The 144,179-nt window shown below is 49.0% G+C and overlaps 1 protein-coding gene across 2 annotated transcripts; it reads right to left on the reverse strand.

The window, feature by feature from the left end:
- Positions 1-12,121: 12,121 nt before the first annotated feature.
- On the reverse strand, positions 12,122-107,625 carry ADAMTS14 (ADAM metallopeptidase with thrombospondin type 1 motif 14). Of its 2 annotated transcripts, none has more exons than XM_070364598.1 (22): positions 107,240-107,625; positions 105,039-105,481; positions 80,934-81,090; positions 75,438-75,628; positions 43,774-43,857; positions 42,986-43,133; positions 40,906-41,011; positions 38,857-39,000; positions 38,109-38,241; positions 36,474-36,587; positions 34,800-34,948; positions 32,708-32,883; positions 30,172-30,305; positions 29,669-29,792; positions 28,651-28,731; positions 24,228-24,391; positions 22,618-22,786; positions 22,027-22,159; positions 19,830-20,037; positions 16,120-16,249; positions 15,890-16,000; positions 12,122-14,153 (listed from the first exon to the last, which is right to left on the reverse strand). In XM_070364598.1, the coding sequence occupies exons 1-22, from the start codon at positions 107,319-107,321 to the stop codon at positions 13,684-13,686; spliced, it is 3,651 nt and encodes a 1,216-aa protein (XP_070220699.1). In that variant the 5' UTR covers positions 107,322-107,625; the 3' UTR covers positions 12,122-13,683. The 2 variants fall into 2 exon arrangements, with proteins under 2 accessions (XP_070220699.1, XP_070220698.1); XM_070364597.1 differs by having other exon boundaries at positions 42,977-43,133.
- Positions 107,626-144,179: the final 36,554 nt, after the last annotated feature.

The raw sequence follows: 144,179 nt of genomic DNA on the forward strand, positions 1-144,179 counted from the left end.
TGGAGCTCAGCAGGGTTTGCTGACTCCCTGGCCCTCTTTAAAGTCCTCCAACAGGCTTGCCTACTTTCTCCATGTTTTAGGGAGTCGCTGCTGACTGCCCAAGGGGCAGCCAGCTGGGGGAATTGGAAGGCTCCATCTAGACATGTCACAAAGCACAGTCGCCACTGGCCTTCCCGCAAATGCAAGCGGCATCAGGCCTGCCTGCACTGGCCCTTGCACAGAGCGCCCTCTTGACCTAAGGCCCTGGGTAGGCTGGGGGCCGGGCTGGTTACTGGGCTGTGGTGTGTAAGCGCGACTCGGCTTTGCAGAGCTTCTGTGCTCTGCTTAGCAGTGCTCTCTGTCTGAGCCCCTGTTTGGCCATCAAGGGGACTTCTGCTGGGTGTCAGTACCCCATGGCCACTTCTGAGTCACTTCTGAATTTTCCTTGGCTCACGCTGCCCTGGAATTTCTCCTCTCCCTACTCTCTGCTGCTCTGACTGAAGCAAGAACACAGATTTTCCCTTCCAGTCTTCTCTGCTATTAGGTCCTCCTGGGATCCAGTCTCCTTGCCCACTATGGAAGCCCCTGTTGGGGTGCCCAGATGTCCCCTGCCCTCCTTCCAAGTGCGCCTGAAACTTAGCTCCATCCAACTGGAGTATCGCATCCCTGGGCACAAGGACTGGTTCAAGGATTGGATAAGCATATGACCCGAACTGGAATAAACACCGTCTGCTCTTGGATTTTTTTGTTGAGTGGGAAGGAATGTTGGCTTTTGAGATGACACCATCGTTGGTCATCATTGTTCCAAGAGACAAAGCCATGGATTCAGTCACACTTGATGATTCTGACCCTCCCCCATTCTTCCCCATCATTTGAGAATAAAATTACTTCTTAATAGAATTGATTGTTAAGTACTTTTAATATAAACTTACCATTTTAACCATTTATAAGATACAGTTCAGTAAGATCACTCATACTCAGTGACTCAGTGTCCGACTCCTTGCAATCCTGTGGACTGCAGCCCACCAGGCTTCTCTGTCCATGGGATTTTCCAGGCAAGAGTACTGAAGCGAGCTCCCATTTCCTTCTCCAGGGATCAAACTTGCAACTCCTGCGTCTCCTGCATTGGCAGGTGTCTTTACCACTGAGCCATCTGGGAAGTGATATTAAAGACATGCATATTGTTGGGTCACCATCAGCACCAACCATCCACAGAACCCTTTTCATCTTGCAAGACTGAAACTCTATACCCTTTAAACCATAAGTCCCCATTCCCTCCTCCCCGATCCCCTGGCAACCTCCCTTCTACTTTTGGTCTCTATGTATCTGACTGTTCTTGGTACCTCATATAAGTAGAATCATGCAGTATTTGTCATCTTGTGACTAGCTTACTTCACTTACCACAGTGTCCTCAAGATTCATCCATGTTGTAGCAAGTCCCAGAACTTCCTTCCTTTTTTAGGTTGAATAGTATTTCATTATATGTGATACTCCACTGTGTTTATCGATCCACCCAATGATGAACATTTGGGTCCTTTTGCCTTTTGGCTGTTGTGGACAATGCTGCTAAGAACATGAGTGTGCAGTGGGTACAGTGTCCCTGGGAAGTGTGTCAGCTTCAGCGGCACAGCCAGGACTCAGGTCCCAGGTATGACCTACTGCCGGCTCTTATTCACTAAGACCATCACACTCACTGATTCATTCATACATACATGTATTCAAAACACACTGTCTTAGTTTCTCCCCTACACCAGGTACTTCCTGTGACCATCTGTTCTCAAGGGCTTCTCTGCTCTTCCCCCCTGACCAGGTGGATACACTCTATGCAGACAAAGCTGGCAGCCCCCAGACTCTGGATCCGGCCAGTCTCCCTCAGATGCAGCTCTAGTCTGAGACAGCACTGGACAAGGGTCAGGAGTGGTCAGCGACACCACATGGCCCCTTGCCTGCCTGCCGCCCAGGAGATGCTCTGCCGCCCTTGGCAGAGCTGGGAGCCACAGAAGAAGGTAACCTCACACAAGACTCTGCCCTCTCACGAGAGTCCTCAGACATAAATGGAGGAGATGGGCCAGGTGATTTTGAAGTCCTCTGAGAGCTCCTGTTCTCAAAAGTTCTAGGCTCCCCTGAGCTAAAAGTTCTAGGCTGCTTCACCTCTCTGGGAAGGTTGGTTTCTTTTTCCTAAGATTCTACAAGTGCCAGACTTTTATATTTTGGCAACTGATTTAAAAATCTTATGCTTCCATATTTCTGCATATCGGGGAAAAAGGGCTGCCCCTAACAAGAGGACATCATTAGCCTCCACTCAAGTTACAAGAGTGTACTGCCTCTGGTGATAAGAGGCAGACTGCTATCTTTACATGTTGTTTATTTTTCATTTTCAAAATAACCCACGCTCATTGCAAATATTTGGAAAACAGAGAAAACTGGGAAAAGTAAATATAGAGTCAAAACACTAAAGAAAACTACTAGTATATTTTTAATGTCTTTTTTCATTCTCCAAGTCATAATGATAAATAAAAGAGAACCATGCATTAAAACATGTTTTAAAATTTTACACTCCAGTTATTTCCAGAATTCCAATACCAAGTATTTCTGGGATTCTATGATTCAAACACTCTAAGATTCCACAATCTTAAGATTCCACAATCTTAAGATTCCCTGGCTTCGGGGAGACACCAGAGTCCTCTTTTCATGCCCTTGTGAGCTTCCACTTGGGCAGAAGGGGTAGAGAAAGGGTCATCCCATCCTCACAGCTCCCAAGGACTTGGCCAGGGTGTCTAAGCATCTCATCCATGCCCACACCATCCCTCTGAGGGCCCCCGCCTCCTCTGCACCCTTCCCCACAACTCACTGAGGGTGGGGCTCTGGCGTTTGCCTCTCATAAAGTGCTGGGGGTGCTGGCTGCTCTGGCGCCTGAGCCACCATGGCCTTGGCAGAGCCTGACCCGTGAAGTGCTGGCTCAGGAGGACCACACTGCTTCCTTCACTCACCCGTGGGAGCTAGACACCTCCAGGTGGGTGCTGCCCACCAGAACCAAAGGTCTAGATTAGGCTGCGGGGTAGGGGCTCTGGGCAGACCAAGAGGACTCACCCAGGAGCTCAGCAATTGGGCTTTCCCGAGGTGGGGGTCAGAGGACTGGTGGTGGAGGAGGGGCCTCTGCGGGCTGCGACCCACCTCCCCATGAAAGAATGTGATCCTCTGCTAACAGTTAGTGGTAGAGCTGGGGCTGGGGACTGTGGGTGCCTTCTCTCTGCTGTTCTCCGTCCAGGCAACACCCGGAGCTTGTCTCCTTATCTGTGGCCAGCTCAGTAAGGCACCTCCAGGCAGAGCATGCAGGAAGCCCTGGCAGCAACTGGGCAGCTCTCCCCTACCGCCACCACCAGCCAGGCACGAGAGGCCCAGCCGCCTTCCCACCCCTGGTGCATCTCTCCTGTCCCTGCCACTCCAGCCTCTTCCTCACTCTGGGTTAGGAGCCACCCAGCTCTGCCACTGGACGACACCTGAGAATGTACATACTTCCTCCCTGAGCCCGTCACCCCATCTGCAAAGTTGACGGTCCAGACAATTTTCAGGCTCCCTCCAAGTACACAAATGCTTACCCTGGCTCCATGGGACAGGAGTGGGGTCTGCTTGCAGGAGGCCCTACTCCAACTATCCCAGCACAAATACTTGCCTCGTCAACAAAGCTGCTAAAGCAGAGGTGACTTCTCTACTGCAACTCAGATGTCAGTGTGTGGTTCCTGCTCCTTGAGCTCCTCACCTCCTAGAATCTCTGCGCAGTTTGGTGCACTCCTCAGAATTTCTGTAAGTTCCTGGAGTATGTGTGGGGTGGGGGACAGCCTCCTCAGCACCTCATTCTCTGCCCTGCCCCACTCCTGCTTTCCAGGGCTATGCTCACTATTTTATCTTCAACTGTGCATCGTTTCATTTTTTTCAATTTCTACCAAAATAAACACAAATCCTGACTCCTGCAAAGTCCTTAATGTGTGGGGTGGACACCCCAAGGATTGAGGGGACAATGCCAAAAAATAAACTATTAGACCCGTTAAGCAAACTGTATCCCCCAAAGTCCCCACCCAGCCCATTCCTCCCTGTCCCCACTGCCATCTCAGTCTTGTGGTTCCCCCACCCCTTCTCTACAACTGTTTTTTCTCTCCATTAAGGGTGCCCCCCATGGTTACAAAGGGCGCCTTCTCCAGCCTCACTTTCCCCAGTGCCCCCAGCAGCACAGACCTGCTTACTCTGTGATATAAATTCTGCTGCTCCCTTAGAAGGCAAAAGTGGTTGCAGTCATTTGCTTTCAGTGACATTGTTCTCTTCTTTTGGTCAGTGGTGATCGCTTTATCAAAGCCTCTCAAGATTTGCTTAGTGAGCTCCCCTAGTTACATTTAGAACAGCATGAGGTTTTCATACATTTGAATTCCGAAGAGTGTTTTCTTTCCTGCAGCACCACACTGAGATAAAGTGCAATCCTGCAATTCGGGCCTCAGGGAAGAGTGAGATTTATTAACCTGCAACCTGATGGAAGCCTCGTGCCAGCCTGGCAGTGCCCAGCACGGGTGGGAAGGTCGAGGGGCCACAGGAGGAATAATCTACCCCAGGACAGTGAGTTGAGACCGATGCACCCTGAAGCCCCAGCCCTCCCAACCTTGGATGCGAGGCTGCCTCCAACACCCCTCTTCTCCCTGCCCCAGTTCCAGCACGCCCCCTCCCCACCCCAGCAGAAGCTGCCAGGTGGCTCCTCTGTTCAGGAGCCTGCGGAACTGGGGGCCCCTCTCCTCACTGCTTACCCAGCAAATGCCCCTCACCTGTCTCGGCCTGACCCAGGAGACTTGGCCACGTCCCTTCACTCACGGGCCTCCTGGGGTAGGGTCCAGATGCTCCAGGGCAGAATCCCCACCTGGGCTCACATTCCAGCTCTGGATGCCTTCCTTGGGCAGGTCTCTTGACTCAGTGCATCTGTGTCCACGTCTGTAAAGCAGAAGCAGACAAAGAAAGAGGTTACTTAGAGAAAGCACCTTATAAACTGGCCCTCTGCCAGCGTCCAGACCCAAGCACAGTATCAGCAAAGGATATCATCCCAGCTCCTGGTTCAGGTCTCCTGCTCAGTATTTAGTCCCCTGGGACTCTGGGACCCTCTCTTCCCCTGCCCATGACTTCTAGGTGAGAAATCCTTGAACTGTCCCTGTTCCCATTGTCTAAAGATTTCTGGGGCTCCTGAAGACATAGAGACTTGGGGGCCTTGCTGCCTCTGACCTCAGCTCTGCCGCTCATATCAACCCAGAGGCAGAATTTGGCTCCTGCACAAATCACCAGGAGGAATCCAGTCATAATGAGCATTGGGGATTTCTGGAGATTTTGCAGTTTTGTGGGTCCTAGGGAAGAGCTCTGCTGTTAGCCCCTGGCATTCTACCACTAGGCGCCCCCTCATCTCTCTTCTCCCATTGCCAGAAGCCCCCAGATAATACCCTTGCTTGCAAACCATCATTCCTAGCCTTCGGCAGTCTTCATGCTAGCCGACCCTTGCCTTAAATCAGCATCCTCCCGATGGATGTTACCAAGGGCTCTCCCTGAAAGGCACCTCCCTCCACCTAACTGCCCAGAAATAGACGAACCACTCCCCCAGTTCCCTATGCCCAGGAGGGGACCCCAACCAGCATCCCTGTGTGGCTGAAAGCCTCTTTCACCTCTGCCCTCCTTCCACCTTCTCAGCCCTCACAGTGTGGCCTGGCTCGTGCACACCCCCACCCCATCTTAAGCTACCTCTGCTCAGAGTCACCCTGGCCACACAGGAAGTTCCTGGATGTCAGCAGCCCGCAGCAGGACAGCCTACTGGAGACGGAGGTTCTTGTGCCCCCGGCCATCCCCAGCCCCCCTGAATCTGCTGCATGGGACCCTCACCACCACTCTCCCCTCAGGAGGCTGGGGCAGGGGGAAGTGAGGCTGGAAATGGCAGCTAACACTCACGCAGCACTTACCGTGTGCAAACGCTGTCCTAAGGGCTTTGCATGGACCGCAACTATGTATGCAACGCCCGCAAAAATAAGCCATTCAATCCTCGCTCTAACCCTGTGAAACACGTATTATTATCCCCACTTTATAGATAAGAAACTGAGGCTCAGAAAGCTTAAATAACTCGCCAAAGGTCACACAATGAGTGGCGGAGTCAGAACTAGAACCCAGGGACTTTTCCGGTGGTCCAGTGGTTAAGACTCATGCTTCCAATGCAGGAGGTGTGGGTTTCATCCTTGGTCCAGAAACTAAGATCCCACATGACTCACAGCCAAAAAAACAAAACATAAACAACAGGACAATATTGTAACAAATTCAATAAAGACTTTAAAAATGGCCCACATTAAAAAAAATTTTTTTAAGAGATAATCACAGTGATGTCTCTGTTTAAAAAAAAAAAAAGAACTAGAACCTAGTAATCTGGTCTCTGCTCTTTTTCACAGGAGACTCCTGAGGCCACACTCCTATCACCTCCCCAGGCCTACGCTCCACCTCAGATAGCACTTAGACCTTTGATGGGACAAAGGGTGGGAAACCACCAGCCCAAGAGACTTGAGATCTGTCAGGAACATACTGCTTGACCATAGGCAAAACTTGACTCTTGGCCTGGTCCCTGCCACCACTGGCGTGATTTGGGAATAGCCATTTGCTCTCTCTGGGCCTCAGTTTACCCATTTGCACAGGTGGATCAGACATCTGTACACTGTCTCCTGCTGCTAATTCTATATGCACGGAAGGCCTAAGCTTCCTCTCACTGATCCAGCCAGTGACAATCTCCTCCAAGGAGACATAATCTCCAGCTGCAAGACCCAGTGGGCTCCCCACCCTCACCCCTGGCTTCCAGCTGCCTCTTGGTTTCCAGGGCCTGGCTCCTAAGGAGAAGCTCGGGAGCCCTGTGGGGCCCTGCAGGGAAGCAGAGAACCCACCACCTCTGTGCATCCCTGTTTACTCATCCTGAAAATGCTGCATTTATTAAAAGCAAGTCCCAGGGGGAGGACAGGCCTTATTCAGTCACCACGGAGATCAACCCCTAAGTGCACCATGTTTTCTAAAGCAGAGGTGGAGAAACATCCCCTGAGGAAGACCACCAGGGCCTCAGCAGCCAGAGGAAGGACTTTGGTCTCCTCCCTAAGGGCGACGAGAGCCACCAAATGGCTTTAGGGAGGGCCTCTGTGAGGCAGAACTGAACCAGGCCCCAGCCCAACTCCTGGCTCCCTGCAGATCTCTTTTATGTTGCTATCCATCACCAGAATTTTAGGAGCAACCATAATCCCTCACTTGCTAAACACTTTCATAGACACTGTCTCCTTTGCTCTAAACTAACCTGTGAGTCATTTCATATTCCCTTTTTGCAAATAAGGGAGCTGAGGCTGGAAGGTGGGTGGTGACTGGGCAGCCTGCACATGAAGCCAAGTGCTGGTGTGGAGCCTGAGCTTGTCCTGGGCCTCTGAGCTTAGGCGGGTGCCCTCTTGCTCCCACTTCTCTGGGATGAGGCGCTGCCAGCCCTGGGTGGTCACCTGCTCCCAGAGAGTCCTAGAAGCAGGAACAGGTCCTTTGCCTAGGAGCCGAGGGCTTGGCCTGGGTGCCTCTGGCTGTCCTTACAAATTTCTTGCAGCATCATGCAGCCAGGAGTCCCAGAGGCCTCTATTGAGGCCTGTTGGGAGGCAGGGGGTGAAGAGAGAAGAACACAAATAAGAAAAGAATCAATCGTTCCTCTCCTCCAGCAGCCTACCTCCTACGTAAGCAGAGATCCAGCACTCAGCACCTCAAAGAGTGATGAGCAATTCTGATAGAAAGAAGTATGCCCATTTTACAGATGAGAGTCTAAGGCTCAGAAAGATAAAACAACTCTCCCAATTCCACCCAGGTGGTAAATGGTGATGCTGGGAATCAAATGGGAGAAGGGAGCAGATGTTTTCTCCAGGAAAACAGTATAGTGTATTTGCAGAGATCTTGGGTGAGACGTCTCCCATTACCTTCATTATGTGATTTAATATTTTCTACTGATACATAATTTGCATATAGGAGAGTTCACTTTAAAATGAGTGGGACCACCGCAATCCAGGCACCTCTGCATGTCTAGTCCTCCACAAAGTCCTCCCATGCCCACTCACAATCCTCCCTCCCACTCCCAGTGCTGGCAACCAGTGGTCTGTTTTATCTTTTCCAAAATCTCCTATGAAGGGACTCACCTGGTGTGTAGTCTCTGGGGCCTGTCTTCTTCTCTCAGCAGAACACTCTGCAGATCTGTGCACATCGATGTGTGCACGTCCATATGAGCGGTTCACGCCTTTTTGTTCTTGAGTAGTATTCCCTTGTATGGATACGTCACAGTTTATCTATCCATCCACTATTTGGTGAATATTTGGGTTGTTTCCAGTCGAGGTCTATTTTGAATTAAGTTGCTAAGGGACATTTGCATACAAATTGTTTTGTGGACAAATGTTTTCATTTCCCTCATGTGAATACATAAGGCAGTCATCACTGAGTCGGAGGTAATTGTATGTTCAACTTTATAAGAAGCATCTGAATGTTCTCCTAAGTGGATGCACCCTTTGCATTCCTACCTAAAAGAATGAGAGTTCCAGATGCCCAACATCCTCCCAACACTTGATGTGGCCAATCTTGTTAATTTTAGCTGTTCTGTGCTATGCTTAGTTGCTCAGTTGTGTCCGACTCTTTACGACCCCATGGACCATAGCCTGCCAGGTTCCTTTGTCCATGGGGATTCTCCAGGCAAGAATACTGGAATGGGTAGCCATGCCCTCCTCCAGGGATGTTCCCAACCCAAGGATCGAACCCAGGTCTCCCACACTGCAGGCAGATTCTTTACCATCTGAGCTACCAGGGAAGCGCTTAGCTATTCTAATGGTTATGAAATAGACACTCTTTGCCATTTAAATTCCCCTTTCCCTAACAATCAGTGATGTTGCGTATCTTTTCCTGTACCTATTTGTCATTGTACATTTTCAGTAAAGTGTCCAAATCTTTTGCCCATTTTGAGGGGGGGCATTGTTTAAGAACTCTTTATACGTTCTGGATACAAGTCCAGTATCAGATATATTATGTGAAATACCTTCTCCCAGCTTGTGCTGTTGGTTGGTTTTCTCCCATTGTTGTTTTTCGGTTTTTTGTTTGTTTGCTTGCTTTTTGTTTCTTGCTTATTTTTTTGCCTCTTCATTTTCTTACCACTGTCTTTCGAAAAGAAGTTTTAGTTTCAATCAAGTTCAATTTGTCAACCTTTTCTTTTATGGTCTGTGCATTTAGTGCCATCTTGGTCTAACCCAAGGTCACAAAGATTGTTTACAAATGTTTTTCCTCTGTAAGTTTTTGGTTTTAGCTCCTACCTTTAAGTGGATCACCCATTTTGACCGAGTCAATTTTCACATATGATACGAGGTGAAAGTTGAGGTTTCTTTCTTTCTATGCAGAGCTTCCATTTTTCTAACATCATTTACTGGAAAGACTCTCATGCCCTGACTTTGGCATCTTGTTAAGAACTTAGGGTTGTGTGGGTCTATTTCCGGATTTTCTGTTCCATTGTTTTGCGTATCTATTACACCAGCGCCAAACCATCTTAGTTAACGTAGCTTCACAGTCAGTCTAGAAATCAGGTAGTAAAAATTCTCCCACTTTGTTCTTTTTCAGAACTGTTTTGGATATCCTAGGTCCTCTTTATTTCCATAAAAATGTTACGATCAGTTTGCAATTTCCAAAGAACACCCAGCCTGCTGGAATTCTGAGTGGAATAGCGTTACAAGTCTTTTTGAGAACTTGACCATACTGAGACTTCCTTTAGCTATTCTTACACTTCTCTGAGTGAGGCTTTCTAATTTTCCGTGTACAGGTAGCCTGCACCTGATGCACTGTGAATCGGAATCGCTTTCTTAATCTGCACTCTCGGACTTGGTCAGAGCCCCAGAGGGTGCTCTCGAGGCTCACCTGTCCTGCCCCAGATCTTCCTCGTGTGCATCCAGCTGAGGACCATGGACAAGACTGGATGAGTAGGCGCAGGCTCCCCTTGTGAATGGAGCTCCCAACGATTCCAAACTGTCACCCTAACCTTTAAAAGTGTGTTAACATTTCAGTTGCATTTTCTTACCTGCTTCTCTGTTGACCACTTCCTTCCATGCTCTGCCAGAGGTAGATGAGCACATGGAGCCTCTCTCTCCCCTGAGGGACTTGTCACCCTCTGAAATGTAACCCACCTGCTTACCTTGAAAACTCAGCCCCGTAACAGGCTAAAAGGGCATGACACTGCAGCTTATTGGCTTCTTATTGTAAGGGTAGAACTGATGTCCTCCTGTAGCTTTCTACATCCTAAGCAGGGTGCGGGTAACTTTTGGTCAGGGCCGTGGCCTGGGTTTCCAACAGCAACAGTCCCCACAGGGATGAAAGGGCTTCAGGGAGACTGGGAAAGCGGCAAGATTCCACAGGTGGAGGCTGGGGACTTCAAGGAGCCCAAGCCCTGACTCTGGTCTACTCTTGTGGCACAGCGACAGCTCATCCATCCTCCATGCTGACTGGATCCCTCAAGCCCTATTCCAGGAATAACCCAGGGACCAACGTCACCCCCAGGATACCCCTCATCCACCCTCTCTTGCATTTTCTGGTCACATTGTTTTCACCGGTGGGCAAGGCAAATGCTTTCACTGACATTTTTTCAGATGAGCAGAAGGGCTGAGGGTCCCACAGAACCTTAGAGCCCACAGGCTCCCTAGAGCTGTCTCATCCACACACAGGACTCTGTGGGGTCCTCGAGGTCAGAGGAGGGTCCTCGGGGCTGGTTTCTTGGTCCCTCTTCCTCCACTTGGGCCACTGCAGTCCTGCTTTGGGATGCTGAGCCCGAACAAAGGTTCCCAATGGTGTAAAAGTTTAAACTCACTGACCCAGTCTAACATCGCTGTTTCTTGTCCTGGCCGTGGAAACTGATCAGAGGTCAGTATCTGCAGTGCTTTGTGAAGGCCTCCGGGGGAGTCTGGGCTCAGTGGGGAAGACTGCAGTGATGGATTGGCAATATCTGCCATGGGCACAAGACAGGTAGCATTGGCATGTTTCCATGTGCTATCCCTGCCCCATGAAATGTGCCAGTACTGCTGTTAGAGCTGGGGTGTTGGAGATCTTAGAGGGCCCCCCTCCACCCATACTACCCACCATGGCGAGGTGGCCTGCACCAAGGTCAGGTACCCTCCCCCAAGGTCCATGAGTCCCCTCCTGCAGGCTACACTCGGAGCACACTGGCCTCCAGTATTCCTTACCCCAGCAGTCCTGAGTGCAGTTCTAGGGCCTGTGGTAGCATCTCCCAAGGTAGCCCCCTACGTGTGTCTGGGTCACCACGTATATGCACCCCTAGGTCCAAGTGACAGACGTGTTTAGAAGGGCTAGTTTCCAAGGGGAAGCTGTTTGCACAGGGATATAAATGGAGCTTGGACTTGAAAGCTAGACACACATGGTCATGTGAGGTCCCTGGAGGGGGCCTCTGTGCCCTTGCCCTGGGCCCCACAGCTGTCAGGGAGGGGCCTGTGGAACACTCATTGAAAGGGTGTGGTAATGGATTAGTGATGTCTGTCATGGGCAAGGAGTAAGGCGTGGAACCATAGTTTTAAATTATACAGCAATTTCCACATCAGCCCTCCCCGCCCAATAAGACCCATCATGTTCCTTCCACCTCCTGTCCGACATCCCCATCCTGCATGGACTTTTCCAGGGAAAGAGTGCTCACCACCTTGCAAAGAAGCCACCCCTGTGTGTTTGAACAGCTCTGCTCACGAGCACATCCTCCATATGCAGACCCCCAAATTCCTCCCAGGTGCTCCCACCCTTTGGACCAAATTCTGAACAGTGACTTGCATGAGACCACACAGCTACTTGGTGGAACAGCCTAAGTGGGACCCCCAGGCCCCCAGCCCTGCTCTTGCCTCTCCACCAAGGTGATGTTCAGAGGAACCCCAGAACAAGTGTGACCAAGGTGAGGAGGCTGGGGGCCAAGTCTTCCTGTGGCTCTGACCCCTCCCTGTCCACCCGCAACCCCAATCATCTTACCAGCCAAGGACAGTAGAGCTCTGGCTTTGCTGTCCCTTTTTTGCTAAAATGGAGAGAAAAAGAAAAACACACCACAACTTTCTCGGGTCCAAAACAAACACCAAGGACAGTGTTAATAAATACATAAAAATTTAAAGATCTCGATCGCAAAGGCACTTGATACAGGTGGGCTGGGTCGCACAGGAATGGTTCTGTGTGTGTCCCAGCTGCCCTGGGAGGGGGTAGGCAGCAGGTGGAGAGGGCCCCTGGGGAGCCCCTCTAGGGCTTCCATTCTCCAGGGGGTTTCAGGCCGGGGCCCACTGTCCCTATTCCTTTAGCCTGGCTCAGAATGGCCCCTTTGCCCTGGGAACAGAAGAACTGGCCAGCACCTTACGGCCTGCTGAGGGGTCTGGGAGACCCTCTGCATGCCTCAGAGTGAGAACCCCTGGAGAGGTCCTGGGAATTGGGTGGCTTCCAGAGAGCCAGAGGGTCCAGGGAAGTTACCTGCCGTTGGAGGTAACGTGGCGGGGGACAGCTGAGGCCCTACAGCACGGTGGGCCAGTGTCTCCATGGGGCAGAGGCTCACGTCCTGCCCTGGGGCACTTGGCCCTTGTCAACCCCAGAGTCTGGCTATGGGTGGACTCTGGTCCTCAGCCTTGGAGTCTGGTCACCCTCCTACCCCTACCCAGCACCACAAATACACCTCTGGCCCAGCTTAAGCCAGGTGAGAGAAGACCCCGACTCTAGCAGGAGTGGTCTTTGATAGAGGGCAACAGCGGATGGGGCTTAGTCTGAGAACTCACGACTCCTCATGCTCCACCAAGTCACCTTCCAGCTGTGCTCCCTTCATGCACCAAAGCGATGACCACAGTTGCCATTCCTGGTCCAGCCAGGGGTCTAGCACCAGTTAGGAATCCCCTGGATGGTGAGGACACATACTCCAGGCTGTCCAGAGCTCCCTTCTCAGGGGTTGGGGCTGGGGTGAGGTTAGGAGGCCCATCTGTAACCTGGAGGCACTGGAAGTCACAGGACGTGCCATCTGCAGGTGCAGAGGTGGCCACCGACACTGCCGTCCTGCCAGCACACTCCATCTGGACTCTGCTTCTTGGCCTTGGCTGGAGGAGCTGTCTGCAGCTCTTGCTACAAAGAGCTGAGTCCGAGATGAACTTGCCTCCCACCCACCCTAGGCATGTAGCTGAATTCCCCCAGCCCACTTCCTCTTAGACCACCTGCGAGTATTCCCTCCACCTTCCCTGTCCTGCTTTGCCTCTCTGGGCAGAGGGGCCCAGTAGACAGGGCCTCCACCGGGGTGCTCACGAGTCCTGGCAAATGGATCCAGTGTGGGGCCCGGTGGCAGGTGGTGAGGGAGGGGTGGTAGCAGGCCCTCAGTCCCTGCAGGAGAGACAGACAGGAGCCCCTGAGAGGTTCGGTTCGGTCACCTGGGCTGCTTGCTGAGGTATCTCCGGTTAGGACTTTCCCTGATCTTTTTCTTCCTCATACACCCATTTCACAGGGTGAAAAGTGTCACAGCCCCAAACTAGAACGACATGAAGGCAAATAATTTAAAAGGCAGTCCGTGCAGGCCCCCGCCCTGCTGTGTGTCCTCTGAGCCGGGGGTCTCGGGGCAGCACAGAGATTGTAAACTTGACTGGCAGGAAGGGCGAGGCGGGTTCATGTCACCGGGGCCGTGGAGGGAAGGCTGGTGCCTGGATGCTTCGGGTCTTCCCTGAGCAGCCCTTTGTTTTCAGAGGCTGGGGTAGGGGCCCCGGTCCAGCCCCAGGGGGCACTCGGGGAAGTGCCCCGGAATGCTGTAGGGGTTGGTTTCTGGGGAGCAAAGTAGCTTTGGGTCACGGGGGCGCTCGTGCCCAGAGGTCCTGGGAGCGGTGTGGGTTGGTCTCGCTGACGCTGCTCTGATCCCGTTGGCCCCACAGAGGGCTCCACAGCATCTGGAGGGGCCACGGGTGCTGAGAAGGGGCTCCCAGGAGTGGAGAAGGGGGGTGGTGAGGCCAGGCCAGGGTCTAGGCTCAAGGTCTTCTTGGTGCAGGACTCGCAGCACAGCCGGTGGAAGCCGGGGATGGAGCAGTAGCGATCGAGCTCTTCCGTCTGGCAGAAGATGGACCTGTCCCGCACGCAGAGCTCCACTGCACACACAGCACAAAGACTGATGCTGGAGGTGCCCATCCACCAGGTCCCACCGCCTACTCAGTCCTTCATCTCCCACCCTCACCACCTCCCAGTCAACCCTGAGGAATCTGGTCCACTCCGGCCAGGAGCAGGCAGCTGGTAACGCAGTGTGACAAGCAGCCTAAATGTCCTGCCACCAGTCAGCACGCATGTGAAACACTAAGCCCCCTTACCACTAACTGTGGAATCAAGCAAATCTAGGTTCCATTCAAGGCTCTACCACTTAAAAGCTGAGAGGCCTTAAACTCTTCAACCCTCAGTTTCTTCTGTAAAAACGGAGATAATGCTGACATTTACCAAATAATAATAATATTATTGAAAATAGCATTTAAAAAGTTTCTGGCATAGAGGGGTGCTCACCATATTAGTTTTGTTTGCTTTGGCTTAAATGTCATCAAAAAACGGTTTTTGCATTTTTGTGATAACTTCAGGTAGGTCTTTCCAGACAATGTGAGGTCAGGAGCTTAGCTTTCTACTAATTTTTGCCAGGGAAAGAGAAAAGGAGGAGAAGGAAGGGGAGAGGGAGGGGACAAGGAAGAAGAGGGAGGGGGAAGGGAAAAAAGCGAGGAGAGAAAAGGTAGGGTGCAGGCTAAGGGGAACGAGAAATGTTAGGGAAAATGGAAAACAAGTGGCCTCTAGATGGCGCCAGAATTCTAGGACCAGAGTGAGAGCTCCCCTTCGCTCCCCAGAGTGAAAGGAAAGGAAACCAGACGCTTGCACCGCTTGCTTGCACCGTTTGAGCCTCAGCATAGGAGCAGAGCAGCAGCAAGACTCGAGCCAGGAGATAACCTGAAGACATTTAATCAGACCCCTTTGTTTTACAGATCAGGTTGCCGCGCTCAGAGAGGTTCACAGATGTGCACGAGGTCACACAGCCAACCAACTGGTCCTCTCATTAGGAGTCAGGGTCTGGGATCTTTCTGCTACTCATCTGTACAGACCCTGGTCCTTGGGACAGTGAGAAAGGGAAATAGAGAAGAAGCCTAGGAAGGAGCACAGAACATAAAGCCTGGTAGGTTCTTGGTTAATATTTATTAATAGATGGATAGGCAGATGGATGGATGGACGGGCAGATAGATGGAAAGATGAGAGGGTGAACTGACGGGCTTAGGATCATGAAGCAGAGAGAAATGTCTGCTACTGTTTTTGTTGATGTTAGCTGGCAGCTAGGCAGGAGTGCATACGTTATCATTTAATTCTCTCAAAAGCCGTATAAAGACAGCTCAGAACTACCACTGCCATCCCCAAACCTTGGAACCAGATATGATTCACAATTCAGAACTTTGGAAGTTAGAAAAGTAATCTTCATCGTATTCATATTATATAACACCCCCGGTGGGCCTGAGGGGTCACCTTGTAACCAAATATGTCAATGTTTCTGTAACAAAAGAATAACTAATTTCTTGTCCGTTCAGTTCCGATTTTGCTGCCCAATGAGTCTGCACCAGATTCAGGGAGACATTTGCAGCTTTCAATTACTCTGGAACAGCAGATAAGGAACCATGGACCATTACAAGCATCACCCCCCTCTCACAGCTGAGGAATCCAAGGCTGTGAGGTGGTGATAGTCACCTCAGGAAGCCAAGGTCACGCGAACAGACTGGAAGCTGGGTCTGCTCCACTGCACGGCCCGTGCTCGTGATGCCAGACACTGGGAGGCTGGGAAAGGGATACGGTCCAGAGGTATACTTACTGGATGATATCTTGTTGATGGGATCCAGAGGCCCAGACTGTGGAACCCACTGCCCCTCTGGGGTCACAAGTTCCCGGACGTCAGCTTTCACTGTGGAGTTCTGGAGATTTCCTGGGAGGGGCGGGGAAGAAGCTCTAGTACTGGGGGTACCAGTGGGCTGGGAAGCCAGTCAGGCTGGGCCTCAGATCTAGGCCAGAGAAGCTGGCCAACCCCCATCCTACCCGGCTCACCTCCGCAGGCGGGCAGGCTGCAGGCCTGGACCGTGTCCGGCTTGGCCCCCTCACACTGCCCCAGACTGTTGGCGTTGGTCCGGCACACCACCTGCCGCTGCTGGATGCCCTCTCCGCAGGTGACAGAGCACTGTCATGGAGGGTGGGGGGGAGGGGGGACAGGGTGGGGGGGAGGAGGGGCAGGGTGGGGGCGGGCCAGGCCGGGGTGGGCAGAGAGACAGAGGAAGGAGGCGGTGAGCTCCGAAGCCCAGCCAATGTGCAGGACAGAAAGGGTACAGAGGAGGGTGCCAAGCCTCTGCTTGACTTGATCCTTGACCAGGATGCACAAGGACTGCACTCAACAGCCTCTCCAGGTCAGTGCAGCAACTTCAAATACTCCGCTGCTGCTGCTTAGCCACTCAGTCATGTCTGACTCTTTGTGACCCTGTGGACTGTAGCCCGCCAGGCTCCTCTGTCCATGGAATTCTCCAGGCAAGAATACTGGAGTGGGTTGCCATGCCCTCCTCCAGGGGATCTTCCTGACCCAGGGATTGAATCCGGGTGTCCCACATTGCAGGCAGACTCTTTACCATCTGAGCCACCAGGGAAGCCCAAATATTCCTCAACTAGGTGGGAAAGAGCCACTGTCTTGATCTTAGAACCCCTGAACCTCCCCACCTCCTGGAGGGGGCCTGTGGGGCCCCCTTCCAGCACTGCCGCTTATGTCCACTGTGTCTAGTTTGTACCTGGGTCCTCAAATAATTTGTGTATCACCCTGCACACTCCCTGTAGCCATCCACCAGTCCTAGGGACCTGGGGCAGGTCTATGCACTTGATGATACCTTGTCAAGGGGATGCAGGAACCCAGACTGTAACACCAGCTAAGCCAAGAGAGCTAGGTGTCGGGGTCCCCACAGACCCCTCTAGCTCTGACATTCAATGACTTTGCTTTCCAAAACTCAGCATGCAGAGACATGCTCAAAAGTGTCCTGGCATGGGTGCCAGGAGCAAAAGGCCATTGGTGAGGACCGCCACACACACCATCTCCTGGACCCCCCATGCTCTAATAGATGGGTAGGGTCACTTCAAGAAAAGCAAGGGAGGGTGCCCCATGTGACCAAGTCACTGGGCTTGTTTGTTTGGGGCTTTCTTTTGGCCACTCCACACGGCATGCAGAACTCCCCCAACCAGGGATCAAACCCATGCCTCCTGAGGTCACTGGGTTTTGCGAGCACTGAGCACAGCCTCTCCTAGTGGGATGGGAAAGACTTGCAAAGGTCCACTTCGCATACGGGGGCAGGTGACGACCCAGGGAGACCCAGGGGTCACACACCACACAGAACCACGGGACCAAGACAGCTCATCTTCCCAGGATGAAGAGTTAGAACACAATAGCTCTGGAATGTTTCTGCCAGTCTTACAGGGCCAGTGATCTTCCACCAGCTGTCACCTGTTCTCTGTAAGGGGTCCCTGATGGACCAGCAATCTGTCTGTTTTACATTCAAACAAATAAAGCTATATGTTACGGAGAAGAATATAAAATCTGCATGGGTTGTGTGGGGATTTTTAGTTATTTAAGATACTCTGTTTTGGACTTCTCTGGTGGGCAGTGGATAAGAATCCACCTGCTGATGCAAGGGACATGGGTTTGATCCCTAGTCCGGGAAGATCTCACACGCCTCAGAGCAACTAAGCCCGTGGGCCACAACTATTGAGACTGAGCTCTAGAGCCTGAGAGCTGCAACCACTGAGCCCTCGTGCCCTGGAGCCTGTGCTCTGCAACAAGAGAAGCCGTCGCAATGAGAAGCTCGTGCACGACAACTAGAGCGCAGCCCCGGCTCTCCGCAACTGGAGAAAGCCTGCATGCAGCAACGAAGACCCAGCGCACCCCCCCAAATTAATAACAATAAAAATCAAATACTCTGTACCGTGCACTACTTCAAGCCTACAGAAAAGTATGAGGAAGCTGGTCATGAACGCCTGTTCAAACAGCCCACTAGCAAAGTCAATAAATCAGCATTCTGGCATATTTTCAAATATGGTGCTGTGTCTTTTTAAACTACATAAATGGTAGCCCCATTGGAAGTATTTTTGTCCTTCATATGTCAGTGCTTTTTCTCACCTATTTTTCTGAGGTTTATCTATGTTGATAAGTACAGTTCAAGTTTATTTATTTTTCTTGCTGTATAGTATTTTATTACATGAACAGACCATGGGGGTTTTTTCGGTATAATTTCCTATGGATGGATAGATATATATATAATATTTCCTGATATTTTTCTATTATAATAGGCGTTATTGTGCTTATCTCTGTGATCAGCTGAAGTTTCAAAAATTATAGTCAAATATACAGACCATACAATTTACACTGTGACCACTTTTAAGTGCATGGTTCAGGGGCATTGAGTGTATTTACACTATTGTGAAACCCTCACCACCCAGCTCCAGAACTGATTCTTCTTCCCAAGCTGAAACTCTGCACCCATTAAACATTAACTTCCCACCCCCTCTCCCCCAGCCCCCTGGCAATCACCCTTCTACTTTCTGTCTCTATGGATTTCACTGTTATGGGTACCTCACGTTAAGTAATCACACAGTATTCGTCATTTTGTGTCTGGCTCATTTCACTCTACGTCATGTCTTCAAAGCTCAAACCCAGTGAATTTTCAAGAAAACACAAGACCCTGTGGTCCCTGGACCATTCCACAGCCTTCTTATCGTCTCCCTTTTCTTTCGCTGACCTCGCAACAATGAACTTGCTACAGAGCTGCCAGAATGATCTTTAAACCTGAAACCAGAGCTTGTGATACATGTTAAAACTTTCAAGGTTTTAACTGCTCTCAGAATAACTAACTCCTCATAAAGCCCTGCAGCATCTGACCCCTGCCCACCTCTCCAAAGCCATCCTACAACCCCTGCCCCTCCTATTGAGCTCCAGTCCCTTTCTGTTTCTGGAATGTAACAAGGTCGTTCCTGCCTCGGGGTCTTCCTGTGGCTCATGCCTCAGGTCACAGCTCTAATGTCACCACCTCAAAGAGGCCCTCCCTGATATGTTATCCTGTTTACTTCTGCTCAGGTCCAGCTGCAGCTGGTGCATGCTTCTGTCTCTGGTACTTGTCTCACGTCTCCCTCACTGGACTGTAAGCACCCCAAGGACAAGAATCGGGTCTGTTGGAAATGGGTTCTAGGCATTCTTAGCACAGTGCGCCTGCAATGTAGCTGGCACTCAGTAAATACTTCCTGAATGCGAGAATGTGCTTCAGGGACTTCCCTACTGGTCCAGTGGCTACGATTCTGTTCTCCCAATGCAGGGGGCCCAGCTTCTATCCCTGGTCGGGGAACTAGATCCCACAGGCCACAGTGAAGATGGAGGATCCTGGTGAGACTCAGCACAGCCAAATAAAAATAAATACTAAAAAGAATGTGCTTCAATTCGCATATCTAAAACACAGGGATATTAGCCCAGGCCTCCTAGCTCTCAGTGAAGGTCAAAGCAGATACTGAATAATATAAAGGCCGAGAACAAACCCATGTTCCAGCATACATGGGAGCTGATGGACTCAGTTTTGAGAAAAATCAAATCAGATGCAGGGAGAGAAATTCAACCAGAAACTCTGCCTGCATGGACAACCAGAACTCTCGGCAGCTCCCCTCCCAGACCCACCTCTTTCTGGACTTCCAGGGTAAGTGCCTATTAGCCCAGCCCCTTGTACTGTCTGAGAACAGCTCACCTGGGACCAGGCTCCTGTCCGCCACTGGAGTGGACAGGGCACGCGCAGGCAGGGCCGACGGGCCTCAGGCCGCTCCCCGGGGCAGGCCTTGGCCGGCATGGCCTTGTGAGTACCGTTGGTGAGGGGCAGCAGGCACTGCACCCCCCGAGTCTGCACCCCAAGCTTCCCACAGCTCCGGCTGCAGGCGCCCCACTCCTCCGTCACCCACCTGGAGACAGACAGGGAGAAAGGTAGAGGGAAGGCAGGACTGCGGCATACTTTCTCCCAGAGCTGCTCCCACCCTCCGAACCACAGGAGGCAGGAGCCAGAGAGAAGGGCTGGGCTTCAGAATGCTTGGGGGCCAAGCCATCCACCTGACTCTGCAGCCACCGGGTGTGCGGCCTTAGGAAGGTCACTTATTCCCTCCTCAGTTTCCTCGTCTAAAAAACGGGTATAACACCTATTTAAATTCTGCCACCCTGCAGGTCCTTGGACCTTGCAAGCTCTTGACCGCTCTAAGCCACAGTCAGCCCACCTTTACATCAGGATTCTTTCAACACTCTGGATTTTCCTGGAAGCCCAGTGGTTAAGACTTTGCCTTCCAATGCAGGGGACATGGGTTCAATCTTTAGTTGGGGGACTAAAATCCCACATGCTGCAGGGTGACTAAGCCCGTGTGCTGCAAACCACAGAGCTCATGAGCTCTGGAGCCCACACTGCAACTAGAGAGTCCGTGTGCCACAAAAGAAGCAGAAGTACCCCAGCCTCCAGGGGGGTCTCGGGACAGTTAAAGGACATGTATACATAAAGCATGTGGTGGAGTGCTTGGCACACAGCAGGTGTGTCATAAACGTAGGCTCTGTCACCATCACCGCCAGTGCCTGCAGAGCTTTGGCTCATCAGCCAAGCTGGTGGTCTCCAAGCATCTTTTAGCTTTAGCCACAGAGCAACTTCCCAGTGGCATCTTAAGCAGATGCCCTCTGGAAGAGTTAGACCAAAGCAAAACCGCTCTTGTCTAGAAAGAGAAAATGCAAGATCCCTGTGGCAGGATGGAGGGAGGGCAGCCCCCAAATGCCACTCCTCTATTTCCTGAGACACCGTTTAGTAAACCAGGGGTTTCAGCCAATCCCTTCCTTTAGAAAACAAAACAAAAAGCCCTCAAACTTCACCTGGCATTTAACACATGAAGAAACAAGCCATGTTTCTGGTGGGTGACCTGCTGAGGGTCATGAAGGCATTAGCCCCACATACTCTGTGACCACCAGTATCTGTGTGGAAAGTGGCCGGAATAAAAAGTAACGCATCAAAGAAAAGCATGGAGGGCTAGGGGGCTGGGGACCGTGGCCTGGGGCTGGACACAGGGAGGCCATGGCAGGCTTGAGCACCGGCCGCCAGCTCCCACCCTGGCCCTAGGCCCCTCCGCCCTACAGGAGCAGAGCTGCTATGGGTCAGCAAGGATGAATCGGAATCCCCTCCCTAACCCTGAGAGGACTCCAGGGAGGCAGGTGGGCGGACTTGGTTCTCTGTGGTTTCCTGCCAGCCCACTACCCTCGGCCCTGCCTGAGGGCCACTAGAGAAGCCTGCTAGGGGCTGAGGGGGTGCTGGGCAACAGGCTCAGAGGCCAGATCTCGATCCTACACCAATCACGGCTCTTTTCTCCCCTAAGCCCCAAGAGAAGAGAAAAAAAGCCTCTCTTTTCTCCAAATACCCCCAAGAACATGACCCTGTGCTCAAAAGAGCCAGGGAATCCCAATCAGGGGCTAGACCGTGGCTGGGAGCTGGCAGGCCAGGCCGTGTGCCTGGGCCCCAGATGACTAGCCAGAGGAACTGGTGGACATGCCCCAACCTAGGCCCTGGAAGCACTGAGCTCTTCTTCACCTCCATGGACCCCCTGGATCATGGAGAGAAAGCTGGGTCCACAGATCGGGCCTCAGCCTCCCCACCTGTAAAAGGATGCTGGGAGGGACAGAACAAAGGCAGCATCTTCCTCTTTCTGGGAGTGAAAGCTAATCTAGAAACCTCAGAGGGGATGGATAGGCAAGGAGGGCAGTGCTGGCCATGGGCAGAGTCTGGTGTGTGGGTACTCTCTGCTCAGAGTCCCTGCTGCAGGGTCTGTGTGCCCCCACGCTCCAGTGCTGGAGGAGCACCCCTCATCCTGAGGTCAGGGCTGCGGGACGTTTGTGTTCAGCCACCTCGTCCCTCCCCCGGAAGCACTCACCCTGGCTGGGCGCATGGGTGCTGGTTGCAGCGCCGGCGGATCGGCTTGGGCCTCTTCCTGTGGTCGCACAGGTGCCGCTGGACCATGTGGTGATCTCGTCGGCGCCGGCAGCCGTATTTGGTGAACTGGATCCCTGGAAGGAGGGCAGCCTGCTGTGGGGGCTCAGTTCTGCCAGGCCCCCCACTATCCTGGCCCAGAGCCTCAGGGACTGTGAGCTCTGAGTCCCACCTCCCTCTGGGCCTGTGCAACATCTCCTCCCAAAGTCACTTTCTAAGGAAGCCACCAGCCCATCTCAGGTGTCCCTGCCATAGTGCAGGTGGGGATGTGGCTCTGCACCACAGCCTCTCCGCACAGAGGGGGAGCCCTTGCAGGGCAGAGACCCTGCCCCAGGCTTGTCTCTAGCACCCCCAGCCCAGCCCCAAGGCCCTGCCCAGGCAGGCTGTCACACCCCAGCGACCTTGATGGAGAAACTGAGGCATGAGCTGGGGCCACGGTAAGTGGAGACAATTTCAGCCCCCTGACCCCTCCTGCTCCTCTCCCGAGAGGCCCTGGGCTGCCCCACAAGGGGGCTGCAGTCAGGCAGGCTGGTACCTCCTCCGCAGGCCTTGGTGCAGGGCGCCCAGCTCTTGAGTGCCCACTCGTAGGTGTCTGTCTCCTCCAGGAGCACATTGTTGCTCCCGATAAGGGGCAGCAGGTCCTCGTGGATGATGTACTTGTAGGCCAGACTGCTGCGGGGGCCACTTTCAGCTGGGGGGAGTACCTGAGGGGAGACGGAGGAGGTGGCACAGGACTGGAGGGCGGGGAGCAAGGCCAGCATAGGGAGATCAGAGAGGAGGAGTCACCAGGGAGGATGTGGGGTCAGAAGCAGAACCAGTGGAAGCCAGGAGGGGGTAGCACCGAGTATGGCCTGGGGAGGACTTTCAGACCCATAGCCACAGGAAAACTCAGGCCAAGCACCTACTGCGTGCCTGGCCTGAACAGCCTGTGTGCCCATTGGTGATTCTCCCTCCCACACACCTAAGTTCCAACAAGGGCAGGAACCATGTCTGCTGGTCTGTCCTGCTCACGAGAGCACTCACACTGCCTGTCTCTAGAAGATGGTCTACGATAGAGATTCTTATCAGATATATGATTGCAAATACTTTCCCCCATTCTGTTCAGGTAATCTTCTCACTTTCCTGAAAATGTCTTTTCATGTACAAAAGCTTTCAATTTCCATGAAGACCAGTTTATCTCTCTCTTTTTTTTTTTCTTTCATTGCTCATGCTTTTGGTATCGTATCTAGGAATCCAAGGTCATGATTTATCCCTCTATTTTCTCCAAGAGTTCTATGGCTTTAGCTCTTGTTCTTGGGGCTTTGATCTATTGTGAGCTGATTTTGGTAGACGGCGTGAGGCAGGAGTTCAACTTCATTCTTCTGCCTGTAGATATCCCATTATGCAAGCATTGTTAGTTGCAGAGATCCTTCTTTCCCCATTGAATATTCTTGGTATTCTTGCTGGAAATCAACTGGCCATAGGTGTACGAGTGGGCAGTAAATATAGCGTGAACAGGAAGCACATGTTGGATTGAATTAATATACTGACACCGACTGGCTTCAGACCCTGTCCTCTAGGACCTCCCTGACCAGCGAGAGTATCACCAGAAACAAAGCATGTCCAGGGCCTCCCTGTCACCAGTCAGTGACAACAGAGGCTCTCCTGACCTGGTCTCCTAAGTTAACAATCCGTGATCCACAAGCTCTGGCTTATGGTCTAGGAAGAGGAGGTGTGGGCAGAGGTGGGCCCCAGCTGGGACAGTAGCTGGCAGTGTCAGACAGCACCCATGAGCCACAGGCCATTGGACGCACTTGCTGGCAAAGTCACAATGCAAGTGGACGCCAGAAGATGGCAGAATAACAGGGGGAACCAACCCAGGTCCTCCAGCCCCTCCTGGGCCCTATCTCTGAGCTTGCATTATGGAGGACAGGCTCCCTGAAGGGGTGTCTCTGACTGGACAGTGAGACAACAGTTTCTTTTTCCCTTCTCACTTCCCATCCTACCAGCCTGGAAGTATGAAGGGCATCTTGGCCTTGTCCAGGCTCCCAAAGACACCTAAACAGGAACAGGAGTGTTGGCTCAGCAGCAGAGACAGGGGGTTAGGGGACTGGGCTGGGGCAGCAAGGTGAGTGGGCAGGGGCCACCATGCGGGCGAGGGCTCACCAGGACAGTGACGGCTTCGGGCAGGGGGCCACTGGTTTTGAGGCTCTCCTTGGCATCCTCCACCACGTACTCCCACTCCAGGCCCATTGCGGTGAAGGTCCGGCTCGTGGCTTCCTTGCCCTTGGGGTTGAGGATGAAGCTGCCTGTGACCTGGTTCTTCACCGCTGGCCATGGGGAGAGGGTCACACAGATTTCTATTCCCCTCCACAGGAGCATGAGCCACACCTCGGGGCTTCAAGGCCGTCCCCACGGGTCCCTCGGGGCTCTTGCCTACCTGTCACTCTGTCCCCACCTGAGCCTTTCCCCAGTCAGATGGGTCGTGCCACTGCCCCCTGGCAGCACCCCTGCCTCTGGAATGGTGCACACCATTCCTCTCCCCTGGTCTCCCCTTCTTCCTGCCTGACAGATCTCCACCCACATTTAAGGCTCAGCACAGTAACCTCTATGCTGCTGCCGCCACTAAGTCGCTTCAGTCATGTCTGACTCTGTGCAACCCCATAGACGGCAGCTCACCAGGCTCCTCTGTCCCTGGGATTCTCGAGGCAAGAACACTGGAGTGGGTTGCCATTTCCTTCTCCAATGCATGCATGCATGCTAAGTCAGTTCAGTCGTGTCCGACTCTGTGCAACCCTATGAACAGCAGCCCACCAGGCTCCTCTGACCACGGGATTCTCTAGGCAAGAATACTGGAGTGGGTTGCCATTTCCTTCTCCAAACAACCTCTATAGCAGAGCATAAAGGCTAAGAGTATAGGCTCTGGAGTTAGACTGATCTGGGAAAATTACTCAGAGTCCTTGTGCTGCCTCAGTTTCACCATGTATAAATTTTGAATGCCCTTTGAGGATAATCACAGTATCCCACGCTCACCTACCCTGCCAAGAGGCTCTTGGGACAATTAAAGTTCATATATGTAAAGAACGAGGCTGTGTGCATGGCATGCAGTTGGCACATAATAAATGGTAGGCACTACTACTGGCATCAAAGCGGCGTCTGAGTTATAGTTGCAATTACAGACACCCTGTCTCTCCCACAGCCTGTCAGGATATCTCCTCTACCTCGGTGTCCCTGGCCCACAACAGGGCTGAGCACAGAGTGGGTGGATAAAAAAAATATCTGTAAACGTCTACCCCTTACAGTCCCAGCCAGTGAGTAACTCACAGCCTACAACTGGAACAGGCTGGCGGGCAGGAGGTGTGTAGGCTGCAGACACCCCAGCAAAGGCCCCGATTCACAGCCTTATTCACCCTGGAAGCACCAGGGGTCAGAGAAGGGCTGAACCCTGGGACCCGAGCCCCCAGCCAGGTGGGGAGGACAAAGGCTCTGGAGCCCTGGGGTGTCCCCACCTGGGGTAATTATAACATAAGAGCCAGGGATACAGGGCACCAACCACAGGCTGGTCACTCTGCTCACTGCCAAAGTGCAATCCTCACATGCATTCTGAGGTTGGTGCTGTTATTAATCCAGATGGGGAATCAGAGGCTCCCAGATGGGCAGGGGTGTGTCCTGGACATGCAGAGGCTGATGGTCCAGTTCTCAGGAGGGCCAGCCTCTTTAGTGAGCAGGAGGAGAGATGCCCCTACCCCCGACAACCTCATCTGGCCCAGCTCCAGAATGGCCAGACCCTCCAGGCTAGCGCCAAGCATCGCCTTAGGCAGGGCCCTTGTCTGTCCCCATAGCTCACGGCTACTGCTGTCCCCCAGTCTCTGGCTGTACACCCCACATTCCAGGGGGTGCTGGAATCCACCATCCAAGTCCTACCAGCTCTGAGCCCAGGCCCTACGACTGACCTGCTCCATATTTCCAGCAATTCTCTTAACCTCTCAGGGCCTCAGTTTCCTCAACTGCAAAATGGGGTAAAAAGAAGGTTGTCATGAGGCTCCAGCAAATGAAGAGTGCCAGCTTCCAGCCCCACACACAGTGGGTGCTACAAGCACGGCTTCTCTCCCTTCACTTCCTTTCAGAGTCCATGCCCCTAAATTCCAGGAGTGCCAGACGTGTTTGGACAGGGCCTTGGCCTTCACTGCCAAGGCGGCCACCTGTCCCAGGCTTCTCCAGAGAGCACACACCCTGTCAGCACACATGTGCACACACGGGCACATGCGCACACACTCACACATGTATATTCTGCACACTTTTACCAGGGTTGCTGTGGATCTCACACACATAATAGTCACACAATCTGTGCCAACGACAGGTCTCAGTTCTGCTTCCTTCCCACACAAGCTCCTGGAGAGCTCTAACCCTCAGGGACTCATCCCACAAGCCTCTACCCCAACCTCCACAGAAGCCCGTCTGCTACCTACAAGCCCATCGAGCTAGCTCCCTGGGAAGGCTAGACATCTGCACAGGGTAGGGATGGATGGAAGGAGCTGGACAGGCAGCCCAAGGGGCTGCTGATAGTATGGAATCATCCGTAGGGCTGCAGTAAGAGAAGTATTTGTAACCACCTTCTTTCAAGGGCAAATGACCTTCTCTCCCTGCCCCTGTCCCTCCCCAGCCCCTGTGCTGGCACAATTCCCCAGAGCCAGACAGGCAGCTGTGCAGGGAGATGGTGCAGCCAAAGCCCTCCCATCTCACAGCCAGAGGTGTGGCTGGCAGAGGCACGCGGCTGGGAGATCGGACACCAAGGTCCAGACTGGCTCATCCTGCAGGTGAATGAGGGTGCACAAATCGCCCATAACCCACTTAGGGCCTCAGTTTCCCCTTCTGCCTACTTCAACTCCACTCAGGTGCCTTCCAGACCAGGTGAGGAATTTCTACAGCTGGGCTAATGTAGATGCACAGAGAGTGCAAGTTCCCCAGGAGACCTTTTAAATGTTTTCTATTATTTTAATAATAACCTAAAAACACGACTGTTGGCATTTTTGTAATATATGAACTTTCCCAGAGATGTTACATTTTGTGTTTGTGTTCATGATGAGCTGGTAACAAGCAGTGAGAGTTGGTGGCTGTAGTAGGTAAGAGGGGGCTCTGGGCAGGCCATGGCCCAGGGCCATCACAACCACGCACCCTCTGTAAGGAGTCTGAACATAGACAAGTGTGGGGAACCCAGCACTGCCCAGCGTGTGGGCAGCAGCCTTCTGCCCCCCTGCTCACCAGGAGCCTGCTCCAAACCATACTAATGTGCTTTCAATCGAGATAAAATTCACATTGAATACAACTCTGCCTTTTAAAGGGTGCGATTCTGTGACTGTGTAATCACCACCACTATCTAATTCCAGAACATTTCATCACCCCTGAAAGAAATCTGAGACCCATTTGTAGTCACTCACACCATTTTCCCCTCTCTCCAGCCCCTGACAACCATCAACCTACTTCCTGTCTCTATGGATTTGCCTATTCTGCACATGCTCATTTTTTGATGCCAATTTTAGTTTCAGCAAAAACAGAATGAAGCAAAGAAACACACAAAAATCTCCCCTTCTTACACTTATGGGCTTAATTTTAATTCTACTGATTGATTTGGGGGGCTGTCATTTTTGATGTCTTGGTTTTATAGCTGTATAACTGCTGCATGTATAAAGGGTAGGCATCCAGCTTAGAGATTATGTGTTTAAGCATCATTATAATAAGAATAATTGAAGGGTCCCTCTGGTAGACTGCAAAAACAGCCACAAATTCCTCCTATTCCTGTTGGTTCACCCCTTTGCACTGTGATGCACCACATCTCCCATTAGGAGATACTCTGCTTCTACCTCTTGAATCTGGGTTTGGCCATGGGGCTTGTTTAGACCACTCGGACATGAGAAAGCAGGACGCAAGCAGAGACCTGAAATGGGCTTGCACATCGGGGTTTGCCTGCTCTTGCCACTCCTGAGGACCATGCAACAGATCCCACGTGCATAATCCCAGGCTAGCCAGCTGGGGACATGACCCTGTCACCCCAGCTGACAGCCAGTACCAACCAGGTCCCTACAGACCCACCAGCTGACTGCACTTGGGTGAGTGAGTTTCCAGGAGGATGAGTTAGAAGAAGCACCCAGCTGAACCCAGCCCAAATCGGGGATCCACAGAACTGATGCTAATAAACACTTGCTGCATGAAGCTGCTAAGTTCGGGGATGATGTATTATACAGCAAACGTTAACTAATACATTCTATGGAAATGGGTTACCTTTAAAAGGTACCTATGTGCACAAGAAATGAACAGTGGTTGCCCCTGGGGAAGGAAAGTGCTTCTGGGGTAGAGGGTGGAAGGAATGTCCCCTGGATCCCCTTTCATACCTTCTGAAATCTGAAGCATGGAGCCTTTTTCCAATTCAACACAAATGAAAAATCAATCAACAAAAAAGCATTCTCTCACATTATTCAAATTCAAGAAATGTCCCCTACATTAGAATCTTCTCTTCCGTTCTCCCAGCTCCCCCACACCTGCGGGCAGGTCCCAGGGGCTGGCTGCCCATCACCTAGCACCCCGTACTCACCAATGTGGTGGGGGACCTTCTCCAGCTCCTCAATCTGGATGTGCCTGGCACCTGCTGGGATCTGCACCAGCTTGAGAGCTCCTGCCACAGAAGAGGTTCCAGAAAAATCATGAGCATCCTGAGCTGGGAGCACCACGCCCAGCATCTCCCATCACCCCTGCTCCTCACAGGCACCCTGGAAGCTCAGTCTCCTTATCTGTAAATAGGAACAGGCCCTTCTTTACAAAGTGCTGAGAAGTTCACAGTTACATAGCTTAAAATGCTCTATAAAAACTATGGATTCAGTGTGTGTGTCACTTGCTACTATTTCCCACTGTCTTGACCCTCCTCTTCTCTCCTGAGGTTCCCCTCTCCCCTTTCTTCTCATACTTAAAGCCACTGTAGGGATTTAGATGAAACAAGCCATGAAGATCCAGCATTAGGCGGTCCCCATGATCCTCCCAATCCAATGCCTGAAAACTAACCTTTCTCAGAACCATCAACTTTCCCCCAACAAGGAGAGACGAGGCAAAGCTGAAATACTCCCAAAGGGGAAATGAATCTAATTCAAACTAAAGTGTAAAGGACTAATATCTGGCCCTTTTCAATAGAGGTATGGAGAGAAGTCAAGAACTTAACCAGGAGTTCAAAGCAGGAAGCACTTCAGTTAAAAAAACAACAAACGAAAAAACAAGGTAAAAGATGAGGATGAAAAGGAAAATTGCTAGTCCAGCCTGGGCCTCATCTTTAGACCTATCTCACCCTCACTCCCAGCAACAGGCCAAGGCCAAGCTTAGTTCCTATGACCCACAGTGCTGAGCTGGAAATGCTTCTGAGCTCCTGAGCCCAAGCGCAGGCACAGCACACCTGGATGGTGAGGGACCACAGTCAGGGCAGAGGCTCCAGGGCCCCCTCTCCCTGCCTGAACTGTGGCCTGGCTCAGCAGGAAAGGGCTCAACTAGGGATGGCTCATTCTCTAGGGCCCTGGCTGGACCAGAACCCCACTGCTCCTGGTCATCCGCCAACCCCACCTGCTCACCTGCCTGCTTGGAGGCCTTGCCCAGTGTCCCCTTCACAGTCCTGCAGTGGGAGTTGTCGCCGCCACAGACCCCACACTTGTCATCTGCCTTCATGGACCCCACTTCCTTGTCACAGCCGACGGGCTAAAGTCAGAGATGGGGTCAGCAAAAGGAGGCTTCCACACCCGCATTGCCACATGCGGTCGGCAGCCCCTGGCCCCCTCTCCAGTCCCCAGACATGAAAGGACCGTAGACTGAGAGGCATTCCTGGACGGGACTCTGCCACAAACATGCTATGTGACACAGTCAAGCTCTGAAACCTAGCCACGCCTCTCTCCTTGAATGCGGCTGGGCAGTGACCCCTTTCCAGCATCCCAGAGTTATGCTGAGGACAAGAGGTGTCATGGGTAGGGAAGGTGAGGTGATGCCTGTCTTCCCAGGGAACAGAAGGAGGGGGAGGCGCTGTAGCCCTCCAGTCTCCTGGGGCAGGCAGGGGGCGGGTGGTCCAGAGGGGGCCACCTACCACACACTCGCCGCGGGCACAGACACTGTACAGGTCCCGGTAGCTGCAGCGAGTCCCATCATGGACCACCTGGTTCATGAAGACCACGTCCCCTGTGTCCTCTGACTGGCAGATCAGTTCACACTTCTGGGCATCTGTGGGGAAACGGAACACACTGAGCCGGCTGGGCTCGAAGAAAGTGGGCTGGCCTAGCCCGACACTAGCACGTGGCCGGAACAGGAAGTCCCAGGGGCCAGCTCTGGGGTGGAGCTGGGCATAAGATCCCTGCTATGGCACTTAGGAGCCATGTAACTTTGGGTAACTTATCTGACCTCTCTGAACCTCAGTTCCTTATTTATTACCCCCATCAGTAAAATGCCACATCACGCTGTTAAGAAACAGCAAGTGATAAAACAATAACAACAATTAGCCAACACTTAATGAAAGCTAACTATGTGCCAAACCTTTATACATTCTTGATGTACAACTTTAAATGCTTTTTTGTGAATTAGCTAATTTAAACCTCTCAATACTCCCCAGGAAGTAGGTTCTAGCATTACAGAGGAGGAAACCAAGGACCAAAGAGGTTAAGGAATTTGCTCATGGCCACTCAGCCACCCAGGAAGTGGCAGAGCCAGGATTCTAACCCAGGCTGTCTGGTTTGGGCCAGAGTCTGCTTTGATCTCTACATACACATCACCAGTCACACATATGACAGTGAACCTCAATATGTCCGTGAACAGTGGTCTGGGTTTGGGCTTACAAAATGGAGCAGCAGTGACGGAAGGAAGGAGATCCTTTCCAGAGGTCCTTTCTAGTTTTAACAATCAAATGTTCTCTGTCTAGGCTATTAATGTCCTATAAAAGTAGGTTCCGGAGAACATATAAACATTTGCTGTGTTTCTTAGAAAAGGGGAGACTGGAGTTTAGCTAACTTCCTGGAATTTGTGTAAAAGTCCTGGGAAAACCCAAAGTCCAACTGTCCCATTGACCTTGCAGCCCTTCTCCACCCCGTGTGAGTTGCCTGTGTGGGTTCTGGATGGATCTGCAAAGCTTCCAAAGCAAAATTTGTCAGGAACCATCTGGCTCCTGGCTCCTCAACCCTAAGGTCCCTGTTGCCCAGTGACATCATGTCCCAGCACTCAGGACTTGAGTCTAGAGTCCCAACATCCAGTATCATTTTGGATCTCACACACAGGAGCAGCCATACTTTCAGTGGGACCTGGGCCAGGGGCCAAGGGGTAGGGAGCTTTCACCCTCCCAAAGAAAGGCAAGACCCTGACCAGTATACCTCAAGCAAGTGGGTTTCCAGGCAGCCCTGAAAGCCAGCCAACAGTGGCATGGAGGTGGTGAGCTCCCCAGACTAGGGGGAGTCTAAGCAGGGAAGAGACACTCCCTGCAAGCATGTCCCGGAGGGGTCTGTGCTCTGGCGGGCAACACACAGGCCCTCTGAGGTCCCTTCCAACTTGAAGACTCTCATTCTAAATGAGAGCTGAAGAACAGAGGGTCTTGCAATGGTGATTTGAAAACAGGGCTATGAGAGGGAAGCCCTGGGTTAGGGAGAGCAAAGGCCATTCTGATCAGCACTGCCTGAGGCTGAGGGCTGGGTAGTAGGGGGTGAGCATCAGGTTGTGGAAGGACCATGGAGAGGCTAGCCAAGCAAGGGAGATTCAGAGGACAGCTGAAGATCCTTCCAGCCTGAAGACACTAAGCTGGCGTGAGTCCCAGCCCTTCACTGGCTTCTCTCTGAGCCAAGAGTTATTGTTGTTCAATCACTAAGTCATGTCCGATTCCTTGAGATTCCATGGACTGCAGCACACCAGGCTTCCCTGTCCTTCACTCTTTCTCAGTTTGCTCAAATTCATGCCCGTTGAGTCAGTGATGCTATCTAACCATCTCATCCTCTGCCACTACAAGAGACATCACTGAAAAAGCTCCAATATAGACAGGCACTGGCTTAGCCCCAAAATTCTGACCCTCTGCATGAGTCCCACGGCCTGTGTCCAGGGGCAGTTTGGAGGGGCTCAGTGGGAGGATCCCACAGGTCCCATTGACCTGACTTTCCAATCATTTTCATTAACGCCTGAAACAGTAGTACAATCAGTACAAACCTAAAAACATGGTCGGTAATAGCACTGAGCTTCTCTGGACTCTGGTGATGCAAAGCGAGGAATGCCTGCATCTGGGCCTTCCGCCCATGGCAGGACATGTTTGAAAGCACCCGCCCCGCCACCAGCACTGCCGCCGGCCTCAATGGTACTTCTGGGCCAAGTGACCCCTGCTCAAGACATTGCCCTCGCATCAGCCAGGACACAGCATAAGAATTCAAATCCAGGATGATTTTCGTGACGATGGTGGGCCCCCAATGTATACAGTGCAAAGGTCTGCACAAAGGCATAGGGCAAACCTGCCAACTGCAATGCCCCTCTGGGTGCCGCCACTGTCCCTCCACCTTCACTGGTGGGCCAGGCAAGGAAGGCCCTGTCTGGGAAGATAAGGACCCAGCAGAGGCCCAAGGCCATGGGGCGGGAGGTGGAGGGAACAGAGCCCCACTCACCATCGTCCGGCTCATAGGGGATCCAGCTGTGCTTGGCGTTCTGGTGGATGTAGTAGGAGCTGCGCTTGGCACACTGCTGGGCCCGGAAGTCCTCGTAGGGCCCCGGACACTCCTCGATGTTGCAGATCTGGTACTGGAACATGGGCCCAGAGCACATGCGGCCTCCGTAAGCTGGGCTGGGACAGGCATAAAGAGACTGTGCTGGCTGGAAAGGCTGGACGGGTGGCAGGCTTTCCCACAGCCACCTGCGTGGCTCAGCCCTTTAGAGGAGCATAAAAAGGGGCCCCACTAACTTGGAAGTTAGGGGGGACCCCACTGTGAGGGCTGCTGAGCTCAGTCTTTTGGTCCCTTCAGGCATATGCCACCTATTTGAGTGTTTCTGTGATCGGAAGAAGACAGAATGAAAGAAACGGGGCAAGAGACGGGGTGGAGAGGAGGAAGACAAGAGGGAAAGACTAACCGCTCCAGCTGGGCTGGAAGAGAAATCAGTCTGACTCATCTTTGTGTATTCTTTCACCCGCTACACAGGCCTGACGCACAGTAGGCCCCCAACACAGGACTCCGCTGCTCTCATTTGCATCCACTTCCATTTAATATCACCATAAACTAAGGAGAGGTAAAAGAGACTTGGGTTTGGAGTCAAAAGATCTAGCTGAATCTACGCCCAAGTCCTGTTATGCCTTAATTTCCCCTTTCAAGGAGGGACCATAACACCTCTTATTTTATCTACCTCCTGGTGTGTCTGTGAAGAATAAAGTTTAAAAAGGTATCCTTAAGCAATCTGTACTCGTCCCCATTAAATTAAAAAGGATTCGGTTAGATTACAGGTACAAAGTATTCAAGTGAATGGGGCTCCTGTAACTCTGTACAGAGGTGCTGGGAGGGTTATGTGGGCTTAAGCACAGGAGTGCTGAGCACCCCACCTGGCGCAGAGAAAGCAGTCCGTACCCCGGAGTAATTAGAACAGAGGCCGTCCTTCATTAGCGCTTAAACTGTGCTGGGGAGAGTACACATAATATTTCATTTAAGCCTCATAAAATAAAAATAGTTATTTCAGAGCAGTTCAATAAACAGGAGCTTCGATCAAGGGAATAACTATGTGTCATGACCAGGAGGTGGTTTATCCAGAGTGGGCACCGCTGGCCTTTTCTCTAACCCAGCTTTCATACCCCCAACAGGCTGAAGTTACAAGGCTGTTCTCTTTGGCTCCTGCTCGTAAAGGGTCAGTACGGCCATCTGACATGGGAACAGGAGGCACTGAGAGTCCCATCCCTGGAGGTATACACGCAGCAGAGTAGGAAGGACTACTCCTGGAGATGCTGGAGAGAAGATGACCACCACTGAGCCTCTGTGATCCTAGGACCCTGCCGTTCTGAGGTCCCCATCACATCTCTCATTGCTGTGAGGGCTAGGCTGGCCCTGCCCCACAGAGGTTCTGCATCCCTGGTTCCTGGGACCAGCGGACCCACAGGGCCAGACTGGGCCAGCCCCCAGCTCCCATGAAGCTGTTCTAAGCAGGCTACATCAGCTCGGGAGATGGAGGCCATAAAGAGCTGGTGCTCAGAGGTACCAAAACCAAGGGAGGGGAACCCCATGGAGAGGATAAAAGGGAGAAATAGATTGCTCCCCCAGAATGCTGAAAAATCGGGGGCGGGGGAAGGTAAGGAAAGGGTTTGACATTAGAAAGAGATAAGAAAAACTGAAGGAAGTTTTGCTTCATGTAGTAGGAAACAGACTTGGGGAATTTATTCTCCTAAAACATGGCTAGTGAACAGTGTTTTTTCAAAGTTTAGCTGGAGGATCGGGGTCACAGAAGGGCTTGTTAAACTGACCAAGCCTTGGGCCCACCCAGACTCTCTGCACATGAGATATTGAGAATCACCGGCTCAGACCTGTCCTCAGATGTCAGACCCAATGGGAGATGTCTGACCGAGGTGGAAGTGATTTGGTGCCCACAACAATTTTGGGTCCTCATCCACTGGAATATGTAGCCACCTGCAGGGGACCTTCTTTCTTGGGCCCTGCCCCCCAGTGTCTCCCCCTCCAAGCCCCTCAGGCCCCTGCCCTGCCCACCTCAGCCAAGTGCACTCACGGGGGATTGTCACAGCTCCGGCTACGGGATCGAACCCCGCCCCCACAGGACCGTGAACACGACCCGAACTTGGTCCAGGAGCTCCAGCCTCCGTCCTGGCCATAAGTCTGCTCCGGCGACTTCCAGATGCAGTGACCTTTGAAGCACCACTGGGATGGAGCAGAGAGTGTGAGGTCATCCTGGAGCCACTGCCATAGAAAGTGCCCAACTGGGTACCGTGGGTGAGCCCAGAGAAAGGAATGCTAAGAGCACCAGCCTCAGGGTCACACGGAATCCAGTGCCTACTGTGAGCTGAATGACCCTCAGCAAAGATTATCCCTTTCAGAGCCCACTCCTCAGCTGGACAATGGGGATAAGAGCACTCGCCCACAGGGTTGTTGTGAGCACTCACATACAGCCCTTCAATAACAGCAGGTGATATAATAACAATGACAGGAGCTGCAATTATTTGATTTACCACCCCCAGAGGCACAAAGAGCTGATAAGGGAGAGAAGACATAATCTTCCCACACAATCTACAGTTGATCTTGGCTCTGGACCTCAAAATCACCATCTGGGACTCCAAGCAGGTATGTTCATAGGAGGGAAGCCAGCTACCCGGGAGGTCCAGCCACACAGTGGAGGGTGTATGCCTCAAGTCCAAGAAGCCCAGGTTTGAATCCTGGCTTGGCCATTACTAGCTGTGTGTGGCTTTGGAAGAGCTTCACCTCGCTGAACCTCAGTGTACTTGCCTGGTAAATGGGACTGTTCTCAGAACTGAAGGCAACCACACGCACAAAGGCCTCAGCACAAGACCAGGCACAAAGGAGAGCTCAGCCCAGGTTAACTCCCTTCCCTCCTCCTGTAGGACCATAGGTAAGAAATACAGTAAAGCTGTCCAGGCCATTTGCAAGAGAGAACTCAGTGTTTCTCAGCCTCAGAGTCACTAGGGGAACTTTTAAAACTCCGGATGTCTCAGCTTCACCCCCGGACTGAGTCAGACTCTGTAGGGATAGAGATTTTTAAAAGAAGCTCCACCTATCTGTGAAGGGACAGACCATTTACAGATGTGAGTATGCTGAGGGCCGAGGGTGAAGGGCAGACGACAGGCTGGTGGGGGGAGCACCCTGCTTCTTCCCAGCGCCCTCATTTGCTTTGACAGGACTCCTAACTTCACAAGAAGCCGAAGAGAGGGACGTGCTTGGTCAGAGGATGACACAGAGCTGGCCCAAGGTCACCACAGAGAGCTGCGGGGAGAGGCAGGGCCAGCGATAGAGCAGAGGTGGGGTTTCAGAACTCAGCTCAAGACTCTCAGACCCGGGGACCCCTGAACAAGCCCCCCCCGCCCCCCGCTAATCACCCTCTGTTTGACCTCCACAAGTTCCCTAACCAGCCTCGGCCTCAGTCTCCTCATCTGTAAAATGGGAGTAAATGTGCCTGCTGACGCATATGAGACAAGGCCAAACCTGCTCTCTGTAGAAGCCAAAGACTGTGGTCCCGGGGAGGAGAGGGGGTGTGTGAGAGTTCATGTGAGGACTCCACACCCATCTGCCTGCACGCAAGGCTCACTCTTGTCCCACACTCCCACCCTGCCCTGGCCACCATGCACTCACATCCACACTGGGCAGAGGGCAGGTCCCCCTAGGGGCCGGCACCCAGGAAGGCGCTCCGCCTGCAGCCCCAGCCCACAGCTACCTTGCCTGGCGCGCACTCAGTCCCATCCAGCGGGGGCCCCTTCTTGGTCTTGCAGAAGTACGGGTTGTCGGGGTGGCTGCACCACAGCTGCCTGCAGGCCTCGAAGGTCCTGAACTGTGCGGCAAGGGGGACGGGGTCACCGGGCTGGACTGGCCCTCCAGCTCTGGCAAGTTGTCCAGGGGAACCGACAGTGACAGAGAGGGGGCAGGGTGTGGGTGGGCGCTGGGCCAAATACTGCCAGGGAGGCAGGAGGGGCCCATCCAACCAGAGCCCCACACGTCCACCAGCTCAACTCCACCCCAAGTGCCAGTGGCCTCCAGCAACCCCACCGAGAAGAAGGTGCCAGCCACAGCTCACACGCCTCTGCTCTCCCCTCCAAGGCCTCCATTCTTGTCTTGCAGAGGCCACTCTGTCGCTGAGCAGGGACCAGGGTTTGAGGCTGTGATGAGGCTGGGTCTGCTGATGCCCCCTAAGCTCTGTGCCTGTCGGGGGCTTGGAGGGAGCTGCCAGTCTAGCCCAGACCCTGCAGCACCCAGAAAACGTTAGGACTCCCATCTCCCTCTTATATAAGGTTGGGGCGGTAGTTTAGTCGCTAAGTCATGTCCAATTCTTGCAATCCCATGGACTATATAGCCTGCCAGACTCCTTTGTCCATGGGATTTCCCAGGCAGGAATACTGGAGGGGGTTGCCATTTCCTCATATAAGGCTGGTAACCTTATATTTCACATTGTCTAGGGAAGCCTCAATCTCCTTTTCTCTATAATCCCCTGCCAGCCAAACTTATGTCCTACACACACACAGCCTCTGGGCATTGAAATCCCATTTCCCAGCTGCTGCTCCATCCTCAAAGCGGAGACCAGGTGTTCCAGTGTTGCCTGGGCCGGGCACAAGATTGCCACACACAGGGCCTTCAGGTCCTGCAGAGATGAGGAGGGGGCTACGTTCCTGGATGTGGGAGGTATGACGTACTCTAGGCACCAAGGCCTCACCCCTTGGGACATCCCCCTTGTCCTGGGATGTCCCCTTCTCTGAGCCTCTGCCTGGGCCCTGCTCAGTGGCTGTTTGATTCTCCCCTGGGGGGCTCAGCTGATTCCAGGCTCCAGGCTCTCCCTGCCTTGTCCTGCAGGGGAGGACGGAGTTCTGCTCCCTTGTATCTATCATCTCAGGCACAGGGCAGAGGATGGAGGGAGCATGCAACTGACCCCCTGGAGAGATTATTACGTGGGACACAGGAGAACTTCACCAGGGTGGGAAGTCTGCACCAAACATCCTCCCAAACATCCAGACAGCAGAGGGTGGCAACTGTTTCTCTACCAGCCCAGAGCTAGTACCTGATCTAACACACAGGCCACCTGGCAGATAAACCCCCCAGTGACCAGCCTGGCCTGCCAGGACCCGTCAGTGCCCACCCTCTGTGTTCTACTCTGTCCCCATCCTTCCAGGCGTTTTCCAGCCCCCACACACACTGACTCCCCACCCCTCCATGGGACTGGGTGCAGTGGGGACATAGCAGAAGGTGGTAGGGCCTAGACCCTGGTCATCCTGTAGTCCCCTATGGTGGCTCCATGAATGACCAGCCTGGGATCCAGGAGGCTGGCCTGGCATCCCAGCTGGCAGAGGCCATGGGAACTCACCGCCGAGCAGGTGTGGTACCCGGTGCCAAAGTCGAAGCGACACTGCTCATCCATTGAGTAGTCAATGCCAGGCAGCTCCGGGGGCTGGGGCCAGGCAGGCGCAAAGGGGTCATCAAGGAGACAGTCATAGGAACTGCCGGCAGAGGCAGGGAGTGAGCTGGGCGGCGCAGGAAGGCCCCATCTCTCCCTTCCCAGAGGAGGGGGCGGGAACCAAGCTAGGAAGGCCTGCAGGGACCCGCCTGCTGCTTTGTGCTGGTTGCTGCGCTCTCCAGGGAAAATGGACCACCCCACAGGTGCCCCTGCTTCCACTCATGACCATGTCTGGGCTCCAAGGCAAGGCTACCAGGGCCAGCCTTAGGCACGCAGCTCGTGGCTTCCTTATAGGGCCCATTTCACCCACATTACAGAGTTCACACCATGGCCCAGAATAAGGGCTGGCTCCCAGACAGTTTGAGGGCTCACTGCCCTGAGAGAGGAAGATAAATCAGCCCACCATGCAGGATGTATGCTGGGTCCTGGCCGATCGCTGCAGAGGTTAGTGACAGTATCTCTGCCGGCACCTACCCCACCCAAATCCACTCTGCACCCGTCCGTGGCCTTGAGCTCCAGAATCCAATACTCATCCTGGGCCTCCACGTTCCCGGAGGCCCAGGAACTGACCAGCAAAGCCGGACTGGAGCATGTGTCTGGGGTGGGATGGTGTTCTGAGGGGAGACAATGGGGGAGGCGGAGGGTGGAGGTGACCTACGGGAGGTAGCGGCTGAGCTCCAGCTTGCTGCAGCGAGACCAGTGGAAGCGGTGGAAGGCGGCCTGCACCAGGGGCGCCATGACACTGCCCAGGCTGGTCTCATCCGCACAGCCGTTCGCCTGACCGTCGTGCTCCATGCCGAGCCTGGAGGTGGGGGAGCAGAGAGGGCAGTCCTGAGTCACACCTGGGGAGCCCACCCCTGGGAAGACGAGCAGGTGGGCTGGAGACTCTGCCCTAACCAGGCTTCAGACTGTGCCTTTTGGCCTTAGGTTCCCCACTGTGCAGTGGGGAGAGCCACCCCACTGGATGGAAGCTGAGGCCCCACGTTGCCCCTCAATCAGGCTGAGCTCATTCTGCCCTCCAGTCCCCTCCTCAAACCCTCCCTAACGTCCTCACGCTCAAGCCCCACTCTGGCCCCAGGACACCCTTCCTGGCCCCCCCGCCCAGGGGCTGTCTGCCCACAGCAGGGGCCACCTGCACCACAGTTAACAAGTTGCACACCATCCACTGTCTTCCCTCCAAACCTGAGGCCTCGTGCGCAAGGACCAGTTTCATTCTGTTCAGTATGACTTGGCTTACAGCGCCCTCCCTGTGTACCAGCCTCCTTAGCTTCTTCTAGACCTGGCCTTACAGAGCTATGTGTGTGGTACCCACCTGCCATAATGGTAGTTTAAATGTAAAAGTTTGCTCTTCATAGTTAGTGTGCATGCTAAGGTACATCAGTCATGTCTGATTCTTCACGACCCCATGGACTGAAGCCCACCAGGCTCTTCTGCCCATAGGATGCTCCAGGCAAGAATACTAGAGTGGGTTGCTGTGCCTTCCACCAGGGGATCTTCCCAACCCAGGGATCAAACCCACATTGCTTATGTCTCCTGCATTGGCAGGTGTGTTCTTTACCACTAGCACCATCTGGGAAGCCCTTTGTAGTTAGTATGTAACACCGAAGCCCAAAGGTTCTAAATTCTTACACATTCCCAGATGTCTGCATCTGGCCTTGACCACTAGACAGACACGTGGGCCTCTAAGCTTGACCTTGTCTCTCTGTAGGCAGCGGCTCTGTGAGTGAAGAGTGCCCCCCACATACAGAAGACAAACTCCGGGCTCTAGAATATGTGGAAGTGTTGGCGGCCAGGGCAGGAAGGGCCCTCAGAGACTTCCCCAGTGTCAGCCTCTGTGTTGCAGCTGAGGAAACGAAGGCCCGAGAGAGGAGGTGCCACCCGCTCAGCGAAGGGCAGGGCTGGGGTGAAACCGTGGGGGCAGGCAGATGCGGAGAGGGGCATGGCTGACCGTGGGTGGCAGGCTTGCCCTCGCAGCTGGCCCACTCCTTCCCATGTCCTTCCAGCTGCAAAAAATGGCCCTCACTCTACGCCTTGGCTGGGGACAGGCAAGCTGGGAGCGTGTCCCTCAGCTCTGCCCTGGGGACAGACAAGGCCAGGAGGCGCGGCTGTGACAGGTGTGTGTCACCGCTGAACACTGGATGGTGGATTATTTATTTTCTCCCAGTACATAGTGTCTTGCATGCTTTTGTGTCCCATTCTCCACGGAAGCCCTATTTCTAGAACAGAGCCTGGCACACAACAGGTGTTCAAGAAATACTGGTTGACTGAATGAATGAATACACTCTAAACCAAACCCAGGTCCGAGGATCACGTAAGCCAGCCACCAGCCTGGCCCGAGTCCTGGACCTACATGCACCTGTTTAAGACAGACTCTGGCCAGCACTCCATATGCGAGCAGCAGGGAGGGCCTCGAGGGGTGACTGGACAGAGGCCACCCAGAGAGCACAGTGCTGCCTCTGAGGGGACACTGTCACTGAGCTGCCAAAGGCAGGGCCACGTCTGGTCTCCCACAGCCCTGGGATTTGGGGGCTGGGACCAAGGCAGACCCAGAATTGCTCTCTGGGCCCCGGGGCTCCCTCCCCCTTGGGGCAGCTCCTCTGGCATCTCCCAGGAGCCTGGGATGGGACTCAGAACTGGGACAAAATCTCCCATACCCACAGACTTCCTTGGGGCTCAAGGCACAGCCCACCCCCTCGGGGCTACTTACACGTGGCCAGTCTCGTGGGCCACCACAAAGGCTGAGGAGAAGCCGTCTTCGTGGTTGAGGGCACAGCTCCTCAGGGGGTGGCACATGCCGGTGACAGGCGCGTACCCTGCCGGGGACGGGGAGAGAGGGCAGAAAGAGGTCACAGGCAGATGAGGCAGGACACAACGAGGTCTGTGCTAAGCCAGCTACCACAGGCATGTCTGGATCGGGTCAGTGCCAGAGGGTCCCGGGAGGAAGAAGGATTCTTGCAACATCCCGCCCTGTATGTATGCAGCTGCAGTGTGGCACCTGGGCCAAGCTGCCCGCACATCCTTCCCTCCTGGCCTGCGGCTCCCTGTGCCTTCAGCCCCTCCTCTAAACAAGGCAGCGTGCCCAAGCCTGCACACACCCAGCTTCCAAGCTGCAGCCTTCCAGCCAGCCAGTTGGTCAGCTGACAAGCTCCACACATCTGTGCAGTGTGACCCCTGGCAGTGTTAGACACTATGGGGAGAATAGAGGAATCAGGTGCCAGCCCGCACTCCCATCCTACAGCACATCCACACCCGTGAGGAGCAGACAGTTTCGCAGGCAGACCAGGGTCAGGAGGTTACTTAGGGGTGGGCCTGGAGGGCTGGAGTTCCAGGAGCGCAGAGGGATGTGTGGGGATGCCTGGGAGGCATCCAAGGAATGGGTCTAATGGAAGGGGTTGAGGGGACCAGGGCATGACTTACGAGGGGCCTAGAGCTGGGGCTGGGGGAGAGGTGAGAGACTATGGGGAGGTGGGGGTGGACACGTGGAGGGGAAGACATGGGCAGAGTGAAGACACAACTGGGTAGGCTTCAGGAGACACGGGCAGTGCAGGGGGCCAGCACACAGTAGCCATGGTGAGGCCAGCACTGGCTGAGTGGCTTTGTGTGAGAGGCCTATGATCCAGGGGGCTGCGTCCCTGCCTCCCCAGGGCCTGTAATTGGCTGGGAAGGCAGCCTGGGCTGGGGAAGACCTCTGAAGAGGGGGCGATGGCAGAGAACGCTCCCTACCCAGGGCTTTCGGCCAGCCAGGACCAGACAGCTATTCTCTGTCTTCAGAACTGCCAAAACCCTTTCCTGAGATGGTCCTGGGGGTATAGAAGTTTCTGGGGTCCTGCCTGTCCTAGAGGTCCGGATGTGCTCAACAGCACATGCGAGCACATACATGTGTGGGTGTCTGTGTGCACATGTGTCTGGGCAGGAGTACACATTTGTCTGTACGTGTGTGTCAATCTGTGTGTGTACAAGCTCGCCTTGGGGATTTCAGGGATTCAGACAAGCAGATTTTATGGGTACAGGCTGACCCTCTTCTAGCACCAGGCCAGAAAACACTAAGAAGCCTTCAACTTGGTGCCTGGAGATCCAGTCTGAGTTTCCGCTCTGTCTCCTCTCTGCAGTGGGGCCTGGGCAAACCTTGCTGCCACTCTGGGCCTTGGTTTCCCCTTACGAAAAGCTAGGGGCAGGGGGAGGTGATCCAAGCTTCCTGAGTTTGCACAGGGCACTCAACCAGCCTCTATCACGGACACTGCATGCATCCCTCAGGCCTGTTAGCAGCCTGGGAACAGAGGACGGCAAATATACTACTATTTCCTCCACTCCACAGTCGGGAGAGTTCTGGGGATGAGTGAGCTCAGCTCACTGGGCTGCAGAGTCATGGATCAGCAGAGAGGGCAGGGCCTTCCTTCCAGAAGTCCACACTGGCCCTGTCGCAGGTTCCCCATGGCCAGCTCCTGAAGACGGAATGATTCAGTGTGGGCAGGAGCACCTTGAAGGTCACTGAGACCCTGGAGCAGCCAGGTCCCAGGACGGTGAGCACAGGGCCAGAGCCTGATGCCCAGCCAACTGCAGCTTCAACCAAAGCAGCAGGGACCAGAGCAGGACCCTTCACTCTCCCTGGTCCCTAAGAAACCACTGCAAAGCTTGCCCACCTGTCCAGCCAGGTTCTGCTCCAAAGTCCCAAGGATCTTTTTGTTGAAAAACATTTCTCCAATCCTCCTAGGGTGGCCCCAGAGAGCCTCAGCCCCTGCCCTGCGGCTGCACACACCTGGCCATGGCAAATACAGTACCTTGCATACCTGAGGGTCCGAAGTCCTGCCGAGTGAGGAAGACGACATGATCATGGTGCTCTGCGTGGCCAGGGTCCTGGCGCTGCTGAGAGTGGGCCCAGCGACACACCTGCTCCAGGCTGCGAGAGGGGTTCCCACGCTCGATCAGGCTCAGTGACTGTGGGCCCAGAGAGCAGGGTGGTTGGTCAGATCCCACAGACCACAACAGGTTCCCATCAGCAGGGGACACCGAGGCCCAAGTGATAGCAGCAGTGCAGGGTCACTGATTTTGGCTGCCCATCCTGCTTCAGGAACGTTCCTGTGCCAAGCCCCATGTCAGGACCCCTATCTGCTGAGAACTGATGATCTCTAACCCCTCAACAGTCAGGTGCTATTCTGAGCCTTTCCTCTCTACACTCATTGTCACTTAATTTTCACAGTAGCCTCTAGAGGAAAACTCTTGTTTTCACTCCCACATGGGGGAGAACAAGCAACAGAGCCTGGGGCCCAACCCTCACAGGACTTATCTTGGTCACTGTCATCTCTCTAAGCCCCACTTTCCCCATCGATTCAAGGAGTGGGACCTCCAGGTATAGGGACCAAGGACTGTCCATTTATCTGACTGGAGGGAAATTGTAAGTCCCACTTATCAACACCAGATGCCTCTGCCACTGAGACCTCATGGTCTCTGGGCTCTGATTCTGGAAATAAAATGTTTCCTATACACTGCCTCCCCTTCCCAACACCCTAGCTTGTCTGATGCTCTTGCCTCACACTCCATCTCCCTCCCAATCCTGCCTGCTGACAAAGAGGTTTACCTGTCGGTAGCCAACCATGATCAAGCGGACAAGGGCGATGTTTATGTGGACCCCCAGGGACTCATCGTGGTAAATCTCATCCACCTGCAAGAAGAGATGAGTGTATGGTGTTGGGAAAAGCCAGTGTTCATTAAAGACCCACTGAATACCAGGTACCTGACATGTTATCCTACTTCATCCTGATCGTGGCCTTATCCAGCAGGCATTTCCATCCTCAGATGAAGAAACTGAAGCAGAGGGAGGCAAGAGAAGCTGCCCAAGGACACACAGCTAATGAGCTGCAGAGCTGGGATTCAAATCCTGGCTGGCTGTATTCTAACACTGAGCTGTCTCCATAAAGCCAAAGTGGGAAGTGACCTGTTCTCAAACCCAGCAACTCAGACTCTCATCTTTTTATATCTCTGAAGAGGCCTTTCATATATGCCAATCAGCTCAGGTCACTCATCCTCACAGCCCTGTTTACCTTTCCCATGACCCCTGGCATCATCTGTTTGCTCTGTAATACCTGGGCACTCCTCTAGAGCAAATCCAGGGGGAATGTGCTCCAGGGCCTTGAACCAGAAGCTTTAGCAGGACTTGGAGCTCATTAAAAATGCAGTATTGGCCCCACCTCCTGAATCAGAGTCGGAGTTGGAACGAGCGCCCCAGTGATTCTCGGGGGAATCACTGATTCGCAGGCATTGTCAAGTGTGAGGAGAGGAGCAGCGCACTGGATTCCTCCCTTATCCCACAGGCTCAGGGACCTGTGGGGTGGTCCTGGCACAGTTCATCAAAGAACACAGCCCCTGTCCACTCGCCTGTTCAGGAAGTCCTGGAACCATGCCCATGACAGATGGACACCACCTCTGCTTGTCCATCTCCAAGGACAGGCAGCTCACCTGCTCCTAAAGTTGTCCATCTCCTGAGTGGTCCCACTAGACCACTCCAGCTTTTTTGTTTTAAATAACTTTTATTCCTGGATAGAAAATATTTCACTCTAAAAACTTTGAAAAGCAACTGCTGCTGCTAAGTCACTTCAGTCGTGTCCAACTCTGTGCAACCCCACAGACGGCAGCCCACCAGGCTCCCCCGTCCCTGGGATTCTCCAGGCAAGAACACTGGAGTGGGTTGCCATTTCCTTCTCCAATGTATCAAGTGAAAAGTGAAAGTGAAGTTGCCCAGTCGTGTCCGACTCTTAGCGACCCCATGGACTGCAGTCTACCAGGCTCCTCCAACTATCACCCCCCCCCAAAAAAAAAGAAAAGCAAAAAGTCAGAGGTGATCAGAAATGGAATAGTAACATGAAGCTCACCTCCTCCCATGTACATCAAAAATACATCTACATATGGAATGATTCTCACAGAATATCTACCAAACGTTGGCAGAAGACTCCCAGCCTCTGAAAGAGCAAGACAGTCTCATGGAACTGGGAAGGACAAAAAAGGAAAAACAAAACTGAGGAAGGAAGTAGAACTGGACCTGTGCCCCGTGGAGGAAGCTATTAAAGAGGGGAGTTTCCTGCACCTGGGAAGTCCCTCACCAGCAGGGAAGTCAACTGGGACAGAGGGGAAGCGTTGGAGCCTCGGAGGAGAACGCAGCAACTGGCTTAAAGCAGCTAGAATGGAAAGAAACCTGTACATACGGTCAGTATCATCACTCTGCCCTCCCCAGCCTGAGACACGTGGCCACCAGTGTGGACAGGGGCTGGGTGCAGAAGCTTGGGCTTTGGAGATCGGGCCTGGGGAGGGGACGGGGGTGGGCTATGAGCAAAGGGGCTAGAGTTTGGTGTGACCCCATCTGAGGGTTTATGCAGAGGAGGCCTGGGCTTCCTTAGAGACCAGGTGCCACTGTATGGGCAGTGCACAGGAAGAGGGGCAAAACACCATATAGCCTTTTTCCCTACATGAGCTCTCAGGCGGCAGGACATTACCTACAGGAGCTCCAGGGGTGTGTGTAAGCCGCCATTACTGCTCCCCTTCCCCCTAGACTTCAGGCGCATTCACATGCCTCTACAATCCTCCCCAACACCTTGCCCCAAGCTTTAGGAGCTGTCTCAAGCCACTGCTTTCACCTCTCAGGCTCCAGAAGTGGTCGCAGACTCCCTCTGCTCCCATGGCATGCTCCAGGGGCACGTGTGAGCTGCACTGCCACAGAGAACCCCATGACCAGCCACCAAAAGCTACATCTGCACATCCCCATCAAGGAGATAATGGCCAGCACACACTGAGGAAAGAGGTGACAGGCATCCCTACTAAAAACAACCCTTGCACCAAAAATATTAAACCCACACAAGCTACACAGGGATGTTCCCACATATAAATGGCCCTCTAAGACCACAGTAGATAATTGTTTCTCCTAAACTCACAGAATAAGAGAAATAGAAGCAAAATGAAGAAGCAGAAGAAACATTCCCAGTTAAGACCAAGATAATTCCCCTGAAAGAACAAACAATGAAAGGTAATAATAACCCTGTGTACGAGACAGCAAAAGAGACACCGATGTATAGATCAGTCTTATGGACTCTGTGGGAGAGGGAGAGGGTGGGGAGATTTGGGAGAATAGCATTGAAACATGTATAATATCATGTATGAAACGAGTCACCAGTCCGGGTTTGATGCATGATACTGGATGCTTGGGGCTGGTGCACTGGGACGACCCAGAGGAAGGGTAGGGGAGGGAGGAGGGAGGAGGGTTCAGGATGGGGAATGCGGGTTTACCTGTGGCAGATTCATTTCGATATTTGGCAAAACTAATACAATATTGTAAAGTTTAAAAATAAAATAAAATTTAAAAAAAAAGAACAAACAATGAAACAGACCTCTTGAATCTAATAGACATTGACTTCAAAAAGGAGATACTGAATGAATTAAGAAAGGCTACTGACAGAAATTCAGTTCAGTTCAGTTCAGTTGCTCAGTCGTGTCTGACTCTTTGCGACCCCATGAATCACAGCACGCCAGGCCTCCCTGTCCATCACCAACTCCCGGAGTTCACTCAAACTCACGCCATCAAGTCAGTGATGCCATCCAGCCATCTCATCCTCTGTTGTCCCCTTCTCCTCCTGCCCCCAATCCCTCCCAGCATCAGGGTCTTTTCCAATGAGTCAACTCTTTGTATGAGGTGGCCAAAGTATTGGAGTTTCAGCTTCAGCATCAGTCCTTCCAAAGAAATCCCAGGACTGATCTCCTTTAGGATGGACTGGTTGGATCTCCTTGCAGTCCAAGGGACTCTCAAGAGTCTTCTCCAACACCACAGTTCAAAAGCATGAATGACAGAAATTCAGAGTACTGTAAATAGGAACTAGAAACTATAAAGAGGAACCAAGAAAAATAAAGCTCATTTGCTGAGATGAAAGTGAACTAAAGGCAATGAATAGCAGAATAAACAATGCAGAATAACAAATAAATGAGCTAGAAGACAGAATGATGGAAATCACCCAATAAGGACAGTAGACAGAAAGCAAAATTTTAAAAAAATGAAAGCAATATAAAACAACTATGAGATAAAATAAGACATGCCAACTGATACATAATTGGGATTCTAGAAGGTGAAGAAAGAAAAAAAGGGATTAAAAATGTACTTGAAGAAATTATGCCTAAAAACTTGCAAACCAAAAGACAGAAACATATCCAGGTATAGGAAGCACAGAGGGTCCCAAACAAGGTAAACCCAAACATACCTATACAAAGATATAATAAAAATGGAAAAAGTTAAAGAGAGGAGTCTAAAGGCAGCAAGAGAAAAGCACAGAATTAATTATAAGGGAATCCCCATAAAGCTATCACTTGATTTTTCTACAGAAATATTGCAGACCAGAAGGGAGAGGCAAGATATATGCAAAGTCCTGAAGGGAAAAAAAATCTGCAATCTACCCAACAATATTATTATTTAGAATAGAAGAAGAAAGAAAAAATTTCTCAGATAGGCAAAATCTAAAAGAATATAGCAACACTAAACTTACTCCAAAGGAAATATTAATAAGTCTCCTCTAAATAGAAAAGAAGTAAGAATACACAGGAAAGATGGGACTTCCCTGGTGGTCCAGTTGCTAAGACTCCATGCTCCCAAAGCAGGGAACCTGGGTTCAATCCCTGGCCAGGGAACTAGATCCCACATGCTGCAACTAAGTCCCAGTGCAGCCAAATAAATAAGTAAATAAATATTTGTTTAAAAAAAGAATATACAGGAAAGAGAAAATCACAATTGGAAAGCAAATCACCTAAGTAAGACAGTACACAAATTTAAAAAAGAAAAAAATTTCTGTGGAAGCAATGATAACCACAATTAACAGCAAAAGGATGACCATGAAGATGTAAAAAAGGTCATCAAAATCATAAAATGTGGGGGAGGAGAGTTAGAAATGTTGATTTTTTTCATTTCTTAGAATGTGTTTAAGCCTGTAAGACTATCAGTCTAAGGCAAGTAAACACAGGATAGAGTTAATATACTCGAAAAAAGGGTAACCACAAATCAAAAATATGCAATAGAGTCACAAAAACTAAAAGGAAGAGAACATAAGTGTAATACGAAAGAAAATCAACAGTCCACAAAAGGAAAAACAAATAAAGGGATAGACAAGAAATATAAAATCAACAGGAAAACAAGATTTAAATGGCAATAAATACATATCTATTCATTCAAATGTCAGTGGACTAAATGCTCCAGTCAAAAAATACAGGCTGACAGACTGGATAAAAAAACAAGCACTACAATATGCTGCCTACAAGAGACCCACTTCAGGGCAAAGGACACACAGAGGTTGAAAGTGAGGGGGTACAGAAAGGTATTTTTTGAAAACAGAAATTAAAAGAAAGTGGGGGTCACAATACTCATATCAGACAAAATAGACTCTAAAGCACAGACTATAAAGAAGGGCAGTATATAATGATAAAAGGATCAATACAAGGAGAGGATCTTACACTTGTCAACAAAAATGCACTTAATATCCGAGCTCCTAAACGTGTAAAACAAATAGTAACAGACATAAGTGGAAAAAAAGACAAGAATACAAAAATGGTAGGAGACTTTAGCACCCCATTCACATCAATGGACAGATCTTCTAGACAAAAAGTCAATAAGACAGCACATATCCTAAATGATACAATAAAACATACTTAATGGATATTTTCAGGATATTACATCCAAAAAAAGCACAGAATACACATTCTTTTCAAGTGCATAAGGAACATTCTCTAGGACTGACCACATAAAAGGACACAAAACAAGCCTCAACAAATTTAAGGATATAGAAGTTATCTCAGGCATCTCTTCTGACCACAATGGCAGGAAACCAGAAATCAGTCACAGGAAAAAAGAGAGGAAAAAACAATTACATGGAGACTAAACAATATGCTACTAAAAAAAACAATGGGTCAACGATGAAGTCAAGGAGGACATTTTAAAATATCTTGAGACAAAAAACAATGAAAACACAACCATACCAAATCTGTGGGATGCAGCAAAAGCAGTTCTAGATGGAAGTTCACAGTGATATAAGCTTTCCTCAAAAAAATGAGAAAAATCTCAAATAAACAAGCTAATCTACCACTTATAAGAATTAGAAAAAGAAGAACAAACAAAACCTAAAGTCAGAAGAAAGGAGGAGTAATAAAGATCCGAGAGAAAATAAAACAGAGAGAAAGGAAAACAATGAAATCAAGAGGCAATTCTTTGAAAGGGTAAACAAGATTGACAAACCTCTGACCAGGCTCGTCAAGAAGAAAAGAGAGAACTCAGATAAACAAAAAAGAAATGAAAAAGGAAACTAACAACCACTATTGCAGAAAAAAAAAAACAACATATGAGAATACTATGAACAATTATATGTCAACAAATTCAATAACCCAGAAGAAATGGACAAGTATGTAGAAACATACAGCCCACCAAAATTGAATCAAGAAGAAATATATAATTTAAAAAGACCAGTCACTAGAGGTGAAATAGAATTTTAAAACTCTCTACAAACAAAAGCCCAGAACCAGATGGCTTCAAGGCAAATTATACAAAACATTCAAAGAAGAATCTATACTGATCCCTCTCAAACTCTTCCCAAAAAGTTGAGGAGGAGGGAAAACTCCCAAAGACATTCTATGAAGCAACCACCACTATGATACCAAAACCACAAAAGACACCACCAAAAAATAAAATTATGGGCGGTGTCATTGATGAATATAAATGCAAAAATTCTCAACAAAATATTAATGGGATGAATCCAGCAACATATAAAAAATCATATACTACAACCAAGCAGGATTCATCACCCCAAGTTCACAAGGATGGTTCCATATATACATATTAATCAATGTGATACACCACTTAAACAATAGACAAAAACCACATGATCATCTCAATAAATACAGAAAAAGCACTAGACAAACCACTCATGATAAACATCCTTACCAAAGTGGGTACAGAGGGAATCTCTCTCTACATAGAAAAAACTATTTATGATGAACCCACAGTGAAACGCTGATAGCCTTGCTACTAAAATTTGGAACAAGATAAGGATGCCCACTCTCACCTCTTCCACTCAACATAGTATTGGAAGTCCTATCCACAGTTATAAGACAAGAAAAATAAACAAAAGATATCCAAATTGGAAGGCAAAAGGTAAAACTGTCATTATATGCAGATGACATGATTCTATATACTCTAAAGACTCCACACAAAAGCTATTAAAACTGATAACTGAATCCAGTAAGGTAGCAAGATACAAGATTAACATACAGAAACTGGCTGCGTTTCTTTACATTAATAATTAAATATCAGAAAGGGAATGTAAAAAAAACCCAATAACGTTCAAAATCACACCCCCAAAAATAAAATACTTAGGAATAAATCTGACCAAGGAGGTGAAATAATTATATGCCGAGAACTCTAAATCATTAACAAAGGAGACTGAAGATGATTCAAAGAAATGGAAAGAAGCAAAATGCTCTTGGATTGGAATAATTAATATTGTTAAAATGGCCACACTACCCAATGCAAACTACAGATTCCATGCCATCCTTATTAAACTGCCTATGATGTTTTTCACAGAACTAGAACAAACAATCCAAATTAAACTTACATGGAACCATAAAAGACCTGGAATTGCCAAAGTAATCCTAAAGATAAAGAGCAAAACAGGAGATAAAACCCTCCCAGACATCAGACAACACTATAGATCTACAGTAATCAAAACAGCATGGTATTGGCACAAAAAAGACATACAGATCAGTGGAACAGAATCGAGATCCCAGAAACAAACCCACATACCTACTGTCAATTAATCTTGAACAAAGGAGGGTCCTAATCAAGCTTACAAGCTTTTGCACAGCAAAGTATATTATTAACAAAAAAAAGAAAAGACAACCTACAGAATAGGAGAAAATATTTGTAAACAATGAGATTGACAAAGGCTTAATTTTCAAAATAAACAAACAACTCATACAACAACAAAAAAACATTATCAAAAAAAAATGGGCAGAAGACCTAACCAGACATTTCTCCAAAGAAGAAATACAAATAATACATACATGAAAAGATCTCAACACTGCTAATTATTACAGAAATGCAAATCAAAACTACAACGAGGTACCACCTCACAACAGTCGGAATGCCCATCAATGAAAAGTCTGTAAATAACAAATGGTGGAGAGGATGTGGGGAAAAGGGAGCCCTCCTACACTGTTGGTTGGAATGCAAGTTGGTACAGCCACTATGAAAACAGTATGGAGGTTCTTCAGAAAACTAAAAATAGAAAGACCACATGATACAGCGATCATTTCACTCCTGGGCATATATCTGGACAAAACTATAATCCCAAAAGATACATGCACCGCACTATGTTCATAGCAACACTAATCGCAACAGCCAAGACATGGAAACAATCTAAATGTCCATCAACAGATGAATGGATAAAGAAGATGTGGTACACACACACACACACACACAGGAATGCTACTCAGCCACTGAAAATGAAATAATGCCATGTGCAGCAACATGGATGGATCTGGAGATTATCACTTTAAATTAAGTCAGACAAAGACAAATACCATATGATATCACTTACATGTGGCGTCTAAAATATAACACAAATGAACTCATCTATGAAACAGAAACAGACTCAGACTTAGAGAACAGATTTGTGGTTGCCAAGGGGGAGGGGGTTGGGGGAGGGACGGAGTAGGAGGTTGGTGTTAGTAGATATACGCTATTATATATGGAATGATGGACAAGATCCTATGGTACAGCACAGAGAACTATATTCAATATCCTATGATAAATCATAATAGAAAAGAATATTTTAAAAAAGAATGTATATATATATGTGTGTGTGTGTGTGTGTAACTGAACCACTTTGCCATACAGCAGAAATATAACACTGTAAATCAACTATTCTTCAATTAAAAAAAGAAGCTCCCAAGTTAGAAAAAATAAGAAAAAAATACCTAAGTCTCCCATTAGTATCAACCAGATATATACTAAGTACCATTAACACAGCTTCCTGCCACACACGTGTATGCATGTGTCATTTTACAAAATTAGAATAATACTGAATATACTTCTTGCAAATTTCCTTATTTCATGAAACATCATTCTGTGGATTTAAAGCATCACCTCTAATGCCTACATGTGATGAGCATGTAACTACTCCCCTAGGAGAAGTGGCTTATCCAGGAGGAGAAATGATATGTTCACTGAGTCAGTGTCAGTACCCAGCAGTGCAGCTACCAGGAGTCAGAGTCCTGGGTTTCATCCCCAGCACTGCCCCTTAGCAGCTGGGTGGCTTGGGGCATGTCAGGTGACTCCTTCAGTTCAGTTCAGTCGCTCAGTCGTGTCCAACTCTTTGCAACCCCATGAATTGCAGCACGCCAGGCCTCCCTGTCCATCACCAACTCCTGGAGTTCACTCAAACTCATGTCCATCGAGTCGGTGATGCCATCCAGCCATCTCATCCTCGGTCTTCCCCTTCTCCTCCTGCCCCCAATCCCTCCCAGCAGCAGGGTCTTTTCTGATGAGTCAACTCTTCGCATGAGGTGGCCAAAGTATCGGGGTTTCAGCTTTAACATCAGTCCTTCCAGTGAACATCCAGGACTGATTTCCTTTAGGATGGACTGGTTGGATCTCCTTGCAGTCCAAGGAACTAAGAGAGTCTTCTCCAACACCACAGTTCAAAAGCATCAATTCTTCGGCGCTCAGCTTTCTTCACAGTCCAACTCTCACATCCATACATGACCACTGGAAAAACCATAGCCTTGACTAGACGGACCTTTGTTGGCAAAGTAAGAATCTCTGTTCCTGTAGAATGGGGACCATAATGGCTGTCATGGGGCTGGCATGTGGATGCTCATGCCAACTCAATATCTGGGGATGATGAGTGAGCACCACAGGCAGAGAGGCCCATGGGTATGGTCAGTGATGGAACAGAAGTGGAACCCAGCCTCTGAGTCTTGCCAGCATGGCTTCCTGGGAGTGAGGATGGAGATTTGTGCATGACCCTGTTCTCACCACTTTACCCCGCCATGCCCTTCAGCTCATGAGCAAAGGAACCAGCCTACAATCCACAAAGGGATTGCTGTCCAGCAGATGGAGGAGGAACGGCATGGCCAACCCCTCACATGCGAGTTCCTTGGGGATGGGAAGGTGGGGACGGGGACCAGAGATCTGTTCCTGTGCTGATGCACCCCTCCTTGTCCTCCTCACAAGGACAGAGCCTGTGAGCACAGAGCTGCAGCAGCAGAAGCCCGGGCACCATGGAGCCCCAGCCCACTCTCCCAACCATAAGAGGTGCCAGCATCAGGCTTCCCCCTTGCCTGGCACCCATGTCTGGACCCAGTTAGGACCAGAGACCAGTGCCTGCTGCGGGACAGCAGGCCCCCCAATCCCCAGCACACATAACAGTGGACAGTGCGATGGGCGGGGGGACCTCCCTCCACCCTCCTCCCCTCTCTGGCAGGAGCAGAGACATCATGGGAGCCAAGTGCTCAAATGCATAAACGGATGACATCCTTCTCCACTGCTTGCCCATGACTCATCCTAGGAGACCATGAACATGTATTCTACCTCACAGGATTTCAACCTGAGGACTCTGATGACTCACTGAAATGATATTCAAGCAGCAATAGGATGACACAAAAAACCCCAGCATCTCAGCCCCTGCAACACCCTACAGGGCCTTCCCACCACACAAGGGCATGGCTGGTGTCTCAGACCCCACTGATGTGCGCTGTAAGAGTGCAACCACGGATGGGGTGATAAGCAATGCACGCTCCACACAGCCATCTCTGGGCACCTTGTATACACATGTAAATCCACCAGTGACCCCAGGACAGGGAGAGCGCAACTAAGATCCCACAAGCTTCGTGGTAACATGGCCAAAGGAAAAAAAAACTAGAGTACCCAGGCCACTGCCTTCCTGCCCCCCTCTCTCCAAAGTGGACCAGTCAGAGTGCTGCCAGAATCCTTCCACGTGACTCATTTGTGTCCCTCATTCAACATGCCAACCTCGCCAATCAAAGGCTGCAGTGAGCCCTGCTCTAACACTGCATCTCCAGGCTGGCAAGCTGGGAGAGAGGGGGCTGCTGTTCTCTGTGCAGGATGGAGAATCAGAGCCAAGTGTTTGATACAGGTGGGAGGTTGAATGGCACTTCCTGACACAAAGTCCCAGTCCCAGGTCACTGTCCTAAATGCAAATGCAGAGCAAGTAGGAAGGGACATGCCATCTGGAGAGACCCCTCGGTGCTCTGGAATAATCTGGACACTAAAGGGACAGACAGGTGTACCAAGCCCTTGGTGCAGATCCCTCATGCTCCACCCCAGGGGTCAGGAGAGAGGAAGACAGTGAGTGTGGGAAGAAGATCCTTGACTGAGAAGGTCATCAACTCTTCACAGGAGATGGGCAGAGGCTTGATGTAGGGGTAGGGAAGTCAGGAACTACATGAAGCCACCATGACAGCCCCGAAGTTATTGGCAATCAAGGTAACTGAGGCCCCCTCCACATGACGGGGAGCTTCTTCCTAGCCCGTCAAGGCACTCTTGGCCCTTAGAAAGTTCCCCATGCCATGAGACCCATTCAGTCTTCCTGTGCACCTCCCCCACTGGCCTCAAGTCTCCCTCTTGAGCGCATCGGCTCCACTCCTGGGGACAGACAGTGACCACAGTCTCTCAGGAATTTGCCTCCAAGCTCACATCAGTCAAAGAGAATGTCTTACAGGCAGCAAGAGAGAAAGAAGACAAGCCACAAACTAAGGAAGGACCACTGTGTTGGGAGTAGGTTTTCAACAGTAACAAGGGAGACCCTGAAGTAACACCATCAAAGCACCAAGAAACCATCAACCTAGGATCCTGGACCCAGCAAACCATCTTCTAAGAACCATGATGAAATGAAGACATTAGCAAGTACAAGAAAACACACAGGCACATGGACCCCACTAAAGGATCCATAGGAAAGGAAGATGGAAAATGAACTCTGTCTCCGAAGACAGCCTAAGTACAAGACTGGATGAAGAGTTTTGAGGCTGTGATAGGCGCATGGTTCAGCAATGAGAGACAGTCTGATCTTTTCTTAGATTAAATAAGGATAATGAAAAGAAAGCAGCTAAATTTTCTCTCTTATTCCCCCCTCCGAAAGTAGGGTTGGCCTTGCCATTTTAGGTCCCCCAGTCCGACTGTCTCTGGGGCTCTGGCTCATGTATACACATCCCTCTTGGCCCTTGAGTGGGACCTCAGTGACTTTGATTCAGCTGTAGCTATGCTGACACTCTGCACAGGACAAGGAGGTGGCTGGACATGACTGCCATGCTCAGCAGAACTGCAGAGGCTGCCAGGCACATGGGTTCCACCCACAGCCCTGAGCTGGTGCTGGAGCCCCAGAGAGAGGGTGAGGCTGCCTGAGTGGCCCAGGACCCCAGCCTTCTGGCACACACACAGGGCTGCTCCCCAACAGGCTCTGGCCTGGCTGTGCACTCAAGGCCTGGCTCTGTCAGCCTCTGCCCCTCACGACTACTCCTCAAATGCCAGAGGTGAGGCCAACAAGCCAGCTCAGGGGAGATCAGGAATTGCTTCCCGTGGTTGTACACACAAGCATGATTGCTCCAAGACACACCCATGGAGCAGAAAAGAACACTGTGTCTGGTCTCCCTGCTCCCCGCACCTCGGCCAAATTCAAGGTCATCTGCTAAGACCCCCTCAGTTTAGAGTTCTACATAACATACTGGTCTGGGATGGCTATTGGTTGTGTACGAGAAAAACAAGGAAAGGTCAAGACTCTTTCTAATCAAGGGGAGACAAAACCACAGAACTCTGGTCACTCAACACATACAATGCATCAGGCACCATGCTGAGGGCACTCTTCCAGAGGCAGGAATTATTCTTGTTTCACACATGAGAAATCCAAGGCTCTGAGAGGTTAAGTAAGTAACTTGCCCAAGGTCACCCAGCTAGAAAGTGGGAGGGCCGGGATCAAATCTTTGTGGCTATTAGCCACTATACACAGCGGCTATCCAGAACCAGTTTCAGTGGCAGGCTGGCTGGGGTGGTGGTAAAGATGAAGGGAGGGGTTTTCTATGTCCAGTGAACAGTCACACAATCCAGTGAACAGTCAGGGTTTGTTGTAAAAACCCTTTCTCTGCTCTCCTGTAACCCTGCATGGCCAGGCCTCCCAAGGGCCTTGTGGTCAAGCCCAGGGAGTAGGAAGAAGGGAAGGAGGGTCTACTGGGTGGGAGCTCTGCCCGAAGGCAGGCTCAGACTCAGGGTGCCTGCAGCAGAAATGCCCAAGTTTCAGCCCACGGTTGGATGGGGAGAGCTAAGCCCTGGGGAGCCCATGTGAGTAGGCCTTCTCTTCTGCATCAAGCTGGCAGCTGGCAGCCTTTCCTTCTGGACCAAGCTAAGATGGGCTTCTCCTCCTTCCTTCCAGCAGAGATGGTTCCTGGCAAACCCCAAGGGGGCCAACCTCACTCCTAGGGACCATTGCTTCTGAGGGGTTACAGAGCACAGTGTCTACCTACTGCTTGGCTGCTAGGTCCAGCAGGGCTCCACAGGGAGGGGCAATGTGGAAAAAGCCCATCCCTGGGATCTCAGGACTGCCACCCAAGGGCTGACACAGCCCACAGTTCCCAGCATCATCTCCGCAAACCCTCCCAGCAACCTGCCTGGAAAGAAGTCATAATCCTTCTTTCCTTTTAAATCAATATACTTCAAATTTTAGAATAGCTTCAAATTTTCAGAAAAGCAGCATGGAGAGTGCGGAGCTAACTGTGATTAATATCTGCCATGACTATGATACATTTGTCACCATGCACGAACCAATACTGACATACTCTGTGTGTGTGTGATAGTCGTTCAGTCGTGTCCAACTCTTTGTGACCCCATGGACTGTAGCCCACCAGGCTCCTCTGTCCATGGGATTTTCCAGGCAAGAATACTGGAGTGGGTTGCCATTCCCTTCTCCAATGGATCTTCCTAACCCAGGGATCGAACCCAGGTCTCCTACATTGCAGGCAGATTCTTTACTGCCTGAGCTACCAGGGAATTACTTACTAACATCCGTATTTTTTCCAATTTTCCTAATATATGGGTGTTGTCCCTTTTTTGGGCTCCAGGATCCCATCCAGGTCAGCACATTGCATTTAGTCATTTTATCTCCTTCTCGGATGGCAAGGAGATCAAACAAGTCAATCCTAAAGGAAACCAACCCTGAATATTCATTGGAAGGACTGATGCTGAAGCTGAAGCTCCAATACTTTGGCCACCAGATGGGAAGAGTCAACTCATTGGAAAAGACCCTGATGCTGGGAAAGATTGAAGGCAGGAGGAGAAGAGGATGACAGAGGACAAGATGGTTGGATGGCATCACCAACTCAACAGACATGAGTTTGAGCAAACTCTGGGAGATGGTGATGGACAGGGAAACCTGGTGTGCTGCAGTCCATGGGGTGGCAGAGTTGGACACAATTTGGCCACTGAACAACGACAATTAACATCTCCTTTGGCTGCTCCAGGCTGTTTCTCCTTTCTGATGTCCCTCAGACTTTCCTGGTTTTTGATGGCCTAAATGGTTTCTAGGAATATTGGTTAACTATTTTGCAGCCGCTCCTTCAATTTGGGTATGTCTGATGTTTTCTTCATGGTTAGACTGAGGATATGGATTCAGGGAAGAAGACCACAGAGGTGAGCACCCTCATCACATTATGTCACAAGTACAGGCTGTGGGACTTGCCTGGTGGTCCAGGGGTTGAGACTCTGTGCTTCCACTGCGGGGGGCATGGGTTCGGTCTTGGTGGGGGAACTAAGATACCACGTGCCACGTGGCATGGCAAAAAAGAATGTGTACTACAAACACGACATCACTGTTGACGTGGACCTTGACCATCTGCAGAGAAGCTGCTTGCCAGCTCTGCAGAGTCACTACCTGCCCTGCCACTCAGTCCGGCTTCCATACTCTGCTCTTCAGAAGGAAATCACTATGCACCGTCCACATCTGAGGAGCAGGGAGTTAAAACCCAACTCCTCGAGGGCAGAGGATCTACATCAGTGATTTGAAATTCCTCTGCAGATATTTGTTTCTTCTTCTCCATTTATTTATGTATTCAATCATTCATTTATCAGTATGGACTTGTGGATATTTATTTTATACTCTGGGTTATAATTCAACACCTCATTGCTTATTTTATTGCTGGAACTGTCCCAGCTTTAGCCATCAGGAGCTCTTTCACTTGGCTCCTGTCCTTTTAACACATGCCCATCATTTTTGGCTTGGGGGTCTTGAGGGGTACTTCCTTACTTTCTGGTATTACAAGATGCTCATCTTGGGTAATCTCTGCCCTAATTCTAGAGTCAGCCATTCCTCCAAGGAGCTCCAAGGAAAAAGGTACGCTATCCATGTTCTCATGGCCAGAAAAGCCAGCCCAAAGTGATGGAGGCACTTATCTATGGGCAGCAACCGTAGACAACACACAACTGTAGCAACCACAGTTGAAATTCAAGGCCAGCCCCCGCTCATGTGCCTACCGAGGCCCCCCAGTGCCTCTGAACCCGAAGCAAGCAGCATTGCTTAAAGGCAGAGGAATAGCAACAGTAACACTTCTGGCTCTTTCTCAATCCTGGGCCCTGGGGCCAGCTCTACTGTCCCTCAAGCTCTAACCTTTCTAGCAAAAGGGCATGTGGTAACTGCAGACGAGGCGCTTCAATGCATGCTGCATCTCATGAGGCTAGGATGCTTGTCCTCCCTGTTTACGGCTGTAGAAGGCCAAACGGCAGTTCTGGTGTATTGCTACTGCCTGTTCTAGCAAGAGTCTCTTGTTATTCCTGGTGGTTTCATAGGATACTGCAATCCATCAACATTTCAGATAATGAACTGTTCAGGGACTATCTGAGGAAGGTATGTGAACCATAGTTGTCTGAAAACTTGCATTGCCACCTTCTGGTAGGATCAAGAAAACACCATGTGGATTCATCCCTGGGCTTTCTATTTTGTTCCATTGATCTGTATTTCTGTCTTTGTGCCAGTACCATACTGTCTTGATGACTGTGGCTTTGTAGTAGAGCCTGAAGTCAGGCAGGTTGATTCCTCCAGTTCCATTCTTCTTTCTCAAGATTGCTTTGGCTTTTCGAGGTTTTTTGTATATCCATACAAATTGTGAGATTATTTGTTCTAGTTCTATGAAAAATACTGTTGGTAGCTTGATAGGGATTGCATTGAATCTATAGATTGCTTTGGGTAATATATTCATTTTCACTATATTGAATCTTCCAACCCATGAGCATGGTATATTTCTCCATCTATTTGTGTCATCTCTTATTTCTTTTATCAGTATTTTATAGTTTTCTATATATAGGTCTTTTGTTTTTCAATTCAGTTCAGTTCAATTGCTCAGTCATGTCCGACCCTTTGCGACCCCATGAATCACAGCACGCCAGGCCTCCCTGTCCATCACCATCTCCAGGAGTTCACTCAAACTCATGTCCATCGAGTCGGTGATGCCATCCAGCCATCTCATCCTCTGTCATCCCCTTCTCCTCCTGCCCCCAATCCCTCCCAGCATCAGAGTCTTTTCCAATGAGTCAACTCTTCACATGAGGTGGCCAAAGTACTGGAGTTTCAGCTTTAGCATCAGTCCTTCCAAAGAACACCCAGGACTCATCTCCTTTAGAATGGACTGGTTGGATCTCCTTGCAGTCCAAGGGACTTTCAAGAGTCTTCTCCAACACCACAGTTCAAAAGCATCAATTCTTCGGCGCTCAGCTTTCTTCACAGTCCAACTCTCACATCCATACATGACCATTGGAAAAACCATAGCCTTGACTAAACGGACCTTTGTTGGCAAAGTAATGTCTCTGCTTTTCAATATGCTATCTAGGTTGGTCATAACTTTTCTTCCAAGGAGTAAGCGTCTTTTATGCAATCACCATCTGCAGTGATTTTGTAGCCCAAAAAGACAAAATCTTACACTTTCCACTGTTTCCCCATCTATTTATTCCTAAGTATTTTATTCTTTTCATTGCAATGGTGAATGGAATTGTTTCCTTAATTTCTCTGTTTTCTCATTGTTAGTGTATAGGAATGCAAAGGATTTCTGTGTGTTAATTTTATATACTGCAACTTTACTATATTCATTGATCAGCTCTAGTAATTTTCTGGTGGTGTCTTTAGGGTTTTCTATGTAGAGGATCATGTAATCTGCAGTGAGAGTTTTACTTCTTTTCAATCTGGATTCCTTTTATTTCTTTTTCTTCTGTAATTGCTGTGGCCAAAACTTCCAAAACTATGCTGAATAGTAGTGGTGAGAGTAGGCACCCTTGTCTTGTTCCTGACTTTAGGGGAAATGCTTTCAATTTTTCACCACTGAGGATAATGTTTGCTGTGGGTTTATCATATATAGCTTTTATTATGTTGAGGTATGTTCCTTCTATGCCTGCTTTCTGGAGGGTATTTATCATAAATGGATATTGAATTTTGTCAAAGGCTTTCTCTGCATCTATTGAGATAATCATGTGGTTTTTATCTTTCAATTTGTTAATGTGGTGTATCACATTGATTGATTTGCAAATATTAAAGAATCCTTGCATCCCTGGGATAAAGCCCACTTGGTCATGATGTATGATCTTTTTAATGTGTTGTTGGATTCTGTTTTCTAGAATTTTGTTGAGGATTTTTACATCTATGTTCATCAGTGATATTGCCCTAGAGTTTTCTCTTTTTGTAGCATCTTTGTCTGGTTTTGGTATTAGGGTGATGGTGGCCTCATAGAATGAGTTTGGCAGTTTACCTTCCTCTGCAATTTTCTGGAAGTTTGAGTAGGATAGCTGTTAGCTCTTCTCTAAGTTTTTGGTAGAATTCACCTGTGAAGCCAGATAAGTACATGCACCTATAGACACCTTATCTTTGACAAAGGAGGCAAGAAAATACAATGGAGAAAAAACAATCTCTTTAACAAGTGGTGCTGGGAAAACTGGTCAACCACTTGTAAAAGAATGAAACTAGAACACTTTCTAACACCATACACAAAAATAAACTCAAAATGGATTAAAGATCTAAATGTAAAACCAGAAACTATAAAACTCCTAGAGGAAAACATAGGTAAAACACTCTCTGATATAAATCTCTGCAGGATCCTCTATGACTCACCTCCCAGAGTAATGGAAATAAAAGCAAAAACAAACAAATGGGAACTAACTAAACTTAAAAGCTTTTACACAATGAAGGAAACTATAGGCAAGGTGAAAAGACAGCCTTCAGAATGGGAGAAAATAATAGCAAATGAAGCAACTGACAAAGAATTAATCTCAAAAATATACAAGCAGCTCATGCAGCTCAATACCAGAAAAATAAACGACCCAATCAAAAAATGGGCCAAAGAACTAAACAGAGATTTCTCCAAAGAAGACATACAGATGGCTAACAAACACATGAAAAGATGCTCAACATCACTCATTATCAGAGAAATGCAAATCCAAACCACAATGAGGTACTATCTCACACAAGTCAGAATGGCTGCTATCCAAGTCTACAAGCAATAAATGCTGGAGAGGATGTGGAGAAAAGGGAACCCTCTTACATTGTTGGTGGGAATGCAAACTAGTACAGCCATGGAGAACAGTGCGGAGATTCCTTAAAAAAACTGAAAATAGAACTGCCTTATGACCCAGAAATCCCACTGCTGGGCATACACACCGAAGAAAGCAGAATTGAAAGAGACACATGTACCCCAATGTTCATTGCAGCACTATTTATAATAGCCAGGACATGGAAGCAACCTAGATGTCCATCAGCAGAAAAATGGATAAGAAAGCTGTGGTACATATACACAATGGAATAATACTCAGCTATTAAAAGGAATGCATTTGAATCAGTTCTAATGAGGCAGATGAAACTGGAGCCTATTATACAGAGTGAAGTAAGTCAAAAAGAAAAACACCAATACAGTATATTAACGCATATACATGGAATTTAGAAAGATGTAATGGTGACATTATATGCGAGACAGCAAAAGAGATACAGAGATAAAGAACAGACTTTTGGACTCTGTGGGAGAAGGTGAGGGTGGGATGATTTGAGAGAATAGCATTGAAACATGTATATTACCATATGTGAAATAGATTGCTAGTCCAGGTTCGATGCATGAGACAGGGCACTCACGGCTGGTGCACTGAGTCGACCCTGAGGGATGGGATGGGTTTAGGGAGGGAGGGGGACGGGGGGTTCAGGATGGGGGACACATGTACACCCATGGCTGATTCACGTCCATGTATGGCAAAAGCCACTACAATATTGTAAAGTAATTAGCTTCCAATTAAAATAAATAATTTAAATTAAAAAGAAAACACCATGTGGAAGCTTGAAGAACGGGTGTTGGTGCCTTGGATGACATTGCAGAGGAAGAGTGGAGTGCTTCTCCCTCATCAGTCATGCTCCTGATGGCACAGGGGACGATACTGTGCTGAAAAGCACAGATTTTGATGACCCTACACTGAAAGTGACTTGGACAAGTAATACTCTAAATGTGAGGAAGTTATGGGAATACTTTACTTCCCCATACTGTCACATCTATGTACATACAAGACTAATGTATGATCAAGGGGACTTCCCTGGTGGTCCAGAGACTAAGACTCCATGATCCCAATACGGGGGGTCGGGTTCAATCTCCGGTCAGGGAAGTAGATCCCACATGCTGCAACTAAGAGCCCCCACACCTTGTGCCCCAAGATCCCACGTGCCCTATGAAGATAGACGATCCCAGTGCCACAATGAGGACACAGCACCAGATAGATACTCAAATTGTTAAAAAATGAGTGATATATGATCAAAATCTAAGCCTAAATAAGGCTAAAGGGCTCGTCCAATAAGGACAAATACAAATGCTGATAAGAAAGCATCGTGTCTGTGTGTTGTGTGTTAGTGCTCAGTCGTGTCTGGCTTTGCGACCCCGTGGACTGTAGCCCACCAGGCTCCTCTGTCCATGGAAATCTCCAGACAATAATATTGGAGTAGGTTTCCATGCCCTTCTCCAGGGGATCTTCCCAAGCCAGGGATCGAACCCAAGTCTTCTGCATTGCAGGCAGATTCTTTACCATCTGAGCCACCCAGGAAACCCAAGAAAGCATTATATCAGAATTTAATTAGTAGTATTTTTCCTCTTCCTCAAGTTCATAAAATAACAGAGGATCTGATAATTCATGGGGTCTTTGATTTCATCAAATATGGTAATAGGCATGTGTTTACACAGATGTCTAAACTCATCTGTGTGTGCACGTGTGCATGCATCCGTGTCACACACATAGACGTGGGCACATGTATAGGCACATGTGTAAACACTTTACTATACATGTGCCTGCATGTATACACGTGTATGTATGCCAGTGATACACTGCTGCCTGCAGCCTGAGGTCCCTGTTCGCCCCCAGCCCTCAGACGCTGACTCACTCAGGCAGGAGCCAGAGCTGGGCCCTGCTGTGCCCTGGGCTAGGACTGAGACCTCACAGGGGAGTCACACTGACTCATATGCCACGTTGACAGGCCCTGCCTTCAAGATCACCAGTGAGATCTCAGAGGTGGGAGGTGGGAGGTGGGAGGAGGGTGCTCAATCTCCTGTTCCTTTCTCAGCTGCTCTATCCCCACCCCACAAGTTCATGCTCACAGGCTGGTGTGGACTACAAGCCTGCGCTTTAAGCTACCTTCTAACCAGCATACCTCTTCAGGTGCAGCTGTCTCCGGGATTCCCAGCACCTCCTGGACGCAGCCATTCAGGCCGCTTCATGCCTAAGCTGTTTGTGCAGACTGATTCCAGAGTGCCTAGAGCCTGGCCTCCCAGCCCAACAGAGTCCCTGTTATGAGTCTACAATACTCAGCATTTCTCTCCCATGACTTATCTCCAAAATGCAGGAGCCATTACGGCCCTGGTTGGCCTGCCTGTGAGTGAAGCTGGGCTGTGAGGGGTCCTGGAAAGACCCACACTCTGGGTGTGTGGAGGCCTGAGGACGGAAGGTGAGGCAGAAGTCAAGTGTTTGGAACAGCGCCTGGTACACAGCATGGGCTCAACCAATAGCATCTGCTATTTAGTTTAAAATGGCTACCTCCCACTTTGGGGGCTGAGAAGCGGCCTAGTAGATCACCCCAGAATCAGGATTTCAGAAGTCTGGCCTCCAGAGTGTTCCATACCTGCAAAGGAGAAGCTGGACATGAGAGCCCTTGGTGAGCTGTCAGGCTCTCTTCACACGGGAGCAGTCCTCTTCATTACCATGTCTCTCCTGCCAGGAATGCCTGCCAGAAGTTACAGCACTGGGCCTCTGGCAGGCGCTGTTCTCTACCCAGTAGACTTCTTGTGTGGGGCAACTGGAGATCATAATCCACGCCCCCCCCCATTTTTTTGCCTGCACCACGTGGCTTATGGGATCTTAGCTCCCTGACCAGAGGTCAAACCCAGGTCCTCAGCAGTGAAAGCTTAAGTCCTAACCATTGGACCACCAGGGAACTCTGGATTTATACTGTAAGGCTGGGGGTGGGGGGTGGCGGTCACACGTGGTCACTAAGGTCACTCTGATGCTGACGATTCTCTCCTGTGGGGCATCCTGTGCCCTGGAGGGTGTTTGGCAGCATCCCCAAGCCCCTCCCATCAGATGCCAGGAATACCCTGCTCCAGCTGTGACACCCAAAACATTTCTCCAAACCCTCCCAAGTGTCCCCTGGGATGCAAAATTGCCTCCAGTCAAGAACCACTATCTTAAAGTGAATGAATTTTTGTTTTGCTGGGGAAGTGGTCTCTGAGTGCCGTCCAAGCACTGGGAAGCTCCTTGGGGAGAGTCAAAAGAAGAGGAAGGACATAAAGCGAGGGAGGATGGGGATTTGCATCCTCCCAGTGAGCAGGGAGGTTGAGCTGCTCACATACCCCTGAAGGGAAGAGGTCTGGCAGAGAAACGCTCTGTCAGCAGGAAAGAGGTCTTTGTGCTGTTCTGAACCAGCTTGTATGATGAATATCTAACACAGTTAGTGACAACAGAAAGCCATGCTCCTGGGTGAGGCACCTAGATCTAGGTCTGAGACCCAAACCTCCAAGATCTAGAAGGGGTGCCAAGCTTCTCCAAGCAGGGCATCTGAGAGGCCTTGGTGCTCTGCATCTTTGTAGTAAGAGCCGAGTGGGGCAGGTTAGGATCGAGGTGGGCAGGGGGCCTATCACCCAGACAGGGGGATGCCAAGATGGGTCCGGCCACAGACTGGCTTGGGGAGGACTGTTGAAAGGGCCTCTCTGCCTTCTCACCTCCCTCTGCTCTGGCTCCGGGCCTGAGGAGTGTCTCTGAAACTCATATCCACATGATTCTTCATCCCAGAAAGGATTTGGTGCATCACCCCAGGCAATGAGAGGGTACCTGACTGCACCAGCCAGTCCGGCCACAGCCAGGAGTCAAGGTCAAGAATGTCTCACGGTGACACTCATGATCCTGACTCTGCCAGGAAGACCCATCTCAGGAAGTGGCTCCTTCTGCAAAGGGGCAGTGTGCTTCCCACCTCCAGAGCTGGGAGCCCAGCAACCCTCCCGCCTCAAGTCCTGCCTCAGCAGCAGTAGGACTAAAGAGCTAACTTTGGAATCAGACAGCGAAGAGTCTGAATCCCGGTTTTGCCATTTGTCACTTGGCTTCTGAGACTTGCAGAACGTCACTTGCGCAAGGCAGCGGTGAGGATGCGAGGAGCCTGCCCGTCAAGTCCTCTGCCCTGCGTCTGACATGTGGTAGGAACCGGAATGACACTGTGATATTTGAGATACTCACAATAGCTTGGAGTCCTGGAGTCCTGGTTCTTTCTGCTGCCCCATCACAGCCTCAGCTGGCCTCTGGCACCCATCTGCCCCTGTCATATATCCACCTGTATGCCACCATCAGGGACTATTCTTCATGCATTCTCTCCATCTGAGAGTCCATGCTACTGCCTGATGGACCATCCTGCCATAGCTACCCTCCCGAGAGTTCTCTGCAGGCATTTGCCACCTCCCCTTCACACTGCTGCCACCATTCTTGGCCTGTACACTCTTCATCTTACCAGACCTCTCCCTGCCAAGGCTGGCTCAGCACCAAATGCCTCCAGAAAGCCTTCCTGTTTCCAGAAGTCCACAGGGACACCATCTCCTTCTGTACTGCCCTCAAAGGTCCCCTAGAACAGGAGTCCATATGAAATAGTATGTACACACCAGACACTCACTAAATGCTGAAAACTGCCCCTTACATTTCAAGTGGTTCCCTTGGTCAAACAAATCCTAAGAAAGAAAAACAGAGCTGGAAGAAATCAGGCTCCTTGACTTCAGACTATACTACAAAGCTACAGTAATCAAAACAGTATGGTACTGGCACAAAAAGAGAAATACAGATCAATGGAACAGGCTAGAAAACCCACGCATTTGTGGTCAATTAAGGAGGCAAGAGTACACAATGGAGAAAAGATAGTCTATCCAATAAGCAGTGCTAGGAAAACCAGACAGCTACATGTAAAAGAATAAAATTAGAACATTCCCTAACACCATACATATAAATTCAAAATGGATCAAAAACCTAAATGTAAGGCCAGACACTATAAACCTCTTAAGGGGAAAACACTTTTTGACATAAATCACATCAATATCTTTTTTGATCCACCTTCTACAGAAGTGAAAGTAAAAATAAACAAATGGGACCTAATTAAATTTAAAAGCTTTTGCACAACAAAGGAAAACATAAACAAAGTGAAAAGACAACACCCAGAATGGGAGAAAATGTTTGCAAACACAGCAACTGACAAGAGATTAATCTCCAAGATACACAAACAGCACATGCAGCTCTATGCGGGCAGCTCTAATGGGCAGAAGATCTAAATAGACGTCTTCCAGGAAAAGCAGAGACATCACTTTGTTGACAAAGATCCACATAGTCAAAGCTATGGTTTTTCCAGGAGTCATGTACGGATGTGACAGTTGGACCATAGGAAGGCTGAGCACTGAAGAATAGATGCTTCTGAATGGTGGTGCTGGAGAAGACTCTTGAGAGTCCCTTGGATTCCAAGGACATCAAACCAGTCAATCCTAAAGGAAATCAACCCTGAATACTCATTGGAAGGACTGATGCTGAAGCTGAAGCTCCAATACTTGGGCCACCTGATGTGAAGAGCTGATTGGAAAAGATCCTGATGCTGGGAAAGACTGAAGACAGGAGGAGAAAGGGACAACAGAGGACAAGATGGTTGAATGGCATCACCGACTCAATAGACATGAGTCTGAGCAAACTCTGGGAGACGGTAGGATAGGGAAACCTGGCGTGCTGCAGTCCATGGGGTCGCAAAGAGTCAGACATGACCAAGTGACTAAACAACAGCAAGAAAGGAATTCCCTGGTGGTTCAGTAGTTAGGACTACATGCTTCCACTCAAGGGACATGGGTTCCCTTCCTGGTCGGAGAACTAAGATCCCACAAGCCCCGCGGTGTGGCCAAAATATATAAATAGATATTTTTCCAAAGAAGACATAAAGATCGCCAAAAAAGCACATGAAAAGATGTCACGCCATCACTAACTATCAGAGAAATACAAATCAAAACTACAAAGTGTTATCACCTCACACAGGTCAGAATGGCCATCATCAAAAAGTCTATAAACAATAAATGCTGGAGAGGGTAGGAATGTCATTTTATATAACCACTATGGAGAACAGTATGGAGGTTTTATCCATAAAAAACTAAAAACAGAACTATCATATGATCCAGCCATCCCACTCTTGGGTGTATATCCAGAGAAAACCATAATTCAAAAAGATACATGCAAAAAAAAAGAAAAGATACATGCACCTCAATGTTCATTGCAGCTCTATCTACAATACTCCGGACATGGAAGCAACCTAGATGTCCATCAACAGAGGAATGGATAAAGATGTGGTAAATATAGACAATGGAATATTACTCGGTCACAAAAGAGAACGAAATACTGCTATTTGCAGCAACATGGATGGACCTAGGGATTATCATACTAGGTCAGACAGAAAAAGAAAATACAGAGAAAATATCACATGATATCACTCACATGTCAAATCGAATTAAAAATGATATACATGAACTTATTTGCATAATAGGAACAGACTCACAGATTTTGAAAACAAGTTTATGGTTACCAAAGGGGAAACATCAGGTGCTAGGGAGTGATAAATTAGGCACTTGGAATTAAACAAACATACTGTACTATATAATAAAATAGATAACCAACAAGGACCTACTGTATAGCACGTGGAACTCTACTCGATACTCTGTAATAATCTATATAGGAAAAGAACCTGCAAAAAAGTGAATATATTGGGAGCTTCCCAAGTGGCTCAGTGGTAAAGAATTCACCTGCCAATACAGGAGACAAGGGTTTGATCCTTGGGTCAGGAAGAACCTCCGGAGAAGGAAATGGCAATCCACTCCAGTACTCTTGCCTGAGAAGTCCCATGGATCAAGGAGCCTGGTAGACTACAATCCATGGGGTCACAAAAAGAGTCAGACACATGATCCCCTGCCCTGAGATTTAAGAAGCCTTAAGGAAACATCCTCTACACAGATGGGTAAACCGAGGCACAGAGAAAGCCAAGTCCATCCAGGGCACAGCAGCATGTGAGGGAAGGCTGAGGAGTCGTTGCCCAACATCTGAAGCTCTATGAATATTTATGGTACATCCCCAGGTTAACGCAAAAGAAAATTGAGAGGCAAGAAGCCCAAGAGCCGCAGTGACTGGGACCTGATCAGATCATTCTGAGTTCCACAAAGGGCTCTGCCCCTCCCATCCACCCTGGGAACCATATCTCTTCTCTCTGATGCCGCCAGAAACCTGGCCCCGGAAACCAGGATCAGAAATGGTCACAGGCAGGCAGGCGCCGTGAGGGAAGAGCAAAGGGACACCCTTTTTGCTAGCTTCATGAAATCCTGAAAGGAAGCGGGGCTTCAAGCATCCCAGCCAAATACAGGTTTCCACACAATGGATAGGATGAGCTGCTGGTCTCCTGGGAGGGAGAGGTTGTCTGGGCCCCTCCACTCATAGTTACAGGTGGGATTCTGGCTGGCTGGCTGCTGTCCCCCAGGAAAGTCAGAACCCAAACCTCGCTTTCCCCCTGTGGCAGCTGGAGGTCTGCAACACAGCAGCTCCTTAAGCGAGGTCCATCTCAGTGCCCTAAGCCTTTCCCCCAAGAGGAAGGAGCCCTTGTGGGAAGCTGCACCCCTCTGTTCCCACACCCACAAGGGCAAGGCAGCAGTGAGCAAGGAACCAGCCTCCAACAGCACTCCAGAACCCTCTGAGAAGACAGAACCGAGACCATGGAAACAGGCTTCACAGCAGGCCCCCCCTGCAGGGTCTTCAGTGCCCGTGTGTCTGGTGGGGGCCTTCCCAAGGGCACACAGTGGTGCAAAACCTACAACATGTTGAGTTTCCACCCCAAGCAGGGATCTCACGAACTGGCCATGGTCCCTCCAGGACACACGCACATCCAATCACTCACTTCCTGGGGTCACTCCCAGGGTCCCACTCCTGGCCTGGGTGGGGACCCACTCAGAACTCAGAGTTGGCATAAATATTATTTTAAGCTGAAGACACTTGAGATTCAACAGATGCAGAAATAAAGCATCTCAGAAATTCCCGGGAGGGAGATGGGAGGGAGTTTCAAAAGGGAGGGGATATATGTATACCTATGGCTAATTCATGATGAGGTTTGACAGAAAACAAAATTCTGTAAAGTAATTATCCTTCAATAAAAAAAAAATAAATTATATATATATTAAAAAGAAATTCCTTCCTTTGACAAAGCAGCAACTCCCGAGAAAATGAGCTACTATAAATCCTCTCCCCAGGGGAATTTCATGGCCATTAAAAAAAAAAAGACAGAAAGACCACTTGCACCTGAATAAACATGTATCATCACAAACTTTCTTATTTCCTACTTATTCTCCTAAAGTCCACTTGTCTTTCCTAAAGAAACCTATCTGCCCTTCCCATGGAGCCTCTTCTCCCCTCTCTTTCCTTTATTAAGTTAAGCATCAGTTCGGTTCAGTCGCTCAGTCGTGTCTGATTCTTTGCAACCTCATGGACTGCAGCACATCAGGCTTCCCTGTCCAACACCAACTCCCGGAGCTTGCTCAAACTCATGTCCATTGAGTCAGTGATGCCATCCAACCATCTCATCCTCTGTTGTCCCCTTCTCCTCCCACCTTGAATCTTTCCCAGCATTAGGGTCTTTTCAAATGAGTCAGTTCTTTGCCAAAGTCTCGGTGGCCAAAGTATTGGAGTTTCAGCTTCAGCATCGGTCCTTCCAATGAATATTCAGGACTGATTTCCTTTAGGATTGACTGGTTGGATCTCCTTCCAAATTGGGAAAGGAGTACCTCAAGGCTGTATATTGTCACCCTGCTTATTTAACTTATATACAGAGTACACCATGTGAAATGCCAGGCTAGATGAAGCACAAGCTGGAATCAAGACTGCCAGGAGAAATAATAACCTCAGATATGCAGGTGACACCACCCTTATGGCAGAAAGTGAAGAACTAAAGAGCCTCTTGATGAAAGTGAAGGAGAGTGAAAAAGTTAGCTTAAAACTCAACATTCAGAAAATGAAGATCATGGCATCCAGTCCCATCACTTCATGGCAAATAGGTGGGGAAATAATGGAAATAGTGACAAACTTTATTTTGGGGGGCTCTAAAATCACTGCAGATGGTGACTGCAGCCCTGAAATTAAAAGATGTTTGCTCCTTGGAAGAAAAGCTATGACAAGCCTAGACAGATATTAAAAAGCAGAGACATTACCTTGCCGACAAAAGTCCATCTAGTCAAAGCTATGGTTTTTCCGGTAGTCATGTATGGATGTGAGAGTTGGACTGCAAAGAAAGCTGAGTGCCGAAGAATTCATGCTTTTGAACTGTGGTGTTGGGGAAGGCTCTTGAGAGTTCCTTGGACTGCAAGGAGATCCAACCAGTCTATCCTAAAGGAAATCAGTCCTGAATATTCATTGGAAGGACTGATGCTGAAGCTGAAACTCCAATACTTTGGCCACCAACACTTTGGCAAAGAACTGACTCATTTGAAAAGATCCTGATGCTGGGAATGATTGAAGGTGGGAAGAGAAGGGGATGACAGAGGATGAGATGGGATGGCATAACTGAGTCAATGGGTATGGGTTTGAGCAAGCTCTAGGGGTTGGTGATGGACAGGGAAGCCTGGTGTGCTGCAGTCCATGGGGTCGCAAAGAGTCAGACACGACTGAGTGACTAAACTGAACTGAAAATCTTTCACATGACACCTGTTTTTATTTTTGTATGAAAGTCATGATTTTGCTTTTTTTCTGAAAATTATCTTTTAGCAAACTCTGGGGCTGTGAATAGAGCCCATTCATACTCCTGGGGTCTTCACGATCCAGGACCGAGGGTCCTAACACTCAGGGCTTCCTAAAGGCTCCCCTGGCCCCTTCCCCACTCCCTCCCCCTCACTCCTGTTCTCCACCTGCTGGCTCCAGGGACCAACTTGGCTCTCTGACTAATGGGATTAGTATTCAGCTGTGTGGTCTTAGGTCGGACTAGCAATTTATAGAGTCTGGATGGGTGGTCAAGTGCTCCAGGGAGGTGGGTGTGTTCATATACATAGTTACCCTCCCTCTCTTTCTCAAATGGCAGCAAGTGGTAGCCTTTGCCCTGTGAGTTGCAAACCACAGGCTGTGTGTGTGTGTGTGTGTGTGTGTGTGTTATTCGCTCAGTCACGTCCAACTTTTTGCGGCCCTATGAACTGTAGCTGCCAGGCTCCTCAGTCTATGGGATTCTCCAGGTAAGAATACTGGAGGGGGTAGCCATTTCCTTCTCCAGGGAATCCAGGGATCGAATCCCAGTCCCCAGGAATAACAGAATTAGTATTCAAACAAAGAAGTGGCAAGGGGCAGGCTTCCTGGTACTCCTCCCCTCCCTGGGGCTCCTGTAATTGGAGCTGATCTCTACCCTTGCCTTTTTCTTAACAGTGGCATTGCAGACAGAAGTACACTGTTTCCCCCTTTTCCCATGCTGGCTCCCTGCCTCTCCCATAGACACCATTCACTTCTACATTTACTGACTACCTATCAGGTGTTGGACTAAATACCCATGCTGTGTGCTCTTGGGGGTTCAAAAAAAGCCTAAGTCAAAGTTCCCATCCTCAAGGACTCCACCTGCAGAGACTTACACAAAGAACCACACAAACACACAAAGACAATACGGCTATGAGAATGCAGAACACACTGCCTGAGTACTCCCTAAGTGCCAGGTGTGTGCTAAAGACTTCATATACATTCAACCCAAGAGCAGACAATATTATGAAAAATGGAGGCTTTCAGGGATTAAATAGTATTAAAACAGACATAGATTGGGGTGCCTGGTGAGCTCAGAACAATTTCTCCAGGGCCCATGCCTGTGTCCAGTCCCTCTTGTCCTTTGGGAAACTCTTGTCCTTCTCCAACATATAGTGATTGGTCCAAAGGGTGGTCGTGTGACTCAAATTTTAGAGTCCTGCTCCAGGAACTTTTGCCTGGAAACTCAAGGAGAAACTTCTTTTGTCTCTGGTCAGGGAGCTATAGCAGTAAGAATCAGCTTCACTGAAAAGATCCTCAACATTACTAATTATTAGAGAAAAGCAAATCAAAACTACAATGAGGTACCACCTCACACCAGTCAGAATGGCCATCATTAAAAAGTCAGCAAATGACAAATGCTGGGAAGGGTGTGGAGGAAAGGAAACCCTCCTACATGCTGGTGGGAATGTAAGTTGGTGCAGCCACTGTGGAGAACAGTAGGGAGGTTCCTCAGAAAACTAAAAACAGAATTACCATATGATCCAGCAATCCCACTCCTGGGCATATATCCAGACAATACTATTGATATAATTTAAAAAGATACATATGCCTCTATGTTCATAGCAGCACTACTCACAAGAGCCCAGACATGGAGACAAGCTCAGTATTCATCAACAGATGAAGGGATAAAGATGATGTGGTAAATATATACAATGGAATATTACTCAGCCATAGAAAAGAAAGAAAGAATGCCTTTGCAGCAACATGCAACTAGAAATTACCATACTGTCAGGAAGAGAAAGACAGATGTCATGATATCACTTATATGTAGAATGTAAAATATGATACCGATTCATATGTAGAATGTAAAATATGACACAAACGAAGCTATCTCTGAAACAGAAAGAGAATCACAGACATAGAGAACAGACGAGGGGTTGCCAAAGGGTAGAGAGTTGAAGGCGAGATGGAGTGGGAGGCTGGAGTTAGCAGATGCAAGCGTTCATATACAGGATGGACAAACAACGAGGCCTGCAGTATAGCACAGAGAACTATGTTCAACATCGTATGATAAACCATAATGGAAAAGAATATTTAAAAAATAATGTGTGTATATATATATATATGTATAACGGAATCACTTTGCCACACAATAGAAATTAATACAACATTGCAAATTAACCACAATTTTTAAAAATTGGAGGGAAAAAAAAGTCAGCTTCATAATGCTCATAGCCAGAATCCGTCTTTTTGAGAAGTTGTTCAAGAGAATTAGAATGTGAAGAGGACCTGAAGAGTCCACGTAAGCCTCTAGTACCAATTACACTTAAAACAGTTCCATCTTGTTCTCCCACAACCTGGCCCATATTTTCAGCCCTGTTTTCCTTAATCTAGTTCGAGTTTGTTTTCCATCATTTGCAAGTTACAGAGTCGGAAGAATACAGGTCCCTTGCCTGAGGTCACACAGCTAACAAGGGGCTGGCCGCATGCCCTCCCAGCAGCCACCTCGCCGCCCGTGTGGCTGGGTTACGGACACCGGACAGCACAGGCAGCATCGTGCTATTTTATTCTGTATAAATGCTGCCAGGGGGGTTGGCATGACCGTGGGGTTGGCACTCTTGCTCATCAACTGTTCCATTCCCAGAAACGTGCTACCACTCGCCTCACGAAAGTCACATTATCATCAATGTCCACGGTTGGCCCCTCTTGCACCTAGACTGGTCCCCCTCCTCCCAGAGCCACAGCCACGGGCACTTCCGACAAAGGCCTCTTGTCAGAAGAGAACCAGTGCAGAGCCCACCTCTGATGTTTTCCACCTCCCTTTCTTTCTGGTCTCCCTCATCTCTGCGCCTTTAGGTCAGAGCTGCCCATCTGTAGCCCAGAGGCCAAATGTGACATGTAGATAGGTTTTATTCAGCATTCACAGCATTTTTATTTTAGCATTTTAAAAATTAGGAGTTTCACAATTTATTTAGATATCACAATTTAAATTTTCCATATAAAAAGTAAAAAAAAAAACCTATATGCATTTCTGACTTAAAAAAAAAACAAACTGGCCTATCCATGACAGTACTGCTAAGTCACTTCAGTCGTGTCCGATTCTGTGTGACCCCATAGACGGCAGCCCACCAGGCTCCCCCGTCCCTGCGATTCTCCAGGCAAGAACACTGGAGTGGTTGCCATTTCCTTCTCCAATGCATGAAAATGAAAAGTGAAAGTGAAGTCGCTCAGTCGTGTCCGACTCTCAGCGACCCCATGGACTGCAGCCTACCAGGCTCCTCTGCCTATGGGATTTTCCAGGCAAGAGTACTGGAGTGGGGTGCCATTGCCTTCTCCACATCCATGACAAGAGCCCTGCATCTCTGCATGAGCACCTCTGGCAACAACTGACCAGTAACCACTCACTGTGGACAGTGCATGGCCTCTCTGCTTCACCTGTCTCAAAATTTACCCAGAACCCTCATTTTCCCTGCCTGACTGATTTCGGTGAACACCCAGAGCCACACACTGTGGGGCTGGGATCTCTGCTAACATGACAGCCCAGTAGCCAGTCTCTCCAGCCTAGGATTGCGCATTTTCCCCAGATGATAAATCTCAGGAAACCCCTTCAACTCTAAGACAAGTGGGACCCCTGGCCTCACCTGACCCAGGCTCTGAATATGTCCAAGTGCGGAAACCACTGACCACAAGCTCCAGTTTGCCTGTAGGTACCTCAGCACAGTCACATGCTGCTGACACCAGGCCAAGGCCCAGGATGGACGCCAGGCCAGCTCAGGCCCATCTCAACCGTTCAGCTGGACGCGGGAGCAGGCAGTGACTTCCCTGAGCCCACCCGGAAAACCAGCGCCACCAAACCATCAGACGAGCGCCAGGGGCCCCCACCCCAGCCCTGGCAGCCAGCCCCAGGGCTCGGGCACACTCACGATATTCATGAGGGTGAGGACGTAGTTCTGCACATGCTCCTTGCCGTGGAAGCGCACCACCGAGTCGTCCACCGCCAGCAGCACCTCGATGCTGTAGCTGCCCGGCGTGGCGTGTCGCCGCTTCCGCTCTGCTTCTCCTAGCCGGTCCCCCACCAGGCCCAGCAGGTTGGGAAGGTAGCCCAGGCCAAAAGCTGGAACCAAGACGGGAAGAGACAGAGGTTCAAATCCACATAAGGAACTGTCACCATGATGCCACCTGCTGATCGACCCCTGCCCCCATCATGTGCACCCCTTCCCCTGCCTCTGACAGCATGAGGGTTTGTGCCAGGCCAGGTGATGGGTGGGTGTGAGCCCTCTCCCTGACGTGAGGATGCGGCAAATCTCTGAGGCAGTGAGGAGCGGAGAGGTGAGAATTGGCCCAGGCTCCAGTTCCCGCTCAGTTCTATCTCCCTGTCACGTCCCAGCCCAAGCCCCTCCACCTCTCTGGGCTCCCCTCCCCTCCTGTGACATGAGAAGGAATAATCCTTGATATCCTGCCAGACATGCTTGCTGTAAAAATCAAAGATGGCAGTGGGTAGAAACATCATCATACAGGAAAAAATGTTTTGTGGTATTACCATGGCCTATGGAGGGCATTTTAGGGACCCTTGGAGGATGCCCCATGCCCCTCAAATCCCTCTCAATCATTGCCAGCAACTCCAAATTTCCCCATCATAGCTTTGACCTTTTAGCTAAGGTTATTTATTTAACCAGCATTTATTAACTTGTATGACATAATCGAGGACCTTTTCTGTAAAGGATCAGATAGTTAACATTTTAGGGTTTGTGGTTCATCTGGTGCATCTCAGCTCTTCAATTTGACTACTGAAATATAAAAGCAGCTACAGACAATATATAAACAAATGAGTGTCTCTGGGTTTCAATAAAACTTTATTTACAAAAACAAGTGGTAGGCCTCATTTAGCTCATGGACCTTAGTTGGCTGACTCCTAATAGAATCCAATCCAATCCTTAAAGACAACTGTGTCAGATTATTGACTCTATTATACAAGTAAACAAGCTAAGGTTCAAAGTAGCATGTCCAGGTCTGTCTGAATCAAAAGGTCATGCTTTGAAACATATGGCTATTTAGACATAACATCTCAAGCAGTTATCAGTCATTTACACCATAGCCCGAATAAGGACTGGAGCAACACTTGTTGGGGCAGTGGAGTGAGGAGTACATGAGGACACCATAGGAAGCAGGATGGGAGGCAAGGGTCTCTCAAGAAAGCTTCAAATGTCTTAATGACTCTCCTGCCATCCCACCCTGAAGCTCTGATTCTTGTGCACTGATTTTTAAGACTATTCATTTATCACAGTTATTTCAAAACCCCTCTGCCTGCAAGATGGGGCTGAGGCTCTAAAGATGCCACCACTACAGTCCCAGCACATATCCAGAGGTGTGGCTGCAGAAGGGGCCCCACACTACTAGCACGGAGGACGGTGGTGGGTGATGAAGGCAGGACCCTGTCCTTGAGCTCCCCCGCCTAGTGCAGGTGACAGATAAGAAACTGGGTAGTAAATAGAGTACCATCAAGGACCGGACAGTAGCACTGACTAGAGCAGGCTTCCACACCGAGACCCAAACCGGGACGGCGGAGCTGGGAGAGGCTTCTGGAGGAGGGCACACCTGAGCCGGCCGGAGGGGGAGTGGGAGACCTGCTGGAGCACGGGGACCACAGGACCCATTGTGACTGAGGGTAAGGAGCTACCGACCACAGTGTGGTAACCCTCCGGGAAGACTCGATGGGCACCCAAGTTCTGCCTCTAAGCCTCCATGCACATGGGTACTCCAGGGATCGAAGGCTGAGTGCGGAGCAAGGAAATCACGGTGCTCCATGCTGTTTCTATTTTCCCTTTGGTAGTGGCACTGCCGTGCAAAGGAATCTACCATGCCCTAGATTTAAGAGTTGGGGAATGCATGGCCACTGTGCCTAAAGGAGAGACCAGAAATGGGCAGCTGGCCTCTGAGCAATGCACAGACTGGCGAGCAGGGCTTGGGCCAGCGTCCGCCCTCACTGCCCCCGAGGCCAGTGCCTCTCTCTTTGCAGGTGAGACTGCACCAGAGCTCCTGGAGGCCCTGCTATCTGAGCCCAACAGAGAGCGCAGCAGCCCAGAGACAAATTCCTGGGTGAGAGGGGAAGAGACCCCCAGCAGGGGAGGAAGAAGGTCAAAGCCTCTCTCCATGCAGTGAATTGAATCATAATAGCTACTCCCAACACATGAGCAGTGCCTGGAGGTTTCAGCCCTGCAAGGGAAAAGGGGAACTCGACTCCTCACAGCTCTCCTTGCCAGGTCTGTCAGAGGTAGACTCAGAGAGGTCACCTGACTCATCTCAGGTCACACAGCAAGTTCATGGTAAACATCCAGAATGTAAACCCAGGCTTCCCACTCCCCATTATCACACCCTAACAGGGCCCACCCAGATTTCTCTCTCAAAAAACAGTGAGAGGCATTGCGGAGGGCCTGCTGACATCAGCCACAGACCCTGGAGACAATCCATTCACACCCTCTTCTATGCATCTCTCATCCTTCAGGCCACAAATAGGGAATTCTCAAAGCGGAAAGGGTGGGGGCAGCAGGTCACCAGAAACTTTCAGTGAGCCCACCCAAGGAGCCCTGAGAAAATGTAAAATGGTGCAGCTGCTCTGGAGAACAGTTTGGCAGCTCCCCCAAAAGTTACACACAGCATTACCATAGAACCTCCATCTTTACAGCATCTTACGTACATACTGAAAACAATGGAAAACATATGCTTACATGAAAACTTGTGCATGAATGTTCACGGTGGCATTATCATAATAGCCACCAAATGGAAACAACCCAAATGGGCACCAACAGATGAACAGATAGGTAAAATGTAGTTTCTCCATGGGGTGGAATATTACTCTGCCATGAAAAGGAGTGAAGTACTAATTAAGATACACACTAGCAGAGATTGACCTTACACACAAAGTGACAGAAAGCCAGTCCCCAAAGGCTAGAGACTGTATGATTCCATCTCTAGGGGATGCCCAAAAGAGACAAAGCTCTAGAGAGGGAAGGTCGATTAGTGGTTGCCAGGGAGCTGAGAAGGGGAAAAGCGGAGTGACAGCTGATTCATGGGTATGCGATATTTTTATGGGAGTGATGGAAGTGTTCTAGGATTAGATAATGGTGATGGTGATCCCATTAATGTGGGATGTAATTGTGATGGTGATCACAATAATGGTGATCCCACAAAATTGTGAATATAGTTAAAACAAAAAAATGAATTGTATACATTTAAATGGATTTTCTCTCAATTAAAAAAAGGCAGCAACAGCAGCCTTAAGCCCCAGGCTGGCTGGCTGCCCTTGAGGGGATGAATGGCTCTGGTGTTTGGTAGCCCCAAATCCCAGCCAAGGAGCCAGAATTCTGGCTACGGGCACACAAGCATCCAGGTTCCAGTGACCTAGATGGTGGGAAGAGGGCTACAGAGCAGGACTGTGGGTTGAGGGGGGACAGGACAACATTAGGAGCATGGGAACGTGCAGGGCACAGCCTTCGAGGTCAAACCTTTCATCTTAAACAAGAATGTTAAGTGGAGACAGGCACACCCAAAAGAACTTCACATACCAGGCTCAGACCCACTGCTCGCCTTAAAATAACAGAGTGAGTCACAGGTTTTTAAGAAAGTCCCCTATCATCCTTGTCTTTCTAAGGAAGAACCCAGATGGGCCCAGGGCACACCACCACCCACAGGAGGTACAGCCAGGCAACCCAACGAGGGGGAGACAGGGCAGCGTTCAAGGCGTGAACCCCACCTGGAGCTCAGTGGTCTCAGCCTCCCAGTTGTTGATCATGGTGGCCGACTGTGGAGCTGGTTCCAGGCTCACAGCCCTGGAGTAGGACTTCCCCAAGGTCTCTCTCAAAAGGGAGGATTTGTGGTCTTTTGATTTGGAGCTGGCCTCAGATAAAACAGAGCCCAAGAGAGACTCGTCATTCCCTCCAGGAGTGGTGGAGGTAACAGTTCGGGTCACCACTGAGCTCCTGAAACCCTGCCCAGCCACCCGAGGCTCTGTCCAACCCCTCCCCCATCATAACATAACTGCAGAGCCCTCCACTGTCATAACATAAGTGTGGCGTCACTTAAGAGCAACACAGGGAGAGCAGCTGAGGCTTCAAAGGACGCATTGTACGTGGGGACTACTGGTTTCCAGGCATTCCTTCACGCTGGGCCCAATTCCGCCAGGGCCCAGGCAGGAGGGTGTGTCACTCATGGCCAGATTCCACCCAGGAATGAGGGTGGAATCCACGCGTGTCCTCATGGCCAAAGGGGCTTTGAGACAAACCTCAGTTGGACTATGAAGTTGGCACAGGCCTAGGACCATTCACCACTTCACTGGCTCAACCATGGGTCCTGCGTACTGCTGGTGGGCAGGCTCCGGTGCTGCTCACTGGCTACACAGAGGCCCCTCTCAGAGACTCTCACCCCAACATGGCAGCAGTTACCTTAGTAACAAAGCCTTAACAAGAGCAACCATTCATCAAACATCTACCAGAGGCCAAGCTCCATGCTGGGAGTTCTATACACATTACAACATTTCTAACATTATAACACATAAAACCTCAGAGTTAGCAATGATCATCCCACTTTACAGATTAGAAAAACAGGTTCAGAGATGTTAAGTAACTTGCTTAAGGTCACACAGTAAACAATACTGGAGGTAGGATATCTTTTTCTTTTCACATTTAAGCTGTTTTTTTTTTAATTATTTATTCATTTTTTTTGGCTGCACTGGGTCTTCGTTGCTGCTCATGGTCTTTCCTCTAGTTGCAGCAAGTGGGGGCTACTCTCTAGGTGTGGTGTCCGGGCTTCTCATCGTAGTGGAGAGCACAGCCTCTAGGGCATGCAGGCTTTAGTAGTTGGGGCACATGGGCTGAGTTGCCCCCTGGCATGTGGAATCTTCCCAGACCAACAACTGAATCTGTGACCCCCGCATTGGAGGCAGATTCTCAACCGCTGGACCACAGGGAAGTCCCTGGAGGTAGGATTTTTAAACGCTCCTTTGGACACAGAGCTGACTCTGGTGGCCTGACCCCAGGCAGTCTCCCTACGAGTGCCCTAAGAACCCCCTTCCTGTGGTTCCCAGGGCTGGAGATGATTTCCAGCGGGGAGAAGCTAACTGCAGTCATTCCACCTTCTGTCCTGGCAGAGGAATAGCCTTGCAAAGCAACGCTGAGCCACTCCGAGACTCAAGGACCTGTGTTCAGGGGACTCAGGTAGCTCCTCCGGCCTGCACTCCAGCCTGCTATCATAGCCCCTAAAACAGAGGGCAGTTTCCTGCTGGTGCAGTAGATCTATATGGCCCAGAGCCATTACACCAGTGAGAAGACTGAGGCCAGGAGTTGAAAAGCCCAGGCCAGAAGTTACCTGAAAACATCCCTGCGACGTGGAGGGAGGTAGACCTGGCACCTCCGACCACAGCCTACCTTCATTGTGAAGGTCCCCGAGCGGCTCTGTCCATCGCTGCCTGACGACTTCCCGCCGGTACACCACGTGCTTCCTCCCGCCGGCCTCCGCCTCCTGCTGCCCGCGCTCGAAGGGCTCGATGAAGTAGTCAGTGCTGTCCGTACGGATGAGGCCGGCCTGAACCAGGGATGCGGCAAGTGGGGGGGAACGGGGAGAGAGCAGAGATGTGAACACACGGCAGAACAGGCGTGCGTGTGTGTGCAAATGAGTGTGACCACACGAGAGCAGGCACTTCCTCTAGGGGCTTGGGGGCCCTCAGATGCCAGCAGGGAAGTGGGAAGAGGGTGTTAGGCGGCCAAGCAAGGGCCCGCATGCCCGTCACAAGCAGAGCAGAGCCACTTTTCTTTTTCTTTATTTCTAATTGAAGGATAATTGTCTTATAATATTCTGCTGGTTTCTGCCATACCTCAACATGAATCAACCATACGTATACATACGTCCCCTCCCTCTTGAACCTCCCGCCCACCTCCCTCCCCATCTCACCCCTCTAGGTTGTCACAGAGCCCTGGCTTGAGTCCCCTGAGTCATACAGCAGATTTCCACTGGCTATCTATTTTACATATGGTAGTGTAGATGTTTCCAGGCTACTCTCTCCTTCCCGCCCGCCCTCCCATCGTGTCTATAACAGATCCACTTTCACTGTGCTGTGCGCTCACGGGGTGCACGTAACAGTTCCTCTAAACAAAGGCGCATGCGTGCTAAGTCGCTTCAGTCACGTCCAACTCTGCAACCCCATGGACTGCAGCCCGCCATGCTCCTCTGCCCATGGGATTCTCCAGGCAAGAATACTGGAGTGGGTTGCCATGCCCTGCTCCAGGGGACCTTCCCAATCCAGGGATTGAACCTGCATCTCTTATGTCTCCTGTATTGGCAGGCGGGTTCTTTACCATCAGTGCCACCTGGGAAGCCCCCCTAAGGTGGGCACTGGACCCCAATTCCAGCAAAGAGTGCTGTTATTTCAGATTTAAAGCATGTGTGCGTGCAGCTTGTGTTTGCTGACAATAAATGAGCGAGGACAGTGCCCCAGGAGTGTATGCTCAATGTTATGATCTGATTTCTCACCTGCATCAAAATAGTTCCTTAAAAATATCAAGTGCTGGCTTTGGAAATAAAAAAAAACATAAAAATATAACCTTGGTCGAGCCCCGCCAACATGTTATTAGGTCCCAAATGAAGGCAATATTCACAGGGGTAAGTGAAACATATAATGAAATGTGTGTGAATACATGTGTGGCTGTACAGTCTCCCGCCCCCGCGCACACGTCAGCTCTATAAAGCAGTGAGGGACACCCACCACGGTGCCTGGAAAATAGGAGGCAATCCTTAATAAATACTTACTTGTTGAATTCCTTCACTCATTCAACAAACACCTATGGAGTGCCTACTACATACCAGCCCTGTGCCAGACACTGGGAATGCAGCTGTGAACACAAAACAGGGAATGAAGGAAACCATTTTTATAAATCTATTGGGCCTTCCTGTTTGAATAGGAGCTGCCTCTTTTTAAAGCAGTCATTACTTTACACAACTAAATCCCACCAGTTTTCCCACCTCGGCCTGTTTTGAGCTTGCTTCTTAGGGAACTCCCGTCAAGGCTTCCTGCACACACGACATCGAACCTCCCAGAGCAGCCCATCTTCCTCCTGTCCTTCCCAGCTATGTCTCTTCATCAAACTGCCAACACCATCTTGGATCAAAACCAAGATAGCTGCCTTCTGCACCAATCAGGAGGCCAAAAAAATGTTCCAGGGATATTAGCAGCATTACCAGAGCAAGTCTGGAGCTCCTCAAGGTAACCATTTTATCAGGGACGCTCAACTGTCCGCAAAAGCTCCAGTCTGCTTATTAAAATGTCAGCGTCAAACTCTATATTAAGCAGGCGTCCTTTCTTTTAAAATGCTTTCTCTTTTTAACTTCTGCACCTGCCACGTGCCCAGGGCAGTGAAAAACAGATAATGAGGCCCAGACTTCGGCTGTGAGTTGTTCATCATCTGAACGGAGGAGACCACAGAGAAGATGGCCAAGCTGTTGGGCTTGGTGCTCTGGCAGGTATACCTGATGGACAAGGATCCATCAGGCTCATGGTTGCAAGGGGCAGAAATTCAGCTTGCACCCTCTTGGACCAAAGGGGAGCATATAGGTCCCTGGACAAACCATGGCAGGGGCAGGCGCTGGAAATGAAGGGCCCAGTGCCTTGGCTCTCTCCGCACCCTCCTCACGGCCCCTCTGCATCAGCTTCACTCTCCCAGACAAGGTATGTTCTCACAGGTACATCTCTGCTCTGACACCAGAGACAAGAAGGCTTTTCTTGCATAGTCCCATCTGGTACAGCCCAGGAAACCTGTGGTTAGTCCGGCCTGACTCACACAGTCACCCGGGGATTGGTAGTTCTTGCTCGATCCCCATGGCCAGAGGGAGGGTAATTACTATGGTGAAAGAAGGGAGAAACTGACAGGGTGGCAAAAGAAACCCACAGGAGCTGGAAAGGACACAGCAGGTAAGGGACCTGGATGCAGATGTAGGAGCAGGAAGGTCCATGTGGGGTTGGGGAGGCATTCAGGTTCATGGGCAGAGGCTATGCCAAACCTGCACAGAAAGTGTGTTAGTCAATCAGTCGTGTCTGACTCTGTGTAACCCCATAGACAGTAGCCTGCCAGGCTCCTCTGTCCATGGAATTCTCCAGGCAAGAATACTGGGCTGGGTAGCCATTCCTTTTCCAAGGGATCTTCCCGACCCAGGGATCAAACCCGGGTCTCCTGCATTGCAAGTGGACTCTTTACCGTCTGAGCCACCAGGAAGCCCTGCGTAAATGATGGCCAAGTCAAAGAGCCTCTGCCACTGAGGATATGCACAGCCCCTGAAGGAAGCCATTCTTCCAGGTACATAGGGCAGCAGGGCCCAGGGCTTTCCACCCAAAGCTACTGCAGCTCAGCTGCCAAGAGAGACTCTCCACCAAGGCCCCCACCCATCCATCCCATCCCACCTTCTGTACTCCTGTCTAATCCCCAAGGTCAGTGCTTACACCCCACTGAAGGCCCTCTGGACCAAGCAAAGCAAGAGACCCTTACAGCAGAAGTCAGATGACCTGTGCTTCATCCTGGCCAAACTCACACAAACCCAGGTTCACCGAGGGTTGCAGCTGCTCTCTCTCTGCCCATCACACCTCTCCTCTAGCAGAGACGAGTTCTCTAGACCAAGGGGCAGAAGACTCCATTCAGCGACCGCCCTCCCCCACCACACACACACTTCACCGTAGCCTCCCCTATTCTGGAACTTGGTTAACCCACTGCCCCAGAAGATTCTTCAGAATCTGGCATTCCCTGTGCCCCATCACCCACTGAGTCACCATGGCCACCAGACCTCAGGGCCTCCCATGAGGGTTGCAGGGTACAGAAAGATGCACACAGAATGGGCTGGGCTACAAGGCACTCCCTTGCAGCTCACGTTCCCCTTTCAAGATTACCACGTCTGCCCCAGTCTCAGGCTTCAATACCTAGTCAGGGGACCTCTATTATTTGCTTGGATGCCTCTAGTGACAGAGAGCTCCCCCTCTCAAGATGTATCCTGGTCTCTGCAGGGACACTGTTATTGTCTTACTGAGCTGAACACACTTCCCTGCATTCTGCCCTTTGTGAAGTCTTATTACCATTGCTAGTAATAAGTTAGATAACATCACTGACTCAATGGACACGAATTTGAGCAAAATCCGGGAGACAGTGAAGGACGGAAGAGCCTGGTGTGCTACAGTCCATGGGGCGGCAAAGAGTCGGACACGATTTATCGACTGAATAACAACACTAAGAGTGTCTGCCACTCACATTTACACATCTTAATTCATCTTTACAACAACCCTATGAGGTAGGCACTGATATTAGACCCATCTCATGGATGAGGAAACAGAAGTACGGAATGCTTAAATAACTTGCCCAGAGTCGCTCATCAAGTCAGGGACAGCACTAGAGCAGAGCTCCGCTCCATGTGGCTCTTCATCACTAGGCTCCATCACCTCACCCATCCCGGGCCCGCTCCTGACCTGGGGGCCCATCTGGAGCACGGAGACATTCCTCTCATAGTCCCATCTGCAAGTCCCTGTGCCTCTGGTTCCGACCTTGCAGAGCAAGCAGGTTGTTCACTTCCCACCTCTGGGCAAAAACACTCGATGAAAACCAGTCCACCTTCTACCACTGCCGTGAGGATGAGCAAACGCTTCAGCACTCAGCCCTAAAGGGAGCCAACCGCACCCACTGCCCAGGTGGCTGCTCCCCTGAAAGGACTCCCACCTCACACAGCAGCTCTGCTCCACCAGACAAGGAAGCCCCGGGATTCCTGGGACTAGCCTAGCCCCCCCAACACTTCCTCGGGCCTCCCCTCAAGGAACAGCTAGAAGAACCCCTATTTTCCCACCCCAGTGAACTGTTTAGGGAGAAGACCCAAGGCCCTGACATGCAACCTGGAAAATAAGCTTCAAACCTCTTTGTAACTGAGGATCTCACCAGCCCTCCCTGGCACTGAAGGCAGGGCCTCCCTAGTGATCATCTTCATGTATTTTGGGCATCACGCCCAGGTCTTGACAGGCAGTTCCAATCCAGGTCTGGGCTCTCTCATAGTGTCTAAGACCCTCCTCCTGGAGAAGGGATAGGAAGGCAGGCCCAGCCACCAGATCAGGAGGCAGCCTGGGCTGGTCCCTTCCAAAGGCCCTCGGTTTCCCTGTCTGCACCAGGAGAGGTTTGGCCCACGCTCCCCTTCAGCACTGCCCTGGCCAGGAAACCAGGCACCACTCAGGGCAGACAGACTGGCAACGGGAACTTTCTGGCTCTCCTCCTCCTCTCCAAATTACTCCTGTCTCTCAATTTATGAGATGTTTATATTTCTGAAAAGTGGTAGCTAATTTTAAGACACTAAAATCAAATCAAATTTCTGTATAAGAAATCAAGAAATGGGGAGAAAATAAATCCTGGTAGAATGGAAAATAAATGTCAGCCATATCTGTTTTCACCCATAACTTATTCTTCTGGAAACAGTAAGCAGGAAATATATACTGGAAAGGCTCTTCATGCAATAAAAACAACAACAACAAATAGCTGATTCTATCCAATTGGGCCACACATTGTACAGGCCCTCAGGCAATTTCTCCAAATAGAAACCCACCAGCGGGCAGGCCTGGCCCCCTCTGCCCTGGTCTGGACCCTTTAACACAGCTGCTTCTGAGGGCCATTTCCTGGAAGGTGCATGGCTGATGGAGGGGCCGGTTTGAATTTTCTAATATGGCTGGGACATTGTTTTTGGTTGCAAAGGTGACACCTGCTGCTGCAATCTTCATCCAGAGGCCTTCAGGTCATGCTAACTGTGGTTTTCCAGTCCGGTTTCCCCTCAGGAAAAAACCCAAGTCCAAAGCGCAATTCCAGGTCACCTGAAGGAGACAGGTGATGACTGGCTAGGTGACTACTGTGGGTCATAAATGAGTCCACTTGGTTACCAGCAGCTATCTGTCATCAGCGTGAGGTCCCAAATACTTCAGCAAATAACTGAAGTCACATTATTTTGAAATTAATATGTACATGTTAGAATAACATGTTTATTCTAAAACTGCACATTCTTGCATGTAAACTGGGAGGGGAGGGTACAATGAGCCAACAGACAGATCTCCAGGGAGGCCACAGAAAGAGATCCCAAGGGATTCCTTGGACAAGGGTAAGGGGCTATCTGTGCTGAGTCAGGTGCAGAGACAGTGAGCAAGGGTCAGCTTGGGTCCAGGTAGAGCCAGTGACTTGGCTCTGAGAGGACAGCTGCAGGTCCTCTGGGAAAAGGGAATCCTGAGGTCCCTTGCTGCACCCTCAAATTGGCTAATGTGTGTCAAATGCCCAGAAGGAGGGCCCATTTCAAGATGGAGTAGTGGGCCAGTCTCCCCTTCCTTCTCCTTCCAAAGCCAGTCTCTGTGGAGCCTCCCCAGAAGGGAATCAAGCAGTGCAGCCCACCCCCAACCCAAGCATCCTACCACCTCCCAAGGAGAGTGTGTTCTCAGGCTTGAACTTGTTCTGGAAATTCCATCACGAGGCTTTTACTGCCAGCTGTGCTGTCTTAGGTTCTAGGCTTACAGCAAATTTAACCTGAAACTATGCCACTGGAGGAGACAAAAGATAACCCAGCAAGTGGAGGCTGGGGCGATGCACACAACTAGGAGTGGCATGAGAATCAGAAGTGGCTTCCACCAGCTTCTCCCCCAATATAGCCACCTGCTTCTATCCCCGGCCACTGCCAGCCAGGCTCCCCCCAAGACCACATCACCTGCTACAACCTCAGGAACTCTGACTGTGGGTATCTCCTTCTCTCCCTCGTAACTCCAACATGCTGGCTCCAGCTACCATTAAACTTCACTAAGACTTCCAACACATGACCCCACCATTCCACCACTGTCAATCTCCCCTCCAAGTCCTTACTTCCCTTCTCATCACCTTGGACTTCTCCATCATGATACATAATAGTTCTGCAAACACTCATAACTCTCTTCCACTCTTCCCTCCATCCTGCTCTCCCAGAGAAGCCTCTGTCCTGGTTCAACCCAAGTCTCCACCCACTCCACGTCTGCACACTGACAGAGGAAATGCTCGTGGTGCCCACGGGTCTCCTTGAAATCAGGGGCCAGAGCTCTCAGGTGAACCTGACGCTGATCCTGCAATTAGCATCCCTCTTTTCAGCATCACCAGGCCCTCCCTCTCTCCTGGATCATTTCGCTGATACATGAATGCACTTGATCTCTGTGAAATTCCCTCCCAGCCCTGCCAGCTATGGCCAGGGTCTCTTTTTCCCTCCACAGCACAGCTGTCCACGCTTCTCACTGCCTCCACTTCTGTGCCTTGTACCTCTCCTCCATCCACCCCAGTGGGGCTTCTAGAACCAGTACTTCCTGGAAACTGCCCTCGTCATAGTCACCTGAGACCTCACGTGTTCAGAGCAAGACATTGTTTCTTTGTCCCGGTCTCTCTCAGCTCCTCCAGCCACACACATGCTCCCTGGGGACTTCCCCTGATCCCACAGCTTTACATATCATGTATTTGCAGATACCTCCCAAATTACATCCTCAGCCCTGACCCCTCCCAGAATTCCACAGAGGAATGTCCAACAGCCTCCTTGATAGAGACCCTGGGCTTCCGGTGGGCACCTCAACCTTTAAAGCAGACCTATTCCTCCCCTTGCCTTCCCCATCTCAGCAAATGACACTCTTTTGCCTAGTTGCTCAAGTCAAAAATCAAGGGGACAGGTGGACCCCAGGGATTAGGTTTTTGCAAGTCTTCCAACCTCCCTCATGGTTTTGTTAAGTCTGTTGGATGAAAGATGCATCCAACAGAGCCTGCAGGGACCAGCCCCTCTGAGAGATCACCCTGGGGCACTGTCTCTGATTCATGACAAGTGTTGGGGGGCAGCCCTACCCACAAACCCCTATACCCTGAGGCCATCCTTTCCTCCCTCAATAGGCCCTCATGTTTTCATGAAGCATCTACTGCATGCTGGGCTTGATGGTGGGGTATAAAAACACAAGAAACCAGCCTCAGCTCTCCTTATGAGTGACATATCTAACATATATGAAGAACACTTACTGCTCAATAATAAAAAGACAGCCCAATTTAAAACTGGGGATAGAGGGACTTTCTGGTGGTCCAGTGACTAAGACGCCATGCTCCCAATGCAGGGGGCCCAGGTTCAGTCCCACAAACCGCAACTGAGATCCTGCTTGCTGCAACTAAGACCCGGCACAGTCAAATAAATAAATTAATAAATACGTAAATTTTCAAAACAAAAATAAAGCAAAGAAAAAAAAGAAATAAAAATGGGGAAAGAATCTGAGCACTTCTTTAAGGAAGACATACAAATGGCCGTTAAGCACATGAAAAGATGCTCAGCATCATCAGTCATTACGGGAATGCACATCATAACCACCATGAGATACTACACACCCACAAGGATGGCTAGAATCAAAAAGCCAGAGGCTAACAAGTGTTGACAGGGATGTGCAGAAACTGTAACCCCCATACATTGTTGGTGAGAACGTAAAATGATGCAGCCGCTTTGGAAAACAGTCTGGCAGTTCACCAAATATTAAACAGAGCTTCCACATGAGCCAGCAATTCTACTCAGTATAAACTCAAGAGAAATGAAAACGTAAGTCTGCAAAAACCTTTACACAGTGTCCACTGTAGCCAAGATGTGAAACAACCCAGGTGCCCATCAGCAGATGAATGGATAAGCAAAAGGTGGTGTGTCTGTACAATGGAATGTTATTCAGCCGTAAAAAAGAAAGACATGCTGAAAAATTCTACAACGTGGATGAATCTTGAAAACATTACGCTAAGTGAAAGAAGTCAGTCACAAACAGTCACATATTATACAATTCCATTCATGTAAAAGTCTAAAACAGGGAAATCTATAGAGACAGAAAATAGATTAGTGGCTGCCAGGGGCTGAGGTAATGAATTTGGGGTGATGGGTGCGGATAAAAGACACAGAGCTTCTTTTTTAGATAGTGAAAATGTTCTAAAATTGAACATGGTAATAATTACATGGGCTTCCCAGGTGGTGCAGTGGTAAAGAATCTGTTTGCCAACGCAGGAGATTCAGGAAACGCAGGTTCGATCCCTGGGTCAGAAAGATCCCCTGGAGGAGGAAATGGCAACCCACCCCAGTATTTTTGCCTGGAAAATCGCATAGAGAGAGGAGCCTGGTGGGCTACAGTCCATGGGGTCGCAAAGAGTCAGACAAGACTGAGCACAGATACACGATAATTACATGGCTCTGTGCATTTAATAAAAATCCACTCAACTGTACACATTAAGTGGGTGATTTGCATGGTATGTAGACTGTATCTCAATAAAGCCGTTAATAAGGCTGGTATGCACAGAGAGATACGAGACAGACAGAGAAATTACATATACACACGGAAACAAGGGACACGCAGCACCCAGAGCACAGAAAGGACAATACACACAGAGACACAACACACAAGCAGGCGAACAGCACACATGCCCTCAGCCGACTCACACGCAGGAGGCTACAGGCTGCCTGCTCCACGGAAGCGTGACTCAGCACAGCCAGGATGAAAGCCTGCGGACGCTGAGATTCCACATAATTCAAACCTGATGTGAAGCCCCAAGCCACAGGAGCTCTGCTGGACGCTGGGCTGCCAAGGCCTGGGCCCAAGCCAAGGAGAGTCTGAACGCTGATTCACGCCGAGCTGCAGCCCCGGGGACAGGCCGGAGGAAGGCACCCTCGGAGGATGGAGCTGGGAGCTGCCAGGCTTGGCCGCAGAGAGCAACACACACCCCACACGGGCGGCATCAGAGCCCCAGAACCGCCCGAGGCTCAGAAGAGACACAGGAAACTGAAAGCCTCCACCAGCTGGAGGCAGTTATCTGGGATGAACCCTTGCCGGCTCGGCCCACTCCCAGGGTCACGACCTCTGCAGGCCCCATACCATGGGAGCTGCCAGGTGAAAGGCTAGGGAAGCTGTGGTGGGCCCATGCCATTGGCAGCAAAGATCCTGCTCAAGAAGAAGCAATGTAGTGGCTCAATACAGAGACCCTAGAGCCAGGATCCCTGGGGCCTGCCATGGTTCAAACCATGGAGTCCTGGACAAGTTACTAAACATCCCTGCGCTTCACGACTATAAGGGTACTGATCTTATGAGTTGCTTGGAGAAACACACATGGAGAATCTAGAACAGTCTGAGCCAGCAACACAGCTGTCTAAGTGTTAGAGTTTGCTGCCATGATTAGCACGACTATGATTCAAAGTGGGCCTGGGACTACCAGTGGCTCATGAAGGGAGCAACATTCTGGAACTACGGATGGTTCACCCCTAGTCCTGGCTCCACTGCAACCTGGCTTTGACCTGCTCAGATCCCCTGTCTGTACACAGGAAGAAATCCCTGAGAAAAAATACCAATGGTTAAGCATCCTTAAGGAAAAAGTCCTTACTAAGAAGAGGCTGGTTCACAGGAATCGTAAATGTGAGAAAGAACTTGGGCAGACAAATAGAGTCACAGATGTAGAGAACAAACTTACGGTTATCAAGGTGGGGAGTAGACGGTGGGATGGACTGGGAGATTGGGAACGTACAAAATAGATAAATAATGAGGACCTACTATACAGCACAGGGGACTCGGTGCTCTGTGGTGATCTAAATGGGAAGGAAATCTAAAAAGGAGTGGATATATGTATAGTGTAACAGATTCACTCTGCTGCACAGCAGAAACTAACACAACATTGGAAAGCAGCTATACTCCAACAAAAATTTTTAAAAGGAACACAGGCTGACAAACGGAGAAGGCAATGGCACCCCACTCCAGTACTCTTGCCTGGAAAATCCCATGGACGGAGGAGCCTGGTAGGCTGCAGTCCATGGGGTCGCTAACAGTCGGACACGACTGAGCGACGTCACTTTCACTTCTCACTTTCATGCATTGGAGAAGGAAATGGCAACCCACTCCAGTGTTCTTGCCTGGAGAATCCCAGGGATGGGGGAGCCTGGTGGGCTGCCGTCTATGGGGTCGCACAGAGTCGGACACGACTGAGGTGACTTAGCAGCAGCAGCAGCAGCAGGCTGACAACAGGTTAGTGGAAATGCACCACCCAAGTGTGAAGTTGTAGGCAATTTCCTTCTCTATAAACGTTTAGGTGTCTTCTAACTTTTCTGATTCCCCTATCTAAACAGGAAAGATGATTCTGCACAGAATGCTTGCCTGCTACAATGAGCAACTAAAAATTACACAACAATGATTTTAAAACAAAGTTTAAAAGGAAATAAACCCAGTGTCGCCCCCGTCTGCTATCACCCAACCCCCTTGTAAAGGATGTAGCAGCTACACCGTGAGTGAAACACCTGTGGCTGGGACCCAGCCAGCACCCTTCCCAGCTGGGCTGTTGTTGTTCAGTCGCTAAGTCGGGTCTCACTCTCTGAGACCCCATGGACTGCAGCACACCAGGCTTCCCTGTCCTTCACTATCTTCCAGAGTTTGCTCCAACTCAAGCTGCTGGGTGATGCTTTCTAAGCCTCAGTTTCCACTCTTGAAACTAAAGGGAATGATATAATGAGGGGAAAATGTCCCCTCCTGAGGCCCAGCAGCAGGCAAGGCAGCCTTTCCCTTTCCTTCCTTCTTCAGCCTGGCTCTCCTGATTCCCCACCTTTTCCATCAAACACAAAGCAGACTTTTCCAGAACGCTATTGCAGTGGGTCTGACTCCTTGATGCCCATTGGTATCACCTGTGGAATCTGCAGCATGCCTGATGCCCAGGCCACAGCCCAGACAAATGAATTACATCTGTGGTGGGGTCGGGGGAGCAAGAATCAGTAGTGTCTCAAACCCGCACAGGTGAATCTAATGTGCAGCCAGGGCTCAGAACCCCTGGCCTCAATTCTGGAAGCTTCCAAATGGTGTAATGGTACCAAATGGATGTTTAAGTGATCATGTTTCACAAAGAGAGCAGTAGCAGCAGGCAGTGTTTGACCAGAATTAGTTTGCCATTATACAGGAAATGGGCAAGAAAGACAGAGAGGGGACAAAGGACGATGAGTACACGCCCTGACCGAATGGGATGCGGGGAAGGGAAGTCCAGACAGGCCGGGTGACTGCACACCTGTTACACCATGAGCATCTCCCTGGGCTGAGCATGGCCAAGCATCACCTGGACCAAATGTGATCTATGCCTTAGGTGCTGTCTCAGAACCTCACCACCCTCTCCCCTCAAGGTGCCACTCCACTGTGAGTGAAGAGTGAGTTGCTAAAACTGCCCTGAGCTGAGTGTGTCTGGGAAGCAGGGAGGGAATCTGTGGTGGTGTGGCCAGTGGCCAGTCAATGATGTCACAACCCACCAGTTAGGAGCCCACGGTGCAGATTGAGGATAATTAGTAACAATATCTTTACTATGATGCTGCTGCTGCTGAAAGCAGTGAGTGATTCTGTCCTCTGGCCCCATGGAGGACAGAGTTGCTTAGATCTTCTTGCAACTTCTTCCAGCTTGGCAAATGTGCTTAAAGGGAGGGCGCTCGCTTTTTATGATGCCCCTCCTCCCAGCAGCAGGGGTCCTGGCCCAGCAGCAGGGCAGGGCCTCACCTGCAGGTGCTCAGAGAGTCCCTTTGTGCGGCAAACCCCCACCCTGGAGCCAAGCCAGGGTCCAGGGCAGACCTTGCCAGGCTGGCAGCCGCCACCAGTTTCCATTCCCCATGCCCAGGAGCCACGTGGCTCTGAGGCTTACCCTTCTATCACCACCATGGATGGCCCACCAAGCTTGGGTTAGGAGCTCTGCCTGGCCCCCTGGTTGGCCCAAAGTCCTGGCAGCAGTGGGGGCTTCAAGACGAGGAGACAGGAACCAGCCCTCAAATGCCAGGAGGCAGTGTGGCTGCCAGGCCCTGAGCTGGGGAATGGTTCCCCGCATCAAGGCCTGAACTCTACAGCTCAGATGAAAGCCAGAGGATGGCGGGGTGGCGCCAGGAAAAGGTGCAGCTACAGCTGAGGGCTGGGCCTCAGCAGGTCACAGAGGCCAGGGCTCCCCTCTGATCCACCCTGACATCAGCCTACTCCAGAGGGCCCTACAGAAGGCACGTGAGCACAGGAGAATGGAAAGATGAGTGTATCTAGATGCCTGAACTCCTGACAGGCTCCTGACAACATTTAGGCATCACTGCCTTCCTCTACCAGAGACAGAAGGCAATGGCAACCCACTCTGGTACTCTTGCCTGGAAAATACCACGGACGGAGGAGCCTGGTAGGCTGCAGTGCATGGGGCTGCATAGAGTCGGACACGACTGAGCGACGTCACTTTCACTTTTCACTTTCATGCATTGGAGAAGGAAATGGCAACCCACTCCAGTGTTCTTGCCTGGAGAGTCCCAGGGACGGGGGAGCCTGGTGGGCTGCCGTCTATGGGGTCGCACAGAGTCGGACACGACTGAAACGACTTAGCAGCAGCAGCAGCAGCAGCCTTCCTCTACAGGGGGACAAGTGGACAAAACCACATTAGCTAAAAAGCACCATCAAATGAGGCCCATTGTTATCCTTAACCCTGCCCAGGGCCCGGCACCATTAGCATGTTTTCCAAATGTTTTAGAACTCTGACACTTCCCCAGAGCTTGTTTGTGTTAACCCCTATTACTAGCAGTTCAAATGCCCACGTCCCAGTCACTCATGCCACTCACCAGGTTCCCCACTGACTCTACTAGTTCACTTACATCTCTGCAGTTTACTTCTCCTAAACCTTTGTCTGTCATACCACTCATTCATTCCTCAGATGATTGCTGAGCAGACCCCATTCCAGGTGTGCAGGGGACACAGGCAAAAATCCCTCCTCACCTGGGGCTGACCTTCATCAGAGGTGAGACAGGCGATCCATAAGAACATGGTACACCCATGGGGAAACAAGAAGCAGAGGAGAGAACTGGAGGTTGAAATTTTAAATAAGGGGGTCAGGGAAGATGTCACTAAGAGGGGACCCTGGAGGGGTGAGATGAGGGGTGGGTGCATGCAGCATCTGGGGAAGGAGGAGAGTGCAAGGGCCATGGAGGGATGCCAGGGGTGTCACAGGCAGCCTGGAAGGAGGGAGGCTGCCCAGGGCCTGCTTGGCTTCTCTGGGAGGAGTATCATGGGAGGACTTGGCTCCAACAAGACTGCTCTGGCTGCTGATGGTAAAGAGATGGCCAGGGGCATGGATGGAAGCGGGGAGGCCGTTAGGGAGGGCACTGCCATCGCCCTTGGACCACCCCACCACTTGTTATTCTTGTCAAGCCCTGTTTGTTTCCCTTTGGGGATTATTAGCGACAAAAATCTCCCCTGCTGAAGCCAAATGGGGCCTGTTTTGTACTGGGACCCATGCTTGTCCACGCTGGTCTCGTGCCTGTGCCCTGCGGACAGCTCTGTGGATCCCTTCCGGCCCAGCTTAAATGTACCCATCACTGCCCCCTCCAGTGGTTCCTGGCAGATGCTCTACCCCTCCCAGATAAGTCTGTCTGTCCCTCTTCTAGATGTGAGCTTCTCCATCGGGGGACAAATAATGATCCACAACACAGGACCAACTTCGGAACAAAATCACCTTCAGCAGACATCCTCGAATCCAAGTTTCCAAAATGAACCCTCTTGGGCCCTTAATGAGAGAGACCTCTCTCACAAAATGTGGCTGTGGCTCAGCGGACAGCCTCGGGACTGTGAATTATGAGGTGACGAAACATCAAGGGCTCAATGAGGTTTCTCTGGGCTGGAGGAGCTAATTCAGAGTGTGGGTTCCTGCCAACCTCAAGGGACGGAAATGAACTTCTCCTGCGGGGCGGGGCAGCCTGGGGGTACAAGTGTCTTCTGGACAGATCAAAGGTACAAATATTTGGCTGGCTTAAAAGCGAAAACTGACAAAGGGCTTTAAGTAACCCATTGGGAATAAGGTTTGCATTCAGAATGACCGTGCCCTAGCAAACACTCCTACCTTCAGACGTTTCTCTAAAAGGGCCTGTTCTACTGACCTCTCTGCCACGTTATGGAAAGCAGAAGAAAAGGAGACCGAAAGGGTTTTCATGTTCCATGACAAGCAATGTGTGCAGAACAGCAGCCCACTGCCCTCCAAAATTACGAAAATGGACACAACAGTGCAATGGCCACTTGGCGCCAACAAGCACCAGGAGGTTTCATCTGAGCGTCAAGTCCTGCTAACAGGGAGGCTGGCTTTTTTTTTCCTCTCTCTCTTAAGGGGCTTCCCAGTCTTCAGGACAGCAACTTGAAGAAGTTGAGCCACTCACATTTACAGTGGGAGCCTCCCAAACACCCCCACTCACAAGGCACAAGGACTCCCAGGACCAACCCCCATGGGGCAATTGATGGACCAGTCCCTTAAGCATCTGTGTTCTGAAGTCATTGTCATGGCCACCGAATCCTGGCCTTACAGGGTTTATGACCTTGAGGAGCAATTCCTGTTTACTAACTCAGGAGAGGCTACACGGGATCGTGGCGGGGTGGGTGGGGAGCGCTGGATGGGGACTCAAGGCCCTGAACCCCCTTGGCCCTGATGGTAACCACTGTGTGACCCTGGGGGAGTCTCCCTTCCCTGAGCCTCAGTTTCCTTGTCTGTAAAGTGACGAGGGGAGGCCCCCAAAGTCTCTTCCAGTTACAGCTGCCCACACTCAGGCCAAAGTTAGGGTGAACTCTGGCAATGAAGCTGAGCTGGAGGTGTTCATAACATGAGGGTTATTTGTGCTGATAGGGAGCTCCTTGGAGCTGCCCGAGATGAGGCAGTCCACAAATATTACCATTGTTCTTCCTCTTGCTGTTGTTCTTGTTGTTTCTAAGGCTTTAAAGGCAGGGGAAGGCCTGCATGCTGAAGATAGAAGGCCAGGCCTGGCAGATGGCTTGGGAACTTTCCACTGCAGGGTCCAGGGAATGCGGAAATTCCCCGAGTCCTCACCAAAAGCCCACCCCTGGGCCTGGACCACACTGAGGCTGGAAGGCAGATGGGACGCAAGCGCAGCCCCCACCACACTCACCAGCCCACAGAGCAGCCCAGAAGCCACCCTCCCTCCAGCCAACCTGAAGATGCCAGGGAAGAAAAATAAAACCAGCCCCCAGACCAGCCCCCCCTGGAATGGGAGGCCAGCGCTGCTCGGAAGGAGTGGCAGTGAGCTGATGTCTGGCTTCTACTCCATATCCTACGCACATTATTAACCCAGGGCAGACAGCAAGGCACAGCCATGGGGTGACTAGAACGGCGAGGCTACAAGATCAGATGCCTTGAGGAGTGGAAAACCACCCAGGACCCAGGCCCTGGGCCACTCAGACGGAGGCCGCACTGGCCTTCTGGGAAGCAAGAGCACTAGAATGAGCACCCAGGGGTCTGGAAGCAAACCCACTGTGGAACCTGCCACAGTTTCCGTATTTATCCCAAGAGATTCACAATAATAGTAGCAAATGCTGCCACTTACTGTTCTGGGTGCTGAGGCACCACTTTTAAATGCCTGATTTCTAATCAGCAAAACTACAAGGCAGGGATGCCACTTTACAGATACAGAAACTGAGGCTCAGAGAGATCAACCCACCTGCCTGGGGTCTGTCTGGGAGAACGACTGCAAAGGTGGCTACACGATTCCTCCTATCCCCGAGCCCAGGCACGCTGCTCCTCCGTCTCTGGCGGGGGTGAGAAGATGCCAACATGAGCTTCATGCTGCTTCTGAAAGCAAGACGCCCGTGTTCCCTCTCTCATCCGTCGGCTCACACAGCATCCACTGGAGGTCTACCCTGCGGCAGGTGCTGGGGTCGTACAGACACACAGGTCACTAGGCTCAGACCCTGGCCTTCAGGAGACTAATGGGAATGTTCCAGGGGAAGAACGCAAACTGGGGCAAGGAGCAAGCTGCAGCCTGAGAAAAAATGAACAGTCCTGGGTGAGGCTGGGAGCAACGGGCTCTGCCCTCCCAGCTGAAGGCCCAGAGACCCCTCTGGGGGTGTCACACAGAAAACTGGGGTGCTCTTGACTTCCTCTCCTCTTCTGTCCCACACCCAATCCCTGAGACTGGCAGACTCAACCAATAAATCTACATCATCCAATAGCAAGGGCTGAAACCTATCAGGTACTAGGCTAAAAGAGCCCTTTGCACACATGACAACTCTTATAGAGTGACTAATGTCATCCTCACTTTACAGATGAGGAAACGGAGGCATAGAGAGGCTCAGCAATCGCCCACGGCCACACAGCAGGAAAAAGGTAAGGCTGGGATTGCAACCAAGGCAGTCTGGTTGCAGGGGTCGTGGTCTCATCCCCTGCATGTACAGCTCACTGGCCAAAAAAAAACAAAACATGCCATATTGCTATATTGGGCCCACATCCTGTCTTAAAATATAGAGTACTTTGCTTAAAGATCTCTATTTCTGATTTCCCCTTAAAATACTTAAATGTGATACCAGACTGCCACTCCCTTCAAACAGGAGTTTGCCGCAGCCCCACCTCTCCCCTAGCGCTTGGCCCTCTTCTCTTTCTTGTGTTACGCCCTGCTCCTGAAGTCATGACCTCCCTTGTATCATGAGCCCAGTCCCGTGCTCAGCACTCAGAGAAATCAGACAGTTCTTGAGTTCTGGGAAGCGGGTGGCCAAGATGGCAGATGCCTCAGCAGAGGGAAGGGGAGAGCCCTGTGGGAGGTGTGAACAGAATGAGCAGAGGCAGGGTCTGCAAAAGGACGTGACAACCCACCAGCCCAGCTGGGGGTCTGCAGAGCAGGCACCACCACCAAGGCTGGAGGGGCACGTGGCACAAGACGACAACCTCTGCATCAGTGCAGGGCAAGATATCCCCTGCCCCTCCCATGGCTGTTGGCACAGACGTGTAGAGACAGGCAGCCCGCAGGTCAAGACGTATGGGGACAGGCATGCTGGATGGTTGGATGAGGGCATCTCTGAAACTCCAAGCCTCATACTCCACATCCCAGGACAGGCACAGACAGCAAGGCAGGGCCAGGGGCTTCCCAAGGAACTGTCAGGAAAGCTCACTTACTCCCTAACCAGCAAGGAGCAAACCCAGGGCAAGGATGGATATTGGCACAAAGACACCAGTGAGTTGCAGGCAAACCTGCTACAATGGCATTGTGCTGGGATGCAGCTGGGAAGATTAGCATCGTCCCCAGATACGAATGTGACTTCTGCTTACCATCCTCCCATGGCTCCCTACGGCCACGGGGCAAGGCTAAGCTCCACAGTGAGGCACAGCTTCTCTAAACTACATTTTCATCACTCCCTTCTTCCATGGAGAGCTGTGAAGACTCACCATTTCCTGAATCCTATGAAGACACAGGATTTCCCTCCCTATGAATGCCTACAGTTCCTACCTCTTAGCTTTAAAAGCTCTTATTGATGCTTTTATGCCTTTATACTCGGCCCAAAAGTACCCTCCACTGTGAAACCTTCCCTGAGTTGAGTTAGTCACTCAGTTGTGCCCGACTTTGCGACCCTATGAACTGCAGCTCACAAGACTCCTCTGTCCATGGGATTTCCCTGACAAGAATACTACAGTGGTTTGCCATTTCCTGCTCCAGGGGATCTTCCTGACCCAGGGGTCAAACCCAGGTCTCAGCTCAGTTGGTAAAGAAGACTTCCCTGAGCACCATTCTTTAGTACTCACCTGCAGGACACCTACCAAGTACCTTATGCAGAACTTGTTTTATGCTGTCTACTGTGCATTATTTGTCTTCTCTTTAAATTGTGGGTTCTGGAGTATAGAGAGAAAGGGGTGTGTTTCAACCCTGCATCACCAGAGCCCAGTCAAGGACCTGGCTGGGGCAAGGGGCCCACAAATTGTTAACAGAATGCTCCACTTGGCACCTCCCAGTATCCACCTGCCCTGGAAAGTATCTCTCCAGGGGCTTTTACAGACCAGTCATTACACACTCCCATGCACTGAACAAGCACCATGTGACTCATTCTGCAGAGAAAGTTGCTGTAGCAGAGGGGAGGCAGGGCTTGGCCAACTTGGGAACCAGAGGTAGCCTAGGGCTTACATCAGAGAGCATTGATAATCCACATACCACTGCAGTACAAGGGACTTTAACAATATTTACAGTTATTTCTCGGAGAAGGCAATGGCACCCCACTCCAGTACTCTTGCCTGGAAAATCCCATGGACAGAGGAGCCTGGTAGGCTGCAGTCCATGGGGTCGCTAAGAGTCGGACACGACTGAGCTACTTCACTTTCACTTTTCACTTTCATGCATTGGAGAAGGAAATGGCAACCCACTCCAGTGTTCTTGCCTGGAGAATCCCAGGGACGGGGGAGCCTGGTGGGCTGCCGTCTATGGGGTCGCACAGAGTCGGACACGACTGAAGCGACTTAGCAGCAGCAGCAGTTATTTCTCACCATTAATGACAACTGTAATTACTGTTGTAATTACTATAAAAACAATAAATGTTACTATTAACAATCCCCATATTTTAAGGCTGCACCATATATCAGACACTTCACTTTTTTACTTATCTTATTCAATCCTCTGAACAACCCTATAGATGACTGTTCTCCTTGCCTCCTTAAAGATGAGGAATATCAAGCACAGAGAGATTTAGAAATCTATTTAAGGTCACACAGCTAATCTGCACTAGAGTAGAGCGACCCCACAATTTCTGCCACCCTAATGACTAAAAATCATTTTTCCTCCTAATGACTAAAAACGCCTGTTACCGGGCTTTCCATAGGCCAAGTAGTATTGATAACAGCTTTATTGAACCATAATTCATGTACCATACAATTCACCCATTTAAAGTACAGATGTGATAGTTTTTAGTATCTGCATAAAGTTGTGCAACCACCACCACAAGTTTAGGACATCTCATCACCTCACTGAGAAACCCTGGACCATTTAAACCGTCTATCCCCAATACACACTCCCTCCACCAGGCACTGTGATTCCATTTTAAAGACAAAAGGACCGAGGCTCAGAATGCTGCTGGGTCTTCCACATTAGGCAGGGGCAGGAAGCAGAGCCGACATCAGCCTCCCCTGCCCTCTCCCCACACTGCCTGCCAGGGGTCTGTCTCCTCTGTAACCCGTTAAAAATGCACGTTCTACAGAGGGTGGAAAACAGAACCAGATGGTGACAAATCTTCCACGTGCGGCTGCTTCCGCGCCAGGCCCGTGACTCACAGGGGCACTGAGGGCAAAGGGAGGATGTGAGGCAGTCTGGCCCCCATCACCCCAGTGCAGAGGTGGCGAGGCTCAACCCCAGGAGGCAGAGACAGCAGTGGGGTAAATGGCCTGCAGGAGGCTGGCAGCCTGGGTTCCAGATGGTTCACAGGGGCCCCACTCTGCTGACCCCATTCCTGCAACCCACAATCCCTCCAGGACTCAGAAAGAGGCCCCCACCCCAGGCTTTCATGTGCTTCCCAGGACTTCAGAGCCACAGTTGCTAGCAGAGGGTCTATTCTGCATCTGCCCCCAGCCAGGGGTCCTGAGATGACCCAGGACCTCCCTGCCTAGAGACCCTGAGGTTTAGGGTCACAGGAACATTGAGGGGACTGCCGCTTTTGATTGCTTCTCTTGCTCCCCAAGAGCAGCCCTGCAGAGTGGTCCAGCAGGTTGCTGTCACTGCCTGGGCCCACTCCCAATCTGGGACCCTAGTGTCTGACAGCTGCCCCCAACCCCAGAGGAAGCCCTCTACAGGTTCGACTGGGCCTCGCCACATCCCTTATTCTCCTCCCCTACACATCCTTAAGAACGCCCTGTATCAGCAGTTATCTCTTGCTGACCAAGGGCTTGACACTTTCTTTTGTGTTTATAATGTCTGAACAGTCTTGAGCCAATGCCACCTCCTCTAGGAGTCTTCCTTGATGACCTAATCAAAACAAATGGGTCTTCCCCCTGCTGCCTCACAAGACTGCAGTCTGTCTGCTTTTATGTCTGAGTCCCATTACCCTCCAGACTCATCCAGGGCAGGGATCCTAGCTTCCTCATTCTTGAGTTCCTCCTCTGACCCCCTCCCGACTCTGACACACTGGGTCTTCCAGCAGAGCCAGTAGGAAGTAAGCCAAAGTGCCTGCTCCTCAGTTTCAGGTATGAATTTAACCGCAGTGCACAAAAGCCACCTATGTCTGTCCCGGTGCCCATGGTGAGTGACTCTGGGATGACAGGAGAAGTGGAAGAGGTCATGTCACTGCCTCCCACTGCAGATTCCAGCTGGAAATGAGGATCAAGTCACCCATTTAGACACAGCGCTTTTACCAGAACAGCTCAAGTCCAAACGGCTGCAAGTCTGTCCACACAAAGGAGGGTTTGCTCAGACCACTTACAACTAGAAGGTCTGCCCAGCCATAAGGGCCAAGCTCAGGACTGATGTCCTTCATTTCTGCACCTGCTGCCCTGCCCAGACCTGGTAAGAACAGATCCCAGGCCCCGCCAGGAAGGGGCTTCTCCAGCAACGCCTGCCCTGTGTCACAAAGTACCAATGCCAGAGGTGGAAGGGCTCTGAGCGTATCCAGTCCAGGCTCCAGGATACACCCAGGAGGCAAGGGAGGCCCAGAGCACGGTAGCTTGCCTGGGATCACACAGTCACGTCTCCCAACACGTGGCCCAGACTCTTCTCAGATGACAGGTGGCCACATCGCTGCCCTGGGCCCCCTCTCCCTTCCTGTGCTTCCTTCAAGGTCAGAGCAGGGCCCACCTGCCCAGTGTGTCTTCTAGGATCCCCTTCCTGGCCCCACCAGCATGCTGGCAAGCTCTTTCCTCTGCCCAGAACGCCCTCCTCACCCACTGGCCCTAACAAACTTCTATTCATCCTTCAAGGCCCAGTTCAAATATCATCTTTGCTAAAACAACAATAATAATCGCATCTCCTTCCCATGACTCAGTTTCCCCACCTACGTAATGGATGAGCTTAACGGCGCACATGACGTATGTGTGCTGCACCTGGGCTGCGGCTGTGGCTGGTGACCGTCACTGTTCTTATTTGTGTCTCTTGCACTTTCTTCAGTCTCCCTGTGGAGCCTGCCTGTGGCCAGCTCTCATTACGTATTTTTCCAGAATGAATGACTGTATTTAGTATTTAAGATATGGGGTTAAAATCCAGAGGGCACGTAAAGATGCAGAGTTAAATCTGATCATCAGAAGGGCTGCACTGTGGACTCTGAACCCCAAGGTGACTCAGCTGGGTGAGCGTGAAGAACATCTGATCTCACGGGACACAGGGCAGTTTTCTGGAAGGGACTGGAAGTGAGGAAATCCCTGCCTGGGCAGCGGGCCTCTGTGCTGGACCGTGATCCCTGCCAGGGAACTGGTCGGGGAGATTCCCAAGAGCTGGACTTAGGGACTGGTCTCTGGGGACAGCTGAGGGCACAGGCAGGGGCCCAGCCCATGATGTCCACTTCTTCCTCCCACCAAAGGCAAGGGGACCAGGCAAGCCACTCCTGGAGCCTCAGTTCTACTGCGGAACAGGCTTCCAGAAGCCTATCTGTGGATAGCCTCCAACACCGGATCCAACTTCTGCAAATGTCACACAGAATAGATTTCCATCTGCCCGCAAGCAGCGAGGGCAGCCCCTCCTTGGACAAATGAGAGGAATAAGCCCAGAGAGGGGGAGTGGCCTGCCCAGGTCACACACAGCCAATGAGAACATTTACTCAGAGGCCACCACAAGTCATCAATGTCAGCTAAGCATCCAGTGCCCACTTGTCAACGCCTGCTGAGCTGCTTCAATGACAGGGTTTCCAGAGTGCAAAGAGGGTGGGTAGCTATCTATTACTGGCAACGATCACCACTCACGCCTTTGTTCAGATCCCCATAGACATTAATGGAGGTGGTCAAGGAGACCATCTCTGTCACCAAACAGCTTACAGCCCATGTGACTGATGACTTCAGGTAACCTTGTCCTTCAGCCCAAGCCACCGACATGCCCTGGTGCGTTCTGTCTATAAAGACACTGCGTCTCTGGGTGACTTCCCATGTCACTCTGGATTTTCAACCAAAACCGGTGGCCACAGCACAGTGCTAGCCAAGGCTGACTGAGGGCTCCTGCTGAGGAGAGTCCCTGGACTGCTGAGCCAGGGCGGGCTGGCAGCCAAGGCTCACCCTGGCGGCAGGACAAGGTTTCAGCCTCCTCACAGCTGGCCTTCCATCTGGGTTCCTCCAAGTCTGCTCCACAGAACCCTCATGTTCCAGGTGATTCTGGTATACACTCCACTCTAAGAAACAACCACTGCCTAGACCCTGCCTTTCAGTGGGGCTCTGGTGTTTCCAATGGGCAAAAATTGATTCTTTGGGAAGCAAAAAAATTCACTCATTTTATACATAAAACATAGATATACAGAGTTGAAAGACATATTCAATATAGTTATGGTATTAGGGTTTCATCGGGGAGCAATTAGAGGAAACGTATCCAAAAAGCTCCTCCGGGGGATGATAATGAAAAAAAAGATTGAGAAACACTGATCTAGACAAAGGAGCCATGACATTGAGCAGGAAGACACTTCTTAAGAATGGGAAAATGGTAAGAAATGCTCCTAGCCCTGCCAGTGAGGAAAGAAGCCCCCTTACAATTGAACCATCTGATTCATCCCTTTCTTAAAGCCGAAAGGCAGAGGCACGGGCAGGTCCTTTCGTGGACATATCAGCCTGTGCTTGGTAAAGCAGAGACCATGAAAACAGCACCCATCCAGGCCCTGAGGCTGCCATGGAGGCTCATGAGGGCCTGACACAGCAGACGGAGCAGCAAGGGGAATGGGATCCGGCAGCAGTTGAGTGTGAGGAGGACAGAAGCCACCTGTGGCTTTCTGGTTTGCAACATGGAACCAAATAGCAGGAGGTTCCCTGTGCCTGGGAGGACAGAGTCCTAAGAAAGGGAACTCAGAGCAGAGAGCCACAGAAGAGCAGGCTGGTTTCAGGGCCAGAGACAGTGGGGCATGAGAAAGGACACAGTAGTAAAGAGAGTAACAGCAGCTGATACCGGCAGCCTTGACCATGTGCCAAGCAGGTGCCATCCACTGGCCATGCTGCCTGGTGAGGTCGGTCATATTGTCATCACCAGCACATCAGGTCCGGGAGGGCAGGGGCCATGTCTGTCTTAGGCGGTGCCATATCCGCCAGGCTGGACAGGAGCACGTACAGTAAATACGTGCAGATTAAACACTGCTCCACACGTGAGGGAAAGGACCACCAGAGGGCAAGTGACATATCCAAAGCGTTGTGGCTCAGGAGCGGCGCAGCCAGGACCCAGCTCCAGCAAAGCCCACCTGCCTCACACCTGCATGCATGCATACTCAGATCCCTGACAGTGAGCTGTGGTCCCGGTGCGTCAGTAGATGGTGGGGGATCAAGAGGATAAGGTACCATCCTATCTTGGCCACTTTAAAGCCGACAGAGTGTGAACCTTGTGGCCAGTGGGGCATGTGGGGTTCTCTCTGGAAAGCAGCACAGCCCCCGACTTGGCCCTGACTTCAGGCCGTGCCCACAGGAATCCCAAACACATGGGAGCCAAGGAGAAAACCACATTGGTCTGGCTCACGGGCAGAGCGGGGGACAGTGGGAAGTGAGGGAGAGGATGGGGGAGTGGATCTTGATGAGAGGCTTGTCCCTTACCAATCCATCGCAGTTGCTGATGGCGACAGCTGCCCCTGGCATGCCCGTGACACCCCCGGTGTAGACACACTCTCTCTGCAAGGGCTGCCGGAACAGCTCCTGAAAATCCTCCTGCCACTCCACCGAGGCTCCGGGCACAACCAGTCGGCGGTTGGGCCGCAGGTGTAAGTGCAGTTCCTCCCCAAACACAGTGACGTTGAAGTACAGGGAGGAGCGCCCCATCCTGCCAGGCTGCAGGGTCACGCCTTCAGGGCGCAGTGGGCTTCGAGCCACCCGCAGGCGACCGGAGTGTGACAGTGGTGAGGGCGGCCCATCCCCCTTCACATTCCCTGTGGAGGCTGCCGCTGGTCCGGACACCACATGCGAGAGGAAGCGTCCCTGAGAATCTGTGCTGCAGGGCACTGTCACACCATAGTCACTGAGTTTTCTTGAGAAGCGCAGCTCTGTTGGAAATAAAGAAAGAGTTACCGGGTGGCTCAGCAGGTAAAGAATCAACCTGCAATGCAGAAGACACGGGAGATGCAGGTTCAGTTCCTTGGTCAGGAAGATCCCCTGGAGAAGGGAATGGCTACCCACTCCAGTATTCTTGCCTGAAAAATCCCATGGACAGAGGAGCCTGGCAGGCACAGTCCATAGGGTTGCAAAGCTGGAAACCCCACGGGACAGGAAAGGATCTGCAACCTTGACTGCACTTTGGAGGGACCCCCTTAGTCCAAATTCATCCATTTCTCACCCAGTGCTCCCTCAGCTCTTGGATCTCTGCACTCAGATGATCGGTGTTCAAGTTCATAAACTGCTAGACACAAATTGCTCGCAATAATCCCAGATCTTTGTTACACTTAGCAGAGGAAAATAAATGATGCCAAACAGAATCCTGTCACTGTAGCAACAAACCTTCCAACTTTGGGCACTACAAAGGAAATTCCCCGAAAGCCCCTGGGCAAAGAGAGGGGTGGCCGGGTGTGCCCAAACTCCCCAGGGAACTGAAGTCACCAGCCCAGCCTGGGGTAGGGCCCTCCTCGCTGAGCTCCTGGAACACAGCTGGCAAAACAAACACACCTAGAAACTCAGGGCATCCTGGGCACGCGTCAGGGAGAAAAGAGGAGCTGGAGAGGGAAGGGAAGGAATACAGGTTCTACGTTTTTCCAAGTTTAGAAAGGAAACTTTTTTAAGCAGCACAGTGGCTGCCGAAATTTCGACATGGCCCAGCCCCAAGCTGGGTAAATATAGATCTTCAAAAATAAAAGGAGACGCACGGGTGACCTGCCCACTCGGACTGAATTAAGTGTGAGGTCATGGCCCCATGCTCCAGGCTACATGCCAGCGGCCCGTCCTTACACAGCTCTCGCTAAGCCCAGCCAGGCCGGGCAGGAATGACAGCTCCCTGGCTTCCAGGCCGAGTGATTCATGGATAGGAGCTTGGGAGGAATTTTCATTTCCACACGGCTCTATCTCTTGCCTCCCAGCCCCCTTCACGGCACTGATAAAAACCTAGAAAATGATATGTCCTGAAAATCCCTCCTGCCCAAGGCAGTTAAGAGGAGGGGGGGACAACAAACTCTCTCCTCTGGTTCTATCCAGCCCAGCAGAAGACCCTCAAGACTTCAGCCAAAGGGATCCTGTTTCCTACATGAACAGAGCTCAGACAAGCAGGCACTCTGCCGTGGAAAGACCAGAGCCCCCTCCCCATGCTCAGAGACACCAGAAGGGCACCCCATACTGCACGGGTAACGGTGGAGTGTGTCTGGTGTCTATGAGAGGGTGTCTGCAAGGCACAGGGTGACAGTACTGGGGGAGAGAGATATATGTGTGTTTGTGCAGGAGTGTGAGTGCCTGGTGTTCACTTGACACACACCTACACACACTTATCTGTACACATATGCATACAAGCTGGAGACAGAGAAGGCAGTGAAAGAGAGAGAGGAGAGTGAGAAACACTGAGACAAAGAGACAGATACACAGCCCCTCAGAAAAGGTTTCTATCCCCCAGTCCTCTCCTGGGGACTCTTCGGAGTCTCGCACTAGAAAAGGAGAGAGATCCCCGACAGCTTCGGCGGCACTGAGGAGAAGAAAAGAGAGCACAGCCAGAGTGTGCACACAGCCTCCCCCCACTTCAACGCTGCGGGGCGGGGCACCTCGGGCCATACCGACCCTCGTGCATACCGAACCAGTGCGCCCCCGCGCACCCAACCCGCACGCACCTTCAGTCCCGCTGCCCGCGGCGGCGCAGAGCGCACAGTGCAAGAGCAACAGGCAGGACAGCCGTGCGCAGACAGGAGCCATGTGGCTGTGGGCCGGACGGGCGCCGAGCCCCAAGCTCTGGGCTGCAAGCGAGGCTGGGGCGCGATCCGGGCTCCGGCCGGCCTCCGCCTCCTCCGCCGCCGCCGACTCCCGCCTCGCAGCCTCCTGCCGCCCGATCCCGGGCCCCTGCGCGGCGCCGCCGCCTGGACCGCTGGCTCCGGGCGCTCGAGGCTGCCGGCGGGAGAGCGGAGCGACCGACGCGCCAGCGTCCCCAGTGCCAACTGCCGGCGGGTCGGTCCGCCAGCGCCTCGACGCTCCGGGACGCTCCGGGAGCCAGGCGAGGGGAGTACGGGGCGGGCCGGGGGTGGGCACACTGGCGGGGCGGGGCCGGGCGCGGGTCGGAGCAGGGGGCGCAGAGCGCCCGTGGGCGGGGCACAGGGCGCGGATCGGAAGTGCCACGCGGAGCCAGAGCTGGGGCTCCGGGCGCCCTGGGAGACTGTCCCCTCAGCCTCTTTGGCTCCCCCGGAGTGACGGCCCTTACTTTCCTAGGCTCCTCCGCTCCGCTTTACTTGCCGGTCCCCCTTACTTTCCTTGTTTCCAGAGCCACTGGGCCGATGGGATGCCCACTGCCTTTGGATGGGAGATAGTGAACACCCCACCCCCGCCCCGAGAGGGTCTCCTTTCTCTCCTAATGGTCTTGATGCCCCCAGTATTCTTCCACCCTTTGAATCTATCCATTTTGGAGTCTAGTCACCTGCCCCCAAGTACAGTGACTGATCTGTGTCCTAGTCCAGAGCAGGGCTGAGCAAGGTGGGCAGAGAGCCCTGCCTTTACAGTCAAACAGCCCTGATTGAAATCCTAGCTCTGCACCTCAGCTTCCTCATCTGTGAAATGGGTGTTAATTATAGCACATAGGTTTCAGTAAATGATAACCATCCTCTGCTTCCAAACTTACCACCCATGTACCCGCCAAACAGCCTTCCGTGGGAAAAAAATGAGTCTAAGAGATGAGAATGGGTGCTGGTTTTGCAATGTTGCTGAGACCAGTTCAGTAGTCAGGCAAAAAGCCCAACTCCTGCTTTCTTTCCTGCTCTACTCTATAAATGTGCTCCTAACAATTTGTAAATGCACTGTAAACCCGGAGATGGGAATTGGAGAAAGCAGTTTTGGTTTTTGTTTTGTTTTGTTTTTAAGAATTGCCAAATAAAAAAATCTTTCTGTAAAGTATATAAAGACCCCTAATCTTTCTGCTTCTGAGCTCAGACATTTTGTTATAGGGCTTTCTTAAAGGGAGGCCAATGTGTGGATGGAAATTCTCTGACCTGACTTCTCTTGGGAATTTCTAGGTCACCTGAAAGAGGACTTGGGTCCCTGCTGTTTTCTCCCCATATGCGGTTTCCTAATCTATACCCTCCCTGGGCTCTGAATATGTTCCTGCTTTGTGGGCAAAGAACTAGAAAACCCATCCTTACAGCTCCAGGACCTGACTCAGGGCCTCCTGAGAGGCAGCAGTCATGGAATGAATGAAATGACATCAGGATTTTGGAGGGCAGTACATTTATGAAGCGGGTTCAGAGAGCTGAAATGACATGTCTCAGGTCACGCAGCTCATTTGCAGCTGAGCTGGCATTAGAACCCAGAATCTAGTGCTGAGTGGGAGAAAGAGACAAGGGTAGGGGTCAGAAGACTGTTCTGGGCTAGACTCTGCCCAACACAAAGTGACCAAGGGTGAGTCATTTTTCTCTGTATTGCACGACCTCATCTGTCAAAGGTGAGGCCAAAGAGTGAAGGCACTGGGAGCCACAGATGTAAACTCTGAAGTCCCGTGGAAGCGCAAAGTGTGCTCTATTCCACTCAACATCCGAGCATCCAGTTATTGGAAATGGCATTACCAAACCGATCCATATTAAGTCTGGGAAGAATAGAGTTCTCTTTCTCTTCTTTCTGGTTCTTTAAGATCTGTGAAGTCAAGGGCCAGAGTGTGGTTTTGTGTGTGAGGGCTGATGAAGCAAGAGTGTGAGGGGGACCCGTATGTTAATGGGAACTTGCCTGGAAAATCCCATGGATGGAGGAGCCTGGTAGGCTGCAGTCCGTGGGGTCGCTAAGAGTCAGACATGACTGAGTGACTTCACTTTCACTTTTCACTTTCATGCATTGGAGAAGGAAATGGCAACCCACTCCAGTGTTCTTGCCTGGAGAATCCCAGGGACGGGGGAGCCTGGTGGGCTGCTGTCTATGGGGTCACAGAGAGTCGGACACGACTGAAGCGACTTAGCAGCAGCAGCAGCAGCAGGAGAGGCAGTGAATTGTCTCCATTCTGGCCTTCCATGAACTCAGCAGGGGAGCTCAGGATAAAATGGCCTGCCTCCCTTCTCGGGGGCTCAGTTTTCCCAGCTGCAGAGTGGCGGGCCCTGTGGTGACAGAAGGGAAAATTCATAGTATGGATAGATTGATAATTTTCTCCCTCTTTGGGGCCATCCCAGAGAAGCTTGCCTAGAAACCTCAGGGGCCCAGGTCTCCTCCCTAGACTCCACCCCCTACTTCCTGCCTTAGACTTGGTTAAGTCAAGAGGGACCCCAGCAGCCTGACTCATGAACTGTGGGCTGGGGCCTTCCCTGGAGCCAGTCTTGGCAAGCAGAGAGCAAAACCTCACCCTGGCTCTCTACCCCAACCCCCTTCCCTGGGGCTACAGTGGTTGCTTGTGTTGGCAAACAATGTTATGTCCAAGCTCTTTTCTAGTCAGGAAGCCTTTGTTGGGAAGAGGGGACATGGGAGCAGAGTGCAGAGTCTGGGCCAGAAGGTGGGGGAAATGGCTGGGTGACCGGCCCTGTTTCTGGAGAAGATCAGAGCCAGAGCAAAGCAATCTACAGGCATCTGCTGGCACCCCCCAAGGAAGGCAAGTTCTGGGTCCCCAGCCTCTCACCTGAGATCCTACATGGGTGGGAAAATGACTTGGATGTTTCTCGTGCTCAGGGCCCTCCGACACTTGCTCAACACTCTTCCCATCCAGGGCCCTTGTAGGGAAAGAGGAGATGCAAACAGCTTGCACTGCACAGTCAGCAACCCCCTGGAAGACGTGACAGGTGTGTGAGAAAGCCTGACAACCAGGGGAGACGGGGATGGGGAAGCGGCCTGTGGATGAAGGAGCAGGGCCACCTGTGAGCACCCCCTGGGGAGGAAGGCAGCCTGTTCTCCGAGCACAGACGAAACCCCAGAGCCTTGAGCTGGAGATGCCCAGAGACAGTCTCCAAGCCAGTGCCCCACCCTCTATTTCACAGGTGCCCTCTAGAGAGGAGGGGAGAACCTGCCTCTACTCACCCAGCGAGAGCAAGAATGGACCCCTGGCTTCAGAACCCAGGCCCCTGCTCGCTCATGAGCAGGAGCACAGCCTCTCTCCTCCAGGCACCGGTTCTTTCCCTCCCCTGCTCCACCCTCCAAAGGGAAGAGGAAGTGGTCTGCAGTTGAGACAAAGAAATCTCCCCTCACAGGGGAAGTCACAGATGCCCCCTAAAACAGTAAGAGTCTCAGCCTGAGACAGGTCTCCGCAGCAAGAAGCCAGGAAGCCCCTGGGAGCGGGGAGGGGGGACATGAGCAAGACACAGCAGGGTGCAGTGTTGTCCCAGTTCAGGGGCACAGCAGGTGGCTGTCGACTGTTGAGTGCCAGCTGCTGTGCTTCAGATGTTACCCTGAAACACACACAGAGCATCCCTTTCTTATAACTCCTGGTGTGACCAGTGACCCACCAGGCTCTGACACACTCAGGCGAGGAGAGAGGGAATCCTGCCCTAGTTCAGTGAGAGCCACCACCATGCACCCAGTTAGGAAGCCCAACAGACAGGCCACCCTAGTCACCAACTCGACTCCAAGCCCTATGGAATCTACTCCAAAGGACCCCCAAATGCAGCTACTTCCATCTCAAATGTGCCCCCCAACCCCAGTAGGTCACTAGCAACCCTACAGTGGCCACTGCTGTAAGTTCTTCCTAACAGATCCTTCTCCCCCCAGCTCTGCCCCCTGAAACCTCTACTCCAACTGCATCTGAGGACATATTTAAAACTCACCATAGGTCATGTAACTGCCTCTGCTATAAACCTCCAGAGGTTCTCTTACTCTGGGGATGAAGACTAGACACCCTAACACAGCCTCCGAGGCTCTCTTTGCACAGGGTGGTCCTGCTGACCCTCCTGCCTCTATGTCCCCCCTAAGTTCAGATAGAAATGATGGTTGCACAATTCCGTGCATATAATAAAGACGCTGAACTGTACACTTTGGAAGAATTAATTTTATGGCATGTGAATTATATCTCAAAATCTGTTTTAAAAAAGAAAGGAAATTTGGAGAGTTTAGTATTTCTCAGAGTAATCATTCCAGGGGGAACCCCGAGACATACACGTTCACAGCCCTCCAGCCTAGCTCCAGGTACGCACCATGCTCGTCTCGCCTCGGGGCCTTTGCACAGGCTGTCTCCTCTGTCCTGGATGCTCTATTCTGCCTCTGCCCAGACAATCCCTGTCATCACTGTCTGAAGCCTGTCCTGCCCTCCCAACTCCCAACAGCACTTCTCACTGTTAAGTTTTACCTATTTTGTGTGATTCACAGATAACATCTGCTTCCTCCCTAGTTTATGAGTTCCACAGGGAGCAGGGAGCTCGCCTGGATTTTTTTCCATCTTGCATCCTCAGTGCCTGTCCGGTGTTTGGCACCTAATGGACCCTCAATAAATATTAAATAATCAAATGAAGGGGAGCTGGAGAAGGAACAGTTCATAGAAAATTTGGGGAGATATATATAAAAACTGGCTAGAATAGATAAATCTGTGTAGAGATACTAAGTAGGTTATCTGCTGCCAGGGGTTGGGGAGGAAAAGAATAGAGAGTGACTGCTAATGGCTATTTGGGACTTCCATCTAAATTCAGATAGAAACGATGGTTGCACAATTCCGTGAATATAATAAAAACACCGAATTGTACGCTTTGGAAGAAGGAATTTTATGATGTGTGAATTATATCTCAATAAAGCTGTTTTAAAAAAGAAAGAAAGAAAATTTGGAGAGTTTAGTATTTCCCAGAATAATCATTCCGGGGGAAACCTGACACATATACTTGCAAGTTCTGATTCTACCATCAACACGAAGGTCACCAGGCTCCAGGAAGAGATGGGAGAGAAGAGTTGCCTTTGTGTCTCCCCCAAGCCTTGAAAACATATTAAAAATAACAAAGTAGTCATCACAGCTGCCACTTACTGACCAGGCACTTTGCATACTAGCCTCCATGGTCACAACTGCCCTGGAGTCTATATCCTCAACCCCCTTGAAAACTATAACACATACAGAAAATGGCCATCTTCTCATTTTATAAAGCACTAAACTGAGGCCCGGGGAGCAAACATGATCTTTTCAAGTCACATAGCGAGATGACTCAGAAGCAAAATAACACCCCAAGATTCCTGGTTCCTGGTCAGATGATTTTAGAGCATCACCACTCTAGGCTCCTCCCACCCTGGATGAGCCTTCTCTGGCCATTTATCATTGGTTCCCACCTCAGCCCAAAGTGACGACAAACAAAAGTTTGACTGTCTTCTTCCTGACACCTGAGATCCACTGTCCTGCCAAGAAGTTCTAGGCCAGTGATTCTCAAATCAGCGTTCCCCAGAGCAACAGAAAAGGCATCACTTCAGAGTCCATCTTCAATGCAGATTCTCAGGCCCTGGACCTGTTCAATCAGAAGCTCAGAAGGTGGGCCCAGATGATCTGTGTTTTAACAAGTCCTTCAGGGGATTCTGATGATCCTAGTTAAGAATCACTGTTGAGGGGATTCCCTGATGCTTCAGTAGCTAAGATGCCACACTCCCAATGCAGGGAACCCTGGTTCAACCCCAGGTCAGGGAACTAGATCCCACATGCCACAACTAAGACCTCAAATGCTATAGCTAAAAGATCTCGCATGCTGCACCTAAGACACGCCACTGCCCAATACATACATATACATACATACTATATATACATACACACACGTGAGTACACATGAGAAGACTCTTGAGAGGCCCCTAGACAGCAAGGAGATGCAGCCAGTCAATCCAAAAGGAAATCAGTCCTGAATATTCATTGGAAGGACTGCTGCTGAAGCTGAAGCTCCAATACTTTAGCCACCCGATGCAAACAGCCATCTCATTGGAAAAGACCCTGATGATGGTAAAGATTGAAGGCAGGAGAAGAGGGCAACAGAGGATGAGATGGTTGGATGACATCACCAACTCAATGGACATGAACTTGGACAAACGTGGGGAGATGGTGAGGGACTGGGAAGCCTGGCGTGCTGCAGTCCATGGTATCTCAAAGGGTTGCTACAGTCTGTGGAATCACAAAGAGCTGGACACAACTGAGTGACTGAACAACAAGATATATGTGTGTGTGTATGTGTGCATGCACACATGCATGTGCGCACGTGTGTGCTTAGTCGCTCAGTCATGTCTGACTCTTTGCAACCCCATAGACTGTAGCCCGCCAGGTTCCTCTGTCCATGGGGATTCTTCAGGCAAGAATACTGGAGTGAGTAACCTATCCCTTCTCCAGGGGATCTTCCCAACCCAGGGATCAAACCGGTGTCTCCTGCATTGCAGGCAGATTCTTTACCAGCTGAGCTATCAAGGAAGCCTATAGTCACTGTTGTAAGCAAAGCCTTGAAAATCAGGGCCAAATTGGGACTGAAAACAGACTCACTAAGGATTTGGGACCTTATATAAGGTTAGAAGGTTCCTTATAGAAGGACCTTATATAAGGTTCCTTATAGAAGGCTGCCCCCCTTACCTCCCATCCCATCTCCAAAGCCTGGGCTTGAGTTATGTGACCTGAGTCCTGGGCAGAGCTCCGGGGCATCCAGAGGAACCAGACACCATGCCTTTGGCCCTTCCCACATCACCTTCTCCTTTTATCCCCCAGATTCCCTCTGCACATTTTTTGGCATATGTCTAATGACCATATCTAGGAGACCCGGATGGGTTAAGTTAACCACACTGACTTGTCATACATTACAGAGCAGCTGATACCCTTGAGACCAGCTGAACCGTGAGATCAGTTAGAAACAATGCTGTTTGTGCCCTGTATGTGGACGTTGTGTGGTTGTGGTTACTGTGTGTTGAGGGTTCACAGAGAAGAGCTCTCTCTGTCTTTGTAGGGAAGGATGCCAGAAAGACCAGCTGTCCTTCAGTAACTCTGTTTCTGCCGTTTCCGCTCCCAAAACTGGCAGTCTATGATTGAAATATTAGCATCCCATCCTTCTAGCCAAAGCCCAGTGCAGCCTAACATTGGCCTTTTGGCGTTCAAGAGAGGTAGGTCACAAGCAGGGACTGCTTCCATTTCCTGGAGCCACTTGGATCTGCTAGAAGGACTCAGAGTCTTGGCAAGGACCCACTTCTCACAAACCTTTCTTACAACCCAGGTGTCCCCTGAGATGCCATGGTGGCACCCTGCAGCAGAGAGGAGCCAGGCCTCCATTCTGTTCCCCTTTCTAGATCAGTGGAATTACATGTAACAACAACAAAATTAAATATAGTTTAATTTATTACCCCACATAATATGGAATACTGAAGCAGGCACATTCTGAGCTGATTAATCTGGCAACCCAACAGAACCATCCAGTACCCAATTCCTTCCTTTTTTTGCTTTTCCAAGCCTGGCATTAATCTCACCCTCCGGCTTGTCCCCTCTTAGTCACAAGATAGCTGCCTTAGCGCCAGTAACATATGTTCACCAGATGCGATGATCACCAGAGGCAATGGAAGAGGGAGTTCTTTCTTGTCCCAACTTTTAAAAAATTTTACTATGCAAATTTTCAAACATAGGCGAAAGAAGATAAAATAGTATGAAGATCCCCATCCTATTACCTATAACCCAGCTTCAATCATTATCAGCACATAGATGGTCTTGTTTTCTTTACTCCTTCCCTTCCACACCCTAGAAGGTGGTTGGATCTCAGGCATAATCTCCCATTTAGTATCAGTAGTTAATATGATAAAGACTCTCTCTTCTTTTCTTCCAAGGAGCAAGCATCTTTTAATTTCATGGCTGCAGTCACCATCTGCAGTGATTTTGGAGCCCAAGAAAATAAAATCTATTACTGTTTCCACTTTTCCCCCATCTTGGAAGAAAAGCTATGACAAACCTAGACAGCATATTAAAGAGCAGAGACATCACTTTGCCAACAAAGGTCCATATAGTCAAAGCTATGATCTTCCCAGTAGTCATGTATGGATGTGAGAGTTGGACCATAAAGAGGGCTAAGTGCCGAAGAATCGATGCTCTCAAATCGTGGTTCTGGAGAAGACTCTTGGGAGTCCCTTGGACAGCAAGGAGATCAAACCAGTCAATCCTAAAGGAAATCAATCCTCAACATTCATTGGAAGGACTGCTGCTAAAGCTCCAATTCTTTGATCACCTTATACAAAGAGCCGCTGACTCATTGGAAAAGACCCTGGTGCTGGGAAAGGTTGAGGGCAAGAAGAGAAAGGGGTGACAGAGGATGAGATGGTTGGATGGCATCACTGACTCAATGGACATAAGTTTGAGCAAGCCCCAGGAGATAGTAAAGGACAGGGAAGCCTGGCGTACTGCAGTTCATGGGGTCCCAAAGAGTTGGACACGACTTAGTGACTGAACAACTCTCTTCTTTAAAAACAAAAACAAAATATCGAAAACAAAAACCATCATGTCTCTGTCACACCTAACAAAATTAACCACAATTCCTTAAAATCATCCTATATCCAATCATTGTACAAATTTCCCCAACTGTCACAGAATTATTTGTTTCGTTTAGTTTTGTTCAGATCAGGGTCCAGACAAAGTCCACACAAGGCATTTGGCTGATGCGTCACAGATGAGTCTTTTCATCTAAACCAGGGGCAGGCAAACTACACCTGTGGCCAAATCCCTGCCACAGCCTGTTTTGTAAACACTCCCAGCCACCTCCTCTTGTTTACATGTTCTTGGGATCATTTCAAGCTACAAAAGTGGAGGGGACTGGTTTCTCCAGAATCAGCATGGCCCACAAAGACCGAAATATTTATTACTTGGTCTTTCCAGAGAAGTTTTTCAGATCCCTTATCTAAACAATTTCCTTCTCCTTTTTTCCTCTCCATTTTTTCAACTGAAGAAACCAGCACATTTGTCCTGCAGAATTCTGCATTTTCTTGTGTCCCTTTTGAAGAACAAGGTAATGGCTTCCAGAGGCCCCTTTGGCCCTCAGGGTCCAGAATTTCCCTAAGCCTGTTCTTCAGCCAGTCCCGAGTAATGGCCAAGGCCCTCCTTGGAACACACAGCTGCTCTGAGGAAGATGGACAAATCAGGTTTCTATGAGAAGGAGGGAGGGGAGTGAATGGTTACTAAGGGGGGAATTCAGGATGATTCCAACCTTCCAAAACGGGCCGGCTGAGCAAAGTGCCACAGCTGGTCCCATCTCCCTCTGTGGCTCAGGGCAACCTCCCTCACTCCCAGGACACGGATTCTCGCTGCTCCAGCTTCCAACTCATGGCCAACATCTAACCTCCCCCTGGCATGCCCACATCCCAGCTCTGTGCTGGGCACCGGGGGTCCAGAAGTGACCATGGCAGCCAGTCTGGGGGTTCTGTGCTCACCATCGAGTGAGGGTCAGACAGACAAGGGGTGACCCCAGGATGACCTGGGCAGTCCAGGTAGGGGGGGTGACCTGCTTGGAGGGGCGTGGACACAAATGCTCGAGGGCACGCAGTGGGGACTCCAAACCCACAGGTGAGCCTTTAGAAGACGCCTCCTGGAGGAAGTGCCCTGTGGCTGGTGGAGAGAGATGAGTGGATCTGACCTCGAGGGGCCTGAAAGTTCGTGTCCAGGGATCTGGCCCATCCAGAGGGCTCTCAGTAGCCACTAGAAAGCTTCTATGAGTGGACAGGGGCAGTGTTAGGATTTAGAAAGCCAGTGAGACTTAAAAACTGCTCTTAAATTCCTTGCTCACACTGTGGCACTGAGTACTTGAGGGTTTAGAGCCCAAAGGGATGAAAACGTTAAGATATAGGAAGGGGGTGCTTATCACAGTATCCTCTTTCTGAAATATAGCAGATATACATATCTTAAGGTGTAGATCTTTATGTTATAGTTTATACTTTAATATATAATTTATATAATATACACTATAAAATGGGAGATGGTGAAGGACAGGGAAGCCTGGTGTGCTGCAGTCCATGGGATCACAAAGAATCAGATACAACTGAGCAACTGAACAACAACAATAAATATTATATATCTTATATAAATATAAATTTATGATATTATATCATAAGCTATGATATTAAATGCATAACTTATATTTAATGTATAATATAATTTAATAACTATGTGTTATATAATTATATATCAATATAAACTATAACATAAAGATGTACACTTTGGTTCGTATGTTTGACACAATTCAGAAAGAGAATATGACTCAGTTTTTATATGTTATCAAAACAGTGGAATAGCAGTCTGATGGTAAAATTGAGTCTCTGAAACACAATTTAGGCAGTGGTGATTTCTCTCTCTTTACCCAAGGCCAACTTTGCTCCAATAGATTACCCTGGGCTGTAGCACTTTTGAGTTTCAGTTTTCTAAACCTGGACAATGAGACTACAAATGTCTATCTCCCATAAGAGTGGACACACACACCAGTCATGTCTGAAAGCTCTTTAAGAACAAGGACAGCGAAAGCATAATGTTATTGGCACTTCTGCTTCCTTCTTAGGCCCTAAAACTGAAAGCCCTGAGTGACTGAGAAGGCCTCACTCCCTGCACCACTCAAAGGGCAGAGCAGCTGGAGGTGCATCTATGTTCTTTCATTTCCAGGATGACCTGCCCCCTTTCAAACTGAGAGCAACTCAGTGCTCACGCTTAGCCTGTGAAATTCTTGCCTTCGAGTGCACAGAGCTTTCCCAAGCCCTAGCTTCAAGCCATCGTGAGTTGAAAACTGTCATCATGCACCCTCCAAAAGAGGGAGAGGCTGTCACCCACCATCTAGCCATGGAGAAGCCCACAGACATTTACTGAGCACCAACTCTGCACCAAAAAATTAAGGGCAAGAGGAGAAGGGGGCAACAGAGGATGAGAAGGTTGGATAGCATCATTGACTCAATGAACGTGAGTTTGAACAAACTCTGGGAGATGGTGGACAGGGAAGCCTGGTGTGCTGCAGTTTATGGGGTCGCAAAAAGTCGGATGTGATTGAGTGACTGAACAACACATCTGTACAAGGTACCATGGAAAGCATTGCACAGACCCCAGTAGACGTCAGCCCCTCCAGTTCTGCTCTACAAACTCTGAACTAAATTCAGATGACCTGAGTGTATACCCACTCATGATTCAAGTCGGGAAGACGATGTTTTGTACAAAGCCTAGTGTTTGCTCAGCAAGAGGAAACACTTGGCAGGAAAGTTAGGAGCCCAGGTTCAGAACACAGCTACTGATTGGCTGGATGGCTCTGAGTAGTCCCTTCTGCACCAGGAGTAGGGGGATGACGTCATCTTTGTGGTGCCTCTGAGACCCGACTGTCCATGATTCAGCCCTAGGCCTTTGCATAGGCCGTTCCCTCAGCCGGGGGCGGGACCTTTGGCCCATGCTTCCATCCCACAGGCCAAGACTCTTCCTTCAAATCCTGTATCAGCGGTCACCTCCTCCATGAAACGCTCCCAGACACATAACTACTCCCACTCTCCTAGCTAGCAAAACATCCAATCACTCCCTCTTCTGCTCCACATCTTTATCTTGGAAAGTCCCTATGCTGAAAGCACTTATCAGTTTAATAACTATGAACTAAAGGTCTCATCCCACCTTTATTTACTTCCTAGCACATAGTCTGAAACATGGTAAATGCTTTGTAAATGTCTGACGAATCAATGAATGACTGCATCAATTAGTCTTTAGTGCTTTCTGAAGTCTGCTGTGGTGTTAGGAGATTCCTGTCGTGGTCTGGAAAAAGACGCATATTTCTTATTGAATCATTTCTTATCAACTTCTTAAGGATGGAGCCATTCTTGGCTCAGGTTTTGTCTCACCAGGGCTTGTCACCCAGTAGATGCTCAATGGATGTGTGTTTCATGGACCAGCATCAAGGTCCCCTCCCCTCGGCCCTCCACACTGGGTGAGCTGCACTCTCCATGGGGCTCAGTGATTTCTCGAAGAGTATGAACTCATTGCCATGAAGGGCATGTGGATTTGTATTAGATTAGGATAGAAAAGATCTACCCTGGCACCAGTGTGGGGAGCTGCAGGCCAACCTCCCGTTGGCAGCGTGGATAACTGCAGAGGAAAATGCACCAGCTTCTACAGCGTGCCCAAGAGGACCATGACCGCCATGCTTTATGGACCTGGGCTTAAGTAAAATGTCCCCAGTGAGAGAGCCTCTCCTATCTCCTGTTACTAAATAATAATGATAATGATACATTGGTGGCCCAAATTGTGGGTACCACAAGCAGCTGTTAAGGGCAGGGCTAGGTCAGCTTGGTCTTCAGGCAGGGGGATGTTGGGGGTGGGGGTGGGGTGGTGGCTGCATATTCTAAGTGTGACCCAGCTGGGGATAACATCTCCTTCCCATAGGACCCAATGTCAGGTTAAAATTTATTTTACTATCCTGATTCATGTCATCCCCATTGGGCAGAGACTGTCCCACTTCCAGATGAGACTTAAGTTGAGGTCCAGAGAAGTTAATAACCAGCCGAAGTAAGCAACAGTGTTGGGACCTGGAGTCAGCTCTTCAGACTCCGAAATCCACCCTCTCCAAGCTCCTGGGGGATCTGTAAGCACACCATTTCTCACCAAATCATTAGGGTCACAATGGCTCCTCCTTGTGCATGGCTTCCTATGGTGCCTAGAGCAGGGCTGGACCCACGGCCAGCTCTCAGTGGCTGCAGCTCTGCAGGTCACTGATTAAGTTCTACGCCTGGTTGAGTTCTGTGTGTTGATTAAGCTCTCAGTGGCTTAAGCAGCCCCATCTAGAAGTTGAGAAAGGCTATCAGCCTCCAGGGACACTCAGGCCTTGGGAACTGAGTGAGGCGGAATACACATCATCTCACAGCTGACGGCTACACCCCCAGTGGTCACCATTAGTCACCCCAACGCCACCGGCACTTCTGTTCTTTTTATAACTCCTAGCAGCTGAGGCCAGCGAGCCCCACAGCCAGCCGTGCACATTTACACTCTGCAAGCCTCCAGGATATGTTTTTTGGCAAGGCCTCCAGATCAATTAGCCAAGTCAGCCTGGGAAACTGGGAGGCTAGTAGGGGTGGGAACTGGGTCAGAAATCCCTCCCAAGGCCCCTGACTCAGTCACTACTTGGTTACTTAGGGGTAGTGGAGCTGTGCCTGGGGCGGAGGGGTAGAGACACAGAGACAAGGTCGTGGAGAGAGCAAAGCACAGGGAGAATTGAGGTACGGAGGGAAAACCCAGATCCAGAATAGGCTAAAAGTGGACCCTAGATTGTACAGGCCAAACTGCAAAACCAGGGCTCCCGAGCCTTGCGCTTCCCTGAGTCTGCTCCAGCTGGCCCAGAGGAGGCTTCTCCCACTTGGAAGTGACTGACCTCCACCGAGTGGTCAGAATATGTCCACACATCCTTGTAGCCCCGTGGTCCGGAGAGCAGCTGGGAAATGAGCCCTCTCTGGAGGCAGCCGCACCCTAACTGCCTCACGGAGGGGAGAGCCCTCCCTCTGTCCCGAGGGAGCGGCTTTTGGAAGGTGCACTGCGGTCATAGGGCAAATGGCCCAGGAAGCAGGTGGATTGAGCCATCACCAGAAGAGATGCCCACAGCTGCGGTCCATCCCACACTCTGGGTTTGCAGCAGCGCTGCAGCAGCCTAGGCTCAGATAGGATCCAGCCAGCGCTGTCTGCCAGCCTCTGGGACTCCTGGCACCTCTTCCTCCTGGCTGCAGGAGTGTGAACAACAGCCAAAGTAACAGGCAGAGAGCACACTTCCCTCCTCCCTCGAGCCCTACGGCCTCATTAACAGGGAGGACAGTGGAGGACCTTCACTCCCCAACCAGCTGCCAACACTTGGAGAGCCTCTGCTACCGCACCCATGGGGTACATCCCCATCTCTGCCTCTATCAGGCGCTTAGCGTTTCCTCTTCGAGAAAGACATATCTCCATCTTTACTCATCCTCATCACCAAACCTGTGAAGGGGTATGAAGGGTCTGAGATGTCACCCTTCTTGGAGGCTAATCCCCAGTTTCTTGGCATGCTAAGTCACTTCAGTCATGTCCAACTCTTTGTGACCCATGGACCATAGCCCTCCAGGCTCCTCTGTCCATGGATTCTCCAGGCAAGAATACTGGAGTGTGTTCCATGCCCTCCTCCAGGGGATCTCCCAGACCAAGGGATCAAACCCGCATCTCTAATGTCTCCTGCATTGGCAGGTGGGTTTTTTACCACCAGCATCACCTGGGAAGCCTCTAAACTCCTGGATTGAAGACCAAGAACCTGGTTGCTCATGGCATTCTTAGCAGCATGAGCTTCATATCTCCTCGTCCCCAAGCTCCACCAGGTTGGAGGCAGGCCTAGGTGGATACTGTGCCCACAGAGGGTTGTTCACAAATGAGGAACCCTGAGTTTAGGAAATTCCAATCTTACAAAACAGGGCTACTAGCAAGTCTGCCTCATCATTGCTGTGGGGGCACAGTGGACAAATATGCCCTCTGCCCTGGGGAGAGATAAGATCTTCATCTTGTTATACAAAAATCCTCAAAAAGACAGTCACATACAGATACTCGGGGCTTCCCAGGTGGCGCGAGTCGTTAAGAATGCACCTGCCGATGCAGGAGACTTGAGAGACATTGGTGTGATCCCTGGGTCAGGAAGATCCCCTGGAAGAGGACATGGAACCCACTCCAGTATCCTTGTCTGCAGAGTCCCAGGAACACAGGAGCCTGGAGGGCTGCAGTCCATAGTGTCACAGAGAGTCGGACACGACCGAAGCAACTTTGCACACACACACACATACAGAGACCCACAGACATCTCCCTAAAGATACTGTGGGGGCTACATAAGACTATAAGCTAAGCCAGAGAGCCGACCTGCCTCATAAGTACAAGGGCAAGCCATGAGCCACATCCTTTTCTTCCCTTGGCTGAGCTCTACCTTGGACGACAGCATCTGGAAGCAGAATCCAAGACAGTCCAGGTGACAGCCGGTGGTAGAGCCAGGTGACTGCAGTCTAGGATAGGGAAGGAGCCTAGGGACGGAGTGGGCACTTCTTGGACCACATCAAGCTGATAACGGAGCCCCCCTGGAGTGCAGCCCCTGACTTAGATATGACTGCCAACAGAGGACTCCTACACTGGGACTTCCTTACTACTTGATTTACATTACTTCCCTGACCCTAGCAAGAGAGAAAGCCCCAAAGGAACCCAGATCTCATCCAGCTGGTAGGAACCTGAGGCCTCCACACATTTAGCCCAGAGGTTAAAGCTTTGGGCTCTGGAACCAAACAGGCCTACCTAGGTTTAAGCCCAGGACACCACTAACCAATCACCCAAGTGACTTGACACAGGTCACTTCACCGCTGAAGTGTCTCACTTCCCCTATCTGTAAAGTGAAAAGTAAAAAGGTATTTACTCATGAGGGATCGTATAAAGATTAATCCGATAACCCACAGGAAATGCCAAGCTGTCACAAAGCAGTGCTGCAAATGATGACTACTAGAATGCCAATACCTTGTCTGGTGGGAAAACCGAAGGCAGAACGTGGAGGCGAACTGACCAAAGTCATACCTCAGGAGAGCAGAAGTCTAATATTCCAACCTGGGCTCCCCCCACATCCTGCCCAGGGCACCTGCACTAACTGGAGGTACCTTATCAACCACCTCCACCTCCTCCTTTCCATCTTCTGTCCAACCTCAGCAGCCTGGTACTCCCAACTCAGGGAGTAGATGCTGTGGCAGGGGGATTCTATGGACTATTACTGGTCTGTCCCTGTCAGATGCAGGATCCAGAAGGGCTTAAGGAAAATAAGCAATGCTGGCTTGCCACTTACCAGCTCTGTGACTTGGGGAATATTTCCTGAACAACCACCCCAGCATGTCTCAGTTTTCTCATCTGTAAAGTGGGAAAATCACAGAGCTGGTTTGTTGGGCCGTCACTGTACGCAAAGTACGTAGCAGAGTGCCTGGCACATCATAAGGACTTGATAAATGTCCACCGTTACTCTGACTGCATTTAGTATTCTTGCTCTAAATAAGGATGACAAAATACTCAGATATGTGGGGTTTGGGGGCTTTGGTATAGTCTGTGCTCTGTAAATGAAAAATTGAGAAATTACCAAATAAAATCGAGCATGGATGTGAAAGCCCCTTTAAATTGTACTAAGCTGTACAGGTGAGAGAGGCGATGATTAAATGGCCCACAGACGTGCTTCCATAAGAAAGGCCTGGAAGCAGAGCAAGTAAACAGAACTGCAGCAGGGTACAGACATGGTGGCTACAGGCTGGGCTGAGTTTTCTAAGCTCTCCCCACCGAAATGAGAACAGGGGCAAAGATAACCAGAATGCCAGCGGCCACTCATCAGAGGTCCCCACGAGGTCCTTCCACATCCACAATGATCCAGTGTGATGTGCTGGGCAAGTGTTTATCCGTGCTCCTGTTTACAGGCATGAGAAGAGAGGCTCTGGCCCACGGTCACAGAGCCAGAACTGGAGCCCATTCAGCACAGCATTCAAGGTCTCAAAGATGTAGTGACCACAGTGGGGCCAGAGCCACGTGGGTCTACAGGGCCTCTGCCCTATTTCTCACAGATCAAATGTTGGCTGAGTGGATGACAAGGGTGAGCAACTCCTCCTGGTTTGCCCAGGACTTTTCCAGTCCCAGAATCAAAGACCCTGTTGGGCAAACTGGGATGGTTGGTCATGAAATTGAGCAGGACCAGTGGTGCCTTCCCAGGACAAACCTCCCCTGTCCCCTGCATCTTGCTTATAGAAAGGCATTCCCCAAGTTCCAGAGAACAAATGTAATGAGTTAATAATTAGAGGAACACAAAGAAAAGCAGTCAAACAAAGCAAAATAATAGCTTAGCCATAAAACAAAGTCAAGGACACTTCGTTCCTCCTCAAGGGCTATAGATAACATCCTAACACATATCCTTGAGTTGTTTTGCAGAAACTAAGACTCACCCCCAGCCCCTTGCCAGGTAGAGGAAGTTAACTGCATGATGACCACCAGAACGCAGACCCAAGACTGGTTGGAACTAGAAAATTGATGATTGCGATTCCCGAAATAACACCATGTCACCTCTCCACCAATCAGTCAGAAGAACGTCCACGAGCTGATCAACATACCCCGCGACCCTCACCCTTCGTGTGCCTGTGGAAACCCTGGCCTGAAAGCCATCAGGCAGTTTGGCTCTTTTGTGTGTGAGCTGCCACTTCTCCTTGCTTGGCACCCTGCAACTCAGGCTGTATTTTCCTTCACCACAACCTGATGTCAGTCGATTGGCTTCACTGCTTGTCGGACGAGCAGACCCAAGTTCAGTTCAGCAACAGTGACCAAGACCCCCTGGCTTCAGAATGGGGCCTATTTCCTTTCAGAGGGCCCCTGAGAACACTCAGCAGAGGCACACTCAGCTCCTGCTTTGCACCCGACACTCGCTCTGCTGTTGCCAAGGAGACCTACCCATGCTGGAGGTAGAGGTGCTAGAAAGAAGGCAGGTGTGACTGAGTCAGTGGTGCGTGGAGAGGCTGAGGAGGGAGGGAGGTGAGAAGCTGCAGAGACCTGCTCTTATATTTCCTTCTTGGGCTCAGCTTCCGTGAGCCAGTGCCCCTGACTGCACAGCTCTTTCAGGCACCCACCTCCTGCTGTGACCCTTGGGCCCAGCTTATGGCTGGTGGGGGAACACATGGATGTGACCAGCCTCTGACACTTGGGCTCCTTCCTGGAGGACACGTAGCGCTTCTTGTGGCACAGTGGCATTTTCACCCTCTGGTCTGATGCCCTGCAGCAGGCTACCCTGCAACACCTGCGTTAGGCCCTCACCCACTGGCCCACCTATGGCTCCAGCTCCCAGCATTACCTGGCCAGGGCCAAAACTAGCTCTCCCACTCTCCCAAGAAAGTGACCCAGGGTTTGTCTGATGTTCCAGGACCAATACAGCGTCTGCACACACTCGGTGGAGTGCTGCTTCTTGCAGAGGTGAGGCCTGCTGGGCGGGGGAAAGGGCAAGGAGAATGTAATGCTGGGAAGGAAGGAGTAGCCATGTTCCGTCTGCAATGAGAAGCATAGAGACAGAGAGGGGGATGAGCAGAGGCCACTTGGGAGGTCTCAAAGGAGCCTTCCTGGAATAGGATTGACCCCGCAGTGCTAGCTTAGTAAGAGGGGAGTCAGTGATGTGGTTGGAGATACAGATGGAGAATTCTGCTGAGAGAGCATTTACTATGTTGTTTGAATAATCTTTCTATACTTTCTAAACTTTTAACATGAGTAAGTATTGCTTTTATAGTCAGAGGGAAACATTAAACAAAATCAAAGCTATGAGCTCATGCATACCCAGTGCCTCTTGCACAAAGTTTTTTCTGGCTCCTAGAGGGACAGTGGAAGAACCCCAGTGACCTCAGTGGCTTGGTGGCCACCAACCAGGACTGCTGTCCCCAGCAGAAGGGCCCGGACTGGTTGGAGACCATGAACTTCCTGACGACAGGTCTGCAGGGAGACCGGTTCAGTGCACGGATGCCCATCTGAAGGTCTTCTTCAGTGGCCAGGAGCAGAGAACCATCACAGTGTGAAAAGATAACAACCCCGGGTGGTCAACACGGCTAGACTTTGGGGACGTGCTCCTGGCCACAGGGTGGAGGGAACCTGAGGCTGCAGGACTCTGGCTGGGACAACGACTGCCTTGGCTCTTGTGACCCCAAACTTACTGCCCAGAAGTCAGAGGTCAAAGACTCCTGTTCTCTCAGTGAAGGGTCTCTGGAGTTTGTACGTGAGGTTCCTGGTACCCCACACTCGAGAGGAGTGGGTGCCTGCACTCCGGCCCTCAGAAAGTCTCGGGGGAGCTCCCAGGAACCGTGGTGGGGTTTATGGGGAGGGTTCATCCCACGCAACCCAAAGGCTGGGCCTGCTGCCTTCCCCAAGAGCAACCAGAGATGCCTGGTTCCCAGGAAACTCTACTGAGGTCCTCTGCCCAGGAAAGAGAGGGCTAGGAGGCAGCTGACGGGGCAGATCAAGAGCTGCTGGGAGGGGGTGGGATGGGGGTGTGACCTCCCTTGCTTTTTATTCCCAGGTGCTCTGTGAAGGTGCCCTGGCTGTGCAATGAATTCATGTATCATACAACCCTTAGCTGGCCCCTCCAATGCTCTACCAGGTGCTGAGATCCATGCTGCTGGGCTCTGAGAATGAGAACAGCCTGCTGTTAAGTACATGGACCCTGTAATGTGGGCTCTGGGTGGCTCTCGGGCTCTACCTATCCTGCTCAGAGCCCCTTGCTGCACAGGGAGTGAAGGGGCTACAATGAACTTGACTTTGCTCTAGTCCCAAATCTCCTCAGACCACCTAGGGGCCTTGTTTCCATCCTCTTTATCCTGGAATGAGAACCAAACAGGGCTGTCCTAGCCTCCTCCTCACCCCACTCAGTCCTAATCACCTGCCCAGGTGGTCAATTCATGGAAAAGTTTCAGATACCTCTGCAATCAGTAGAAGCTGCTCTGAGATTCCAAGGAACAAACACGCCTGTCATGAGTGTATTTCTTTTGATGGAAATTCTTTTCGAGGAGAAGAAAGAGATGTACCAATCACTGGGCTGCTAACACTCAAAAAAACCATTTTATAATTCTCCAGAGGGCCTTATGCTGCAGCAAAGACCACTTGCAAACTGACCCTGGGTGTGAAGCCTGTGGATTCTGCTGGCCACCTCTATGGGGGCTCCTAGCTTCCTGTCCCTCAGATGTCCTCTGCTTGCTGCCCCTGTTGTGTGTTGCCCACCCTGGGTGGCGCTGGAGACAACCACACTTCCCAGCCCACCCCCAGGGGCCAGGCTCTGAAGCCTCCTGTGGGTCTCAGTCAGAGGGAAGACGACTCCATCCCTCACTGCACACCTCAGACCCGCAGGCCTGATCCCAAGGCCCCTCAGAATCTGATCCATTCTCTTCCTCTTTTCCAAAGGCTCATTTTAAAGCGGATTCTCTTTTTAACCAAAGCTCCATCTTTAAGCCAAAGACAAATTCAATCTTTTAGTTCTTTCCCAAACCAAAAGAAGAACAAAAACAGTAAAAGATCTGCCAGTCAGAATGGCCATCATCAAAAAGTCTGGAAATAATAAGTACTGGAAAGGGTGTGGAGAAAAGGGAACCCTCCTACGCTGTTGGTGGGAATGTAAATTGGTGCAGTCGCTATGGAAAACAGCACGGAGGTTCCCTTAAAAACTAAAACTAGAGTTAGCATACGATCCTGCAATCCCACTCCTGGGCATATATCCGGAAAATATGGAAACTCTAATTCAAAAAGATACAAGCACGCCAGGGTTCATTGCAGCACTATTTTATAATAGCCAAGATATGGAAGCAGCCTAAATGTCCATCAACAGAGGAGTGGATAAAGAAAGGTGGTATATATTAATATATACAGTGGAGTATTACTCACCCGTAAGAAAGACTCTAATAATGCCATTTACAGCAACATGGATGGACCTACAGATGATCCAACTAAGAGAAGAGAAATATGATACCACTTACATGCGGAATCTAAAGAAGAATGATACAAGGGAACTTATTTACAAAACAGAAAAGAACTCACAGACACAGAAAACAGACTTATGGTTACCAAAGGGGAGAGGGGCAGTGGGGAGATAAATTAGGAGTTGGGGATTAACATATACACACTTGCTTGCTTGCTAAGTCACTTCAGTCGTGTCCGACTCTGTGCGACCCCACAGACGTCAGCCCACCAGGCTCCCCCGTCCCTGGGATTCTCCAGGCAAGAACACTGTAGTGGGTTTCCATTTTCTTCTCTAATGCATGAAAGTGAAAGGTGAAAGTGAAGTCGCTCAGTCGTGTCTGACTCTTAGGGACCCCATGGACTGTAGCCTACCAGGCTCCTCCGTCCGTGGGATTTTCCAGGCAAGAGTACTGGAGTGGGGTGCCATCACCTTCTCCACACTACTATTTATAAAATAGATACATGACAAGGACCTCCTCTATTGTACAGGGAACTAAGTTCAATATCTTATAATATAAAGGAATCTGAAATATATATACATATACTAAATCACTTTGCTGTGTACCTGAAACACTGTAAATCAACTATTCCTCAGTTAAAAGAAATCTGCTAGTAAACCTAAAATAGCATTTTCCTCGTTCCTTGACAATAAGCTTTCAAACATAGCAGGGTCTACCCCTAGAACTCTCTTTGCGTTGAGAAGCACAGCCTCTCAGAAAGCTAGAATCTCAATATGAACTGGTCTTGGAACTGAGGATGACTCATGTCTTGTCTCCCCCAGGGCACACTCTCCATCAGCTGCTTGCCTCTCCCCAGGGGTGGGAGGTCACTACCTCTAAAGGATGCTCATTTCATAACAGGATGATTCCGACTTGTTAACACAGTCGTTTCTCACCTTAACCTCAAGAGTGCCTGGCTCCCTAATGGTCTCATCTTTTCTCCAGGCACCCAGACACCCCCTTCCCTCAGCATCACTGGACAGCGGTAAGAACCTCTGACGTTTGCTCACCGGCCTGTGTTCATGCATAGTGTGCTGCTCCCTGGAGCACTAGATCAGCTCTAGCTCCTTGGGCCTCACAATAGCCCTGGCAGTAGACATGGATGGCTTGAGATGAAGAGGTGACACTTTCCCATCACCTCCAGGATATGCATACATGAGTGCACCAGCCTGGAAGCTGGGCCTCCCCATTCCTCAATCAGGGCTACCTTCATCACATTGGATCCCCTCCCAGGAAGCTCTGAGGTCAGATGTTCTGTGTCAGTCCAGCTCTGCTTTCTGCTGGCTGAGGGACCTCAGAGTCTTATTTTCCTCATCTGCAAAATGAAAAGCAGGACAAGAAAACATGGGGTAAGAGGATGAGCGACCATTTGGGCAAGGATTACTCTCCTCCCTGGTATTTCACCCCAACTGGTGGTGCATACTGTGGATAGTGAGGGATTAAAGATCAAGTTAAAAAATATTGTTTTGAGCATCTATTGGGGCAGACACTGTGTTAAGCCCTGCGGTGCAGGACTGGCTGCCCACAGCCCTGCACAGAAGCCATCTGGTGGTCAAGTGCAGTTCAGGACTGAGCCCACCCAGTCTGGGTTCAGACCCAGCTCTCCTGCTTCCTATGTGACCTTATGTAAAGACTAAATGAGATAATGCACATTAAGAGCTTAACACAGTGTCTGCCCCAACAGATGCTCAAACAATATTTTTTAACTCGATCTTTAATCCCCCACTATCCACAGTACGCACCCTCCCTCACCGCCAGCTCCTCCACCTCCATGATTCCATCCGATCTGCCTCCAGACGCCTAGCTCCTATTTGGGGCCCTCCCAAGTTGGATGTTTATCCCTTAGGCGGTAGAGGGCATGGAAGGTGGTTGGAAAGGGGAGCAATCTATTCACCAGGAGTGGATCTGAGCACATGAGGGGCTGTGCAATAAGCCACAGGCAAGGTTAGGAGGCCTGATTCTATTGTCTTTAGGTCTAGGAAAGGGGATGCAAACCTGAGAAGTAGATGAGTGACTGTATATTGTTGTTGACGGATTGGAGGGGTGAAAGGAGGAGCAAATAAAGATGATGCCATTGGTTCTTGCCTTGGGGATTGGAAGCGGGTGGCAGTCATCCCCTGAAATGAGGACGACAAGTTCAGAAGGGAAAGGGAAGAGGTGGTTGGGACAAAGGTTTGAGGTTTCTGGAACTCAGTCAAGGGAACCCATCCCAGCTTCCTGGGCTGTGGAGAAATGTGAGGCTCATCAGCCTCTGAAGGCAACAGAAGCCACAGGAGAGGGTAAGCTGACTCCACTGCCAGTGCACGCAGTCAGAAGAGAAGCTTGGTGATGGAATTAAAGCACTCCTAGTAACTGGAGGTCTTGCTCTTTGAGAATGCCCTTCATAAGGTTCTTAGGTGTAGCACAAGGATAGACATATATCAATGAAATAAAATTGAGGACCCAAAAATAAAGGCATGCTTTTTTTTTTTTTTTTGGCCATGCTGTGTGACTTGTGGGATCTTAGTTCCCCAACCAGGGATCAAACCTGCACCCTTGGCAGTGAAAGTGCAGAGTCTTAACCAATAGGCCACCAGGGAAATCTCTAAACACATGCTTTTATAGTCAACTGATTTTCAACAAGTGTGCCAAGATCAACCAATAGGGGAAAATTAGTCTTTTCAACAAATGGTCTGGAACAACTAGCTGTGTGTGTGTGTGTGTGTGTGTGTGTGTTAAGTCATGTCCGACTCTTTGCGACCCTATGGACTGTTGCCTACCAGGCTCCACTGTCCATGGGAACTCTCCGGGTGAGAATACTGGAATTAGGTTGCCATTTGTCCTCCAGGGGATCTACCCTACCCAGGGATCGAATCCAGCTCCTGCCTTGCAGGTGGATTCTCTACCATTGAGCCAACAAGGAAGCCTCAACTAGCTATACATATGGGGGGAAAATGAAGTTGAACCTTTACTTCACATCATTTATAAAGTTAACTCAAAATGGATCAAAGGATGTTAACTTAATCATTTGTTTGAAATGTGGTGATCATTTCACAACATAAGCAAGTCAAGTCATTATGCTGTACATACACCTTAAATTTACACAGTATCTCAATAAAATTGAAAGGGAAAAATAATAGTAAGCAGGAACTCTCTTCATTCCACCATTACATCATTCAGAGTGTATGCTTTAGGATTAGATTTTTCATATCCATACTCTTTTTCATGGTAATGTTTATCATTGATAGCAATCATGTTTTCTAATAGTGGAGATTTTCTTAGGATATTTAGCAAGATCAATTTATCACCTGAAAAAAAAGTGGATCAAAGACTTAAAGGCAAAATCTGATATCACAAAATTTGTAGAATAAAATACAACTGTAAGTCCTCATGGATTAGGCAATCCTGCCTTGTACTGGGCAACTGTTTCTTAAACTTGACACCAAAAACATAAGCAACAAAAGAAAAAAATAAATTGAACTTTATCAAAGTTAAAAACGTTTGTGCTTCAAAGAATACTATCAAGAAAGTGAAAAGGACAACCCATAGCGTGGGAGTGAAGTTTTGCAAATCACAGATCTGAAGAGAGTCTAGTATCCAGAATATATCAAAGAAATTTACAACTAAACGGTAAGACAAATAACGCCACTTCACACGCACTAGGATGGCTATAATCAAAACAACAGATAACAAGTGTTGAGTAGGTTGTAGAGAAACTGGAACCCTCATACACTGTTGGTGGGGATGTAAAATGGAGCAGCTGCTTTGGAAAAATAGTTTGGTGATTTCTCGAAAAGTTAAACCTAGAGTTACAATATGACCCAGCAGATCCACTCCTAGGTATATGTCCCAAAGAAATGAAAAAGTACATCCACACAAAAATTTGTACATGAACGCTCATAGCCCCATTGTTCATGATAGTCACAAAGTGGAAACAATCTATCACGTGATAATTAGACAATCAAAATGTGGTACCTGTAACTATACAATGGAATGTTATTCAGACATGAAAAATATAGAACACTGGTAAATGTTACAACATGGATAAAGTTTGAAGGCTCATGCTAAGTGAAAGCATCCAGCCACACAAGACCACATATATACATCATATGATTACATTTATAAGGAATTTCTAGAATAGGCAAATCCACAGAGAGAGAAAGTAGATTAGTTGTTGCCAGGGACTGGCACTGGGAGGGGAGGAGAAATTGGAGAGTCACTGCTAATGGATATGGGTTTCTTTTCAAGGATAATGAAAGTGTTCTGGAACTGATCACAGTAATGGCTGTACCACACTGCGCATGTACTTAATGCCACTAAATTTTATACTTTAAAAGGGTGACTTTCGTGGAACACACATCCTAATTATACAAAGGAAAAACACTTATTTTCTAGGTACGAGCTTATTCCAGTTTTTTATTTCTCTCCATGTTAGCTTTAGTAAGCTACAGTTTTAAGAAAAGTATTAATTATCTACATTGTCAAATTCATGGGCATGAAATTGTCCCTAATATCATCTTATGATCTTTTTTATGTTCACAGGCCCTGTAATGATATCACCTTTTTCATTCCTGATCTTGTCAATTTGTGCCTTCTCTTTCTCTCTTTTTCTATATCTCTTGCTAAAGGTTAATGATTTTTATTTGTCATTTTAAAAAAACACAACTATACTTATGGATTTTTCTTTATAGCATATTGGCTTTCTAGTTCATTAATTTCCTCTCTTTATTATTTCCTTTCTACACTGGATTTAATCTTCTACCCTTTTATACATCTTGGAATAGATACCTTAATTATTGATAATAAATCTTCCTCCTTATCTGATACACGCATTTATGACTGCAAATTTCCCTCTAAGCATGCCTTTCATCATATCCCACATACTTTAGCATGTTATATTTTTATTATCATTCTGTTTAAAGTATTGTCTAATTTATTCTTTGTCTTAGGGTCTATTTGCTGATTTCCAAACATCTTGGGATTTTCTTTTGTTGCTGTTGTTCTTATTATTGATTCCTAGCTAAAACCATTAGATAACTATAATCCCTGTAAAATTTCAATCCATTGAAATTGATTCCGTTTCTGAGACTTACTTTACGGCCCAACAGATAGGTGATTTAGAGGAATGTTCAGTGTGCACTTAAAGAAGATGTATTTCTTCGGTACATGAGTGCACTGTTCTATGGATATTAATTGGATCAAGCTTACCAATTGTGCTTTTCAAATCTTTTCTATCTTTACTGATTTTATTGTTGCCTATTTGTTTAATTAGTTACAGAGAGAAGTAAATTAAAGTCTTTCACTGAGATTGTGTATTAACTCTGTCCCTTTTTCTATTTCTTTGCTTGGATTTTCCTCAGGTTCTCTTTTATACACAGGTTGGATCTTCTCTTCCATATCTATCATTTTCTCTCATATCCTTTTTTTCCCCCATTTTCCAGTTTATTTTTATTTCTTTTTAATTTTCCTCCTTTTTATCTTCTATTTCTCTTATTATATTATTTGCGTTATTTACTCCCTCCTGTATTCACATGCTTTCATTTCTGAGACGGTTTTTCTTTTTAAAGGAGAAAAACACTTCTTCCTTACTGAATTCTACATGAACTCTTTCTAAGTCTTTCTTTGTCCCATCATCTCATCTATGAATTTTTATTATCCTGTGTTATGCTTTCATTTCATACCTTTAGTCATTTAAAATTTTTTTAACTTATTTTGAAATATTAAATTAAAATTTTCATTTGTTTTATAGGCACGCTTTTCTAGAGAACTTCATTGTCTGCTGGCCTGTTATTATGCCCATCAGTTCCTTTTCTTACAAGAACCCTGAGTTTCTCCCTTCAGCTCTTTGCTGTTGCCCATGTTTAAGTGGGGTAGATTTCCCTGTACTCCTGAATGGGAAGAATGGGCAGATTTCTTGGCCAAGATTCATGATTCTAGGGCTCCCCCTTCTGTTGTACTGGAAAATATCTTTAAAACATGACAGGAATTTAAGAATTGCTTCCTGTTGTTCAGTCGCTCAGTCGTGTCCGACTCTGCCATCCCATGGACTGCAGCGCACCAGGCTTCCCTGTCCTTCACTATCTACTGGAGTTTGCTCAAACTCATGTCCATCGAGTCAGCGATGTCATCCAGTCATCTCATCCCCTGTCACCTGCTTCTGCCTTCAATCTTTCCCAGCATCAGGGTCTTTTCCAGTGTTGGCTCTTCACATCAGGTGGCCAAAGTACTTGACTCTTCACTGTCCCATTTGGTTCAGATTCCACTCCTAACCATTTCTCTTCAGTGTAAGGCTTTGTCTTAAAAGAGGTATTTGGCTGGCAAGTTTCAGCATTTGATGGGGATATTTCATGTGGTATTAGGAAGATTAATTTACATCATAATTTTAAAGCACTTCTCAAGGTGCCTGGCAGATAGTGAGTATTAAATGTGTGATATTTATAATATTTATAATCATTAATAACTACCTCTTTCCCCTACACACTAGGCCTCCTCATAAACACAAGCTATTTCCTTGATGTGAGTCTCTTTTCTGCCATTGCTCCTGCTATTCCACTCCCTGAAAACCTCTGCACAATGTCTGCCACCTGCCAACCCTTCAAGAGCACCCTAGTCTGGTGACATCAGTGGGATAACGGAATCTAAAGCCACCACTCTGGACTATTCTAGCTGCTCATTTCTAAGCCATACATCCAAAACCCTCTTTAAGATTTTATGCCAACAACCCACCTTTTGTTTAGATCTTTTACTCTGTGCCAAGCCCTTTACATACGTTACCTTTTATTTTTTATTTTTTTAAATTTAAATTTATATGGAATTTAGAAAGATGGTAACGATAACCCTGTATGCGAGACAGCAAAAGAGACACAGCTGCATACGTTACCTTTTAATCTCCACAGCAATACTCTGAGTTACAGACACAGCTGAGTAGGAACAATCATTGGCCTTATTTTACATATGAGGACGCTGAGGCTAAAAGAGATTACTTATCCAAGGCTGATTGTCAATTGGGATTGAGCAGTGGTTTTGACCAGGCAGTGAACAAGACTATAAAGTCAAGGAGGGTGCTAAAACTTCTCTGGACTATAGTCTCCATTAAAGACAGAGTCTTATCTTGTATGGATCTATTACTGCCAGCACCTAGTTTATAGTAGGTGTTCAGTAAAGACTTCATCGTTGAGTTACAATAGATGACTGTGCACAGTACAGAGTTTTAAGATGAAATTTTTCTAGCTGAAAGGCACATGGAAAAGTCTCAGACACTGCTCAATTTCTTCCATAGAGCCATTAGTCAGACTCTTACTCAGAAATTTTTTTTTTTTTTTTTTCCATTCAGGTTTAAGCTCAGTGAGACGTGTATATTTTCACAAGCCCTTGGCCACTAGTAATCCACTGCAAAACTCCCGATACGGCCAGGCATAGCCCTCAAGACATTCACGAAACCCACACTGGTTTTCTAAACTCTATAGTCTGAGGCCACCATTCTCACAAAGAAATCCCAGACCTTCTGTTCTTTAATAGAAATCTCAGAAAATTGGGAGCTCACTGATGAGTTAGAAATTCATTTTTTCCAGACATTGGAATTTCATTTGGATGCGGACTTACCAGGCAGCTGTATGTGAGCTGGGCTCCTAAGAAAGACTTGGTTTTGAGCCAAAAAACCTGGGTTTGGTCCCTGCTCTGCCAATTGTTGGCTGTGTAATGGTGGGCAAGTACTACTTGTTGGGTTTCAGTTTTTCACTTAATAAAATAATTAGGAATAACAAGATTCTGCTTATGTCACAACACTGTTAGATATAGATTCAATAATGTATGTGACAGTCTTTGTAAACGTAAAATCCATGCTATACGATCAAAAGGGTGAGCCCTGGGAGCCAACTGGGAAGGCTGGGCTGCCATGTCTGCTGGCTGACCCACCAGGCTTCCCAAGGCTGCCATGTTTAAACAGCCATGATGGAACCACCGAAGCAGCTGAGTGAGCCAAACAGGCACCTAATGAAATTGAAGAGTGGTGCAGAGAAACAAGAGGAGATAAAAGAGGTGCAGAGTCTCAAAGAGAAATACAGAAGGGACAGGAGAGAGGAAGAGCCTGACGTCTTCATAGTTTCAACATTCTGAGACACTGCCACAGTAACATATCCTTAGAGCAACCTTCATTATCTCCAATGATTTTTTTTAAGGGACTTCCCTAGCAGTCCAGTGTTTAAGACTGCACTTCCAATGCAGGGGGTGGGGATTCAATCTCTGGTAAGGGAACTAAGATCCCACATGCCACATGGTAGAGCCAAAAAATAAAAAAATAAATTAAAAAAGAATTTTTAAAGGAGATTCTACTTTTTACTACTCATTTGTGTGATATACACGTTAGCATTCCAGATTTTATTAACATTGTTTTATTAATACAGATTTATCAGTAGAGATTAGTGTGGTGGGGTGAACCTCAAACAAGAGTATTACAAATGCCCTCTTAGTGCTATCCAAGTTGGGCTGACTTCACATGAAAATGTCAGCATCCACCATGCTTATATCTCTTTGTTAAAATAGGAAAGAATTTCCCATTAATTTAATAGTACGTGAATTAGCTAGTGGTTGCTATACCAATAAGCATAATCTTTTTAATCTTTTGGAATAAAATAGAATAGCCTAGCACATGGTAGGTGCTATTTTATTTGAATAATATGAACATTTGAATAAATACTTATTAAATGAGTATTTGTGAGATCAAATATTATAGAATAATTATCCTTAAAATTTCCCTTGCTGCAAAACACCACAAAGGCCAGAGTAAATATAGTAACATGTATCAGAAAACACAGATGAAATTGAAAATAAGTAAGAAAAGTCCCAAGATGCCAAAAACCAAAGAAGTAATAATTAGGGGGAAAACTCCAGTGTTCTTGCCTGGAGAATCCCAGGGACAGTGGAGCCTGGTGGGCTGCCGTCTATGGGTCGCACAGAGTCGGACAGGACTGAAGCAACTTAGCAGCAGCAGCAGGCAGACCAACAGCGGATGCCCTGAGGGTATGTGTCTGTCCGGGAAAACCAGAGCTTAAGTTACAATGACCAGAGCTGTAAAAGGCAACCATGTCTTGGGGAGGGGTGTGGAGGTAGAGAAGCTGAAATCATCTCACATAAGACCTAAATAAATGCTCAAAGAGCTAATAATGTAAATCAAAGTGTAGACTAGAAAAAGAAATTTATTTACTGGGAAAGGGAGCCAAGAAAGACAATTGTTTGTTTCACTCTCAAATCTGAGTGGAAAAACACAATCTCTCCTAAAACATCATAACCACAGACCTACTCTCCCTTCATTAGAGGTTCACATTTATGCCACATGTATGGATTAGAATATGCCAAGCCAAAAAATAAATACAAATAGTTGGGTTGGTCAAACTGAGAAGTGCCTCACAAAACCAAATGCAAACCTAATTTGGAGGAATTTTTCAACCCAGGTGAAGACAGTCATGCATAAGCCCACAATCTCAATGTACAAACAAAACGCTCAAAGATACAAGCCACTAAGAGGGGAGATTGAATTGACATAACAACACAATGCAGTTGATGCACCAAGGGTGCCAGGTATTGGCATGACTTGACATAAAATTCTAAATGAGTATGTGTTAATGTTTTCAAAATTTTTTAAAGGAATGGAAAACATTATCACAAAAGCTGGAACAGAATGAAACAGAGAGTTTATAAGTAAAAAATAAATTACTGAAAGTGAAAAATGAGGGACCTGGCAGTCCAGTTGTTAAGACTCCATACTTCTACTGAAGGGGAAACAGGTTCAATTCCTGGTCATGGAACTAAGATCCCACATGCCATGTGACATGGCCAAAAAAAAAAAAAAGAAAGTAAAAATGAACTAAACAAAAATCGGGAAGTTTGACCACATATTCTACAGATAAGAGTAAGGAAAACAGGCCTACACATGCATTGCTGTAAGAACAAAAATTGATGTCAAACTTATGGAGGGTATATATAAATATACATATATATGTATGTGTATATATTGTTGTTCAGTCATTCAGTCTTTAAGACCCCATGGACGGCAGCCATGTGTGTGTGTGTGTGTATATATACTGTATATGTAAATGCTTAATATATATATGTATATGTATACACATGTGTGTATGTAAACATAAATTGAACATGTATAAGGTTCTGATCTAACAATTCAACCTCTGGAAATTTATACACAGATATACCTACAAATATGCAAAATGAGATATGTACAAGATTATTCACTCCAGCATTGTTTGTAAGAGCAAAAGACTATAAACAACTCAAATGTCCATCAACAGGAGGCTGGCCAAATTATGGTTCATCTACATAATAAAATACTATGCAAGTGTTTAAAAAATAAAAGAATGAGGAAACTCTCTATATGCTGATATGTAAATATCTTCAAAGAATATTATTTAATAACAAAATCAAACTGCAAAGCAATATGTATAACATGTTTTCTTTTGTGTGAGGAGAGAAAATAAAAAGTTTTACGAGTATTTGCTTATATTAGTGTGGAAAAAAATCTGAGAAGATACCAAAAAAACTCAAAAAAGAAAAAAAAAAAGAAAAAAGTGGTACCTGTGAACATAAATTAGAGGGTTAGGCAGGCGGGGAAAGGATCAGGAAGTTTATTCACTGTATATCTTTTTATTGCTTTGATTTTTGCATCATGGTGAATGTATTACCTAGGCTAAAATCTCAGTTCTAGATTTCCCCACAGGCAGTGGGGACTTTTCACGGATTTTAGATAGTAGCTGATATTTTCTATGTTATACCTGGTATTATGTTATGTGTTTTTCATGTGTTATTTGGTCCCTAAAATAACTCTGTGAGCTATGTGCTACTGTTACCCCATTTTTAAGATGAGGAAACTAAAACTGACTTTACTCCAATAATATTTTTTTTAATTTTTGAAATAAATAAATTTCACTTTTAAAATGTTAATTTAAGCAAGTCATAATAATAGGAAAAAGTAAAATGTTTACTGAAGAAAAAATGTATATTCATATCTAAATTTTGCTCTTGTAGGTTTTTTCCTTTTCTTTTTTTTTCAGATCTCCACATCTCTCCAAACTAGAATTCTTCCTCACCTGCCACAGTCTCTAGCAGTTTTGTTGATGTGACTGTAACAGGCTTCTAATCCTTAAACATATCTCACAACCCAGTAGTCTTTTTACTCAAAAGTATAGATTATACCCTAAGACGTTGGTATTTAATGATGAAATATCATTAATACATCAAGTTTATCTTTTAAAAAAATGAGGAAACTAAAAAGTTTGAAGAAATTAATTCACTTGCTAAAGATGAGTCACAGAGCTGGGATCTGAGCTCCAAACCAACTCTAAACCCCATACATTTTATCAGTTCAGTATACCTGTGGTCTTTTAAGAAAATGTGAGACTTGTCCAAATTGCCTTCTGAAAAATAAAAAGAGAAAAACACAATAAAAATAAATAAATTTAGCCATACCTCAAAACAAAACCTTGATGGATGAATTAAATAGCAAATTCGACAAAGCTAAAGTAAGAATCAGTGAACTGAAACAAAGAACTGGAGAAAAATAATGAGAACACAGTACAGAGGGACGAACAGTAGACAATAAGAAAGAGTATAACAGATCAGGAAGAGAGAAGGAAAAGGCCTATTCTGTTGCTAATTGGCATTCCAAACGTCAAAAATAGAGACAATGAGGGAGATGGGATACATGGGATAACAGCCAAGATGATTTTTAGAATGATGAAAGATGTGAATCCTCAGGTGCAGGAAGAATAAATCCAAAACAAGATCAATTAAAACCAATTCATATCTGGATACACACTTTGCTGTACAATTTCAGAAAATCAAAAATGAAAAGCTCTTAAAAACAGTCCCTCCTCTGCACACAAAAAAGAAAATTCTCTATAAAAGGAAGACAAACTACAGCCACAATGGAAGCCAGAAACAGTGAAAAAAAAAAAAAAAAAACTTCAAAGAGCTGAGACATGCCAACCAGCAATAACTTCAAAGCATCAGTCAGCTGAAATCATGATGCAAAGACAAGGGTGAAACAAAGACATTTTGGGTAAACAGAAACTGAGAGTGTGTACCACCGGAGACACCCATTGAAAACCCTTCTAACGGGCACACTTTAAGAAAAAGCAGAATTATCCTCAAAGGAAGCCCAGAGAATAATGAGCAAAGAAACTGGTAAATGTGTAGGGAAATATAAACAAACTTTGAGTGTATTAATAGTGATTAATTTAGTAGAGAAAAAGTAAGCTAGAACTAAAATACTGGAAAAAAAATAACCCTCAGAATGAGAGAGGGTGATTTTAGGTAATAGTATACTGCTGCTGCTGCTAAGTTGCTTCAGTCGTGTCCGACTCTGTGCGACCCCATAGACGGCAGCCCACCAGGCTCCCCCGTCCCTGGGATTCTCCAGGCAAGAACACTGGAGTGGGTTGCCATTTCCTTCTCCAATGCATGAAAGTGAAAAGTGAAAGTGAAGTCGCTCAGTTGTGTCCGACCCTAGCGACCCCATGGACTGCAGCCTACCAGGCTCCTCCATCCATGGGATTTTCCAGGCAAGAGTACTGGAGTGGGGTGCCATTGCCTTCTCCAATAGTATACTAAGTATCCCTAGAAAGATACTTACAAGGAATGGATGTTATTAGCATTTTTATGGGTAACCACAAAAAATCAGAAAGATTTTAAGAGCTAAACCATTAGAGGAAAAAAAAGAATGTACTTTTTCTTTCAAAATTTAGTCAATCTAAAAGAATTGGTTGGCAGGAAAGGAGTGGGGAAAGGGAAGCACAGAAAAAACAGTACAAGGAAAAAAATTATAACCCACGATGGTAGAAATCAACTCTTAACAATAATCACAATAAATGTAAATGGACTTAATGCAGCTATGTAGTTACTCAAATTGGATGACAAAACAAAATCTAATTATGTTTAGCAGAGACCCACTTAAAACATAGGAACACAGGGAGTTTGAAAGTGAAGAGAGAGGATCTCAGTGTGTGAGTTCGTGGTCGTTTCGGTTGTGTCACACTCTTTGTGACCCCATGAACGTAGCCCGCCAGGTTTCTCTGTCCACAGGATTCACCAGGCGAGAATACTGGAGTGGGTTGACTTTCCCTCCTCCAGGAGATCTTCCCAACCCAGGGATCGGATCCACGTCTTCTATATCTCCTGCATTGCAGGTGGATTCTTTATCACTGAGCCAGCAGGGAAACCCAATCTCCATAGTGAATACTAATCAGAAGAAAGTTGATACAGTTAAAAATGATTAAGAGGGTAAATTTTATGTTACATGTGATCTAGCACAGTTTAAAAATATAGTTTTTTAAAAGTTAGGATAGTTTTATTAATATGAGACAAAATGGATACTGTGGCAAAAACATTATTTGGGATTAAAAGGGCCATTAAACAAAGAATTAAATTCACTGAGATGAAACGACACTACACTTGTTTCATAAAACAGCCTCAAAACACAAAGCTAAAATTGGCAGAACTCTAGATGCAGAGAGAAAGTTACAGACCTTGAACACTGTCTTCACAACGGCAGATTTTAACATGATTCTCTCAGTAATTAGTGTATCAACAAAACCAAAGATTTGAATATAGAACCCTACATCCAAAAATTAGCCAAGAGATATTCTTCTCAAGTACACAGGAACATTTACAAAAACTGCACATTCAGTAGGCCACAGAGAAGATTTCAACAACCATCAAAGAATGGTTGTCACATAGACAACATGTTTCCGACTACAATGCATCTATGTTAGAAACCCATAAGCAAAAGAAAGCATTTAAAACTCCATTTTCCTGAAAATGCAAAAAGCACACTTAAAAAAAAAAAAACTCATAGGTCAAAGAAAAATCATAAGGAAATTTAGAAAATATGAAAAAACTAGGCAATAATGAAAATATTTCGAAACTTTACAGATGCAGTTAGAAAGATTCATAGAAGCTTAAGTGCTTACATTAAAAAAGAAGAAAGTCTAATCCAGTAATTCCACTTCTGGGTATTTGTTCAAAGCAAACAAAAATACCAACTTGAGAAGTCATCTGCATGCCCATGTGCACTGCAGTATTCTTTACAACAGCCAAGGTACGGAAACAACATTAAGTGTCCACCAATGGATGCATGGATATATGTATATAATTTTATCAGTCCAGTTCAGTCGCTCAGTCGTGTCCGACTCTTTGCGACCCCATGAATCACAGCATGCCAGGCCTCCTTGTCCATCACCAACTCCGGGAGCTTACTCAAACTCATGTCCATCAAGTCGGTGGTGCCACCCAGCCATCTCATCCTCTGTCGTCTCCTTCTCTTCCTGCCCCCAATCCCTCCCAGCATCTTATAATTTTATATACACACATAATTATTCTTTAGCCATAAAGAAGAAGGAAATTTTGCCATTTGCAACAGCATGGATGGATCTTAAGGACATTATGATAAGTGAAATAATCAGAGAACATCAAATACCATATGATCGTATTTATATATGGACTCATTTAAAAAAAAAAAAAGCCAAATTCATATATTCAGAGAATAAATTGGTGGGGTTGGAGGGTCAATGAGATGAGTGAAGGAGGTCAAAAGGTACAAACTTCCAGTTATAAAATAAGTAAGTCATGGGGATATAATCTACAGCATGGTGGCTATAGTTAATTGTACTATACTGTGTTATTTGAAACTTAAAAAAAATAGATCTTTAAAGTTCTCATCACAAGTAAAAAAAGATTTTGTAACTAAGCAGGGTGACGGATGTTAACTAGACTTAATGTAGTAACGATTTCACAATATATACACATCAAATTGTTATGTTGTACCCCTGAAACTAATGTTTACATGTCAATTATACATCAGTTAAAAAAAAGACTGAAAATTAATGAACTAAGGATTCAACTCAAGAAATTAGAAAAAGAACCACAAAAGTTCAAAGAATACAGGAAGAAGGAAGCAAATAAAAAGATAAGAATAAAATGAACAAAATGGAAAATAATGATACAATAAAGAAGATGAATAAAGCCAAGAGCAGATTCTTTGAGAAAAGTAATGAAAATCTTTAACAAAACTGATCTAGAAAAAAGAGAAAAACCATAATAAAAATTACCATCTTTTAAAGGGGTATTGCTACTGATTCAAAAAAAAAAGTTTTAAGAGAAAGAGACAATTGTAAACAACTTCATGTCTACAAGTGTGAAGTTTTACAGACAAGGTGTCCTAAAAAAATGTAACTTGCCAAAACCAATATCAGATTTTTAAAAAAAAGCCAGAAAATCAGATAGAGCTATTGAAGACATGGACCCTACAGTTACAAATCTACAAATCTACCCAACTACAAAGACTGAGCCTTCCACAAACTCTGCCACAGCATGGAGAAAGTGGGAAAAACTCCAATTTATTTAATGAAACTAAAGATGGGGACTCGAGCATAACCATGGATAACTCATTTGAGGAAGAATCCCAAAGTTCCACAAATCTGTAAGGAAAAGAGAATGAAGAATGACGACAAGATGAAGGGAACAATGTCTGGGACTACATTCTGGATCTCTAAAATAAGCACAGTAAGTACAGTCTAAACACTGGATTTGTTAAAGGATCTCTCTTTGATTATGGTTCATGTCTACTGTAGGTATAGTTTATGCAGGTAGATACCATCAGGATCAATATCTTTCTCATGCGTTCTACTAGAGTATCCATGAAGTTTTTCTGTCAAGAGTAAACATTTTGTGACCTTTATATATCTATGTAGATAGATAGATAAATATAAATATATATAAATAAATATATAACTCCATGTGAGAGATGAGATGATAGTCACCAAGTCGTGTCCAACTCTTGCAACCCCATGGACTATAGCCCGCCAGGCTCTTCAGTCCATGGGATTCTCCAGGCAAGAATACTGGAGTGGGTTGCCATTTCCTTCTCAAGGGGATCTTCGCAACCCAGGAATCAAACGTGGGTCTCCTGCATTGCAGGCAGATTCTTTACCAACTGAGCCATGAGGGAAGCCCATATAAATTCATATCCACATGCAAAAGAATGTAGTTGGACAATACTCCAAGTAGATCATGGGCCTAAATGTTAGAGTTAACTATAAGACTCTTAGAAGAAAACATGATTAAATCTTCACGACCTTGGTTAAGCAAAGATTTTTAGATACAACATTAAAAGTATAAACAACAAAAAAAAAATAGGTAAGTCGGACTTCATCAAAATTAAAAACATTCATG

The sequence above is a fragment of the Bos mutus genome, chromosome 28 (genome assembly GCF_027580195.1).
Source record: "Bos mutus isolate GX-2022 chromosome 28, NWIPB_WYAK_1.1, whole genome shotgun sequence".
Taxonomy (NCBI): Eukaryota; Metazoa; Chordata; class Mammalia; order Artiodactyla; family Bovidae; genus Bos; species Bos mutus.

What these genes read in the sequence shown, in the direction of transcription:
- ADAMTS14 (XM_070364597.1), bottom strand. Translation starts at nt 107,321, where the DNA reads ATGGCTCCTGTCTGCGCACGGCTGTCCTGCCTGTTGCTCTTGCACTGT. An exon ending in TCCTCACCCTCATGAATATC is followed by an intron (nt 43,858 to 75,437) that starts GTGAGTGTGCCC and finishes CTCTTCTTGCAG; the next exon opens with GTGGATGAGATTTACCACGA. An exon ending in CAGCCTGCCCGCCTGCGGAG is followed by an intron (nt 16,001 to 16,119) that starts GTGAGCCGGGTA and finishes CGCCCCTCCCAG; the next exon opens with GAAATCTCCAGAACTCCACA.